General features: G+C 37.2%; 1 protein-coding gene and 1 long non-coding RNA gene across 2 annotated transcripts; both read right to left on the bottom strand.

The window, feature by feature from the left end:
- Nucleotides 1-15,070: 15,070 nt before the first annotated feature.
- LOC126824280 (leucine-rich repeat-containing G-protein coupled receptor 5-like) lies at nucleotides 15,071-26,566 on the bottom strand (the record flags this gene model as incomplete). The annotated part of the gene is made up of 4 exons (XM_050553479.1): nucleotides 15,071-15,218; nucleotides 18,301-18,366; nucleotides 19,236-19,376; nucleotides 26,430-26,566. Coding segments are annotated over 4 exons (492 nt in total), but the record flags the coding sequence as incomplete, so codon positions are not given.
- Nucleotides 26,567-32,515: 5,949 nt separating this feature from the next.
- On the bottom strand, nucleotides 32,516-102,301 carry LOC126823687 (uncharacterized). The gene is made up of 5 exons (XR_007681255.2): nucleotides 101,767-102,301; nucleotides 38,924-38,995; nucleotides 37,039-37,110; nucleotides 34,363-34,434; nucleotides 32,516-32,654 (listed from the first exon to the last, which is right to left on the bottom strand). It is a non-coding gene; the product is annotated as an uncharacterized LOC126823687 (long non-coding RNA).
- Between the last annotated feature and the right edge of the window lie 28,925 nt (nucleotides 102,302-131,226).

The following is a 131,226-nucleotide window of genomic DNA, read 5'->3' as shown; positions in this document are numbered from 1 at the left end:
TATCTTATTATGGCACTAGATGCTTTTTTTTCGATGGTTTTAAACTTCACTATAGACAGGAAGGATTTGGGTAACTTACCTTTAGAAAATACATCGCTTATTTCAAACGGTAAACACACAGCAAATTTTCGGTAATCAGAAATGCCAAATAACGGTAAACTGGCTAATGCTATAGAATATAACCAGCCACACGTCATTATATAACCTGAAAAATAGTCATCATAATTATAACATTGGTCATTAATTTACTGAGTTCGGAGGCCATACGGTCTAGTGTATTACACCGAGCTAATGGCGACGGACATGCGCCATGCAGTGTGCTGTGAGGGAAATCCAACCGTCAATGATATTTTTATGGGCACGTCAACGTGTACACGAAGGAATTGCACTTTTTGTTATATCCGCACGACTAGACATTTTTTTCTGCTAGGACCTCCGGTCTACACCACTGGTATGTATATTGGTATGTTGAACCACGCTGGAAAATCTGCAAAAAGTTTCTCGGTCAAGTTGCGCCACTGATCATAGGCTTGTCATATAATATATGCGAACAGCAAGTTTGATCCTAGAACTTTGTGTGATCAAGGTTTGAGACGACTGCCTAACCTCGTGAGTCCAGATTGGTCGCATTATTTCTGTTACGTATTTTTTGTATTCTTGATTGTTTTCAAATTTGAGTGAAGTCTGTGTCACTACAGTCTCGGGACTCTACAGCGCAGTTGACTCTTACGACTGGCCCCCGGATCCATTCACTTGATTTGATATTTGTTTATTTGGTGCAATGTTTATTTTCTGTCTTGTTTGCAGGTTTATCTTGTAGATTTTTGTTTTTGTTTTGCGGGTAGTGCGGTCCTACTGCACTTACTATTAAAGGCCCTGAGCACATGCAATTTAATAAAATGAACATCTACCATATTGTATTATCCAAATAGCCTAGAGAGTATTGGGTGTATATTATACGTCCACGTCTTTTAACGTTTGATCGGGGAATTGCTATTTTATCTTCTTCGATGTTTACTACATTTAGATTAACTCAACTATATAAATCATTGTATATGAAACTATTACAGGCGTCATTTAAAACATTGTTATTCTATATAATGGCCTCAAGTTATGTGTGTTGGGTATAAACAGGATTAAAAAATCTATTTAATAACTAATCATTTTGAATATTTTCATGTCTTTGCGCTTAGGGGCGTGATTTATGTATTATTATATTAAAAAACAATTGACATTTTCAGATCCATATACAGAATGGAATTCCCATTTATACATTTAATATAAGTTCTATATAATCTAATTTTCTGCAAGTGGTATTCCATTTGGTTGTTTGGTTCCGGCGGTGTTTTAAAAATGTTTTTTTTTTACAATTCTGTCGTATTTCTAATGTTGTGTGTAGGCGTACGTACACATTTTCCATTATTCATACAAATAATTCGATTTTAAAGTCCGCACATGCCACAATAAATAAATTTAAGACTACACACATTCCAGAGTGCTTTATATAAAAATTAATTCAAATATTATTGAAGTCGACCAAATTCTAACTTAGGTAATGGCCATTTAAAGTTTACGTTGGTTTTTCCATCGATTTTGCATCGTCATCTTTATGTGTCTTAGACAAATAAAGTAATAATAATTCTACTATCATTTAAAACAAAACAGGTCATTCTTCATTTATTACCCGGATGTGCTTTATCAAATAACAACTTTGCATTACAATAGCACATATTTTTGACCTTTGAGAACAACCTGGCTTGTGAACTATGTAGACTCCCCTTGTATACGACACCCGCCGATACTATGTGTGACTAATTAGAGCAAAGCAGGGATATCAGCCATCATGAAATTGTAAAGCAAACTTTCCAATATATACAATAAGGTGGTAAAGGTGTTCTAGAAGGAGTATGTATGCCGTCTACCAATATATACAATAGGGTGGTAAAAGTGTTCTAGAAGGAGTATGTATGCCTTCTACCAATATATACAGTAAGGTGGTAACAGTGTTTTAGAAGGAGTATGTTTACCTTCTACCAATCCTGATATAAAAGACCATTATCCCATAATCTCCCTTATCAGTGGTGCAGGGGGGAAGCCTGGCAAAGACAGTGTCTAGTCGTTCGATTGGAACAAAAAAATACTGAGGTTCTGAGTACATATTGGCGTGCACGTAAAATTGCTCTTGATAGTTGGAATTCGAAATAAGAGTGGGCTGTAGCGCCGCTGTCTGGGAAAAATGTCCGTCATAACACACCGCATGGCTTATGCAGAAGAGCAGGCCGTCAAACCCCGTTTAATATCTCTCATAATTTTCAATTTCTCCACCCACTTCTCGTAAAACAAGAAATATCCTATTTATAATTCGTCGATATTACCATGGACAGATAAACTGTGGTGTAATCTCCATCCGGGGGAACGAACATTTTCTTGTCTGCATGCTCTTAAGTGCATCCAGTGTCTTAATACAAGTGGGAACCGCTATGGCTCAGTGAGTAAGAGTAACGCCGCTGCCTGGGCAAAATTTCCACCACAGCACACTGTATGGCGTAAGCCTGTCTTCGTTAGCCCAGTAGGTTCAGAAAAGTGGAACGTTAAACCCCGTTTCATTTCCGGGGGTTGGATGACTGAATGGTTAACGTGTGCGCGCTGTATCATAAAGTCTGTCATTAAGTCGATTCCCCGGTTGTACGTGACAAGGAGTAGGATCGCCTGTCCAACCTCGTGGGTTTTCTCCAGGTCCTCCGGTTTCCTCCCACTGCTAAAGACCCCTACGCGCAAGCGAATTATGGAAATAAAATTGAACCATAATTATGTTAGTCCCGAAATGAGTGGACGTTAACCCCCCCCCCCCCCCCTCTCTCTCTCTCGAAAACTTACCTGCATGTCTTAACGATAGCCGTTTATTGAGCTGCATAGCGTGTGTAATAGCATAGAACCTTTCTAATGTTATCACTGTAAGAGTATAAACACTAAGTTCACTTGATAAAACACCTAGAAATCCAGCAATAAGACAACCTGGACTTAACTGCCACCAGATAGCATGTTTCTTAAATTCTCCTATAAACAAAAAATACAGGTTATATATCAGTTTTAGTTTGTCTAAAATAGGATTATTCGTATAGTGAGTCTAGTATCTACTTGGGAGCCGCGGTGGCTCAGTGTGTAAGGCACTGCCTCGAGAATCACGAAATCCTGGGTTCGACCCCGGTGTAGTTTAACGTTGTCAGTGGCGCAGGACATGGGTCTGACAAAGAACAGCCTCTAAGCGTGCGCATGTGACGACAACCTTATGTCACGTGTACACGTTGGCGTGTACGTAAAAGAACCCTCGACAGTTCGAAATTGAAAATACGTGTAGGCCGTAGAGCCGCTGTCCGGGCAAAATTGCCTTCATAGCACACTGCATGACGTGTATCCGTCCTCATTAGCCCAACTGGTAACTTACTTTCATTTCAGACACACAATATACGAAACAAACTTATTTCGTGCCATGTGAAGTATAACGGCTTTGGGCATTCCATAGCTTTAATCTCTCAAAAATGTCTTATAGAAACTTAATCAATGACATAGTTTGTAGGGCAATTTAAGAAGAAAATATGGAATCAACATCCTTCTAGAAAAAGCAGGTGGTATAACTCTATTGGCATTTTTTAACCTGTTAATCTCGACAAACATTGGCCAAAAAAATAAATCTCTCTTGTAGAGTTATCAATATTGATATTACGGCTATCGTTCATAACAGGTAAGCTGCGTTAACATTTCTGCTCCACAAATCCGCCACAATTAATCTTTATATAAATGAACAAAGACACCATCAAACGGTACCCTAACCTTCCTCTTGTCACCGGATACACACATTAGGCCTAATATACTAACACCATGGTACTTCCGGTCCAGGAGTAATTAAATACTATGTTTGGTCACTATCTGACCATGATATTTTGAGCCTAATGTTAACTAAGACAGTTGGAGAGTGCGAGACCACGACCACAAGGCCACAAGACAACAAATGTTATGATTACCCAAGGTAGACGCGTCGACAATTGCCAAAAATCCCAAATACACGCCCATAAAGAAGTCAGCACACGCCAAGTTACAGATGAGAAATCTGGGGACGTCCATCTTGCTTTTACTGGTTACAGAAACAAAAAGAACCACGCCGTTTCCTAGCAACGCTAACATAAAAACAAACCATACACCACATCTTAATGACCACCAACCAAACAAGTCATCACATGGCATAAAAGGTCCTGAAAAGAAAAGCCCCATAAATCATGTTTTCTGATTCAAACAATAAAACGTTTTCGAAATAGTGTGATAATCAATGGTCCAACTCAATGGTCCATGCTGTTCTTAACTAGTGTTACTCAAATTGCAAGTGAACTGGATTTACACAGTTACACAGACGCAGTAACGAATTTACCTATAGGCTTGGAAGGCTGAAGCCTAGTGCCCCAGGATCTAGGGGGGGCCTCTGGCTAAGGTGTATAATATTTTTGACATAATCCTTTTTACACGCACTGTGACTTAAACATCCGTCAAATATCCTCGACTTTGCTCAACTGTGTTTAAAACTCACCTTTCTCTAGCCGTAAGAGTGGGGGTTAGAAGGGGCCTCGTGAATGGACTGGTCCAGGGCCTATCTTTATCTAAATCCAGAGTGCATCCCTACAAGGATATTTAATAAAAACAACCTACCAGGTTTGGGTTTACACGTCACGGGTGGTTTCGCCATAACTAAATCATGTGTATAATCACGTGGTTTATAATCCTCTAGATAATGCTCAGCTTCCGGAGGAAGTGGTATATCCTGGAAATCATAGTCATAGCTACCGAAATTATCAAATAATTCTTCAGCTATAGATGTGTCTAGTGACAAATTGTCTGAAAGAGAAAGAAATTGACACACAAATATAAAGTCTGCTGGTTTAATATCGATAAAGGTATCAATTCTGATTCCCCGGTTCCAAACATGGCCACTGAGAGAATTTTCATGGGTATGAGCAAGACCATAAAATATACACTACAGTGCATACCCTTTCCAACCTTACCTCTGCATAGCCAGCGTAAGTAATGAATCGGGGATCGGGTTGAGGCTCTGAGGCTCCTGAGTGATATACTGACTTCACCCCGCCTCTCCTTAGGCCTCTTCCAAACCTTTAATCAACATTAAATTCGCCCACTGGGGATTCACGACTAAAATTCTCCGAGGTCGAGTTCCGGGTTCTTAGAACTTACCAGTAACACGTGTCTGGCGGTTTGGATCAGATAATTAAAGAGATCTACTGAATTGAGAATAAAATGGCTAGATCTATTAGACCTCTTTGATTTGAGTCGATGTTACTTGGTTATAGATGTTGGCTTGTTATGCGCATTGAAACATTGTGGTGAAAGAACCGATGATGTGTTCCACTGTTGACACAATGCACCAAAAATGAAACATGCAATCTGACTAAAATACAGATCTATATTTCGTTTGTTTTTCTTAACTATATATAAAAACGAAACGAAATAGATTGAGAAACATGCCGACTCCCGCATAATCTATCGAAATATAATCGAAATAACAGGTGACATTTAATTAAAATTCAGTACCCCTTTTTTACCCAAATTAGCTCCCTAAATTACTCACACAGGACGGTGAAAAATTACGTGTCGGTTTTATTAACCAAAAATATAGATTTTATTCGTGTTTTCTTAATATAATCGTAACCAGTTAACCGATATTCTAGACAAAATGACATGAAGCTTTATGTCCATATATTCAGAAATAATACATTTAGAGTGAAGTGTTCAAGAAGCCATCAAGCAATGCGTAAAGAGTTCTATTATAGTCTGTTAATCGCAATAGACTCGATTTATCTTGACATTTATCCATTTGACCAGGTCACGATAACAAGGTTTATTTTTTATCCATATTTGATAAACGAGTCTACAATATGGTGGAATGGAGAAGCGCTATTAAACGACCATGTGATATCCCAGACAACCGCATAATCGGAAAATAGCAAGCGTATGGTTGCAGCTATCAGATAGCGTAATTTTGCACCACCCGTGGGCTGTTTGTTATGTGGTTACATAGGGTTGAATGCAAAATTTTAGATTTAGAGACAGACGTGTACCATCCAGGCACATTTTTGTTGGTGTTCATGGCGTTCAACCTAATTTAAGTAGACAACCCTCAAATTATTATAAAAGTTTTTAATTTCAAAATATATTACATTTTCTTGAAATACTAATACCCCTTTAGCATGTCTTAGAAACAGGGCACTACAAATGGATTTAACTATTCTAGAGCTTTGCGTGGTTTCGAATCCCCGGCTGTACGTGACAAGGAGTAGGGTTGCCTGTCCAAGCTCGTGGGTTTTCTCCGGGTCCCCCGGTTTCCTCCCACTGCTAAAGACCCCTACGCGCAAGCGAATTATTGAAATAAAATTAAACCATATGTTATTCCCGAAATGACCTAGTTTGTGTCGAGTGGACGTTAAACCCCATTTACCTCTCTCTCTCTAGAGCTTTGGTTTAAATATTTATGTCTATATAGACAGATCACAATTAACATCAAAGTCAATAGGGGATAATTGTGGCTGTCTCCATAGTAGCTTGCTCCTCAACATTAAGTACTGTCAACGTTAATCTGGATTATTTTGTCATTAGCCTATGATATGTGACTGAGCCTCGTGAACAGTTTGATAATGTGCCCAAGAGATTATCTAAGCCACGTACAAATCTTACTTACAATATAAATAGCAATGTTAAACCCTTGTTAGTCTATACATAAAATATAATGAACTATGTTTATTATCACAAGACAAAAAAGGAATATTTAAGATTGGAAGCTGTCTTTACAATGTCATTAAAGTTACAGGAATCACTATTAACACACACTTTTGAATTACAATGATGCAGAAATATCAGGGGAGAAGTCAACAAATTGTCGGTTAATAAAGAAACCTGACGACATAACATCCAAAGAATAAAGAATAGGCCTATAAATAAACGATAAATTAACACAAAGAAGACATTCAAATATCAACTGAAGATTTCATTTTAAAAAGATTTTTAAAACATTTTGTGTTATATAAAGATATGTGTTCGTGCAAGCTATCTCATTATCGAATCTTTGTATCTTTAATTGACCCTTCATCGCAACATCCCAGTTTACCCAGATATAATCGTGATATTGCGAGGTAATATTAATGCAGAACGAAATGACCCGTAAAGAAAGCTAAACACACTCCATACGTTTTGTGTGTTGAGGCCGGAGACGTTAAAGAAAATTGTGACTTTTGCCAAGTAATGACCCTCAACGAGAGCTAAAAACATCTACATGCGTTTTGTGTGTTGAGGCCTGAGACGTGAAAAGGAAATTTGACTGTTGCCAAGAAATGACTCCCAAAGAGAGCTAAACATACTCCAAACGGTATGTGTGTTGAGGCCTGAGAAATGAAATGGAAATGCTACTTTTGCCGGAAAATGACCTTAAAACATAGTCAAAAACTCTCCATACGTTTTGTGTGTTGAGGCCGGATACGTGAAATGAAGAAGTGACATGGCCAAGAAATGACCGTCAAAAACAGTTAAAATCTAAACCATACGTTATGTTTGTTGGAGCCTTGGAAATGACTATCTTGAGTCAGAAAACAACCTATATTCTACCATTTGTAGAGTTTGGGAGCCACTCTCCGAGTCGGAAGAATGACATTACTATATTTAAGCAACATGGTCCCGGTTTCGAACTTACTTAACTTTCAATAATATCTTTGATCCTGAAACATAGTTTCTTATTGATGAATTTGATACTTTAAAACAACAAAAGTTGTTTAAAAGGGATATATTTTAGTTAAAATAAGGCAAAATTCTTAACGTAAGTCTGAGAATGTTTTGTGAAATCGGGGACCAGCAGCCTAACGTAAACTCTTCATGAAGCCTCACCTAGATGTGTTTGCCAAAATTTAGACATGTTTTCATGTTTATCCCACATTCCCATGTTGGTTTCCTCTGGAGCCAGCCAGACAATATCTTCTGTAAGTTGGATGTTCTTTTGGGTCTGAAAGACAAGACAGAAAACAAAATAAAAAAAAATAAAAAAAAATAAAAAAAATAAGAAAAAACAGTATGCCTCTAAATTTATTTATCCCACAACAAAAACCAGTGGGTAATCTGTCATTTTCAAAATTACCTAGCTTGTGTTGTGTGGACGTTAAGCACCATTGCCCTCCCTAAGGTCTACTGGGACCACGGTGGCTAAGTGGGTAAGACGATGGCTCACTAGCCTGTAGGTCGGGATTTTCCGACGTGGTTTCAGCTTGTCAGTGGTGCAGTACGGAGGGCCTGACAAGGACAGCTGTCTAGCCGTTCGGATGGGACGAAAAACCGAGGTCCCGCGTACACATTGGCGTGCGCGTAAAATTTCTCTCATAGCACACTGTATGACGTATTTCCCCGCCCGCCTTTATTAGCCCTGTCAGGAGCAGAACATTTCATTTCATTTCATACGTCTACTTCTTCAAAAAGAAATTTAATGTTCAATGATAATGCTCACACCTTGTTTTTCCATATCATCTGAACGACTCGACACAGTTATCCCCCGTCAACATTTTTCCAGTATTCATTGAACAATAATGGTTGTTTATATATATATATAACAAATGTTTAAAGCCTTACCCCAGTTTCTGATTGTAGAAAGTCACAACAATGATAAGCATAGGATAAGATAAGGGTCTGTATTTTAGGAAATTCTTTTTTTCTCGGAAATTCTTTAAGAAACGTGTTATGATAGGTTTTAAGTTCCTGTACATTCTGTAAGCCTTTGGTAGGTAACACATCAAACTGATTTTCTCCTAAATTTCTGTAACATAAAAGCAAATAATATATCGCTGTATATCGCATTGATTTGAAATAGCAATTTCGCTTGAACTCTATAAAACCATCTCAATAAAAATTCTTGAAAATTCTTGAGAATTTGCTATTTTACCATTGCTTTGTATGAATTTTGGGGCATATTTTTCTAATTGGTAACTTTTTCTGTGGGTACGGTATTTTGGTGAAAGTGTGTACGTAGATGCAATTAAAGTGGAAGTGGTGTATTTAAATAAAATTTGAGGGAGAGTGGTGAATACATTTTAACGTGGAGTGAGGAATATATTGTAAGTTTCGACTCTGCGTTTGTACGTGACAAGGAGTAGAGTCGCCTGTCCAATCTCGTGGGGTTTCTCCGGGTCCTCCGGTTTCCTCCCTCCCACTGCTAAAGACCCCTACACGCAAGCGAATCATTGAAATAACATTCAATCATGTGTTAGTCCCTAACCGACTAGTTGTGTCGAGTGGACGTTACCCCCCACCCCACCCTCCCTCTCTCGCTCTCTCGCTCTCTCAATAAAATTTAAGCAACATAGCGTATTTAAATACGATTTCTGTGAACGTGAGGACGATATTGTAAGTTTAAGTGATGTATTTTAATACAATTTAAGGGAAAACATTGTATTTGAATACAAATTTTGGAAAATAAAGGTCATTTAATTTGTGGTTTTATTGGCCTAGCTAAAGTTGAATTATTTTGTTGTCTATATGGTGGAAAGAATCGCATAATAATGTAATATATATTAACTTTCTTTTATATTCAAAGTATTAATATAAAATGAAATGAGGACCGTTACCGGTATCAGATAATTATTCGTATTCAATTTTTCTCCATTTATCTAAATACAGAGCAATTAGTTTTTAGCCAGACAAAGCCATATCATTTACATTGACAGCATATTTTCATTTATCCTCTCTATACTATATCAAAGACAAATATGAATTCTGGACCAAGAATTAGTACCTTTCATATCATGGAAAATGAGGATAATTTTACGCTTGGTTGATTTCAATAATACCTTATTCATTCAAAGGCGGTGTTTAAAATAAATTTGTGTCTAGTCAGTAGGCGGTCATACAGCAAGAAATAATATACAGAATCTAAATATATTCAATATCTATTCAAATACTTACAGATCATCAAGAGCTCCCAATGGCAGGAAGGCATTCGGGTGAATTTTGGTTATTCGGTTATGAACCAAATCTCTGAAAAATTTAAAGATATATTAATCATAATTCTGGTTGTCTTCTTACTGTCCGGGTACATCTCCTAATTACATAATAAAGTATTCAATAATATACTTTATACAAGTATACGAAAGGTGATCAAATCAAAGTCAAGCGCTGAGGTAAACTTCACCGAGTTCGCACCGCCCAAGTAACAGTGAGCACCGCACAAGACTGTGGTTTCAAGATCCCCACTCATCCAGCCTATTCTCAAATCTGTCGTCAGGGGCCGCAGATTTCTAGTGGATGATGAGGGCATAACTTTTAGGGAGGAGTTTTTAGAGTCACTTCACAACAGTGATTTTCTGACGGGTTAAACATACATTATGCAAGAGCTAAATCTGCCAATTCTTTAGGCCTGAAATCTTATCTAAATTATTAATTAGACATTAATTAACTTATCGAGACCATAATCAACCCTCAATGGCATCGCTAGCCTGCGATTTTAATGGATCAGAACCCGGTCTGCTGATCTGATTAAATCAGAAAATGGATAATCGAGACTATGTTTTTTTTATTGTACCGACTTTAGTAATGATCGAGCGTACACCCAAAATTCAGTCGCTAAATACTCGGTTCAGGGTGGATCAATTTGACCGAAATTTTCAGCAATTATTTCCTTTACATTATCGAATTTTAACTATTATAGTGAGAACTGCCAGCTCATTATCTAATCTCCCATAATGTATCTTTAAATATTATGTTGAAAAAAAACCCGCCGGAACAAGTGCATTGATACCAAGGATGATTGTGTTATAAGAAAAATCGTATTACTTAGGGAGGCGGGGATGTTTGGTACACTTCTCGTATGAATCATCTATTTGCTTGTGTTACAGCCTTTGATATCACAAGACGAGAAAATTAGCCTTTGAAGCGAAGTACTGGATTGTAACATAATTATGATGTTAATTACTATAAATCAATAAACAGATCATTAATCAATAGGTCTACATTTGTACCATGTCTCAATGATTTCATGATTTCATGTCAAGTTAAAGGAGCTAAATCTTTAACTCAATATTATCCATTCGAACTTAAAAACACGAATTGGAATTCATTATCGGTCGGTTTCAATTGATATTAATGTTGTTATTTTGCCGTGAAAATATGGGATCCTAATATCCAATATTTAAGACACAATGAACATTTTTATAATCAGTACAGGAGTCGTGTAGTTTATCTTTTTCGCGAACCATTTGTAATGAACAAAGAAAAACATATTCTACAAGACAATACGGAAACAATTAGTAACGGCTGATTCACAAACGACAAAATAACAATAAAAATGATAGGTTGCCAGGCAACGAAACATACGCCCACAACAGCTAAGTCGTCCAACAGTCCATAAAGGTTGTCACATTGTATGTCGTTTTAGTAATGGGAGCATTTACGACACTAACAAACTTAGACAAGATTTTTTTTACAATCAACATCAAGGAGATCATCAAGTTGATGTTGATCTAAAGAAGCATCCCTAATGTTAGTAGTAGATCTAAAATGAGTGAGGGTGTGAAGTGTGTTTTGGGTTATTTGTTAACCGCTTTAATATATAATTTGATTATTGTCTTGAATATCACGTTGAAACGAACTAATTCATATTGGGGTGTGTGCGTGTTGGTGTGCGTGTTGGGGTGGGCAATTTATAAACTAATGAAAACATATTTGCAAGTTATTGGGGTGACTGAAGCCCTGATATCTGTAATGTACGGGATATGTTTATCATCGCATTTCCATAAACAGCATGCATAATTTTCAAGTTAATCAAGATTTTTCAAAGTGATCAAACCCATAACTCAGGCAGTAATTATTCATCTCATTACCATAAACAATATGTATAAATTTAAAATCAACCGGGTGATAACTTTAACCTGTAGAGCGTACACAAGATTTTTCAAAATGATCAAGGGCCATAAATCAGGCAGTGGTTATCGGAAATCGCTCAAAATCGAGAAGCTTCGTCGTCTCATGGCCATAAACACTACGCATAAAATTAAAGTCAATCGGATGATAACTTTAGCCTCTACGAGCGTCCACATGGAATTGTGGACATCGGACGGACAATAATAAACGACCACTAAAAACTGTCGTTCAATTTGGACTGTTCGCGTATTTGTCATAATATAATTTATTAGAAATTATCTATTATGTATACATTATATACATTCATATTACATTAATATGTGCTTTTCGTCTATTCTAAGGTTACAAAGAATAGAGCCCTACAACCTTTAACATTATTGAACTGAATAAATAGTTTATTGTATAGTTTGAATGTTTGTTACAGACAAACCAATTAATGCATGAAAGGCGTCTCTTATATAATATCTACATTCTTTGTTGAGTAAACAAAGTTTTATATAATATGAACTATGATACAGATGTAGGTACAACATTCAACTGAAATGGGGGTTAACGTACTACTGCAGGGTACACCAGTACTTAGATTCAGGTCAAAGTTAGAGCTTTCAGCAGGTAGAACAAAATTGTGTAAAATTGTTTCAGTGCCATTTTTTTAAAAAATGAAATGAAATGGGGTTTAACGTCCCACTGTTCTGTATCGACTGGGCAAATGAAGATGGGCATAATGCAAGAATTTACATAGACGTCGATACTTATGGTATATGGATAGCGAATAACGAAAAACACTAGCTAAAATGGATATTCTCCGTCAAACAAGTCATGTGACAAACAAATGAAATGTGGTTGAACGACCTACTTTTCTGTACCGACAGGGCTAATAAAGACGGGCTACGAGGGAAATTTTGACCTGAGAGCGGCGCTACGACCTACTCTTAGCTCGAATTCCAACTGTGACGGTTTTATTTTATATACACACCAATGTGTACATGGGACCTCGGTTTTACGTCCTATCCGAACGATTAGACACTATCTTTGCACGCCCTCCGTCCTGCACCACTGACTAGGGAAAACCTTTCTCGGCCCATACGGGGGGGGGGGGGGTTGGATGGCTGAATGGTTAGCGTGCGCGCGGTGTATCATAAAGTCTGTCATTGAGTCGACTGGCGTGGTTTCGAATCCCCGGTTGTACGTGACAAGGAGTAGGGTGGCCTGTCCAACCTCGTTGGTTTTCTCCGGGTCCTCCGGTTTCCTCCCACTGCTAAAGACCACTACGCGCAGGCGAATTATGGAAATAAGCTTGAACCGTGTGTTAGTCCCGAAATGACCTAGTTTGTGTCGAGTGGACGTTAAACCCCATTTCTTTCTCTCTCTCTCGGCCCATACTTCCTGGTTTGCGAGAAAGTGGTTTACCCATTGAGCCACCGTGGCCCAGATAAAGACTAAAGAAGCCATGCCGAAACATTGCTCAGTAATAAACAGTAATTGTACTCTATAGAATGGTGACCTGTGTAGAAAAATTATGTTCTTGTTTGCAAGTAAGAACAGTCATTGGAGAAACATTTATTTTTCAATCTTTTAAATTGCTTTCACGCCCCCGCTTTGTTTTAAAATAGCGACAATTTGTTGCCTGTTACTGCAATAGCAACTACACTCTAAGACAAAGATATTATTGAATAAAACTGGTTAAAGGAAAATATTGGTTGTCAGCTATTATTACATATGTGATAGAACTGGTTAAACATGTTCCAAATATAATTTTAACACAGAGATCATTGCTACAGGAGATGTGTAACAAACAATTGAATAAACGGGAAGTGACGACAAATATGACTAAAGTAACGAGCGATAACAGGCACACGATCGAATTTCATTTCACTGATAATTCCGTTGACGATGAAAAGTTATTATATGAGACGGTGAGAGGATATCTGACACTTCAAAAAACAATTGACTGTCAGTAGATAAAAGATAACGAACAAATTAGAAAAAGTCCGTGGATTACCATGTTTTTATTAAGAGCAGAATGAATAAAAACAGCGGAATGCACGGGAATTTTCTATTTTTCTCGTTTTCTCTTATCTAGTGACAGCCAATTCTATTTTTGAATTGCGAGATATCCTCTCATCGTCAACGGAATTATCAGTGAAATGAAATTCGCCCGTGTGTCTGTTATTGCTCGTTACTTCAGTCAGTTATAACTCGTGTTTATCATGTCTGTCGTCACGTCCCGTTTATTCAAGTGTTTGTTACACATCTCCTGTAGCAATGATCTCTGTGTTAAAAATTACATTTGGAATGTATTTAACCTGTTCTATCACATATGTAATAATAACTGACACCAATATTGTCCTTTAACATCTCTTTCACATAAATTTAATGCCTGTATTTAATTGCTCTATGGATATGAAATGTGGTTTAACGTCCTACTTTTCTGCACCGACTCTGCTGATGACGACGGACATACGCCATTGAATGTGATATGAGGGGAAAATATTGCCCGGACAGCGGTGCTACGGCCTACTATTATTTCGAATTTAAACTGTCAATTGTGCTTTTAGTCCAATGTGTACACTGTACCCCGGTCCTATGTCCTGTGCCAATGACAAGAGAAACCAAGCCAGAAAACTCCGACAGACTTTCTCGGCCAACAAATGGGAGTGAACCCGAGTTTTCCAGGCTAGCGAGCCAGCGTCTTTCTCACTGAGCTAATACGCCCCCCCCCCCCCCGTCTGGGAAACAAGAAAAAAAGTTTAAGGTTGGCGATTTCGGCTCAAAAGTTAGGTAAACGTAAACGTAAACACAGGAGAGCCGACCACTGTCAAGATTGGTCGCATTATTTCTGTTACGTCTTTTTTGTGAATCATTTTTTTTTCATTTTTAGTGAAGCCTGTACCATAACAGGTCCGGGAGTGTACAGCGCAGTGGACGCTTACGGCTGGCCCCCAGATCCATTCACTTGATTTGATATTTGTTTATTTGGTGCAATGTCTATTTCCTTTCTTGTCCGCAAGTTTATCTTGTAGATTTTTGTTTTGTGTGTAGTGCCGTCCTCCTGCACTTACTATTAATATAGATTTTGCTGTACAACGTATATAATTTTTATTAGTATTATTATTATTACTTACAGATACTGTAACTTGACTAAACCTTCAAAGGCATCTTCAGGAATATATTTGATATAATTATGGCCCAATGTCAGATCTCTTAACTCACTTAGACCCTTGAAAGGTTTCCCTTCTAAAGATGTAATCTCATTGTTTCCCAGATTACTGAAAGCGACAAAAAAACATATAATAAGAAAATATGAAGAGACCTTAATCCGAACCATTAACAAAATAGACAGTCCATTATCCCTGTCTACTTAATGTCCGATCTCTTTGTAGCAGCACAACTAATCATTGGCTTTATTTAAAGGGCCAACACCTCAAACATCTTAAAACAAACCCATTATATTTTAAATTAAATGATTTCATAACCCAATGATTTCAAAATGATTTCATAAAAGTTGACACGTAAAGAAATGAAACATTCCATAATTATTCTGGCCTTTTGTGTCTTTACGAAAACAACGTGAAATGAGCTGAAACTATTTGTTAAAATGACAAAATATGAACAAAACATTCATCTCAACCATAAAATAAATTATATAATAGGGTTGAGATCACATAGGTCATGCCTGTTCCTAAATCTCTTTCACTTTAATAACAATATTGTGGTTTATTAAAAAAAAAGAAAGATAATGCCTTACGGCTCGTTAATGTTCAGTCATCAACATTTCAAACATTAAGAAAGTAACCAAGAAACCTTTCTGACATATGGCATAAAAAAGTTAATCAAGAAAAAATATCGCTATTGTCAATTTCAAATTCGTAATGGATTGATCTCAAAAACTAACGATTTATTCGTATAAAAGAACAAACGCTAAATCATTTAAAGGGACCACCCGGGGCGATTTTAACAGAGTCTCAGAAATAAATGTCCGCTTATGTATGAAATTTAAACGCCAAAATATAGAGGAATAGTGTATTTACCATGTCTCAAATTTTCAGCTCAAAATATTGAATCGTTGCAACGTGAACGTCAAAACCGCTTATCTGGACACCTAACCCTTTTAAGATTTCGAATCAATTTTTTCGTTGGTTGACCTGATAATCTATTGCTGTGCCTTTAGAGGTCTATACAGTACATTATCCATGCGCTGTGCTTGATAACGAAAGGTAGATTTCACCTACACCTTATTTTTATAAAATAAAAGTCTGGATTTATCTAGACACCGTGTAATACAGCTTGGGACACCGATCTCCATTTCTAGATGAAGACTGACGGGTTTAAGTTGTTCGAAAACGTATCCCATATATTGAGTTAATTGCCCGCTTTATTCTCCAAAATAAAATCGAGATTGGCCCTTTAAGCAAACTGAAAAAAAAATAAGTGTTGATGGTCTTATCTTAATACCAAACAATTAATGGACAGTCACAAAGATTACTGTTGTGTTTTTATTACTCCTCATGGTTTCTGTCTGTATAGAATATCGATTTATTTCAACAAGACAGGAGTTATAAACACCTCACTCGTTATCTAGCTGTGAAATGTTAACCTAACAACAGCTCAAATGAGCATAACTGAGGATACGGACAGTCACAATTTTCAACACATGAGTTCAAACTGGGGGGTTGGGTGGCCGTATGGTTAACGCCTGCGCGTTGCATCATAAAGCCTGTATAGAGCTTTGTGTCATTGAGACAAATGGCGTAGTTTCTATCCCCGCTTATACATGACAAGGAGTAGAGTCACCTGTCCAGCCTCGTGTGTTTTCTCTGGGTCCCCCAGTTTCCTTTCACTCCTAAAGATCCCTACGCGCAAAGCTAATTATTGAAATAAAATTGAACCATATGTTAGTCCCGAAATGACATACAGTAGTTTGTGTTGAATGGACGTTACATCCATTTTTCTCTCTCTGAGTCCAAAAGAATAACAAGCGAATAGACCTCGACCCACTCATCCACCTGCTCAGTGCTCATCACCGCCGATGGAGTAAGAAAATGTGGAAATAATTCCGTTGATGATTCAACATTTTATTTATCATTTTCTATCCATGGTGTAATTTAACCCACACATCCAGATCCGCGGGGTATTCGTTAGGATGCAAAATTTTGCGATGGTCCCTTAATCGATGGTCTATTTTAAAATTATAACTTACTATCAACAATCTAGAATAGAAAATGAAATGAGATGGGGGTTTAACGTACTACTGTTCAGCTCTCCGGTTCGGCTAATGAAGACAGATCTATATTAGGAGAACATATCTAAATTTGTTCTGAATCTACTGAGTGGTTCAGGAGTTGAAATAATATGAGAAAGCTTTCGACCATTTTGGGACAAGAGAGGGAGAGAGAGAGAGAGAGAGAAAGAGAGAGCAATGGGTTTAACGTCCACTCAACACAAACTAGGTTTTTTAGGGACTATAATATGCTTCAACTTGATTCCAATAATTCGCTTGCGCGTAGGGTTCTTTAGCAGTGGGAGGAAACCGTAGGACCCGGAGAAAACCCACGAGCTTGGGCCGTACTCCCTGTTACGTACAAACGGGGAATCGAAACCACGCCAATTGACCCAATGACAGACCTTATGATACAAGCAACGGAAAGGGCGTGTAATGATATCGGTAATGATATGGCCAACTCTTCATCCAATTCAAACTGTAAAGGGTTCTTTATTATGCACGACGACTTCAACACCACCCACTCGACACAAACTAGGTTACTTTGGGACTGACATATGGTAAATTGTATTTCTATAATTCGCTTGCGCCTTGTGAAGACAACTGGAGGATCTGGTTGGGCAGGCGACCCTACACTTTGTCAAGTACAAATTTGGGATCTTAAAGTCACACCAGTTGACTCTTTGACAGACCTTATGATCTACAGCAAACTCATCCACTCGACCTCCGTCCTGCACTACTGACAAGGAGAAACCACGCTGGGTTTTAGACTAAATAAAAACACCTAATTAAAGAGCCCAACCGGGTCTATATTGTAAAGCGCAAGATTTGTTAAAAGAGACAAATTTTTATCGAAAATTTTAATTGCATATATCTGATTTTAGCTTTCGTGTTTTAAATATATATACATAAAGTTAATATTTATTTTTATTTGATATTTACTGTGATATTTGTTTTTATTTATGTATATATAGATAATATGTGATTATATATTTCTAGTTTGTCTCGAGAACCTTCACCATATGTTTGGCGCAATATAGCCCGGTTGGAGCTGACGTGCCATTAAACAACATTTCATTCATTCATTCTTAATTAAAGACAGAATGACCAATAATTCAATTACAACTTACATATTCAAGGCTTCTTTACATGCAGACAAGTTCGGTATTTCAGCTATTCTGTTGGAATGTACGTCACTGAAATGATAATTACGTTTATAACCTTTTATTTAAAAAGAAACATACTTTCTGTATCGTTACACACACCATATTTCATAAAGGCACTGTGTGATATAAGGTTAATATGTACATTTAACAAAAATAAGACAAAGAACCGGAGGAATGCACCACACACAATCACACAAGACAATTTTGCGGACAAGACACAATACACAGAAATCACAAACAAACGTACAATAAGGAAGAATATACCAAAACGTTGTATAATACTAGTACGGGTCATGATCTGCTATATGCCACATGAAATATAATTGTTAGCACATTGAAAAATACGTATACAAGTAACCATATCGGTGAAATGTAGTAAAAAGCTAAGTACACTAAATGGCCTATGTAATAGTCAGGAACATTATAAGCGTTCGATAGAATTGAGATGTGTTAATTACAAAGTAAGGGTATGAAGTTAACATAATACGAAAAAAAAAGGTAGGTCGATTCTGGATATATAAATGAGTTATCGTCCAATCGTCTAGATGACTACTTATAGTTGTGTACCTTTTAAAAGTCCATATTTGCCTTTTGTTCTGGCACATTGGGTTTTTAAGACGCGAGGAGTTTTAGAGTATGAAAAAACATCAGACTGCGTTTAAGACTGATATTCGAGCATTTAAGCGTGATATTACTATTATAATAGTCAAATAAAATAGGATTCTTTGTCTCATATTGTAAACTCCTTTTAAAAAGACCGGATTTTAATGTAGATTGTAGTGTGTTCACAAGATATTGTGGACAACGGACGGACAGGGGCGATGGCAATATGCGACTACATTTCAATGTGAGCTTAAAACAAGCATAATATTTACTGTATATTTTAAACAAGAACTTACAAACTACGCAATCTGCTAAGATTAACACAAATATAAGATGGCACCTTGGTAATACTAGCTCTATCAAATCTCAAAACTTCTAAGTTGACAGAAGCTGATAAATCTGGAAACTCTTTCATATCTCGAACTTCCGATATTGTTCTATAATAAAAAGATAATAATTAGGTTATTTGACGTCATAACTTAAAGGACAATATTGGTGTCAGTCATTTCACATATGTGACAGAACTGGTTAAACACGTTCCAAATATAATTTTATCACAGAGATCATTGCTACGATAGATGCGTAATGAAGGTTTCAACAATCGGAAGTGACGAACGCAAAAGGAAAACACGAGTTATCCCTCTATATAACTGACTGAAGTGACGAGTGATAACAGATACATCATTGAATTTCTGCTCACTAATAATTCCTTCGAAGACCAAAAGTTGTTGTGTGAGACTATCAGAACAATTGACTGTCACTAGATAGGAGAACACGAAAGAAAAATAGAAAACGTCCGTGCATTACCATGTTTTCATTAAGTATAGAATGAATTAAAACAAGGGAATGTACGGACTATTTCTATTTTTCTCGTGTTCTCTTATCTAATGACATTCAATTACTTTTTTGAATTGTCAGAAATCCTCTTACAATCTCATTAAACAACTTTTGGTCTTCGAAGGAATTATTAGTGAGCAGAAATTCACCCGATTTGAATATTCCCGAACTAACATAATCTTTGACTCCATATCATATAGTGTTATTCTGACATGATTTCCCCTATAATTATACTTCCGATTATGTGTAATCTTTGACTCCATATTTTATTTCTATTCTGACGTAATTTCGCCTTTAATTATATTCCTGCTGATGTGTGAGCTTTTCCAGATGCATCTTGAGTGAATGTCGAAGTGTATTGAATACATTTATTACCAATAATCATAGAACACCCGACCTAAGGCTATAATGTATATTTACTAATTGAACTCAGACACATAGGATACAATTCTATGGAATACAATTACTATATATAATTCAGTTAATAACGACAAATCTGACATATATATCATTAATCACCTTGGAGGTTACCTAAATTAATGTCACTGTACTAGTGTTTACATGTATATAATGGCCCATGATGTTCTATAGAGAATCCTAGCAGGAATGTCGCTCAATGATAAACTGTATAGTTTTCCATAGAATCGTGTCCTGTGTAGTTTCGACGTGATATTAACAGAACTAGAGAGACGTTTGTATTTTGGTGCACACAATTTGATTCTTTTTTTTTAGATCGATTAATGGAAATTAAATGAAATGAGGTTTAACGTCCTACTGTTCTGCTCCGATTAGGCTATGAGGGAAATTGTACCCGGACAGCGGCGATACGGTCTACTCTTATATCGAATTTTATCTGTCAAGGGATCTTTTAAATGCACACCAATGTGTACATGGGACCGCGGATTTTCGTCCCACCCGAACGACTATGAGCTATCCCTTGCCAGGCCCTCTGTCCCGTTCCACTGACAAGAGTCAACGTCTTACTCAGTGAGCCACAGTGGCTTTGGCTCTCATCCATTACTCGAGATATAGACATGGTTTATTAGAAACTAAATTGCACTGTTACATAGTAGATGGAATATTTACGGCATTTATATATATATAGCCAGCCTGGGACTTCGACATTCCGTTAAAAGTACAAGTTTTGAGAAGGTCACATTCATTATCTCTTGTAGAAAATTCACAACGTCAGTCATTTGGACGGGAAATTACAATTTTTGCTTTTGTGATAACTGGAATACTTCTTTCCGGGAGAAAACCTAGATAGTGACATAGAAATTTAGCATTTAATCCCCTTTGACATGAACTTATTTTTTCTGTCGTATTAAAGTGATATATTTCTGTCCAGTAGAAAACCTAGTCGACAATACTGAGAAGCCATATGAACTTGAATGTCATTCAAAGATCATCTTTTCAATTTAACAAAGTGTGCCAAAAGTGAAAGTCGTGGTAACCCCTGTTACTTTTTTTTTATATAAATCATTATCATTTTTTTTTCATTTTGAGTGAAGCCTATACCATTACAGGCCTCGGACACAGTGAAGTGCTTACGACTGGCCTCAGGATCCATTCTCTTGATTTTGTCATTGAGTCAACTGGCGTGTTTTCGATTCCCCGGTTGTACGTGACAAGGAGTAGGGTCGCCTGTCCAACCTCGTGGGTTTTCTCCAGGTCCTCCGGTTTCCCCACTGTTAAAGACCCCTACGAGCAAGTGAATTATGGAAATAAATTTGAACCATATGCTAGTCCCGAAATGACCTAGTTTGTGTCGAGTGGACGTTAAACCCCATTTCTCTCTCTCTCTCTTGATTTAATATTTGTTTATTTTTTTGCAATGTCTATATTTCGTCTTGTCCGCGGGTTTATCTTGTAGTTTTTTGTTTTGTGTGTAGTGCGATCCTCCTGCACTAGTTTTAGTTCTTGAAACTCTTGTTAAAAAATAAAAAAAATAACCCTGTCAATTTTGTCTGCGCTGTTTTGTTAAAATTCAAAATTTAAATATTTGGAACTCAAAGCTTTTGTGAAGAGAAACTATATACGTACATTTTGTTTTTAAAAAAGTGGTGTTTATAATATGTCTTCCCAAAGGACATGCGTTTAAACTGATGTGCCCCTAGTAAGCCATCAGCAACTTTCAGCCAAACCACAGTAAAAAAAAAATAAAAATTGGACGGATTTCTAAATAAAGAGAGTTTAATGGACTCTTGAAGTTCAGTAATGTATATTATTCCATTAGTAAGCCATCAGCAACTTTCCGCAAATCCGTAGTAACAAAAGAATGGACGGATTTCTAAATATTAAAAGAGTTCAGTAAAGTAATTAATCCATTAGCAGCCATCTGCAACTTTCCGCTTACAGTGAAAAAAAAAAAAAAAGTATATTGGGCCAAGAATGCAGTGATTTTTGAATATTGAGAGCGTGAGGAGAAACCTATAAGATGTGGGGTGGGGGTGGGGGGTTCGGCGGGGTTGATCAGATAATATTTTTGTTTAAAATTGTCACTTCATGCAGATAGACCTCAACAAGACATCCTTTAGACACCACCCAGGCATCAAGACATGGTTTGAATGAGCTGGGTTCTCGCCAGGCCCCGCGAGTACCCGAGCACTCGTTAGAATATGCTATCGTTTTTATTCTTGAACAGAAACTACAATTCCCCCATCGTACGTGACAAGAAGCATGGTCCCCAGTCCAACATCGTGGATTTTCTACGGGTCCTCCGGTTTCCTCCCAATGCTGAAGACCACTATTGAAATAAAAAGAACCCTTTATGTTAATCTCGAAATATGTTAACCCCCCCCCCCATTCCCCCCCTGTCTCTTAATTTTACAGTATCTGGTTATGTTATAGAAATCTTATACCGACATGTTGGCGTTTGGAAAGTAATTATGCTTTCATAAAGTGTCATTTTGTCTCGGGAAAGACACTTTGTTGGTTTAAATGGAACCTGATATTCTGTTTTACTACGTCTCGGCTTTTTACGAGCGATTTAAATTTCCAGTTATCGCACTGATCTAGCTATACAGTTTCCTTTATTCTTTATCCCAACTAAATGGCTATATATTGAGGCTATAAGCTCCAAGTCTTGACTTTCCCTGTGTTTAAAATACATACAAACAATTCTACACAATCTCAAGACTGGGTAGACGTAATTTTCGAATGCATATCTCAACTCAAAGGGGCATTGTGTAAGATTAAGATAAAGAGCTGGCAGTTCTCGCTATAATATTTCAAAAATAGATAATGCAACACTGTGTGCTGATATGCTGATATTTTGCCCAAACGCTTAGACTTCACCCACACTAAACTTACGCTGTCTGTCTACAACTAGTCCCCCTTAAGAACAGGCACTAAGTGAGTTGGCCGACATTTTCATTCCTAAATCGTCGATTTTAGTCGAAACCACTCAGTATACTAAGCGAATTTTGAAAACTATTTCTTTCGTTTCCATTTGATAATATAGAAAAGGTTTATTTAGTCTTTGTATGACAGTCATGTCAAACGGAGTAGAACCACATTACAATTGTTTTAGATATGGTGGCCATACAGAGCAGAGATCTATTCTCAACATAGATAGTTCTCTGTGTGCAGAATGCGACTTCATCGAATTTCACCTGTCAACGCGAATACGGCTGGATGTCGGACGTTCGTACAGGGTAAACCAGGTAGGTAAAATCTCAAGGACGTTGCTCGGACATCCGGGTTACTGACCTAGCTCATCGAGCCATCGTCTCCCTCTAGTCTAGTAATGCGACTGTTAATATGCTTACTCCGACGCATGTAGGTTTTAATTTTCGATTTTTGGGGACAATATTGTTTTGATTGATTGCATTCACAAAGATGAAACCAACGCCTTCGGTTGTTTTAGCTAAAGTTAGACCATTTTGTTCTGTTTAATTATTGATATTTATGTATTTGACTAAGGCACCAAGCTGTGTGATTCATGAAGAAGACCGAACATGAGTTCATATACCATGTATCAATGACGAAACATATATTATTCAGCAAGGCGCATTACACATGGAATCCCTGAGGCCTCCAATAACCATTTAAGTGAAAAAATTCAACCCGTCTACAAATCGAGCAAAAGAATCTTTCACTAAATTGATATCCATCCATTAAACCACAACATTGGGTGTTGGGTGTCGAAAACTTATCCCTGTGGGTCTTTTCGCTCCGTATTTTCAGACCGTGTTTGGTTTAAAGTAATTGTTAGCTGCGTGTAGCTCATTTGTTTTCTTTTAAAGACAACCAGTCTCTTAAGACAAGAAGCGAGACCTTTATTCATCGATTCTTTTACTTTTCAAACAATTGGGGGTCACGGTGGCTAAGTGGGTAAGACGCTGGCTCGCTAGCCTGGACGTCTAGTGTTCGATCCCTGCATTGGCCTAGAAAGTTCATCCATATTTTCCGGCGTGGCTCCCCTTGTCAGTGATGCTGGACGGAGGCCTGACAAGGACAGCTTTCTAGTCGTTCGGATGGGACGAAAAACCGAGGTCCCATGTACACATTGGCGTGCAAGTAAAAGATCCCTTGACAGTTGGAATTCGATATAAGAGTAGACCGTAGTGCCGCTGTCCGGGCAAAAATTTCCCTCGTAGCACACTGTATGGCGTATGTCCGCCTTCATTAGCCCAGTTCGGAGCAGAATCGTAGGACGTTAAACCCCATTTCATTTTATTTTTTCAAACAGTTATTTTTTCATCAGGTTATAAGCCACAACTTGTAAATACTCGTAAACATAGGATTTTATTTATCGATTCTTCTACTTTTTAAACAATTTATTTTTTCATCAGCTAGTGTTTTAAGCCTTTTGAGATACCCTTTCTTCCAAGAAAAAAATCTTTTAAAATTTCTAACCTTGTTTACATTTGCGTGGTATTCTTAATTTGATTAAGAATGAATAGCCCATAAAAAATTCTGATCAGTAAAGAAACCGTCGTAAATTTTAAACGGATTTCTTCGATTGTGAACAAACTACTTACTAATTGTTATTAAAAACTTGCCTATGTGTTTGAAATCACCTTAAGTTAAATAAAATCCATTGTGCAACTAAATATCCCAACGAATAAAAAAAGTTCTCTCTTGTAAAGTCAAATTTCTTGCTTGTTTTTTTATGGAAGACCAAACAACTCTTTATTTAGTGTTCTTAATCCTTATTTCTTAATTCATGGTCCTTAATTCTTATTTCTTCATTTGTTGTATTTCAACATTTGTATACTAAAATTAACATTTGTGTCTTAAAATTAACATTTGTGTCTTAAAAAAAATTAACATTTGTGTCTTAAAATTAACATTTGTGTCTTAAAATTAACATTTGTGTCTTAAATTAAAATCAATATTTGTGTCTTAAAATGAATATTTGTTTTACAAATCAGACATGTGTCATAGCAGATTTGTAAAATGTATTTTAATTGTATTTCAATATAAAAATAAAATTTATTTTAGAAAATAAAAAATTAGCCTACATTTACATTTCATCAGAGAAATACAACGAAAAACAAATCTGGAACAACAAATTTCTAAATACAAATCTCCGAATACAAATCTTGCAAAACATTTCTCCAAAAACATTTCTTCAAAAACATTTCTTCAATAAAATTTCTCGAAATTCATTGAACCGGAACATTATGACACCATACAATAAAGGAGAATCGAGCAAACATATATACAATAAGAAAAATCGCTCGATGACCACGACTTTAGTGAAATCGCTAATACTCGTACATTCAAAGAGCGATAGACAAATACTTTCCGATAACTGGAATTTCGTAATAAGACGCGTATTTTGACTTTATGAATGTATATAAACTGATTTACATTCAGTTGTTTCCATGGGGCAGCCCAACCAATGTCACCCAGCTTTATGGTGCGCCCGTACTGATATGGGCACGTTGATCGTTGGCTTCGTGTTGCACCCATTTGGGGCATATACCCCCTCGCCCCCCCCCCCCCCCCGCTAGCTACGGGCCTGATATTGCCAATAATTGCTGTTCTCTCTATAAAGTCACTTACTGTAAACAAACGTTATTTTGGAAGACAATCAATGTCAGAATTAGAGTCTTCGCAACCGTTGTATTTGAGAAATATGGAGCTTTGTTAGATTCAATAATTTGCAGATGACTGGATGTGGATGGTTTGAATAAATTAATAACTATACTGCTACTCTAAATATGCATTATGCAAGAGTTACTTCTGTCTATTTCAGATCTTTTTATTATTATTATAGCAAGAAAGATCAACTCTTTATCCTACATAATACATGTTTCATATTTTCTAAGAAAGTCAAAACATAATTATTTCTATGTCTTTTGCTCAATAGGTTGTCAACTCACTATTATACGATCATAGGTTATCTTTCTCACACTTAAAAATCTTCACACCGGAAATAATAACACAATTACCTCCCTTGTTTTCCTATTCTCTACCATGAAATAGCTATCTTCAAACGTTTGAATTTGTTGTTGAAAATGATATTTTTGCCAATTTCTCGAATGGCAATAGTTAATTATAGGATTAATAGGATTATTCTTTAACAAGGTAGGACTGTTTATAGATACCATCTATTTTAGGGCTTTATTTTAATACATTTCAAAAATATAACTTAAAAATATGAAATTGTAACTTTAATTAACCATGAATTGTATACTTACAGTTTCTCTAACATAGGTAAACCTTTAAAAGCATCTGTATTTATGGCTGTAATAGGGTTGCCTTTTAAAGCTAGGAATGTTAACATATGGTTATTTATAAAACTATGAACTGGTAAATATTCTATTTTATTATCTTCTATATTTCTGTAATAAAAAATTCAACATATTAATTAAATTCTGATGCTTGAGTAGTTTCCCGGATGGACTAACAAGGACAGTGTCTGGTTGTTCGGATAAGACGAAAGACGGGGTCCTGTGTGCGTAAAATAACCCTTGACACAGAGTAGACCGTTACACCACTGTCCTGGCAAAATTTCCTTCATAGCACACTGTATGGCGTATGCCCATCTTCATTAGCCCAGTTCGGGGCAGTGGCGCGCGCCAGCCGCCGGTGGTTGGAGGGGCAGACCTGGGGCAAATTTTTGAAAAACAGGCTGCCGGAAATGCAGCCTGGTAGTATTTCAGACACTGATCGTTGAGATAAAGTGTCAAACGAACGGATTTGCGAACCTCCACGAAGCCCACTTACGAGCGCCAAAGTAGGGAGTAACTTACGGAGGGTATGGGTGACCTCTCCCAGAAAATAGTGAAAAATAAACTGCTAGAAATGCTGTCTGTGTATTCAGTCTGGCACCGATCGTCGAGATAAATAGATCTGACCAGATACTGTCCGTCGCCTAATCAACGAAGTCCCCTTGGGAGCGCCAAAGTAGCGAGTCCTAGGTGGGGGGGGGGGGCTATTTGGAAAAATAGACTTTGGAAAAATAGACTTTTGGAAATGCTGTCTGACAGTATTCTGGCACCGATTACCACAAATACCTTTTTTTATTTTCTAAAATTATTGAGTGGGGGGAGGGGCAAACAGAGGGCCTTGCCCCCCCCCCTCTTGGCGCCGCCACTGGTTCGGCAGAACAGTAGGACGTTAAACCCCATTTCATTTCATTTCTAATGTTCTTTCCACACTTTTATTGTCTGGGTTAACTAAAGCAGACATACGCCATGTAGTGTACTATTGGGGAATATTTGGCGGAACAGCGGCGTTTCAGTCTACTCTTCAGTAAATTCCTATTGCCAAGGGTTCGTTTACGTGCAAAACCAACGTGTACATGGGACTTTGGTTTTTTATCCCACCCGAACGACTAGACAATGTCTTTGCTTGACCCCCCACCCACCACACACACACACACACACACACACCCACACACACACTCCGTCCTGCACATCTGACAAGTGGAAACCACGCTGGAAAATCCCGGTAAATTTTCTTGACTAACAAGGATCGAAGGCTATAATTCCTCTTAAGTGTGGCACCGCCTTAATCACAGGGCCTTCTGACAATAAAAAAAGCCATTTACTGAAATAATTCATTATTTAATCTAATCTCTCGTCAAAGAATTAAAAAGTATATTGATGTATTCCATATTATGTGAATTTTCAATCCCCCAGAGTTAAACAAAACTTTGAAGCGGTACAATATCTAGTTTAGCTAAGCACTACATGACACATCATGTATATTAGCTACAGAGTATTGGCGGTATTACTGTATCAAAGCTGAATTCCTCAGTAAATTTAACGTATAAAAGAAATACTTACAAATCTCTTAATGAAGTTAATACTGATAAAGCTGGTGGAAGGTGTGTTAATCGGTTTTTATTTATTTCCCTGAAGTAAAGAAATGTCTTTGAAAATAAATGAGAGAAAATTACACAAAGGAGCATAATTATTTCCAAGGGAGCCAATTCGATTTCTGTTAATTTTCCCACAAGAAAAGAAGGATAAAGGGTAATACTGATATACCTGGGGGAAGGTGTGCTAATCGGTGTTATTTGCTTTTATTTCCATATCTGTTTTAAATTTCCATATCTATTTTTCAAATCTCCATATCTATTTTTCAAATCTCCATATTTATGATCTTTTTTTAAATTTCCATATTTTATGGGTTTTGTTTTTTTAAATTTCCATAAATTTATTATAAAATTTCCATAAATTTATTATAAAATTTCCATAAATTTATTATAGAATTTCCATTAATTTATTATAAAATTTCTATAAATTTATTATAAAATATCTACATTTTATTTGTAAAATTTCCGAAAAATGACATAAAAATATGCACAAGTAAATAGAAGATGTACATAGCTTACATTAAACCCTAACATTTTAAAACACCAATTTAATCTAAACTAAATGTATGTAAAATTTAAATGATTACTTACAATATACGTAGTACATTTAGGCCACTGAAAGCATAATCCTGGATTTCTTCTATAAGATTATCGTGAAGAAGTCTGTAAAAATAAAATCAGACAAATCACAAAGTCATGCATCAGATTCTATATAAATATCTAAAACCATTGTTCTGGCGATAATGGTATTAGTCTACATTCCTTCCGTTAAAAGAATAGTGATTAAACCTTTTTATATTATGATCCTATTTACATATTAGACTTTGCTATTGTTCTAATATGCCGAGAAGTTAAGCTGGTGGTTGATCATTAAGGATGGTGTAATAAACCAGTTTAAACGCGCCTTCTACCTATAATAAGTCGTCTGAAAATGGCTTATAATCCATAGGGTGGTTTATTAACTTGAGCGTCTGTTCAGGTCAGATTTGAGGAAAATGAAGCACTTGTACCGCGACGAAAGTACAGATAAACTCGTATCATACAAAGCATAGTCTCAGGTTTCGCGAATAGAAATAAAGATCTTTGGTAATTTATAAGCATGTGTAATTAACCAGTGCACACCTAGGTTATTGTTTTCGTTTAAAACCGCTTGAGATCTGAAAACGATTCATCCTTGGTCGTCTGCACGGAAGGAATTATTGCACTTCTACACTCCCGACTTATGTCGTCTGAACGACATATAATGAAATGATTACTGCATTTCTACACCCCTCCAAGTATGATTTCTTTGGGAATGCCATTTGACTCAAGCCGACTGGGGCCTTTTCAGCCATATATTTCTTTGCACAGACTTATTCTGATAACAAAAAGTGACACTGTTTCCAGCACTTGAGGTGATATAAAAAGTACTTACAGAACAACCAAGCGAGTTAGATTCTGGAAACTGTGGTTAGGAATAACTTTAATCTTATTTGCTGCTAATGTTCTGAAAGAAAGATACAAGAAAAGACTAATGGTGATAAATTTGATTATATATCAGTCTCGCTGTTTGCGGAAAATTTATCCTAACCCTGACACATTTTGCAAACATCTGTAGTCAGCCCCTAATCACCGCGAGGCCCACGAGGTTGGACAGGTGACCCTACTCCTTGTCACATACAACCGGGAAATCGAAACCCCGCCAGTTGACTCAATGACAGATAGTATGATACAGCGCAGCACGCACGTGCTAACCATTCGCCCCCCCCCCCCCCTCACAGTAACAGCAGACGGTAGAGGATTCTTTATTGTTGAATTAGTTTCATCAACTGGTGTTTTTGTATGTACGGGACACGACATATGCAATTCCCAGTATCGTTCGTTATGGGGAAAATATAGATGGTTCTCCTAGAGGCGAAGTAAATTCCGATTCAAATACAAGAACCATAACATGTCTATCCGTGGTAATTGGTTAAAAAAAAAATAAAAAAAAAATAATAAAACCATTCGTATTACTTGGGGCTGCAGACAATTATTTATCTTATTTCAAAACTGCGTGTCAGACGTCTGGGGTAATATAGCGGTTATGTTCGGCGAAACAAGTGAATGGCAATCGGTTGCGCCTGGTTAGTTCAGTCTACAAGTTTATCGTTTAGTTGTATATGGATCAGCCAGTTTTAATTGCTTCCACTTTTTGTGGTGTGTGTCTTTGTAATTTGTTCATTAAATCTTACAGATGACGCTCAAGACCAATCTGTCTAACAGAGGTATTACGAAAGCCTTCTCCCAACTATGTATAAGATCACTGACCTTTATAAGATCACTGACTCGAAGGCGCGTACATTATTTACATAAGATGTAGTAAAGTAAACTGGTCCGAGCAGAATGGTGCCTTTTACTCATTTTATATACCCATTTACACCTCATGAATCTGACCTTCTAATCGTATATATATATATTTATACACCATACCGAACTAGATTCCCGTGTTTACACTAAATAGGAAATATTCTTTATCCATATATACCTCAAATACCTTTAGTTATCTATCTAATACTCCCCCCCCAAAAAAAAAAACAACAAAAAAACCCCCCAACAAAATGTCCTAGAATTTAATTTGCAGAAAGAAAAAAGTTAATATAGAGAGCTAATTAACCCGCATCGATGTCATCCATCTCAGTGATTGTAGTGGCCTACATGTACATTCACTGCTGATCAGTTTGGCTCGAGACCATAGAAAACATGACGTCGGGATCTGATTTTAAAATGTTCATTGTTTATTAAATATTAAGATATCGGAAGCTCGTATTTTCACGGTAAGATAAAGAAACAAATTCAAGTTTTTAATGTTGAAATTTATGGATGATATTTAGTTAGAGGTCCAGTTCCTTTAAAGGAAATATATTTTTCCATTTACACTATTAGGCAGGCGACCATAGTACTCACTAAATGGAGGATGGAAATGAATTGGGTTTAACGTCCCACTTTTCTGCACCGACTGGGGTAATGAAAACGGGAATACATCGTATTTTATATTTTCCATTAGGAAAATGGATACAAAAAGTCCGCAGATATGTGCAAAAACGCAACACGACCCCGTCTTAAAAAATGGTTTAAAAATGAGCGTCTGAATGGAGCAAACTCACTGGGCAATCTCGACCCCGGGAGATATTAGTAACGATCATAGTTGGTCAACTACAATTTGCAAAAAACCTAGATTATTACGTCTAGCACTGTTTCATTTTTTGTAAACAAGGGACTGTAAAATCCATAGATATTAAAATTTATGTGGAAATTTAATATCTTTGATATATTAAAAGTTAAGGAAACAAAATTCCGATAATAATGCATGGAATAATACTTCATTTTTTGTAAACACGGGACTATAAAACCCATAGATATTAAATTAAATTTATATATATATAAACGGAGGAAAAATTTGCGACAATAATGTCTATTATTATTTCCCCCAAGGATGATACAACTGTGATTTAAAAAATATAGAATAATGATGATTACTGTCATAAACGTTATTTGTTTGCTGAGTAATGATGATTTATGATTTCAGATACATGTGTTTTTTTTAAAAATCTGCCATGAATATTTTCAACTTTAATATATCTTCACCATTTCCCATGGTTTTAACAACAAGCGATTCACCTGTATCGTCCCTGAGTGGGGTGTCCACACACTGATAATACATTGCTCGATGCTTCCAAATGCAGTAGCTTCGACTTCTTAAATCTAATTGAATTTGAGATTAACGGTTCTGGTGCACGGGGCAGGATCAGGGTAGAATCCAAAAGGTTAAAGCAAAGTACCGCTTGATGAGAAAATAAATTTCCCGACTCTATGAGCAATCCTTTAACTCGAACAGCTAAGTGGACGTGTTAGGTGACAAAACATTCAGCTGTTTCCTGACTATTTTAATAATGTACTTTGTTTTAATAAAATACTTTCTTTCAGTAATGTACTTTGTAACACAGTTTACTTTTTATCCATAGCGTATTTTTTTTTTCATAATGTATTTTGTATTCATAATTCATAATGTACTTTATATTCTTAATTCATAATGTACTTTATATTCATAATGTACTTTATATTCAGAATGTACTTTATATTCAGAATGTAGTTTGTATTCAGAATGTACTTTGTTTTCAGAATGTACTTTGTATTCAAAATGTACTTTGTTTTTATAACGTATTTTGTATTCATAATGAACTCTCGCATTCAGAATGTACTTTGTATTCAGAATGTACTTTGTATTCAGAATGTACTTTGTTTTCATAATGTATTTTGTATTCATAATGTACTTTGTATTCATAACATACTTTGTATTCAGAATGTACTTTGTTTTTATAATGTACTTTGTATTCAGAATGTACTTTGTTTTTATAATGTATTTTGTATTCATAATGAACTCTCACTTTCATAATGAACTTTGTATGTAACAAGAATCCGCACTAGAAATACTTACAATGCTTCCAAGGATGATATATGCTTTAAAGCTTCTACAGGAACGGTTTGAAGTTTATTAGCATTCAAATAAACATTTTTCAAAGAAACCATATTTTTAAAACTGTCGGTTGGTACATAATCTATTTCATTAGCGTCTAGATGTCTGCAAGAAAGAAATTAAACCCGTAATTATTTTGAATGACACAGGTAATTAACTCAATCTAAATTTGATTTAATCATGTAAGGTGTAATTATTTCTTTAATTCAGGTATGTCACTGGGTATATTTTTAAATATGTTGTCTGGAATATAAGCTATTCTGAAAGAAAACATATGTAACCAGTAATTATTTTGAATAAAACAAACATGACATAGGCAATTAACTGAATTTAAATTCTATTTAACTATCTAAAGTGTAGTATTTTGTTTATTTTAAGTATTTCATTGGACATATAATTGTTTGAAGATGACAATGTCGAATATGATAAACTAAGATTAGAAAAATTATCAAAAAGGGATTCATCTTAAATCTTGATCCATGAGAAAGATCTCTTACAAAGGAAATGTTGATTTACGAGAAAGATCTCTTATAAGGATCCGAATCACAAGAAAGATTTGCTACAAGGATCCAATTAATGAGAAAGATCTGCAACAAGGGGCCTGTTTCACGAAATCACGAGAAAGATTTGCTACAAGGATCCAATTCATGAGAAAGATCTGCAACAAGGGGCCTGTTTCACGAAATTTTAACTAGTAATTTGATTGGATAATATTAGATTGATTTCAGTACTTAGCCAATCAAAATTGAAGTATCTACTAAAATTTGGATTTTATCTTTAGTTAAAATTTCGTGAAACAGGACCCAGGATCCAATTCATGAGAATGATCTGCTACAAGGATCCAATTCATGAGAAAGATCTGCTACAAGGCTCTGATTCATGAGAAAGGTCGGTTACAAAGATCTAATAAAGAGATATACTTTTAGTTACAAACATGAATACTGCCACGTCAATTTGAAATTGACTAGAGCTTTGTTCTATGGAAGAAAATAAAATGAGAGCACGACCAGTATTCTTTCAAAGTTCAGTATTCCATGGCATTAGCAATTTTCAAATTACTAGCAACTGATCTAATGTACTAATATTTTGGTAGGCGCCCCTGTACCAGAAACGAAAGACTGAAATTTGATTTATTTACATTAGTAACAAAGGTGGTTCAGTGAGTATAACACCGACTCTCCAACCAGAATATCCCCAAACTATTGTCGACCGAGAACGTTCCTACTGGCAAGAAATAGCCTATAATCGTTCGAACTGAACGAAAACTGCACTCTATCTATGTATTCTAGCGTGCGTGCACGTGACATAATCTTTGGATTTCGACAAAGAGTAGGTGGAATCACCTCTGTCCAGGCAAAATTCCCTTCACGGCACACTGCTTGGTGTGGTATATATGCCTCTATCCAGGCAAAATTCATCTCACACTCCTCACAGAACGATGCTTGGCTTATGTCCGTCTTCGTTTTCCCGGTCGATGCAGACAAGTAGGACGTTAAACCCCGCTGAATTATTTCAATTCAGAGTGTACAGTTACAGATGTTATGACCTTTGATAAGAATCGATTATTGCTCCATACAGAGCAAAAATAAAATGATGCTGTCTTTGAAATTGATCACTTCTGATAACACGATGTGTGATGTTTACACTTGCTAAAATCATTAAATAGCTTTCTGTCAGACGGACGAAATCGGAAGGGTAATTGACGGTTTACCCTTCACTTCAACTAAAGATCATGTGTGCCAATAAAATTCCGAACAGAACAATTCTTATTCCAAATACGAAAAGGTCATATGTCTCTTTAATTTGTACTCACAATTGTTGCAAATTTCTGAGGTTCTTAATGGCATGACTTGGAATTTCCTTGAACCGATTTCCTTGTAAACAGCTGAAATAAATAATGGATGGAACAATTTATCGATTTTATGTTAAAAGATTAAATAAAATAGAAAAAAAGAAGAGAGTTAAGTTTTCTTATTTTTAACATCTAACGAATCTCTTCGACGAAAGCCAAACATGTTTAGTGAAAGACTTTAAGACGTTTTTGACATTTTTATGAGAATTATTCCACAGTTTTGTTACTAAACGAGTACCAGATACAATCCTAATTCAAGGATAGACACGTTATTCAATGATCTTCTCTCAAGAACGCATACTTAACACAAATACATGGAGAGAAAATATGGAAATGTGTTACACTAAAACAATGGTTAATCAATGTAATTTCGTTTATCTCTCCAAATTACGTTATTGAATGATCTCTCAAAGACACATGATTAACACAAACGGAGAAAAAAAATGGTAATTTGGTTTATCTCTCCAAATTGCGTTTCTTTTCATTAAATACTGTAAAGTCCCTTACAATCCTTTCACAACAAGTTCCCAAATTCTACTCCATGCAAGTGCCCGGATAACCAAATCTATATCCTAGCCAAAGTTTTATTGGTAGCGGGTCGTATCATTTACTAAGTACCTCAATCAGTTAAAGGGCTAATCCCGATATTTTTTTGAGAATAAAACTGCTTAATTTTGTGTTAAAATCCCTTTAATTCCTCTATCTAAGGGCGGAGCAACTAACTCAATATTTTTGATAAGTTTTCAAACAACTTAAACCGTCAGTCTTCATCTGGAAATGGAGACCGGTGTCCCAAGCTGTATTATGCGGTGTCTGGATAAAACTAGACTTTTATTTTATAAAAATAATGTGTAGGTGAAATTTGCCCTTCGTTATCAAGTAGAGCACATGGGCCATTCACTATATAGACCTTTCAAATAACGGGAATCGATTATCAGGTCACCCAACGAAAAAACTGACCCGAAATCTTAAAAGGGTTACGTGTCCAGATAAGCAGTTTTGACGTTCATGTCCAAACGACTCAATATTTTGAGCTGGAATTTTGAGAGAAGGTAAATACACCATTCCTCTATATTTTGGCGCTTAAATTTCATACGTACTCCGACTTTTATTTTTGAGAGTCTCTTGAAATCGGGATAGTCCCTTTAAAGAATGAAATTCCTTAAATGGGTTAAGGAACCCTGTTAAGTGACCCTAGGGATCAACTAAGAATGACTCAATATTTTTGTTTTAAAAAAATAAACGGTATCGTCACCCTTTATATAGCTAATCCCACGTATTTTTTTTTACTGAAATGGTATCGTATAGCAAATGTATAATACACTTGTCCTCTATTACAATATTGCACATCACTATATGTGCTCCTAAGGATCTGGATAAGGGAGACTATCTTAACCTGGCAAGCGGGAAGCGAGGCCTACTGCCATGTTCATCTGATCTAATAACTATATCATATAATTCTGTGTACGTATGTGAAACATGTAAATCAACCATGAAGAAAGCACCATTATAGAAATCAGGGACCTTCCCTTTAATTCCTTCTAGTCCTAGCTGCCAGATTACCCATGGACATTTCCTTTGCTTTTTATATAACGAATTAACCATTGAGATAATCACATAGACATAAAAAAAAATTCATCAGATTGGCAATCAAAGGAAAACATAAAGTGACACAAACATGGTGCACTTTCAAAGCATCGCTGTTTATGAAAATACAAATGTATAGCCAAAAACGGTAAGACAATCTCCGGTGATGAACAGGAAAAGCTGCTTATTTCCGAAAATTTCACTTTAATTTAGCTGGCAATCTATTAAAGCATCCAAGTGATTATAAAACACATCAGAGCTTGTATTTTGTTTCGTATTACATATTTCCTTCAACACTGCTTGTGTAAGCTATTATTGGCTGCCAAATCGGCCAATAGCATATATCTAATAATTATGTGTTTCGTCGCATTATAATCATAACAATAAGGCATTAAAAACGGTTCATTACTATAAAACGTCAACTCATTATCCATCGCTATATCTAGAGGCGATTGGTTGTTATTGGTCTACTAAGTTTGTTTGCAGATTAACTAAACTAAACCGCAATTCCTCTGGTGCTTTTATGTTGTACTTCCAGTAAACCAATACCTGTTCACAAAATGGTTAGATAACCAGGGCTATAGATTAATGTGGCATGTGGGCTCCTGGATGTAATTCAAGCAGGAGCCTTTCCATCAAAATGGTTATTAACAATTTTAAAATCGATGTGTTCACTGCTTGCATTTAACAATGGGATCTCTAAAAGAAGTTATTGTGGAATGCTGGGATGTCAATGGGGCAGATTGTACGACAATTGGATTACTACCCCGTCGATTATATACATGTAGCGATGACATCAACAGGTTGACACCGCAGTACGTCTGCAACGGAAGATACAGTTCTCTGGATTAAATATCTTCCATAACGTAAAATAGCTATCCTATCTGATCAAACAGTAGCACTTTTAAGGATATTTCAATACTTTTTTTTCTCTGTGTATTTATTTATTTCAACATTAGATTACTTGATTTGGTTACCAACAAAAGAATAAGTACCATTTGAAATTATATTAGAACATGGCACACAATTAGAAATCCAAAGAAAACTTACAGAACTTGTAAAAGTTTGTTATTTTTCAGGAGTCTGTTTGGAAGATGTTTAATAGTGTTGCTCACAAGGCGTCTGAAAAAGAAGGAACACAAATTCATCAAATTTATTGATCGCGTATCTGAATTCTCATAATTTACATCTGAAATTAATTCAACGATTTGTCATTCTAGCAGATGTTATTACCAAGGGTCTAATTTATCAAAATTCTCAAGTCGCCAACTCTTATCGTACTGTTGACCCTATCAACCTGGACTTTAGCTAAAGAGTTAACTGTACTTTTATTAGGTCTTCACAGTCTGCACACAGAGATCTATCTACGTCTAGAATAGATCTCTGGCCTGAAATGGCTGCCGTATCCAAAAATTAGTTGTATGGTTTTACTCAATTTCGCATCTGTCAAACACACTAAGAGGAAATAAACTTGTTTAATTTTATTAAATGGAAGCCGATTAATTACTTCTTAAAATTATCGAAGTACTATACTTAGCGTTTTTGACTAAAATGTCGGTCAACTAGCTTATAGTGTCTGTTCTCAGGGGAGGCAGAACAGCGTAATTTTAGTATGAGGTGTTTCCTATCAAACGACTAATATGAGTTCTTTTCCCAATCTATATATACTTTACAAAGTCACAATTTTTGTATTTTATCTAATTCGCCGAAATTGCTGCGGTTCATTTGGGTTTTTCAATTTTCAGTATAACCGTGCACGTTAGCGTAGACCTACAGACTTGTTTCTCTCGTTAGTCCCATTTCCATTTATGGGGTTGTTGTTGAAACCTTTTCTATTTATAGTCAATCATACTTTGATCACAAGACGTTCGGAACAAACTTATTGACAAAATTTATTTTATAATATCAAATTTAATCATTTAATCTAAATTTTGATGATTACTCCGGTCTTTGCGATTCTAACAAATGCCATTATCGGAAGTCATTAGATTTTTTTCTGTAATATGTTGCCAGGCAATGAAGCATACGTCGAGCAGCCCACAAAGTTTGTGTGGCATATTTAGGGCATTCAAAAGACAGTAAAAACTGAACAAGGTTAACAACACAGGAATCATTTATTACAAATAATTGAAATTTGATTCGCTTCTAGTTCTTCCTGTGTATCAATTTTAAATCAAACGGACCATAACTTTGGCCTCTATATACGACCATATTTCAGCTTTCGTATTTGAATTTTTTCGTTAAAGTCACAGAGTACCGGACTAATAATTTAGATGTTAACAGTAAATTTATTTGCTCTTCGAATTTTCTTGCTAATACTAACTTTAATGTTTTTTAGAAGCTTGATAAATACGGCACCATGATACGTTTAAGATCTTTTTATCACCCAATAATACATGCTACAGTAGATATCGCGTGTGTGATAAATTTCATAATCTACTGCGATATCTACAGTGGCGATATCGCTGAACATGAATTTGATTGTTCAGTTAAAAAAGGAACTACTTTTTTATTTTCAAAGGACAGTTTATTTTTTTTATTAACAGTAACTTCTTTATTTTTTTTTATTAAAACTGACCTATTTTTATTTAACTGACCTTGATGGAAACACTGGGTCAATAAAAATGACTTTGCAATGATTGAATTGCTGTCAAAAATGATGTATCACTACGCCGTAATGTAATCAGGTTCAGTAAAAGCGAAATCTATAGCAAAGAATTATAATTATTTATTTGTGTATGTATGTAAGAAAGGATTGGACGATAAATAAAATCTCCTACTCGTCTTTTTTGATATCAAAAAAGACTCGTAGGAGATTCCCTATGAATTACACAGTTTATTGATTTAAAATGACATATTTTAAAATTTTAAAACATTTGTGGCTCCTCTGACTTTACTAATTAGAGGGCAATGTCCTTAATTGAAAATTACTCACAGTTCTCGTAAATGGTGTAATTTATTAAAAGTTCCTTCTGGTATAATGGTGATGTTGTTCATGCTCAAATCTCTGAAATAGAAAACATGCCATGTTGATCTATATTTAACAATTATTGTATTTGATGTTAAAGCGGTGGACACACTAGCCGAATGATTCGGCCGAATGATTCGCCCGAATCAAACAGGTTAGATATATTCGGCCGAATAATATTCAGCCAATCACCACTCATATCGAGAAGTCACGTGATAGATTGAAGACATAGACGCCGCCATGTTTAATCATGTGACGTGAAAGGTGATGCAATCGACAGGTTGAATCGGGCGAAGCATTCGGCTAGTGTGTCCACCCATTCGGCCGAATAAAATTCGGCGCCGATTGATTCGGCCGAACGATTCGGCTAATGTGTCCACTGCTTAAGGAAATGGAAATAAAGAACCATTCTAATACTTTATGATTGAGCCACGAGTAAATTTACATGGAGGAAGTTAAGCATTTAATATGGTGATTAAGTATGGTGGGTGATAGGTATCATTTTCTAATGTCGGTTTGGGGCAAATATTTGGGTGACGGAACGACAACTCCGTCGTGCGACAACTATTGACACCATGTCCGTATGACGCCATCATGATGTTGTAACCATATAATAATTGATGTCATAGGCCTTTATTACACATATCATAACAGTCATCCTTGTAATAGGCCTATGCTACACATACAGTTGCAGTGTAAACACATTATATATTGCGTGTGTCGACGTACAAGAAATTTAATCACGGAAACAGAATTTCCCTAGAAAACGAGCTCATGCTGATATCTTTCATGGTTCCTTTTCCTGCCGGAGTCTTTATGTCAAATAAGATCCATAAGGAAATTACCATCCGTGATAAAAATATAAATATACCCCCAAACTTGTACATGGCCAATCATTTATAATATACCAATATGTCTGACGCCCCCGGCAACAAAATAATTATCACTACAAAAATAAATCAGTTTATTTAAACCCCCTGGTGAACAGCCATGTTTTTAAAGAAAATCATTAAGATAGAACAATTTGAATATTGTAATGACGTTCTAGGGTGGGTTTTAATTTATAAATATACTATTCAAAAAAAGTAGGGGATATTTGATTTTTAAGTGTTATTAAAGTCACCTAATGAAACTGACGAAGAAACAAATGACAAAATGAAATGAAGTTCACATTCATCGATTTATTCCAAATGATCGTTAGACTAAGTAAGGCACAGACTGACCATTATAAGGGTAAAATGATACCCGGGGTCAAACAGCAAAGTTACCACAGCATCACAACCAAGTCAGTAACGGGTAAATCCTCCTTTGTTTGCCAAACAAGCATTGATCCGACGTGGCATACTCCTAATGAGACGTCTAAGGTCATTTTGGTCCAGATTGTCCCATTCCTGTTGCAACGCAGCAGCAAGTTCTTGGACATTGGCAGGACGTTGTTGACGTTGACGTAACCTCTGTCCAAGCATGTCACAGACATGCTCGATGGGGGGAGAGGTCGGGACTCAGTGCTGGCCAAGGTAAAGTGGTGATGTTCTGTTGTTGGAGGTAACCTGTAACGATCCTGGCCCTGTGACATCTTGCGTTGTCATCCTGGAAGATGAAACGGCGGCCATGACGTCGTGCGAACGGCACAACATGGACTGCCAAGATGTTGTCCCGGTAGTACTGGCCTGTAACACGCCCTGCAACAACATGTAAAGCCGTTCTTCCAGCAACAGTGATGCCTCCCCACACCATAACAGAACCACCCCCAAATCGATCATGTCTGATGACGTTAACGTCTTGGAAGCGCTCGTTTCGACGACGCCACACCCTCCTACGTCTGTCCAAAAAATCAACAGTGAACCTTGACTCATCTGAAAACATCACATTGCTCCAGCGTCGATTATCCCAGTGTTGACGATCCCTACACCAACGACGTCTTGCCTGAATGTGATGATCTCTCAAACAAGGGATCACGCGAGGACGTCGGGCGCGAAGGTGACCCCTATGCAGTCGATTCCGAATCGTCTGGCCACTCACTCTCACACCAGTGTCTGTTTGAAGACCAGTGCTGATCTCATTTGCTGTGATGGCACGATTTCTCAAGGCCAAGGTACGGATAAATCGATCATGGGCTTGAGTTGTCGCCCTTGGTCGACCTGAGCGTGGTCTGTCCTGTACAGATTGTGTATCACGGTATCTGGACCATAGCCTGCTTATGACAGACTGAGAAACATTCATCGTCCGCGCCACAACCGCCTGTGTTGTGCCGATCTGTAGCATGCCAAGGGCACGTAACGTTTCATTTTGGGTAAGCCGACGCATATCAAAATTTGTTTTCTGGTCACTAAAACAATTAAACTGATGTTTCCACCCTGGAATTCAATGCCACAATGACTGTAACATTCAAAGTCAGAGTCGTGCAAATCTTGGGTTGGACCCCCATGATGATCCCAAGCATCACCTGCATTCCATGCGGTAGCTATTGGTGCGTTTGGGCGTCACATGTAACTGGAAATGTTTCTTCTGTTAGGTTCTATAGTGACTTTTTTCGTAGTCATTTGCATATTTTAGTATTATGCCCCCAAAATCAAATATCCCCTACTTTTTTTGAATAGTATAGTAGTGGATGCACAGGGACATACCATTTCTACTGTAAATAAATTGGAAAAAATTGGGAAAACTTGGAATTTTTTGTTCTTTGCCAGACAAAAGTAGTTTTTAACTTTGACGGGGTTATTTAACAATGCAGCTTTTGTGTAATAAACCTTCTTTATGCCAATAAAATGCAGATCTATATTTCGTTTCGTTTTTTATATTTCATGAAGATCTGACAAGTTGTCGTGTCAGGGGTCGTACTAGCGGCTTTTGACCCTATGCCATCAGACATTGATTATTCAATCAGCGTTGGTACCGTGGCATGGTACCGTGCATGGCACGCCAAGAAGTCGCCGTAACCGACTTTTTCATTGACTTATCCCTCACTTTAACTAAAACGCCGGTAATACAACTCTTCCAGATCCTAGTGTAGTAAAGACAGGTAAAACGAAATTTTAAACTATAAAAACAGAAACGAAATAGGATCTGTGTTTTAATCAGATTGACAGAAAACAGTAATCTCAAAAATGAAAATTACTATTACTCAAAACGACGTGAGCGTTATTCGAATAATATAATGTGAAAACTCCAATCATTGGAGTTATTTTTAAATCTAGAAAATGTTGTGGTTGGTTATAACGCAATGTAAAGAAACATTTTGAGAGCCACGGTGGCTTGGTGAGTATGGTGTTGGCTCGCTAAGAAGAGATCATGGTTTGTTCACTATGTTGGCCGAGGAAGTTCTTCGGAATTTTCCGGCGTGGTTTCTCCTTGTCAACGGTGCATGGATTTGCGTCTATATAAGTCATTCGGGTTGGACGAAACAAACCGAGGTCACGTGTACACATTGTCATGCACGTAAAAGAACCATTGATATTTGGAATTCGAAAAAAGACGAAGCGTAGCACCGCTGTCCCGAAAACATTGCCCCCTATAGCACACTGCATGGCGTATGCCTGTCTACAATAGGCCATTTAGTGCAGATACTCAGAACGCTAATCCCCATTCCATTTCAACACCTGCTCCAAGAAACTAAATGTTATTTAAGTCATCGATGCGCAATTGTCAAACAAACAAGAATGCTAATTGTCATAGCGACCATACTCGAATTGGCGGATCCAAGGGTATATTTTAACACCATCGCTCCTAGAACAACAACAATGAACAAGCAAACAAATAAATGAGCTATTTAAACTCTCAAAAAAAATTAGCAAACCTGTTTCAATCTTTGCCTGCCATCAAATTTAAAAACCCTCAATGCAACTGAATATTATAATCCAGACAAATCGAAAGATACCTTGTGTCCAATGATCTGCAAAGTGTTAAATTATACAACAAAGCTGGGTTAGTTATTTGATCTCGTCAAATAAGAATTGCGTGTTTCATCGTTTCTCTCATAACTATAGATTGACGAACCCGTTTCAAATTTTGCATGTGATCTAATTTTTAAACCACCCTATGCAACAGTTTATTATAACCCCGACAAATCAAAATGTTTTTTTAATTCTAATGCGGAGACCCCCAAAGCGTTAATTCCTATCTCTAAATACCTGCTGTGTTTGCTGCTATATGTTTGGAACCCCTCGTTTGTCAACGTAGCATGCAATTTTCTTGTAATTCTAGCCAAAGTATAGACTGGACACATATCAGATAGAGGCACAATTCATCTTTCTAAGATGACCAGTAGTTATGTATAGTTTGTCTGGGACTTAGACGAGCAATTAACAAGAACACAGTCACTAGTCATGAAACCTTTGTACTCAACTCAAATACCGTGACGTCCAAGATAGTGTAGGTAGGTTATGATCGTGTCTTTAGCAGTGGGTGGAAACCGGAGGATCCGGAGAAAACCCGGCGACCCTACCCCTTGTCACGTACAACCGGGGAATCGAAACCCCGCCAGTTGACTCAATGGCAGACCGCATGATACAGCGCACACGTGCTAACCATTCGGCCATCCCCCAGGTATTTTAGAAGTCGAAGCTTCATGGTTTAAGATAACAAAGAGTCCACCAACAGAGTTACAGTATCTGTGGATTAAATACAAATATAGAAACAAAAATATGTGAACTGTCAAACAGAGAAATGGTATCAGATGTTCTTTCTGGCATATATTACGTCAAACCAGGTGTGAAAATACCCAGGCTAAAATTACCGCAATTATAAATAGCACAAAATAATGTGTTATGTCCCGTAGCCTAGCTATGGTATCACAATCACCTCGACAAATTATGTTCAAATATATTTTATTGAGGTACGTATAGAAAACGTCGGTCAATATTTGAGTACTAAGTTTTTATTTTGGTTTAAGAAACATTTGTGGCCCTAGGCACTGAATATTAATTTGTTTTGGAGCCGTGTATTGTATAGACATAAAAACAAATTGGAAATACTGCGGCGGTTCCCATTCATAAGATGAGTTATAAGTGAAAGTGGGCCAATGGTGTTTCTTTTTGAGAATTAATTTCCGGTTCCGAAGGCTATATGTTTTATTTTTAGTCTAGTAAAAGTCATGGTTTGTCTAGAAATGACCAGACAGAACTACCGAGCAGTAGCCTCGTGGCATCTTTATTACAACTGCGCTTTAGATCATAAGGCCTGTCATTAAGTCAAGTGGCGTGATTTCGATTCTCAGGTGGTACGTGTGGATCGCCAGTTCACCCAACGTCGCGAGTTTTCTCCGGACCCCCAGACCCCCCTCCCCCCAATTGCTAAACACCTCTACGCACAAGCGAATTATTGAAATCAAGTTGAATCATATGATAGTCCCGAAATAACCTAGTTTGTGTTGAGTGGACGTTAACCGCCCCCCCCCCCCCCTCTCTCTCTCTCTCTCTCTATTCCAAGATGTCAATTGTCGCATGAACTATATCGTGCATATAAAGGCAAACCTGGATATAAGGCACCAGTCACAGACATTGTACAAATGCTGACTTTGTTAGTTATAATTCGACTAATGTCTATCATTTTATCTGGCACAGATTTGTCTTTTGTCTACGTTTTTGATGATATTTTAATACATGTCTATCAGAAGGGTTAACATGTCAGGTACCAGGTCGTTAGTGTCTGAAGTTTTGTCCGATATATTTGGATTTGGGTGGCCGGATGGCTTCGATTTCCAGGTTGTACGTGTCAAGGAGTTGTTCCCCGATTCTCCCAACTGCTTACTGCTAAAGCGAATTATTGAAATAAAATTGAACCAGTCTTGAAATGACCTAGTTTGTGTCGACTGGACTTGAAACCACACCTGGATGTGCGCTGGCTTTTACCATTCACAGACTACTAGACGATGACAAATGTAAATATACCACCGGAACTCAAGCATAGTTTCGCTTAACCGCCTGGATTCGTGACAGTTAAATAGATAATCAATGTAAAGTACTTCTGACCAGACTGAGCGGTCCACAAAACTCCGAAGGCATGTAGTGGGAAGACACTCATTACACAGCCGAGATCTGCTTCGTTCTATACAAGATATATTTACATCTGGAGACCAACGATTTATCTCAACCAACAACCTATTTATTCAAGCTAGATAAATCAGTGATTACACTCCTATCTTTCATCTATCACTCTGCCTGTAATTGAGCAGAGTCTTTCTGATTACTTTCCACATATTCTTTAAGCACAAAGTTAATTACATGACCGGCCTTATAGATACTGATAAATCCCACTTCGTTTACGGCTTTAATCTCTAAACAAGTGTCTGGAACAACAGACAACATACCCAGTTGAATAAAGATTAAGACGGGTGCACTTTGTGGGGTATGGCGAGTACGTTCAGCATATGATTCCGCATTTATTTTGGCTTGATCGGTTTCTATATCGTTTAACATGAATCAAATAGTGGAGTGACTTCCGGAATCGTTGCTAATTTGATTGAAAATAATTGGCGTCTTGGTATGCGGGTATACCAATGCTTCCGATTTGCTTTCAGTGCATTTTCATTGATATTTGCTAGTTGACATCTGCCTGAATTAATAGAGTATTCTTTTATATGATTAAAATATTGGTTAATTAAATACAATATGACTAAAGGATGAGTTAATTAAATTAAAAAAAAAAACGTTTTTAATTAAATGCTACTCTACGTGCTCTCTAAACGCATGAGACGCTGCAGCTGAATATTGATCACTGATCAGGTTTCAGATTAATATAAGATAAAGTTACTCGGGATTGTCCAGCCTGATTTCCCTGTGTTATTGGTGATGGCTCAAAATATCTCGTATAATATACTCTTCAAAAAAAAAAGTAGTGGATATTCATAAACAAAACAAAACTGCGGAAATGCCCTGGTGTTTTTATTAGAGGTAACCAGTGTATGTTAATAACAGGCCAATTGCTTACACATGAACATAAACAGTTAATATGGACGGCTTATCTCACGGCCCCATTTCACTCGCAAAGAGATACACTGTCAAAAGTGAAAATGAACGTTTCATATGGGCGGCTTATCTGACGACCCCATTTCACTCGCCAAGACATACACCGTCAAAAGTGAAAATGGACGTTTTTGATTTTTGTCTTAATAATGAGTAATTGCTCCATTTCACTCGCAAAGACATACACCGTCAAAAGTGAAAATGGGCGTTTTTGATTTTTGTCTTAATAATGAGTATAATTGCTCCATCAATCCTCAGACATTCAGCAAATCGTCGTGGCATGCTCCTAATCAACCGCCCAATCACGATTTGGGGCAATCTGACCCACACCTCTTGCAGTGCCACAGCCAATTCTTGCAGTGCTGTCGGTTGACGTTGCCGTCAACGAACACGTCTCCCGATCAAATTAAACGTAACACACTAAAGCAAAGATACGCTAAACAGTAAATCTTATGCAAGAACCGATAGGAAAGCAAACATGGATAGATAAACCAGCACGCGTCAATTTTCATCAACCCTTCCTTGAAGTGTCAAATTTGACAATACCCCCCCCCCCCCCCACTTGTATGGCGCTATTGCGTATCGCATGTGCAGCTCAGTGGCTCTGTTGGGGCGATAAGTTCTTCATCTGTGAACATACTCTCAAAAGCATGTCAAGTGTCCATGACTATTTATCATATGGCATCGAGAGTTGATTATGATCTTGGTAAGTTAATGAATGTCTAATTAATAATTTATATAACATTTCAGGCCGAAGAAAAACCTACGATAGGTAGATTTAGCTCTTGCATAATAAATGTTTAAACTATCCCCTGCTCCAACTAGTTTGCACTCAGTATAGGTCGACAAAGTGCAATTACAGATTGGAAAGATAAGCACTATAAGGCTGAAAAGAAATAAGTGTTTAGTCCTTCGAATAACCCGAAAATCATTATTCCGTTTATATAGCCTTGAACAACCCCTTGGAATTTGGAATTCGAAAATAGTATGGCAGAAAGAACGCTGTACAGGCATCATTTCTTGTCAAAACATATTCCGTTCGCTACACTCCCAAAGGCATTTCTTTCACTATTAATTCCATTTTAAAGACAGAAAAAAAATGTACCACTGGTTCTTAAGAAATAAAAATGCTAATTCATTCTTTAAAAAAATACATTTATTCAAAAAGGTTTTATTCATCAGAAAAAAAAAATAGTTACCCTTTCTAAAATATTTACATTACTTGTTGTGTAGCGCAATTCTAAATATAAAACAAATCATAAAGAATACACAAGGGACAATAGCTTATAGTTTACTGATTCAAATCGCTGTTCACTCCAGCAAAAAATAGCTACATAGTTTCAAAGAATCGTTCGGATAAAACAATTTGCATGAGATAACACAGATTTTGTCGGATGACACAATTTTATATCACCTATAGTGGAGTGCGTGTTACATTTAAATTTCGTAATTGACAACTGATGGATTTTCTTCCCTTCTATTGTAGGATTGTACCTGTGTTTGGATCAAAATTCTAAATCCGGTTGGTAATTGGTTCATTCTATCAGGGATGGCGAAAACACCACTACATTTCAAAGGGATCCATTAATACACGATTGAAAGAAATAGACCATATATTTACTATAATGAGCCGCTTGGCGCATTCGCCCGGGGTGAATACAATACATTTCCAAATTTTGATTTGGATCGACCAAAACTTTTAATTAGCACTTAATATTCTTTTTAAAGAACCTCTGGAATTTCTTTTGTGTAGATACTAAAGATAGATTCTGATAAAGATAGTCTTTAGCCCAATAATTATTAATCCAGAACGTTTGTTGAAATATCGAGTGCTGGTACTACTTTTGCAAAGGACCTCAAATCGATAGAAACCATCTTTACCCCTATACTTATAATTCCTAAATATATTTTATCAAAATTGTCACAGAGTTAGTTGGCCTCTACGGATCAATCTTAAAGTATAGAATAAGTCCTATTCGTACAAGAATTGCTCTACCAACTGACGAAAACGTCTTCAAATATCAAAATGTCACAATGAAAAGTAATATAATTTAAAAATAATAAATTGTCCTAAATTAAATAACATTATGCAAAGCCGCATCTTGGGCACAAATGGAACCATTCGTTCTTTTATTCATCAATTGATTGAAGGGTTATAACATGTTGACAGAAGTAGTTAGACAGACGAGACTTTAGTATTTAACCATCCAAATCTTATCCCAATTCCCTTCCTCACACACCAGAAACAGGCGAACATTACAAGTTGGGATCGATATGATTAACTTCTTACTGCAGGTCAATAGATATTTGAACGATCGTTTTGAATTTCTATAGCCTGGCTACTGACAACCTAGACAATCGCCTTATATATTTAACTCTGGGCGAGCAGTTTTCACATTAATTCATTTTCTTCATGCATTCACACCACTCAAATGTTCTATGAAAAGTAATTTGTTTAAACGAATTTCAATATCTACACGGCGTTATGTGTAAATTGCTGTAACGCCTTGTACAATTTTCCCTAGATATATTGGTTTTTAATCATGATTTATTTCAACGGGGCTTTATGTTGCAGAGAAAAAAATGTAAAGATCATTTGCTGTGAGCAGTGATGGGTGTGGTAAAGAAAGTAAAGTATCTGCAGACAATTTTCAGAAGATCTGAAACCTTCCCGTTTTTGGGGACCTGGGGCCTGTTTCACCAAATTTTAACTAAGATAAAATCCAAATTTTAGTAATTGGATTGGATAATATAAGATTGATTTTAGTGCTTAGCCAATCAAAATTGAAGTATCTACTAAAATTTGGATTTTATCTTTAATTAAAATTTCGTGAAACAGGCCCCAGATAGTCAACCGTGTTTGTTGTTCTTACTTTGGTTCGTCCCATGAGATCAATTGTATCTCACTGGAAAGGGGGTGGGGTTGTAACAACACGCGCCATTAGAACCATAAGGTCTGCCATTGAGTAAAGAGGCTTGGTTGTGATCTCAAGCTTGCACGTGACAAGACGTCACTTTTGGTCTGTGGTCATAGTCCCCTGATAACCCTTCTATCCCATTGGAAAGTTAGTGGGACAATACGCGCTCTTAAGATCATATTGAAACAAATGACTTGTACCTGGCAAGGCGTATTCCTCGTCACGTGTTCAAGAGCGGCCAGTTTGGTTTCTGGTAACGTACAGAATTGACTTTGGACACAAAACATACTATTTTAATATGCCATATTAAGGCCACTGCCTGTAAAAAGATCACAAACGTCCAGTAACTGCAAATTACCATCCTCGCTCGGTGGGAATCCGTGTATGGAGAATATGTTCTGAAGAAGCCTACATTCTGTACAGAAATATATTTTGGTCAATAAGTTGTTCTAAATCTGTGCGGATTAGTCTCGACTATATGAGAGACGATTTTGTGTTTGCTTTAGATTGGAGAAGCAGCTGCATGACAATATAAACGCGGTAGATGAAAACAAAATTTCTTCCTTGTTAGAATGAAAGATGAAGTCATGAAAGATAGTCTTAAAGTAGCTAAGTCTCTAACTCAATATCATCCAAAGTCTTACACGTTGAAAATACGAATTATTTGTCGATTCAAATCAACATTGATGTTGTGATCTTACCAGGAAAGGGCAGGCTTCTGATATCCAATATTTAAGACAAAATAAACATTTTACCATTGGTACACGAATCGTGTACCATAGTGCGTTTTAGTGCCATTTGCAACAAGTGACCAGAAAGAACGATGTTAGACATATTCAACTGGAGAGCCTGCTTAATATACTGGAATAACCAGACGCTAGAAATTGCTATAGGGTTGAGACACATGCTGTATTTCGCTGGACATAACTGATTTGAAATTAGAGTCAAAAAGGAAACAATTGAATGTAAATTAGTTTATATACAATCAGATTACACTATTATATGCGTTTCGACCCATTTGGGTCAATTTCTAGGACCTAAATATTAGCTATTTAGCTCCTTTAATATGTCCAGACATTAAAGAAACTACGTTATCATTAAATGGACCATCGGATTAAAATACAGATCTATACTTCGTTTCTTTTTTTATACTTCCGATGGCCTACACTACATGAAGATCTGACCAGTTGTAGTTGAAGGTCGCGTTATGTGTCATACGAGCGGCGTTTGACCTTATGACGTCAGCTATTGATTAATCAATTAGTCCGATAAATATAACAAATGACCTAGAACAAATTGCAACAGAATTTTTCTCGACGAAATCTGGTAGTGGGGCGTTGACGTTTCTAGTTGGTTACCCGATGTTCCGTGCACCTCACGCCAAAAACTCACCGTAACAGACCGTTTCATGGGCTAATCCCTCACGCCATCCAGAACGCGGATTTTATAACAACTCTTTCAGATCCTAGAGTGGTAAAGACTAGTAACACGAACTTTTGAACTATAAAAATCGAAACGAAATAGTTGCATCTTTTAGTTATATATGTTAAATGGTACAGGAAAGTAAAACGTTAAATACCCATTTTATGTAAAATAAAATATCTCAACTTTTCTTAATCGCGGAGTGCACGTAAGGATGTCATACGAGCGGCGTTTGACCTTATAACGTCTCTAGTGGTTTACCCGATGTTCCGCGCACCTCACGCCAAAAACTCACCGTAACAGACCGTTTCATGGGCTAATCCGTCACATCATCCAGAACGCGGGTTATATAACAACTCTTTCAGATCCTAGTGTGGTAAAGACTAGTAACACGAAATTTAGAACTATAAAAATCAAAACGAAATAGGATCTGTTAAATGGATAGTTGCATCTTTTTTAGTAATATATTTAAAATATGTTAAATGGTACTGAAAAGTAAGACGTTAAATACCCATTTTATGTAAAATAAAATAGCTGAACTTTTCTTAATCATAAAAGGCTCGTACGGATACTACATCTTTAGTATTGCATCTTTTGGTTACAACACAAGTAATAACATACCATTTTGGTGTAAACGTCGCTATTATTCCACAGAAATAAATCTTTAAAAACAAAGCCGATCGTGTTGCCTAACGTGATAACGATCAATTGTTACAACTGGGCCCGGTTCCTAGAAAAATTCTTAAAGTAAGCACAAAGTCATGCTTCAATTTTTCTTACGTAAGAAACTTATAAAAATACCGTCCCTAGAAAATTCTCAAGACCATTCTTACGAAAGCACAAGTCAAGTATAGCACAAGTCAAGCACATTGTGACTGGTAAAGTTTACCATAAACTGAGACTACACTCACTACGATGCTCTTTAACGTCATAAAAACAACTTTGGTATGCGAATTACGTCTGAAATTTGTCGTCTGCTTCATTGACGTCGTATGTATATATATATATGGTTCATTTCGATGCATTTGACATGTCCCCTATTCACATATAAAATGTGCCACAAGATAAAAAATGCAGACACATACAAACTAACTGAATAATTGTGAGAGCGCCTGATCTTAAAGTAGCCTGTGTGTTTGTAGTCTATTGTTTACTAATTGGCAAATAAATAAAATGGTTTCAGGGTAGGCCTAGAAGCGAAATTTTCTATAGCATTCTTAATTTGAAATTTCTTCTGGAGAAGGATTTTCTCTGTCTTGTAATTGTCTCTTTGTTTGATATCAAAAGCTGTCGGAAATGCCGTCGAATATCTCTACGGTCAGCCATCTTTTTGAAGCAGAAACAGACTTAAGGTTGGTAAGCAAGCAATATACCTTGCTTGGGACTTGTGCTTAGATTGACTATGTTTACGAACGAAGTTGTGCTTAAGTTTTTTCTTGGAACGCATGATAACGTTCTTGTGCTTACAGTGAAGTCTACTTAAAATCTAAGCACAAGAACGTTCTTAAGAATTTTCTGGGAACACAAAATAAGGTAAGTTTACTTAAATGCAAAGTCTACTTAAATCTAAGCACAAGAACGTGCTTAAGAATTTTTAGGAATCGGGCCATGGAATCTTTAAACAAATTATTTGTATTAGTGTTCATAAAAGTAAAATTATTTGATGGATATTTCTTCTTTTTAAAAAAATTGGTGTAGAACAAGAATTGATGAAAGCGGGTTCAGTTTTAATACTGGTATTTCGCCAGGGTTTGGTGAAACCGGGCTCAGTTTTCATTCTGGTATTTCGTCAGAGTTTGGTGAAAGTGGGTTCAGTTTTCATACTGGTATTTCGTCAGGGTTTGGGGAAAAGGGGTTCAGTTGTCGTTCTGGTATTTCGTCAGGGTTTGGTAAAAGGAGGTTCGCTTGTCATTCTGGTACTTCGCCAGGATTTGATGATAGTTAATGAGAGGGTTAACAAGACCTGCTCTAGCGAAATCTACTTAAATTATTTCTGTATGATAGTTTCCATTAATTGTCTGAATCCAACTGCATGTTTGATTCACTCTCCATGTTAGCGCCCCCATTCAATTCACTTAATCCAATCCACGACAGTTGTTACGTCAGGAATTCATTCAAGTGCCATTGTATCGTTAAACTAAGTCACGCGAGTTGTTGTGACTAATTCTAGATATCATTAATGCCATGGAGTACATGCCAAGCAGTACATATTCAATATTATGGAGCAGCTGTCTTCATCACCCTGTCCAAAAACGTGTAAAATTCAACAATATTCGATAGTATGCTATTATAAATTATATGTACGACCCAACGAAACATTAATTTCATGGCTTAAAGGCTCATTACCACTCTTGTTGTAACTGAATAATATGTCCCAATCTTTATTCTAGTCAACAAATTGTACTATTTTACAATATTCCAATTAATTGATGATACAAATTTCATTTTAACACACCTAATTTTAAAAATTGGAAAAATTCAACTAAATGATTTGAAAAGCCTAACGCAAACCTTTTCAAATGTGACTTGGATTTAAAGATATTTTCGAACCCTCTGGACAAGTAAAATAGGATGTAATGGATAATTTACACAACAGGTAGGACACATAAACATCTAATACTTAGAATAAGGCTATTATTTATTTTCTGGAGCTGTCAGGCCAGCAAGAGTGTTATTGTCCCTTTAAATTAAAATCAAATCAAATAAGTTTCACAACCGATATTGATTTCTACCCCCCCCCTCCCCGCACACACCCGCCACTTAAGGCCCCCATTCACACAATGATTTATTTGCCCATATAAACATCTCAGATAAATAACAACATTAATAATGGTATATAAACCTAAATCTTCTACCAAAAATATGCACACGTTGTCTCATGCGTATACAAATATTAACGTGTTCTGTTTTCCCAGATATATATGCCTGTAGCAGTTCCAATTTTCTAAGTGAGATTTCCATCATGGGTGATTTAGGCAGTGTTGAGTTGAAAAATTTCTCAGTATATGCCGTAAGCCATAATCTAATCGAAGAACCATGTCGATCTCTTGGGAATGAAGAAAATATAATTACCGAATAACAAATTGAATTTATCCTACAGTTATGATTAAAGAGAGAGAGAGAGAGAGAGAGAGAGAGATGAGTTATGGCTAGAAGACGATATGCTATGAGTGTTGACCGCTATTGAATTTTTATTAATGGGTTTATTATAATTATGTGCTGAAGGTTTCGTCAGTTTCATCAGGCTTCTTTGATACATAGTCTGATGTTTTTAGTCCTGTTTGTTAACCCGTCAAAAACAACTGAACACGTGTAATTATCATCTATTCAAATTGTATCAATGTGACAGAATTCCATAGTCTACGATCAAAATGAAATCTAACAATAATGAACAATAATGGTTAAATCTGTTTTTTTATATAAAAAAATAAGTTGCTAGGCAGCATTACATACGCTCGCTAGTAAGTGGACTCTGAAGTGCTTCATTATTCATAACTCTGATCAAACTAAGACTATATTTTATACATATAACATCGTAACATTTATTAAATGCACTGAACCCAACATGTTATTGGCAATATAAACACTATATTTAGGATATACTGACAACGATATATACATGTAGTAACATTTATTAGACTGATCCGCAGTGAATATCCCACAAATTAAATTCTAAAACATTATTAGAATAATAAAAAAAGACGTTTGAAGTATTTGTAGGTAAAAATTATTTTCTATTTAAGTGTAAATAGATATTAAGATGAGTAAAAGGCCCCATTCTGCGCGAATCAGTAACGTCTTATGTAAACAATGAACGCGCCATTGAGCCAATGATTCACGCGCGTGATATGACGTCATGTGTTGAAGGCAGTCATCTTTTACAGAGATATTAGAAGACTTTCGTAATACTCTGTAAAACAGATTGGTTATTGATCATATAAACATGATAACAGGAATATACTGACCACTGTATATATCGGTAGTGTTTGCTTACAGAGAATACAATGATGTGTGTTATACTAAATCGCCAATGCCGTTTCCAAATTTGTTTTCTCACATATAAAGAAAACCCATGATAATATGAATATACTGTAGATATCAGTTGACAATGTGTCTTACACTAAATCGCCAATGCCGTTTCCAAATTTGTTTTTTCGCATAAAAAACCTCAAGATAATATGGATATACTGACTACTATAGATATCAGATGACATTGCCGTTTCCAAATTTGTTTTTTCACATAATATAAAGAAAAAAAAACACACACTGAAATATAATGGTCTTTATCTTGAGTTTTGAGTACACAATGATTCTGGATATGGTACTGTTCCACGAACTTTCGATCAATCTAAGATATTTTCTACAAAAAAAACTCGTCTGGCAGAAATATAATGGTCTTTATCTTGAGTTTTGAGTACACAATGAATCTGGATATGGTACTGTTCCACGAACTTTCGATCAATCTAAGATATTTTCTACAAAAAAAACTCGTCTGGCAGAAAGACGTTATAAATAATTGAATGAACAATTCTAAATATACTATTCAAAAAAAGTAGGGGATATTTGATTTTGGGGGCATAATACTAAAATATGCAAATGACTACGAAAAAAGTCACTATAGAACCTAACAGAAGAAACATTTCCAGTTACATGTGACGCCCAAACGCACCAATAGCTACCGCATGGAATGCAGGTGATGCTTGGGATCATCATGGGGGTCCAACCCAAGATTTGCACGACTCTGACTTTGAATGTTACAGTCATTGTGGCATTGAATTCCAGGGTGGAAACATCAGTTTAATTGTTTTAGTGACCAGAAAACAAATTTTGATATGCGTCGGCTTACCCAAAATGAAAGGTTACGTGCCCTTGGCATGCTACAGATCGGCACAACACAGGCGGTTGTGGCGCGGTCGATGAATGTTTCTCAGTCTGTCATAAGCAGGCTATGGTCCAGATACCGTGATACACAATCTGTACAGGACAGACCACGCTCAGGTCGACCAAGGGCGACAACTCAAGCCCAGGATCGATTTATCCGTACCTTGGCCTTGAGAAATCGTGTCATCACAGCAAATCAGATCAGCGCTCGTCTTCAAACAGACACTGGTGTGAGAGTGAGTGGCCAGACGATTCGGAATCGACTACATAGGGGTCACCTTCGCGCCCGACGTCCTCGCGTGATCCCTTGTTTGAGAGATCATCACATTCAGGCAAGACGTCGTTGGTGTAGGGATCGTCAACACTGGGATAATCGACGCTGGAGCAATGTGATGTTTTCAGATGAGTCAAGGTTCACTGTTGATTTTTTGGACAGACGTAGGAGGGTGTGGCGTCGTCAAAACGAGCGCTTCCAAGACGTTAACGTCATCAGACATGATCGATTTGGGGGTGGTTCTGTTATGGTGTGGGGAGGCATCACTATTGCTGGAAGAACGGCTTTACATGTTGTTGCAGGGCGTGTTACAAGCCAGTACTACCGGGACAACATCTTGGCAGTCCATGTTGTGCCGTTCGCACGACGTCATGGCCGCCGTTTCATCTTCCAGGATGACAACGCAAGATGTCACAGGGCCAGGATCGTTACAGGTTACCTCCAACAACAGAACATCACCACATTACCTTGGCCAGCACTGAGTCCCGACCTCTCCCCCATCGAGCATGTCTGGGACATGCTTGGACAGAGGTTACGTCAACGTCAACAACGTCCTGCCAATGTCCAAGAACTTGCTGCTGCGTTGCAACAGGAATGGGACAATCTGGACCAAAATGACCTTAGACGTCTCATTAGGAGTATGCCACGTCGGATCAATGCTTGTTTGGCAAACAGAGGTGGATTTACCCGTTACTGACTTGGTTGTGATGCTGTGGTAACTTTGCTGTTTGACCCCGGGTATCATTTTACCCTTATAATGGTCAGTCTGTGCCTTACTTAGTCTAACGATCATTTGGAATAAATCGATGAATGTGAACTTCATTTCATTTTGTCATTTGTTTCTTCGTCAGTTTCATTAGGTGACTTTAATAACACTTAAAAATCAAATACCCCCTACTTTTTTTGAATAGTATAGTTTGAACAAAGATCTGGCAGACGGCAACTTGTTGAGATTTTACAATGGTTTGTGATTATATTTCGTTAGTGTCCATCAGTATGACCAATGGAACTGTCCTAGGATTTTTATTGTATAAAAAATATTTAAATCGGACCTGCATGTAGAACTATTATAAAATGAAATGAAGTGAGGTTTAACGTCCTACTTTTCTACACCCTCTGGGCTACTGAAGACGGACATCCACCATGCAGTGTACTATGAGGGAAATTTTGCTCAGACAACGACGCTACTTAAGGGTTCTTTTACGGGCACGCCTACGTGCACAGTTGTCCCGTTCAAACATTGGATTTGCCAGGCCCTCCGCCTTGTACCACTGGCAAAGAGAAACCGCACTGGGGAACATTCCGGACCAGCACCGGACACACTGAGCAACCGTGGCTACACGAAGGATAGAGTCAACAAAGGGCCATAATGCAGTTTAAAATAAACCTAATCACACGAACCATGAAGCATATTTCGATCAAATATCTCCAAGTCTATATTTTTTTTAAATTCCGGAAGACAAGACACAATTGGCATGTGCAGAAGACGGGTGTTATCACTCACAGAGCAGGAACTTTTTACCGATTTATATATGTTCTGATGCATATTGTCACTTGATGTGTATGTAAACATTGTTGTAAATGCTCCTATCAATCAACTTCGAAACCCCTGAAATCTTACAAAACAGACTTTAATCCCACTAGTGGTTTGTGTCTTTTTCCACTTCCGGATTAGCGCGAAATGTAATCAACAACATCTCAACATGTTTTGGAGTGTATTATTCATCCAATTCATCACGCCAAACTCTTTACATACCTCGTATGAACCGACATCATCATACTGTGTAACCTCCATTACCACCGAAGTAATAATATCGAGAACTGGCGTGTTTTACTGGATAACTAACTTCAAATATAGAACATAAAAATCGTTTATACAGAGGGAAAATCTCGCTAAATGTCGCTCGAGCACTATGGAGTACGAGGGGACACCGCCAGATGGATTCATTCCTATCAACAAAGAAGCAATATGTAGCGTTAGACGGAGTAACATTAACCACTGCAGACATCAGGGCCCGGTTCCTAGAAAATTCTTAAAGTTAGCACAAAGTCATGCTTCACTTTTTCTTACGTAAGAAACTTATAAAAATACCGTCCCTAGAAAATTCTCAAGACCATTCTTACGTAAGCACAAGTCAAGTATAAGTCTATAAAGCACATTGTGACTGGTAAAGTTTACCATAAACTGAGACAACGATGCTCTTTAACGTCATAAAACAACTTTGGTATGCGAATTACGTCATAAATTTGTCGTCTGCTTCATTGACGTCATATATATATATATGGTTGATTTAGATGCATTTGACAATGCCCCCTATACACATATAAAATGTGCCACAAGATAAAAAACGCAGACACATACAAACTAACTGAATAATTGTGAGAGCGTCTGATCTTAAAGTAGCCTGTGTGTTTGTAGCCCATTGTTTACTAATTAGCAAATAAATAAAATGGTTTCAGGGTAGAAGCGAAATTTTCTATTTGTATCAAAAGGTGTCGGAAATGCCGTCGAATCTCTACGCTCAGCCATCTTTTTTCAAGCAGAAACAGACTAAAGGTTGGTAAGCAAGCCGTATACCTTGCTTGGGACTTCAGCTTAGATTGACTATGTTTAAGAACGAAGTTGTGCTTACGATTTTTCTTGAAACAAATAATAACGTTCTTGTGCTTACAATGAAGTCTACTTAAAATCTAAGCACAAAGAGGTTCTTAAGAATTTTCCGGGAACACAAAATAAGGTAAGTTTACTTAAATGCAAAGTCTACTTAAATCTAAGCACATAAGAACGTGCTTAAGAATTTTCTGGGAACACAAAATAAGGTAAGTTTACTTAAATGCAAAGTCTACTTAAAATCTAAGCACAAGAACGTGCTTAAGAATTTTCTAGGAATCGGGCCCAGGCTTGGAGTCCCCCAAGGGACAGTTCTCGGACCCCTGGTGTTCCTGGCATTTATTAATGACATGCCGGAACAAAAACAATCAGGTATACGCTTATTTGAGGATGATTCACTGCTATGAAGAAGAATCCGATCTCAAAAGGACACCGTCATCCTACAGGAGGATCTTGCAGGACTGGAGAGATGAGAGAGTATTTGGCAAATGGCATTCAACCCAGATGAATGTACGGTGATGCATGTGACCACCAAAAAGAGCCCCGTCGTCGCACCATACCAACTCCATGACCAAACGCTCATGAAAGGACAAGGTAGCAAATGCCCAGGTGTCACCAGCAGCCAGGACCTAAAATGGAACAATCGCGTCAACATCAACACAAAAGCCAACCGAACGCTTGGTTTTATATGATGTAAAGGCAACAGCATACCAGAGTAGTGAGGCCAACTCTGAAATATTCTTCTTTTGTACGGGACCAGTACACCAGGGCTAATATAACAGCTGTAGAGAAAGTACCACGGAGAGCGACACGGTTTGTCAGAGCAACTACAAGGACTACACTCCAGGAGCTGTCACAACACCTGAGCTGGGACACACTGGAGTTGTGGCGTGTAAGAAGCAGACCCACCATGTAATAAAGATCAAACATGGTACAGTGGATATCTCTAACGTACGTAACACCGGGCGATTCAAGAATACGCGGTAGACATAGTTACAGAGAAATTGCGTCATCAAACCAGTGTTATAAGCACCCGTTCTTCCCACGATGTGTCATTCATATGGTCATTTGTACGACTACTATGTCGTCCTTTAAGCGATTTAATTAAATTTCCCTTTTTTAGTCGGAATCGATGTACTTCAACCATATATACCCATTCTTGGATATGTGGTGTTTTTTTAGAACGCAGAATACAAATTACGACTTTTATGGGGCGTGGTGACCCATTACTTTGGATGAGGAACAAGGTCCCGTGTTTATTTAAGCAATATTCTATTCACCGGATACCGAAACAAGCCAAACGCTTATATAAGTCGGCTTCGCAAATGCAAAATACATAAATGATATAAACACATGAATATTATAATTATCAATATTAAAGTACATATATAATAAGATTACATGAAGAATATAACCAAGGTTTAGCTAGCATAAGGACTGTTGACTTTAAGTTCATTACCTCAAAATCGTGGGCGGTTATTGTAACGAGTAACCGACGTTCGTGGGCGGGCGCGCGGGGCGGGGCGGGGATCCAATGTACAAAGGACTTCAAAAAGATTGCGCAACATCCATAATGAAACTAGTCGACAGGGTGCCATCATTTGGAGTTGATAATTATTAATTATAAAATTTCAAAGCGTGAGATAGTTTACTAAAATAACGAACAGCACATACAATAGCCCCTGAAATGATTCACTCGCATACAAGAACTAGACACAGAAAGAATGTAAGCATTTCTGATGCAGTCGATATATTACCACTTCAAACGATTCTTGCATTCTTAAAGCATTATTAAAATAAAACCCAACAAAAACAGCATTTTTTCTTTCACGGAAAAACGCGCCTTATTGTAAATATAGAATGGCTTAAAATTGTTAATTTGGTTTATTAGATTATATATATTCTGCTCATGTAATAAGTTAACAATACGAGAATTAGCATTCAGTTTTATAAACATCCATTTGTACTAATCTGACAATACTTGCCGACCGATCCCGATTGTCACGGGTAACTGACAATTTATTACCATTTCTTATACAAGTTTGCGCACAACAATGTCCCATGAGATATTTCGTTTTCTGAATACATAACTGTATTTTCAGTGCTTCTATCTTTCAAAAGATTTCTATCTCAACAAAACTGGCCCTCATAAGCTACTCATTTCTAAATGTTCAGTAAATTGGTTTCTTGCAAACGACCTGATGACGCGACCCCATCCCAAACTGGCATAGATTACGCACACAAATCCTGGTTATAAAGGCGGAATTCTCTTTTTGCAATGAAACCTGGGGGTTATAAGTTGTATTCAAAACCTCAACACTAAACAGTTTGGGGAGTTGGATGGCGGAATGGTTAGCACGCGCGCGCTGTATCATACGATCTGTCATTTGAAGCGATCAGATCTAAACAGTTTGATATAGGATAATATTGCGGCCAAATAACCAATCACAACACGTCTCCCAAAGTTGAAATTATAGTAAAAAAAATATAAAAATAACATTGAGCTTCCGTATTACGGTGATTGTTCCATTTATTAAATTAAACATAAGAAACCTGAGATTTCATGGGACTGCAGTAATCTTACAATTCCTTTCTTGAAAGATATGTTCCCAAATGCTTTTAAAGTTGCAATTTCATATTTTTAAGTTATATTTTTAAAATTTATTAAAATAAAGCCTTAAAATAGATGGTATCTATAAACAGTCCTATAATAAAAATAAAATGAGAGACCGCAGATGTTTTTTAAGCACCTTATACTAGTAAGTAATAGTATTTGAATTCAAAGGTGAGGTCAGTGTCAGAATGCGGTTTGAAAACGAAAATTAAGTTCATGAAAAATCCAATCACTATTACTCGCCAAATATTGGTTTATGATAATAAAAAAATCCTTTTTTTTAGGTATATTACTAGACGGATAGTAAGTTAATAACGGACCCGGTTCACAAAATTATATATATATTTTAAAAAAAATTCTTTTAACTACTCCCAGACAAATATGTAAAAAAAAACAAACATATATTTTAAATTTAATCTTAGCCTGACCCCAATATCGAAAATCCAAGAACTAGCCAGATTAATATGTCTTATATTTTGCTTACAATCCAATTTACGCGAAATTATCCGGTTTAACTGTATAGTCATATCATGTCAAATCAAACATTATTTTTTAGAAACCGGCAAAGTCCTCCATGGAACGAATGTCCCTCACCATCAAATTATAAAGTAAACTGATGACTATTTTATAATTAGTGTTGTCTGACATTCATATTACTACTGTATTTAATAACCATCTGCCAAGTGAGAGGAAGAAATCCCATTTTTCAACGATGGTGGCTGGCAATCTTCCATATCCAATATTCATACCTATTTATTATTGTTAATAAGGTAGCAACAAGATATATGTTTTAATCTTGTCTAATAGATTCATAATACTCCAATCCCTCCTCCAGTTTATATTGCCTAAAGGACAGTGACATTCTAGAAAAGAAAAATATATACTCTTCAAAAAAGTAGGGGATAATGAAATGCAAATACCTATGCAGGTTGTGATATGATAAATAGTCATGGACACTTGACATGCTTTGAGAGTAGGTTTACAGATGAAGAACTTATCGCCCCAACAGAACCACTGAGCTGCATGTGCGACATGCAATAGCGCCATACACGTGGGACGGGTTCATTGTCAAATTTGACACTCTAAGGAAGGGTTGATGAAAACTGCCGCTTGCTGGTTTATCCTATCCATGTTTGCTTTCTTATCGGTTCTTGCATAAGACGTACTGTTTAGCGTATCTTTGCTTTAGTGTGTTACGTTTAATTACGTTTATTCGATCCCTGCATTGGCCGAGAAAGTTCATCCAGATTTTCCGGCGTGGTCCTCCCTTGTCAGTGATGCAGGACGGAGGGGGCTGACAAGGAAAGCTGTCTAGTCGTTCGGATGGGACGAAAAACCGAGGTCCCGTGTACACATTGGCGTACACGTAAAAGATCCCTTGGCAGTTGGAATTCGATATAAGAGTAGGCCGTAGTGCCGCTGTCCGGGCAAAATTTCCCTCATAGCACACTGTGTGGCGTATGCCCGTCTTCATTAGCCCAGGTTAGGAGCAGAACAGTAGGACGTTAAACTCCATTGCATTTGCATTTGCATTTAATTACGTTTAATTTGATCGGGAGACGTGTTCGTCGACGTCAACACTGCAAGAATTGGCCGTAGCACTCCAAGAGGAGTGGGTCAGATTGTCCCAAATCGTGATTGGACGGTTGATTAGGAGCATGCCACGACGAATTGCTGAATGTCTGAGGATTGGTGGAGCAATTATTCATTATTAAGAAAAAATCAAAAAAGTCCATTTTAACTTTGCGAGTGGGGGATCACGTGGCTAAGTGGGTAAGACGTTGGCTCGCTAGCCTGGAGGTCGGGTGTTCGATCCCTGCATTGGCCGAGAAAGTTCATCCCGAATTTCCAGCGTGGTTCTCCCCTGTCATTGATGCAGGACAGAGGGCCTGACAAGTTGTGTAGTCGTTCGGATGGGACGAAAACCGAGGTCCCGTGTACACATTGGCGTGCACGTAAAAGACCCCTTGACAGTTGGAATTCGATATAAGAGTAGGCCGTAGTGACGTTGTCCGGGTAAAATTTCCCTCATAGCACACTGTATGGCGTATGCCCGTCTTCATTAACCCAGTGAGAGCAAAACAGTAGTACGTTAAACCCCATTTCATTTCATTTCATAACAACACAAGAATGGAGATGATTACCCTATATTTCTAATCAAACAAACGACGAAAAAATCTGATCCGAGGTTGTCTTTAATACCGTATGGTTCCTCGTGGCAATAATTTCCACTAAAGTAAAAACATGAATTTGATTTCAAGATTGTAATTCAGGATCAACAAGTCATAATATTGAGTTTGTCAATGATAAGCCGGAGCATGCAAGGACTATTACGTGGCGGTAATGCGTGGTTGTTCCGTATTTTATTGTTTCCCTGGCCACCCATCCCTTCGGCATGTTTTTATACACATCGTTTTGCTGGAATTCCGCCCAGGATTTTATCTGATGGTCATCTTCCATCGGTGTGTTATATGATAGACACCAGTAGACGGTTACTATTCAGTTACACGCGAATACGACTGCGTGGTTACTGTTTTTACCGGTAGTTACATGCGGTGACCACTGCTGAACAGTTAGTGTATTTTGTTACTAGCGAATAATATAGAACGCTTATTTTGATTAGTAGTCACACCTATGAGCGGTTACTGTGTTTAATTACTAGAGGGCACCCCCGAAGGCTTACTTTGTTTAGTTATGCGACCACCACTGCAGCGGTGTTTAGTTACAGACGAAAATCATTGACGAGTTACGTACACTGGACACAAACAAGGTCATTTCGGGACTAACTCATAATTCAACTTTAGTTCAACAATTCGCTTGCGGGTAGGAAACTTTAGTATTGGGGTTAAACCGAGGGACCCGGAGAAAACCACGAGATTGGACAAGCGACCCGACTCCTTGCCACGTACAAGAAAAGAAATCGAAACCATGGCACTTAACTCAATGACGGACCTTATGATCTACAGCACACGCGTTAAACCATTCAACCACCCAACCCCCATTATAATAAGAAAAGAAAAAAAGTATATATTGCAAATATATTGCACTGAACATCCAACACATGAATATGTAGATTTGTACGTAATGATTAATGAAGTAATTTATTTAGCTAATATAAAGTTCATACGATCTTCATGTCAAAGCCGGAAGATGACTTGTTAGTGATGTTAATCGCTAATAGGCTACAACACACGATAATACGAAACGACCCCTAATATACGAAACAGTGGCTGGTAATTACATTATTGTAGTACAATTGATGTAAATTTTATGTATGGTGTTGATTACGTTACAAATTAAACCCTTGCTCCACTAGTAACTCTTAATGCCAGTAGGAATTGCTATGAATATAAAAGTTGATTGGCTAGATCTAGGTAATTACAGGCAGCTGAAGTTTATAAATCTTCTTTCACGATTAACGCAATTCTACAAACGTTAACAAGAACCAACGTCTTAAAACCTTTAGAGTGACAATAGACAAAGACATTGGGATAAACCATTAGAATTGGATAGCGGGGATTCAGACGACATCCCAAGACGCTTTGATTCATTCTAAGTGAAGCAACATGTCGTTTGCGATTATTAGGTGTATTAACGAATGTCATGTTCATTTTCCTATGTTGAGAGGTTAAGAAAGTTCTTTTTACTATCGTGTTGTAGAGGTAAAACAATTAGCACGTATTCATCTGCTGATATTTGTCAGGCCTAGGTCAAATTCAAATGGGAAACAGCTAGATAAATAGTTACCCATTGGTTATAATAAAAGTACAAATAAATTAGAAACTTTTTTTCTAAAACCTAATCCTAACAAGCAAAACCACACTTTAAAGCAACATGTTGTCCGCATATTATATCTGTCTATAAAAGGGCCCTTTTAGTTTCTTTTTTGTGGACCAATAATGTATTTAAATGCGTTAACAATAGCTTTACCCAAGACAGATGCCGACGTTAAATCCCACTTACAGTAATACAACATTGTGCAAGGTAAAATTATATGGGTTTATGTATTGATTTGGAAGTTGGCTCGTAAATAACATGAAAGCTAAATATGACACTGATCCACATCATGAATGTTTATGTAGATCATGACTGACTGGCATCTAGTGACATTTTGAGCAACAGTGACGTGCGAAGGGGCAGAACAGAGATGGACGCAAACTTGATATTGGCGACCTTGATGAATCTGTCTTTCAGCTTTCTTCCACGCTCTAATCTCGGGAAGGGGAGGAGAAATTTGACGTCCACCAAATGAGCAATAAAAACACCGGCACGCCACTATTGACAAATCGCAATAGATTCCCTTTAACCCGAGAAAACATCTGAAGAATTATATTAGTCATGCCTCCGGCCACAATTTACTTGGCTTCTTTTACCAAATCTTTTTTAAGTAACAATTTCAATATGATATTTTAAGAATCTGGTATATGTTCGATTTTGATTGGATATTTGCTAAATTTACTGTCTGGTCACGTTCTGTTCAGGCTCACATGGCAGACCTAATGAGCGTTTTAAGTATAAGATTTATGGACATTTCTCTGCTGTTTCGACTCAGATCGTCAACCCCGTAGACTACTTGACATTCGGAATTTATACAGCAGCAGGACGCTTATTTGAAAGAGAAAAACTCTTCGAGTGGCTTTTTGTTAGAATATATATTCTTTCTTTATCTTTTTATTTCTAATATTAGGATTTATCTTTGATGGAAGCAAGTAGGCGTTCAGATTGTTGGCGGTGGTATCAATTCACAAGTTTACTAAATAGTAATAGGAATCAAAAATTGGGTTTAACTCTACCCGTACGCAACTGAACTGTACACCTCCTCTAAAGTGGGTCGCCTGTCCAACCTCGTGGGTTTTCTCCGGGTCCTCCGGTTTCCTCCCACTGCTAAAGACCCCTACGCGCAAGCGAATTATGTAAATAAAATTAAACCATATGTTAGTCCCGAAATGACCTAGTTTGTGTCGAGTGGACGTTAAACCCCATTTCTTTTTCCTCTAAAGTGTTCATTTCTGGCACTTAAAACGAACTGTTCACTTTTAGAACCACTTCCAATAACACTTCCATTGAAGTGTAGGGTGACCCGTGCACTTTACAGAAAGGTGGTCTCGACACGGCTAAATGTGCACGCTTCAGTTGCGTGTCTCGAACTGATTTCTGACTACCCCGCACTCGCTTTGAGTCGATAAATAGCCATGGCACGTGCAATTCTCTACAAATATATCAACTATTACAGCCGTAAAAAATCTATTGTTGACGATTTTGAATAGCAGTAAAATTTAGCTTCTTGGTTATTACAGCAGCTTTAGTAATTACGTTTGTTTTATTTTTTAAATTGCTTTATCATTAACTGTACCGTTAAGAGCGGCATCTTTTGGTTTAGTACAAATACTATCTCTGAATCACTTTCTTTAGCAGGAACATGATACTAGCAGTAGTTTCATTTTACTTTTACAAGTTTCTTAAAACAATTGTTGAGTTGTCTAAAGTGCTTATTTCTAAATTCAATTTCTTGTTCTAGCTTTCTGTTATGTTTCGTAAAAAAGTAGTCTTGATTATCCCGACCTGTCAATCAGACGTAGAATGGTCGATAGACTGGTTAAGCGAGACTAATTTCAAAACAAGGGCACGTAACCTATCTTTTACTCAAAAGTGTCTGGATGTTATGGACGCAACTCGGAACAGGTTTTCAGTCTATTATTTAAAGATGATTAATGGTCATAGCTTATTAAGTACAACATGATCGTTTATTTAGTGACTATAATTGTGTGAAACTGATTTGAGGCTTGGCATATATATAAATATTGTGGCGTAATTGTCGAGATATTTGGAGATATTTATTTATGGTGGGTCACCCTATGAAGTGTTTAAAATAAAAACTAAACCGGGGTGTTCATTTCATTGACACTTCCAAAAGATGGTCGGATTCCACAGCATTTCATCGTCACTGCTGGGTGGTGTCGTCACTTCTTTTGCGTAAGGGTAAAGTCGAGATTCTCTCTCAAACTTCAGGTAACAAAACAGCTTCTTGAATCATCATTTGTTGACCTGGAATTACCACCATTTTCAATCTTATTCAATTTTACTACTGATATGTTATGTAGATATTTATTTGAATAAACAGCTAATATAAAAAATAAACAAAACAAGCTATTATTTCGTACAATAAGGGGAAATAATCCAGAATGTAACGGCCAGAAATGCTTCAAATGCAAAAGGAAGCGAGATCCTTGGGGTATAAACGAAATTTAAATTTCGTCAAAACCGGATAAAATTGTAACCTCTAGAGTGTCCACAAGCTTTTTCGTACAATCAAGGGCCATAATCCATGAAGTTACGGTCCAATATGCCCGAATATTGCAAGGAACCGAGATCTTTGGGTCATAAACATATATTTTAAATGTTGTTAAAATCGGATAAAAATAGGCGAAGACAATATACATCAACAGCGTATAAAAATTGCTACCAACCGAATTATCCAATACAGGATTTCGGAGGTTTTGAAGTGATGCTGTACAAGGAAGACAAAAAAATATTAAGATTTAGGTTCGCGGGAAGGTAATAGGTCTGAATTGTCATGTCGACTAAATATCCTTTCGGCTTGCCATGTGTTTCTTCTAGACATTTTCCTTCAATAATTACAATTAAGTACGCTTATTGGTTGCGCGGATAGTTTTGTATATATCCCAGTATTGTGATGCTGTATGCGCTCGAAACCGATATAGATATATATACCCTAAACCAACATATTACGACCCAATTTAATCAATATAAATAACATCTATTACACCTGCAACTCCGAGGATAAGCCCAAACACTCACTGAAATGAGACTGTACAGCCACACAAACTAGACTTGCGTGCTGGGTTGTTTAGTTGTGGATAGAAACCGATAACATACATGTACATACAAGTTCTCTTTAGCAGCGATGTGGTTCGCATTGTGAAATACTACGATACGTTTTCTGTCCGAATCGGATCTTTAGCATAAATTAGAGTTTTATTCACACCCCATGTTAGAATTTCCAAATGTTTTGGTCCTGCTTTCTTGGCACCCCATCGGCATTTGGCATTTGGATTGCAACGAAAACATTTGGACCCGTGAAAGTCAGGGCTTATGCTTAATTAAATCTACGTGCTTCAGAACAAAATGAAACGCCTTTTGAAATTACCCCCGAAAATGCCATGGTAACCGGTACCCTTGAAATTTGTATGAGTAGGGTGTTGACAAGATTTCATAAACCACCCGAATAATGTCCACATGCTACTCTAGAAATTATCCAGATTGTCCAAAAAATAACAAGCGGAACAGTCTCCCAATAATCCTAAATCACGAGAGTAAATGCAATGCAATGAAATGGGGTTTAACGTCCTACTTAGCACAGAACGAGCTAATGAAGATGGGAATACGCCCAGTAGTGTGGTATGAGAAAAATTTGGCCCTAACAACCTTACTCATATATCGAATTCCAACTGTCAAGGGAACGTTTACGTGCACGCCAATATGTACACAGGACCTCTTTGTTTTTATCGCACCCGAACGACTAGACAGCTGTCCTTGTCAGACTCACGTCCCAATTCAAGCAAGTCTTGCACTTTTGATTGAGGTCGTTCTATGCATGGGGTTGATGTTCGCTTCGTGTGAAATCGGCTTCTGCCCCCTCAAAAATGTATTTAAGATCCTTGTCCATCCACAAATCGGCACTTGAGATAAGAGCACTATTGATTTCAGTCTGCCATTTCAAACAATTCAAATGTCAAGTACGACAACTCTGTTTACAAATTGTGGATTGAGGGCGGTCTTCAGAGTCTATTTAGATTCTTTGAATTGATCTTCTGTCATCTGGTTTTTATCTGCGATCAATGGTGTAACAGATTATATAAATCTAATAGAGATTTTAAAAAAAAATCAACAAATAAAAAACGAATAAGAGGTGATTGTGTTTACTTGAAATGAGTTATTAACTGAATATTAAACCCAAGAAAGTTCTACTTCAGCATTTGATTGAAAATTCAGCGATTTATCATGTACATATGGATTAAATGTCGTATAGAACTGAACTGCAAACCTGAGGTATGTTATCTCTTGATTTTGTGTGTCAAGCGTAGAGTCTTATTCCCTAACCTCGCGGTTTCTTGGTTATGCCCTACTACTATAAATCTGGGCGAATAAGAATATATGAGACAAAAGTTTACCACAGGTTAGTCCCGAAAATCTTAACTGTAATTCAGTGATAGTTGAACCCAGTTTCTTCCTCGTACTGCAGCCAACTTAGTATGCCTCTTTTGATTTAAAATAGCAGCGAATGTTGGATCAATAAAGAATAGCGGCATTGATCCTCAAAGGTAAATACAAGTGACAAACGGACTTCACCGGGGGAACATGGCAAAATTATACATGCACTGCCTCGTGCATCAGACCCACCCCTTCTACTGCGGGACACCGGAATCAACACCAAAAGATATAAGAACTGGTCTGTGGTTTGTTAAGATTTTGTGTTTGATTCCAACAGTGTGAATACACCCCTATCCAGACGACTACAGACGTGGGTTTCAAAAACGAAAACTTTATTATTAGAGGCTTTCTTTATCAGATGACAGCATTTTGATCTCTAAATGCCCTGGACCCATAAACAAGACCGAATTATATTTCATGGCATTTCCAGTCATATGATGGCATTGCAGGAAACCATATTGAAAACCAGATTTTAATGGAAGCTTCTAAACCTAATCTAAAATAATCCAAATTCATAGATCCCAAACAAGGAAGTCAATTTCATGAAATTCAGTATTGGGGATATATATAAGCGGCGGTTAATATCCTTTAGATATATACAGTACTTGTGTAGTGATATATAAGCCGCCTCATTTCAAGAGCAGTAATTTGTATTCATGACGACATTCGTATACATTATAAAAGATCACCGGAAAGAGCCGAGTATGGGATTTGCTTCCTGGAAACAGATTGAAAATAAGAATGTTACATCAAAATACTTTCATGGGTGATTTTCTTAGAATAATTTGTCAATGGCAGACAGAAGAAAAAGAAATCAAGGAAAGGCTGGAGACTAATCTTGTTATTATTTAAACTATTTCTCTACTCAACAGGAGGCAGATAACAATAACAGAAACTCTTCAACATGACGTCAACGCCACGTGAATGCCATTTTAAGTCAGTGGGCTAACTAACCTATCAATTTGAATTAAAGGTAATTAATGTATCCTGCTTTTCTATTAATGGTCATTATTGTCAGTCGAAGGGAGACATAAATACGCCATCAGTGCGATTGGTAATAATTTGTCTACGATTTGGGTTTTAAAACGGATGACCTACAGCTAATATTCATTTAAATGAAATGAAATGGTGTTTAAAGTCCCTTTTTTCTGCTACGACAGGGATAATGAAATGAAATGTGGTTTAACGCCCTACTTTTCTGCCACGACTGAGATAATGAATATGGGCATAAGGCATACAATATAATAATATGAGGGAAATTTTGCCCGGACAGCGTCACTACGGCCTATTCCTATTTTGAATTCCAAATGTCAAGGATTGTTTTACGTACACGCCAAACCATCTGAACAACTATAGATTGTTCCTTTTTACGCTTTCTATCCGCACCACTGACAAGGGGAAACAACACCGGAAAGAAGATCTAACATCAGGAGCTAATACGAGACCTCCTGGTTAGCGAGCTAGTATTTTACTCAGTGAGCCCCCACGGCTCCCTAAATAGACATGGACAATCTCTTTCATTAGCCAAATGTTAAAGTATCTATTTGAATGTTTTTTTATCGTCCTTGCAGCTTCGAAACAAATGGTATATTCTAAGGGCTGGATTTTTATTATCATGTATTGGCGCACCTGGTGTGGTTGTTAACAATAGAACGGAGGGGTGCTGAAAGGGTGGGGGGAGGGGACTAGGTGCGATGTGAAACGAATTTCTTTGCAATGACTTCTGTGATTTTCTCTTATACACCCGGCTAGCTGGCCAGCTGACCCATGTGCAACAAGTCATTTGATATTTTAAAGTGGCTGAACGTCATTTGATTGGTTTTGAATACGTTGCAAAAATACAATATTGTAACAGTTAAATCTCTAAGAGGAATATTATCCCAAAAATGGTTCAATTCCGTCCAGATAAGATGGATTAAAAATCTGTCAACTTCGGCTCTCTCTACAGGAGACTATAAAACCGGGTATGGTAAAACAAACTAGTGTCAATGATTATATACGCTAAATAGTTTTCATGGACTAAAGGTAAATTATCGTATCGTTGATATTTGAATTTTTCTTTCCCAATTAAAATGTTAAATGATGAAATCGAGTACAAATATTGCCCAAAAATGCAAATCCGACGACGATCAGCGACTTTAATGAATAAACAAATATAATTTTAACCCTTCAATTTCCCTCTTGTTACCCAGGTCCGCGTTGGAAATATGGAAACATAATTTTAATTAACCCATTTAATTTACCTCTTTTAACCCAGTTCTGCGTTTGATATATAATTTTAAATTAAACCCATTTCCCATTTATAACCCAGTTCGGTATTGGAAATATAATTTATGAAAATTGTGAGAATATAACGCCGAACTTGGTTAAAAGCAATCTGATTAAAATATAGATCTATATTTCGTTGTACTTGAAGGTCGTGTCAGGGGTCGTACGAGCGGCTTTTGACCCAATGACGTCAGACATTTAGTGGTTTACCCACAGTTCCGTGCATGGACGCCAAGCAGTCGCCATAACAGACCGTTTCATTGGCTTATCCCCCACTTCAACCAAATCGCCGGTAATATAACAACTCTTCCAGATCCTAGTGTAGTAAAGACAAGTTCAACGAAATTTTTAACTATAAAAAACAAAACGAAATAGGATCTGTGTTTAAAGCCTGAATTTCATATTTTCTAAGAAAGTCAAAACATAATTATTTCTATGTCTTTTGCTCAATAGGTTATCAACTCATTATTTTACGACCATGGTCATTATTTCCCACACTTAAAAATCATTGACACAGGAAATAATGACACAATTACCTCCCTTGTTTTCCTATTGCCTCCATGCATTAGCTACCTTCAAACGTTGGAATTTGAAGTTGAAAATGATATTTTTTGCCAATTTCTCAGCTGGCAATAGTGAATTATAGGATTAATAGGGTTATTCTTTAACAAGGTAGGACGGTTTATGGATACCATCTATTTTAAGGCTTTATTTTAATAAATTTTAAAAATATAACTTAAAAATATGAAATTGTAGCTTTAATCAGATTGGCTTAAAAGAGGAAAATGGATTTAATAAAATGTCACAATGAAACATTATCTCGTCTAAAATAGAGCATTAAAATCCGTACATCAATTTGATGCGTTTGATTATCCTTCAATAGCCGAGAAAAAACCCATTATCATTTTGTTATAAACCTGAAGGTCCTTTTTGAATACTCGTTATATAAAACGAATTTAGTTTGACATGTTGATGTGTGAAGCAACACATGTCTAAAGAAATCGTGTTTTATTAGATTTCTGAAATCGATAGTCGATGAATTGTGGCGGTTTTAATCCTTTAAGAAAGTTAACCATGATAAATGAACACTATCAATAACCTAAACCAATATAGGAGAAGTGAGAATGGGGGGATAATTAAATGAGATATTACATCATTATTGATTCCATAAATAACAAAATGAAAGGAAATAGGGTTTAACGTCCTACTGCCTTGCGACTACTCAACCAATCGGGACGGGCAAACGCCATACAGTGTGATATGAGTGAAATTTTGCCTGGATAGCGGCGCTATGGCCTACCATTATTTCGATTTTTTTTTAAAATAATAATAAAAAAATATAAAAAAATCCAACTGTCAAGGTTTTTTTTTTATGTCCACGCCAATGTGTACACGCGACATAGGTATTTTGTCCCATCGAACGTTGACCATTGACAGACTCTCTGTCCTACATCACTGACAGGGTGGACCACGCCGGAAAATCCCGATGAACTTTCTTGACCAAAGCAGGGATCGAACACGGGACCTCTAGGTCAACGAGCCAGCGTCCTATTCACCGAGTCACCTATAAATAACAACGGCTCCATAAATCTATTGGAATTTAGTTCAGATTATCATGCCTTTTTTATGAAGATATCAAGATTTGTGGATTACCGCCCACAAAGTCCAACAATAAATAGCATTTTAAAAATGAAGTATGAAGTCTGAAGTAAAATAAAACAAATGGAAGGGAAAATGTTGTAACTGACATTACTCATTGTCACGTATAAACTGGGAACCACACCACTTGACTCAATGACATACCTCGTGATCCAAAGTGCACGCGTTAGATCAGTCCCCCCCCCCTCTCCAATACTAAAAGAAGGGTTAACCAATTTAAATCTTGACGAACAGGTCTAATAGGATCACATTTGCTAGTATGCATTATACGACACGCTGCTGTGTTCTGTACTCTCTGTATTTTATCAATCAGTCGAATAGGAAGTCAGCTAATAGTTAAAAATGTCTAAACGAGATGTGATTAAAGCATTAACAGATGTAATGGTTGCATCTAAACTTATAAATAACTTCATTAGCCCAGTCTGTGCAGAACAGTAGGACGTTAAACTCCATTTCATTTGATTAGGAGAGAGCTCTTTTGTCCAGGCAGAATTCTCCAGCACACAGTTAAGAGATCATAACTCGTGCTTGAAAGTAGTTACTCTAGTAACGAAAATATGAGAGTCCTAGTACCTGGCCCTATTCCGTTACTGCCAGCTTCTAATGACAACTAGTATGAAAATAAGGCTTTTCCCCATCTCGGTTCTAAGGCTATTTTGGAATCCTTACCGTCTATGAATAAAAAAAAATTGGAATATTGGCTGAGCGCAGATATGAACCGGTCTGCGCAGGCGTCAGTTTACAATGGCTGCCACATTCAAATGAATGTTGTTTGTGTTTTTGTATCGTACAATTCTACGTGAAAATAGTGTTGGATTATTACAAATTTGTGTCAGATGTGTCAGGAAATGATTCCTGTTGGTGATCAAAGAAGAATAACGGTGAAAAATAGACGTTAAGGATTCCAAAATAGCCTTAGAACTGAGATGGGGAAAAGCCTTATTTTCATACTAGTTGTCATTAGAAGCTGGCAGTAACGGAATAGAGGCCAGGTACTAGGACTCTCATATTTCCGTTACTAAAGTAACTAGCTTGAAAGGTGCCCTGTTGCGAATGTTTTTTTTCTGTGTATACCTGATTTTGAACATTTAGCTATTGTCTCCAGGCCCAAGGAGAGGAGGTGAAGCTGGTGCAACGCTCGGGCCACAGTATACCCCAGGGGGCTCATAAATATCTCTTTAATTTCTTATTACGTCGGCTTAGCCTCCCAATCCGATCCCCAATGACTATGCAGGTGTAAAATTAGAAATCTGTATTTTTTGCTTAGTCCATGTACAGGTGTGGTAGGGGGAGGGTGTGGTAGGGGGAGGGTGGGTGGTGGGAGCGGTACATAAAATTCCCTCGGCGGTCCTGATCCCCTCGGAGGATACAATGCCATTAAGCCCATTCTAATACCGGCTTTCACGTGGGCTACGAATGTCAAGAATCGCCCCAAATCCAAACTTTTTCCGATTCGTAGATCAATCGCGGACGGTTCTTGAAGTTCATAGGTGATTTTTGAAGCAAACCCATTTACAGCTCGTTATCACATTGAGCTACGAATGCCACGGATCGTCCCGTATCCAAACTTTTCCGACCCGTAGATAAATCGTAGACGGTTCTTGAAGTTTGTGAGTGATTCTTATTTGGTTTTTACTCTTACACATTCGCATTGTTCGTAGCAATTCGTAGTCCGGCCACGAAAGTTTTTGTTTGTCATAAGCTTTCGTGGATAGAAGATGTATCGTAAACCAGTCGTAGCCCTTTCTTATCGTCCGTAATAGCTTCCTATTCGATTCTTTGACGGATAGTGCCAAATATCGTAAACTTTCTTAGCTTTATCGGCATCATTGGTGGAGAGCTTAGTGTATTCGTAAAAAATTCGGCGTATCGGTAACTCATTCGTAACTGAATCGCGTATAGCGGATTCTTTCATTTCGGACCTGTATCGTAACCCTACCTTGATAAATCAGGCATATTTTTCATCCGATTACCTACCAATTATCTTAACTCTTTCGTAAACTATTCGTAACTGCTTCGTAGCTTTCTAGAATCTCTACGTTCTTTTTGTTTTTGTTTTTGCCGAATCGCAACGTATTTCGATTCAGGTCGATTCGTAGCATCCGTAGACCACGTGAAAGCCGGGCATTACAGTTACAAACATTGTTTATATATTGTTTAAAATGTTACCATGTCCACGGGTTGCACCTTTATCAAACGTTTTGCTATCTTCATTGATGCTATTTTCTCTTCTCGCACAAAGTTAAAGTATTAACACAATGATAGTATAGTGTGAATAAGGAAAGGGAGCAATGGCCCATGAAATCCCTCTCTAGTCATTGCTGCTCTTTGAATGTGCACGGAGTGTTTCTATTTGTATTGTCCAATTGTTGGAAATTGAAACTGCGATGAGTATGATTTAAAGGAGCTAAGTCGCTAATATTTGGGGACTAGAAATTGACACAAATGAGTCGCAACGTATACAATAATGTAATATGAATGTATATAAATTGATTTACATTCAATCGTTTCTGTTTTTACTGTAATTTCTAATCAGTTAGGTTCGGCGAAATACGCCAGTATTCTCAATCGAATTTTAATCTCAGCGTCTGGTTTTTCCAGTCTACGCCGATGGTATTTATTGGGCATGCTCTCCAGATAAGAATATAGCGTCACCGTTTGACATGACTTGTGGAATATACCTAGCCTCGCTTTTCGAGTCCCTTATTACAAATATCACAGAAACGCATTATGGTACACAATTCGTGTACCAATTGTAAAATGTTTATTTTGTCATAAATATTGGATATCAGAAGGCCATCTTTTCCCGGTAAGATCACAACATCAATGTTGATTTAAAGCGACAAATAAATCATGTCTTTAATGTCGAAGATTTTGGATGATATTGAGTTAGAGACTTAGCTACTTTAAATGAATTAAATACCACCTGATTATAATTGCAGACAATATATATAGAGTTATAGAGGAAGAGCGAGAGGACTGACTGCTTCACACACACACAATCATAAGTGCAACAACGTTTAACGTCCCATTATACTGCACCGATGAGGCTAATGAAGATAGGCATGCGCCATGCAATGTGCGACGAGGGTCATCTTGCCCGGCCAGCGGCACTACGGCCGACTCTTATTTCGAATTCCAACTATCAAAGGTTCTTTTCCGTGCACGCCAATCTGTACGGGACCTCTGTGTTTCGTCTTTGTGTGAACGAATATACATTGTTACTTACTCACGTCTTACTCACTGAGCCAACGTGGCCTGACACAACCATATTACGGAATTTAATAGTATACCAAATAAAAGAACTGCTTTGGAAGCGTGTGCTCGTTAAAGCTACATAAGATGTAGGACGGGAACTTAATTACATTTATATAAAAGGACAGAGCTCCCTGTTGCATGACCCATTAACCTATATGACTGACACAATTGATCAAGAAATTATTTCTGAAATAAAAAAAGTATAATACACAGTCGATCCAAATATGTCATCAAACACTCAATATCTGATATAGATACAGAATGAGATAACGATTCATGGGTTTCACAGCCTGAAATCCGTCAAGGACCAGGTAACATAATTTTTCTAGGCTACTATATAATGAAATAAAATGAGGTGTGCTATGATCTATGAGAAGAATTTTGCACAGGCAGCGTCGTTTCAACCTAATCTTTATTGAATTCCTTTCCGTGATGGGGATCACGGTGGCTAAGTGGGTAAGACGCTGGTTCGCTAGCCTGGGGGTCGGGTGTTCGATCCCTGCATTGGCCGAGAAAGTTCATCCCGATTTTCCGGCGTGATTCCCCCTTGTCAGTGATGCAGGACGGAGGGCCCGACAAGGACAGCTGTCTAGTGGTTCGGATGGGACGAAACCCCGAGGTCCCGTGTACACATTGGCGTGCACGTAAAAGATCCCTCGACAGTTGGAATTCGATATAAGAGTAGGCCGTAGTGCCGCTGTCCGGGCAAAATTTCCCTCATAGCACACTGTATAGCATATGTCCGTCTTCATTAGCCCAGTTGGGAGCAAAAAAAGCAGGACGTTAAACTCCATTTCATTTCATTTCATTTACGTGAATGCCGATGTGTTAACAGGATCGTGTTTCTTTCGTGCCACCAGAACGACTTAGGAGCTGGCGGTGGTTGATGGTAATCTGTATATGGAAATCCATGTCAACTATTATATCAAAACTGTCCTATATCATCTAGCGAACATTGGACGTATCAGGAGGTATCTTAATAATGACTCAACTAAGGTACTATTGCTTCCACCATCTTGGCGGCCGCACGGAACTTAGAATACAGCACTTTAGAGTAATATTTCCTCCTCTCCGTTACAATCCAATAACAGACACCAATTATTAAATAACTTCATTATTTCCTGTTTCAGAATCAAGTGAAAAACGTCGTCATGCTATACATTTCGATGATTAAATGATACTACTCCAAAATAGTCAAATTGTCTTTTACGATTGTCTTTATTTAAGATCTGTACTTAAACCAACTCTTTTACTACTATAACCTACAACAGCCTGATGTGTGGGAAGGACATTTTCCTTCTCCGACGGCTAAACACCAATGAGCGCAAATGGATTTTTAAAATAAAATTGTATCATCAGGTTTCTTGAATTTCAATTGTTATGCAAACCTAGCTTTCTAGTGACAGTTAACAGAAAAATTAAATTGCTCCCTTACTAGTTTCAGGAAATTGTGTTATAAGTGTAAAATTTGGAATATCACGGGCAATTTGTCAATGTCCAAAGTAACGACATTATTTACTGTTCAATATCTACTTGTTCATGGATTAATCCATACTAAAATGAACTCAAATCGATTAACGCATAGTTAAAAAAAATTAAAACCAAAATGTAAACGCTAGATAATATCTTGATTTGGATTTAGTTGGATTAAAAAGGATCCATTCAAAAGCGTTTACCAAACACTAACAGACGGCGCTAGTTTGTGTATATCGTCTGTAGAGTATGCCGGCATGGTTTCCCCCTTGTCAGTGGCACAGGATGGCAAATGGCAGCATATAGTTGTTGGCATGGGACGAAAAATCGAGGTCCTGTTTACACATTGATGTGCATGTAAAATAACCCTTGACATTTGGAATTCGATATAAGAGTAGGCCGTAGTTCCCTTGTCTGTATGGCGTATGTCCGTCTTCATTAGCCTAGTCGGAGCAGAACATTAGGATGATAAACTCCATTTCATTTCATATCGTAGAGTATGTCGAATGCTAGGAAATTGTCAATTCATTACATAAATATTGAACGGAACCGAACTATTGTTGGGCTAACATTCATCTTAGAGACCCAACTTTCACACTATTATAGGTTACAAGGCATTCAAATACCCCAAATGACCATCAGGGGCTTTAACTATAGAAAGTATCCAAGAAACTTTTTTGTAGATATTCTAAAAAGGTAAAACTTAATATTATAATAAATGTTGTGTTCTAAGAAACCTTTATATTATATTAAATATTATGTTCTAAGAAATCAATTTTTTTTGTAGATATTTTTAAAAAGGAGAATTAAATATAATAAGTATATGTTCTAAGAAACCTTTATATCATAATAAATATCATGTTCTAAGAAACCTTTATATCATAATAAATATCATGTTCTAAGAAACCTTTATATCATAATAAATATCATGTTCTAAGAAACCTTTATTTTGTAGATATTTTTAAAAAGGAGAATTAAATATCATAATAAACATAATTATGTACTAAGAAAACCTTTTTTTTGTAGATATTTTTAAATAGTAAAATTAAATATCGTAATAGAAATATGTTCTTAGAAACTTTTTTTGTAGATATTTTAAAGTAGTAAAATTAAATATCATAATAAAAATATGTTCTTAGAAACCTTTTTTTTTGTAGATATTTTAAAGTAGTAAAATTAAATATCATAATAAATAATATGTTCTAGGAAAGCTTTTTTGTATTTTAAGAAAGTAAAATTAAATATCAAAATAAATAAATGTTCTAAGTTTTCAGAGTATTACGGCTTTCGGGCAATATTATTTTAATTATATAAACATTGCATGAAATCAATACTTAATAAATCAATATGTTGGCAACTATGTTTTTTGAAGCGCATAATTATCTTTGTTTACCATTTCAATAATGGCTTTGGGCGCGGTGGGGCAGTTGGAAGTCATTGCCACTTTCTGTTGTGTTAGATTACAAATCGATGTCATATTTGGCCGTAAGTGTTAATTATCTTAATTTTTCTGATTAAAACACAGATCCTATTTCGTTTCGATTTTTATAGTTCAAAATTTCGCTTTACTTGTCTTTACTACACTAGGATCTGGATGGGTTAGATCTATTTGATAAGGCCAACTTTAACCCCAACCCTTGACCTAGCCCTAATGCTTATCCTATGCCATACTATGTAAGGAAGGAAAAGTGAAATGACTGCACTTCTGAAAACAGGCATACGCCATATAATGTGCTATGAGGCAAATTTGGCCCGGATAGCGGAAATACTACATACCCTTATTTCAAATTTCAACTACTAAGGTTTCTTTTACGTGCACACCACTGTGTACACGAGACCGCGGTATTTCGTCCTATCCGAACTACTAAACGCTGTTCCTTGTCAGATCCTCCGTGTTACACCACTGACTAGAGAAGCCACGCCTGAAAGCCCGAGAAAAATTCTCGGCCAAAACACTGGGAGCGTACCAGCGTCTTACTCACTGAGCCACCGTGAATCCCATAACATGTATTATAAAACAGGAAATAACTGTTCTTTTTTTTGTACAAAAATGAGATCAGGGTTTTAAGGTGGTAAAATTATTATGATTGATATGAATATATCTTTTGTTTGATATCTAGATTGTTGATAATATAATTATACTTCAAAAGGTCTGCATCAACTATTTGTGTTAAATTGCTTTATTTTGACGAATGTCTGTTACGATGTTTTTCAATTATACAAACAAAATATTACGTTCAGTTGACCGACTTTTGTAGTGGTGTCTGTCCGATTCTTTATTATTTTAAAGATATTGGTACACCGATATCTGTCTGCTTTCAAATATAATCGTAAGTGTTAGTCAATAAGCTACTAAATGCCACTTAAATATACGTAACCTCCTGGCAGTTAAGGGTGAACGGTAATCAAAGGTGAACATAAAGTACCCCATTTTTCCTTAATATTAAGGGCTTTAACTTTAACTGACTAAGGAAGGACAATTTCTGGAACTTGTCAATAATATGTTCATTTTAAAGATGCCTTCCAGCGTACAAAGTGCGTGATTTTATAAAATACTGGACTAAAAACATATGTAATATAATTGGGGATTGATTGAAGTATAATGTTGTTATATGAATATGATAACAGTCTGACCTAAAAAGCAGCCTTTTTTTAAAAAAAAATGGAATTAATTTCTTTTCAAAATTTTTTAAAAAAATAAAAAATGATATTCTGCAGACGTATCTGTCAAAGCAGATGTCAATAAAATGACATCTAGAACCATAAAAAATATTAGACGCTGTTTTCAATTCTCATTTACATAATTTGGCTAATTCCCAGCACGTTTGGATATATTTAACCAATCAAATAATGAATAAATAAGGGACACAAAAGAACTGAACTCCTGCACTGTAGAGCGACCCATTAGAATTCTATGGACGACAGGATGTAATGTTTTCAGAAGTTAGCCACTCTGGCAAGAGTGAGCTGAGTGGATTGAGAGAGACCGAGAGAGAGGGAGACATGGGGTTTAACGTCCACTCAACACAAACTAGGTCATTTCGGGACTAACATATGGTTTAATTTTATTTCAATAATTCGCTTGCGCGTAGGGGTCTTTAGCAGTGGGAGGAAACCGGAGGACCCGGAGAAAACCCACGAGATTGAACAGGCGACCGCACTCCTTGTCACGTACAACCGGGGATTCGACACCTCGCCAGTTGACTCAATGACAGGCTTTATGATACAGCATGCACGTGCTAACCATTCGGCCATCCAACCCCGGGGGAAACCGAAAGACAATTTATTTTTGATTTTTATCCAGACTTATGTTTTGGCTTATATGTCTGTGCTTGATATAAAACGTATCTAAGAAAGAAAAAGACTGTGTTCCTGAATTATGATGGATATATATTGGAAGTTATGCTTAGTCAGATGTCAAGTCTAATTCTAAGTCCCATTCTAAGTCGATTTTAAAACACAACGTGGCATAAGGAATTATTGGACAATGCTACATATTCATTTTGGTGTCGGTTTGCAGACAGTGTAACACGGTTATGTTCCTTTTGTTTTTTCTTGACCAGGATAATAGTGCTATTAGTACTATTAAGTGTTCTTGGTTTGGTACGACACCGTGAACGACACCAGTCTCTCTCTCTATAGAGAGAGAGAAAAATGGGGTTTAACGTCCACTCGACACAAACTTGGTCATTTCGGGACTAACATGGTTCAATTTTATTTCCATAATTTGCTTGCGCGTAGGGGTCTTTAGCAGTGGCAGGAAACCGGAGGACCCGGAGAAAACCCATGAGGTTGGACAGGCGACCCTACTCCTTGTCACGTACAACCGGGGATTTTCTCTCTGCATAAACTAAAAATAAATTAATGCCAGGTTGATTAACTCTGATTTCGGATTTTACGAATCCACTTGACAAATTCTTTAAAAGCTATGAACAGCATCTTGAAACTGCTGCTCAAGTAATCCATGCAATAGTTTTATCAGGGAGCATATCAATATGTAGAGGTAACTATCTTCAAAATGGTGTCCACGTGCTATCCGTTAAATGTCTCAGAAACTTAAGACAACTTAGATTGCTGCGACACAATCTCATTGTATTATCTCATTCTTTCTATCTCCAATATAAAAGTTTTTCGGGGATTTAATGTTACACGTCATGTCATTGACTAAATGTAAACAGTATTCAAATCAGTACTTGTGACAGCCAACTCAGCAAAGAATCTAATATGCGAATTGATAATTATAATTTATAATAACATTAACATATAAAAGAAATAAAGAGGACAGCGAAGTCAACCCTGTGGGACAACACCTGGGATCATACTGGGTTAGAGGAGGCATCACTTACAACTACTGTTTCCTATCACACTTAAACCAATCAAATAGCCCCGCCCCCTGATACAAGACACTCTCAGCTTATGACATTGTCAAAATCATGGCTGATGCCACAGAACACGGCATAGTTGAGTAGGTTACTTAAATTGACATCCAAAAGTATAGTCTAATTACACTTGACTAAGCCTAAAACCTATTAACACATTTAAGAATATAGAATACCTACAACCGCCAAAACCCATTTATTTCTAAGGAAGGTTATGTTCCGCTTGCCAGCAACACTGTGCTCTAGTATAACCCTAGCTGCTATGTATACTGCTAAGAATATGTTTTTAAATGATAGTTCATGGTAGAATAAAAAAAATATATTTTTGTTCTTTTTGTTTATTTGGTTTTATTATCATTTCTAATCTGAAGGTCTATATTCAAGGCTCAATACCACTCTTGTTGTAACTGATTAATATGTCCCAATCTTTATTCTGGTCTACAAATTGTACTATTTTACAATATTCCAATTAATTGATGATACAAATTTCATCTTAACACACCTAATTTAAAAAAATTGCAAAAATTCAATTAAATGATTTGAAAAGCCTGACGTACAGTTACTTGGATTTAAAAATATTTTTGAACCCTCTGGACAAGTAAAATAGGATTTAATGGATAATTTACACAACAGGTAGGACACTAACACATCTAGTACTTAGAATAAGGCTATTTTGTTATTTTCTGGAGCTGTCAAGCCAGCAAGATTGTTATTGTCCCTTTAAATTCTATATTTTGGATCTAAAAAGCCAGACATTGAACAACTTGTTTTAATAATGTATGACGAATGGAATTTAATTATGTGAATTTTACAACAAGAATGTATACGCACTGATCTGATGGCTTTTTGTATGATTTGTTGGAAATTCGAATACAGTGTAGGGTAAAATTAAAACAGCAAAAACGGAAAGAAATTATAATTTAATTTAATTCCAATTTTGATAGAACTTTTCCGAATTAAATCTTTCATTCAGTTTACAGATTTGACCCATTTATGTAGAAACTATCTTCAGGTTTTCCACAAACCAACTTTAACCGCTTTTATTTGTGTTATACGATCTGTCGGTGTGAGGATTTCCAGGCGGGGAAAATATTTAAGAAACCGGAATCCTACGGGGAGAGATGTATCAGAATTTCCTACGCATTGGGCACGCAATTCATAAAGCTAATGTTATTTTGGAATAAATATTGTACTTATTTTCTGGGAAATAATTTATTAGTCTACACATGATTGTTTTTCAGCCCATTACTATATTCATTTTCAATTTATCATGGTAGTCCCTTGAGAACGTCAGTAAAGACAGTAACTGTCAAATTTCCTGTTTATCATACTTTAAACACCAAGCCAAACAACGCAAAAAACGCCCACTGATAAATTATTACATACAGTTTTCAAGTATATTGTGTAATATAGTGACACGTAGCCTACACATTGTTTTGCATTTTTTCTTAATTCAGGCATAGCTTGTTTCATTAATTATCGTAAACCATACCAGAAACCTTTTTAAAACAAAACCCAGACATATCAAATCAATAATATTCTCCCTACAAAATATGAACTCTGTATTATGTTGACTGCATTTTTATCTTTTATCCCATCTAGTTATTGCTATTATTAATGTCCAATCTTTGATCTTGACCCCTTGAGAAGATAACACACAAATGTCAATTTGTCTTTCCAACTATAGTTTCCCGTCTTTGCCCAGCCAGTACAGAACAGTATGATGTTAAACTCCAGTTCATTTCATTTCATTTCAATGTAGCTTATTTTTATTTTTTTTTTTTAAAAAAAAAAAGAATAGCAACCAAATTAAAATTCAACCAAATTAAAATTATATTTTTGAACAAAATATGTAATTCTAAATATTCTGTTAATTCTGTGTCCATCGCCGTAATAGTAATACGATAAAACGAACGAGAAATGTTGCACTAAAAGAGTAGCATGTATGTTCGCATAAATGCCTTCTCTAATGATTCCCCACCAAACACTATGTTTTTTTATTAATAAAGGCAAGAACTTTCCACTAAATTAATCTATGACCAGAGGCTGTATATTCTAATATACAGAAGGAAGCTTCAGCTCTCCTAGGTCTTGTCTATAATATCACTACAACTACTACTACACGGGCGGAACAAATGTCAGCCATTGTTGTATAATGCGTTTGTTGACGGGTATTTTACAAGGTTTAAGCGCAGGATATTGCGAAAGCCTTCTTATAAATCTGTATGAAATAACTCAACTTTATAAGTTCAAGTCGGCGTCGATCACTAGAGACTTTTGGCAAGCGGAATTTTTACCATCCGTATCACGTATCCGTATGTATACGTGATACGTTGCGTCAATGCAGTTTTTGCGTCGCGTACGTTTGCATCGCTGAGCCGAGCTTAGTTCTATTACAGCATGATGGCAGATATCTACCAAGGTCACCATCAGTACTAGTCAAGTGCCTAGCCTACAATTTCTCGGTGGGAGTGAAGTCGCTCGATATTAAAAATAATTAATGTCGACTTTGATTTCACTTATGTATCATTTCAGAAAGTTTAAATTTGTAAGGTCCCACCCCCTAAATTGAGCACGTAGATCAACCAGCATGCAGAAAAACGGGAAAAGTATGAAAATCCCAAGAAAACCCCATCAAAAATAATGATTAAATTCCAGTCTTTATCATGGTTAAATCACATCAAATATACACCTTCGTGTTCTAGGATACACAGAGATTCATAAAAAAAGCTATGATACAACATTTCAGCGTATAAAAGTAGCAAAAAAAGACAGTAAAAAGACGACAATGTTATACGGACCTTTTCCGTATGAAAGCTGTTCGATACGTGCTGCCGTATCCGTGTTCCGTATCACGTATGAGAAATACACACACATTGGTGACGTCACACGCAAAATCCATACGGATACTCGATACGGACCAAGAATTTACGCTTGCCAAAAGTCTCTACTGACTCGAAGACGCGTACATTGTTTACATAAGATGTAGTACAGTAAACTGGTACGGACAGAATGGTGCCTTTTACTCATTTTATGTAACCATTTACACTCAATAGGAAATATGTTTTATACAGATATACTTCAAACACCTTTGTTTATTTTCTAATACTAAAAAAATAATAATAAAAAGAGTGTAATCCCTCTTACATTAGTGATTGCAGCATGCCTAGTGAATATTCACTGCTGATCAGTCTGGTTCAAACGAACTATCAACACTCAATGCTAGCGCGCAGACAATACTTAAACATACATTATACAAGAGCTATATCTGCCTATTGCAGATCTTTCTTTAAGCCCGAAATGTTATATAAGCTATTAATTAGACATTAAGTAACTTATCCAGACCATAATCGATGCCATCTTATGTGTCCGATTTTCATTGGATTTGAACCCGATCTACTGTTTAAATCTCATTGATGATTAACCAAAAATGGATAATCGAGACTTTCTTTATGATCGTATTCTCAGCTCCTAGTGAAATATTTTAACTGAAATTGTTAGCATATTCCCTGTACACTTTCTATTTTTTAACTATTATAACGAGAACTGTAAACTCTTTATCTAATCTCCTATAATGTATATTTAATTAATGATGATTGATGATTAACCTCAAAAGTGGATAATCGAGACTTTCTTTATTGTCATTACAGTGGTAACAATGACAATCGAGACTACAGTGTTTTTAAAATAAGGTTTCCCGGCTCCGAGTGAAGTAGCCTGACTGAAATTGTCAGCATATTCCCTTTACATTTTCTAGTTTTTAACTATTATAGCGAGAACTCCCATAGATGTATATTTAATTAAAGTGAGGAATTCACCCGTATATATTACCTTGTGTGATTTTCAATAATCATTTTGCTTGCTTTTGTGAACGTTGAATCTTGAAAGATTTAAAATAGATAATGTTACATTGTAACCAATACTGTCCTATCTGTGTGTTGTTGAAAAGAGTTATAAAATATTTATTATGCATCCGGTGGTGGTGGGGGGGGCGAAGGGTTAGCACGTGCGCGCTGTATCACAAGGCCTATCATTGAGTCAACTGGCGTGGTTTCCAATCCCCGGTTGTACGTGACAAGGATTCGCTATTTGATAAGCCCACCACCATTTTGTTGTAGGCGAACGGAAATGAAAGGTCCATTTTAAATGCGATTGAATCCAAGCCGGAAGGTTATCTATCGTTGGTATTGAGATTTTGTATTCTTAATTAAATGTTTAATAATCAATTTGATTACATCTTAATGTGGATCAGCCGTACGCAATTTGATGTATTAGCGAAAATGCAGCTGATGTGTAAGATATGGTCGGTCGGTTGAACATTTTTTTTATTACTTTGTTTCGTGTGTTTTTTTATTATCTGTTTCCTAGCATTTCTACTTAATTACTTAGTAAGATTCCAGGAAAATAATACCGAAGTTCATTGTGAAATTTGTCTAGAGACAATCAAGCCAAGATCGAGTTATAAGGCCTGGGGAAATAGAGAAAACAGTTTAGGTCTGTTGTGCAGCCATGAACTACGGAAGCGTGTAGGGGTCAATAGATACCACGATATTAATAAGGTATATGCCAACATATTGAATTTTCAGGGTAAAATCACCACAACGATCACAATATGTTGGCATATTACTTATTAATATCGCGGTGTCGGTCACTCTAATGTCCCATATATGCTTCCATAGTAAACGCAGGTATTTAATTTTATTTTGGCCTAAAATAACGATTGAAACATGGTTCTTGAAATCGAGATACAAAATCTATAAAATGTTAGAAAATTAACCAACATCTATCTCTCTATCTATTTAAATGTCAAGTGTGTTACACGCGCGTTGACGTGCACGCTTCACAGATTCATAAAATCTATCAAGAAATGTGTTAATGATGGGTATAGGGAGATATGATAATCTAATTATCTTCGCATCATCTTCTTCATAAACAACATGTTATCCTCCAAACCACGATAACCACAGAAACAAATACCCTAATCACTGCAAGGTTAACTCACACAAGGGACCCTCTCTTATCACATCCTGTGTAGAAGCGATAAGAAATAGATATGATCTGATAATCTGAAATTTTTATTCGAATTATCTATTCAGATGTTTGATTTCTGCTCTGAACCAAATTAGGCCTAAACGTTTATCTAAAGCAAACACTCAAATCGCCATCTTGGATGTCAATGTCATTTCAAGTATTGCTCACCGCTCAGTTGGCTTCTCCCGAAGAGGAAAATAAACTAAGTTATCAAGATGGCATGTTATAGGCGAGAATGTCATTTTTAAAAGGAAGATAACACTTTTTCATTTCCGCAAGATTCGATTCATGTTAACTCGATCTCGTGTCGGCTGCGACTGACAATAGTGCTGTCTTGTAAACGCCATATTTGAGTGTGATGGAATGAAAACATTCGTAACAAGGAAATATTTCCATTTCCTCTAAAGACTGAATATTGAAACTTTTATGTCTGGATCGCGCGTTCGACAGGAAGTTAAATATTTTAAAAGACATAAAAATGATTTGACATTTATGTGTTTCTATTTAAGCAAGAACAGAAAAATTTGCATTACCCTAGATCGACGTTTTATATGATTCTTAATGAATAATTAACCAAGTAAACAACCACCAAGATGATTATGTTTTGTGGGGTTTTCTTTATCATATTATGTAACGACGTTTTATATGAATTTAAATGCACAATTATAAAAAAAAAAAACCTTCCAAGATGATTATATTTTGGCGAATTTGTACCTTGCTGGGGATGGAGGGGCGGTATAAATTGTGTTTCATTACACGAAACCAACTGGGTATTAACTAAGAAACCTCTGGCCTAGATCGGGAGTCGAATCGACAGGAATTGTAACCGGGTAGGGTAGGGATCAATAATTACTGGGTAATGTTTGATTAAGGACGATATTGTGAAAATAATAAGACATTCACTCGATCCACTGTCATAGATCTGCGAGTAAATAATAGAATATAGGAACATCGACCCTATAAAAGGCGATAAAAGTGTTATAGTATATGAACGTCACCAAGGGAACAAGCAAAAATAACTAGATCCCCATTACAAATTAGTATCGGGTGTTTCGAAAAATGTAACCATACTCACACGTGTGCGGCACACGAATTGCAATATAAATAGATTATTATTACTATACTACTGCTACTACTTTTACTACTACTACTACTACTACTACTACCATTTAGATGTTTTATCAATCCAAATTACATCATTATCCTATGGATCATCTCTTCAACAGACTAAAGCTGTATTATATATAATATATATATTATCGATTAATATCTATTGCTTCCAATCAAAACTGGTAAAACGTTAAACATTTTAATTTGTATTAGCTGTTACAGTTATAGTCGCTGATATATAGTATAGTAATGAATACTTTTTAAAAGCCAACCTCGTGGGTTTTCTCCGGGTCCTCCGGTTTCCCCCCACTGCTAAAGACCCCTACGCGCAAGCGAAGTATTGAAATAAAATTAAACCATATGTTAGTCCCGAAATGACCTAGTTTGTGTCGAGTGGACGTTAAACCACATCTCTCTCTCTCTCTCTCTCTCTCTCTTTTTAAAAGTATTATGTCTGGGTGGGCTTGAGGATGAACGTAATGTTACCGAGATCACCAGTCCAATAGCCCGCTAATGTTTACAAGATATAATATGAGATACTTAATGGGTTGCTTGTCCAATATGTCTCTCGATTAGTGTTTGTTCGAGAACCATATATGGATAGAGAGTCTTGCCAACTGCTATAATGATCGTTATTTTGTTACCCTATCAATAGACCAACATTAAAACAGCACAAGTATAAAATAATGAGTGTCAGAAATGAAATAGAATAGTGTTTTACGTCCTACTGTTCTGCTCCTATACTGGACTAATGAAGAGGGGCATACGCCATACAGTGTGCTATGAGCACAAGTATAAAATAATGAGTGTCTGAAATGAAATAAAATGGGGTTTAACGTTCTACTGTTCTGCTCCGACTGGGCTAATGAACGGTCTACTCTTATATTGAATTCCAAATGTTAAGGGTTCTTTTTTACTTGCACACCAATGTGTAAACAGGATCTCGGTTTTTCGTTCCATCCGAACAACTATATGCTGCCCCTTGCCAGGCCCTCCACCTTGCACCACTGACAAGGGGGTAAACTCCGCCGGCATGTTCTACAGACTATATACACAAACTAGCGCCGCCTAAGGTATATTATCCCCGAACATTATCGAATGAATTTATTGTACGTGCAATGAGTACACGGGTGTGTCTCGTTTTGCACACCATCCAAACGGCTAGCCACGTTTACTCGCCCTCCGTTCTGCGCCATTAGAAAATCAGACGGGGAAATCCCGAGGAACCTTCTCAGCAAACAACGGAATATAACCTTGGACCTAGAGAGAGAGAGAGGGGTGGGTGGGTGGGTGGGTGGGGAGGGTTAGCGTCCACTCAACACATACTAGGCAGAAATGAAATAAAATGGGGTTTAACGTCCTACTGTTCTGCTCCGACTAGGCTAATGAAGACGGAAATACGTCATACAGTGTGCTATGAGGGCAATTTTGCCCGGACAGCTGCGGAACGGTCTACTCTTATATCGAATTTCAACTGTCAAGGCATACATTACGTGCACGCCAATGTCTACACGGAACCGCGGTTTTGCGTGTCATCTGAACAACTAGACTGTACCCTGGTACCCAACCTATCTGCCCTGCACAACAGACAAGACAGGATGAACCCGTGGAACTTTCTCGGTTTCTCGGTGAACACCGGGGTCGAATCCTGAATTTTCCAGTAAGTGAACCAGTGCCTAATCCACCAAGGCAAATGAAGAGGAAATTCGAGCCAGCGCCCCCCCCCCACACACACTGATCCGCAGTGAATATTCGCTAGGCCGCAACACTCATTGATAAGGATGACATCGATCCGACTTAATTAGCCACAAATATTAACTTTTTTCATCCGACAAATTAAATTCTAAAATATTTTGTTTATGTATTAGAAAAATAAATAAAGACGTCCGAAGAATTTTAGGTAAAATTATTTCCTATTTTAGTGTAAATGGGTATCAAAATGAGTAAAAGGCGCCATTCTGCTGGAATCAGTAACGTCTTGTGTAAACAATGCAAGTGTCATTGAGCCAATGATTGACGCCGCGTGATATGACGTCATGTGTTGAAGGCAGTCATCTTTTACAGAGATATTAGTAGACTTTCGTAATATTCTGTGAAACAGATTGACTGAGCCGCTGTGGCCTCTCCGGCTTATAATGGAGATCAAAATAATGAGACGTATTATAAACGACCTTCAACTTCCTTTATGTTTACCCATATGTGTAAAAAATATGGCTATTTTTGTAAACAAGGAATATATAATTACTTCATTAGATTAATGTCTTTGCAATCAGGAACAGCAGATTTCGCTAACAATAACATATACCTTATACGGTCGACTTAATTATCGTTACCATTCAGAAAAAAACACAGTCATTGACTGATAGTTCTCCGAACTGTCTACCAAGGGTCGTAAACAATTCCCTTTCCGTCTGTCGAATAGCTGCTAAATTTCACGAATGCGTGACAATTTTCCATTCTGCCCTCAAAAAAAAACTGTAGGTAATGAAAACGCTTGATTATGTCATCATTAGAAATAATTAGTCACGAAAAGCAATGACACACAGAATGTAACTCTCTCTATATATATATACGAGTATTACAGCACAGGAGTAGAGAATATTTGATAGTTATGAATCATCACAGATTCAGAATCTGCTTGTTGTGCCGTGGTAGTCGGATACTCTGCATATTTATAAATCTATAACGGTAAATCTCTTTGATCTTTGTGGTATTTTCTATGCCCGGTTTGAAAGTCGGGGGTTGGCTTTAGATATATACAGGGGAATTTGGGGTTATTGTTATGAAAGTTTTTCTTTAAACCTGTAACTTGTTATTCTTCCAGGGGGAGGGGGGGATTTATATAAAAGAAAAAATGATATAAAGTTTTTCTTAAGGGCATTCCGAAACATTCTAATTTTGCGCACAGAAAAAAAACCCTCGATAGAAAAACCTCGGCCTGCCGTCCTCAGTTTTTCTTTTCTTCGAGTTATTTTCTTTCCCCAGCACAAAAGACGATTCTACATGGAAATGACAATTAAGCTATTTGCAGATTTTGGTCCCACAGTATTCTTTCAAGCTGGTCATTTTTAATGACTTAATTTTCAGCATGTCACCTTCTATTACATATGAGTTGTTTTGAACAGCATCACGCTAGAAGCATATATATATAGATCAAATAAGATAAAGTATTTAATTTTGAAATAGGAAAATGTGTAGGATGGACAAACAATGGGGTGTGTTTTCTATTGAGAAAACAAGATATTGGATTTGAAAAAGAAAGCAAGTGAACATTATACTTTTCAGAAATTGGAATTCAATATAAAAGAGCCAGATTATAGATTATGTAGGTTACTGTGGTATCTGTACATATAGAAATGGGGTGTACTGTGCACTCGACGCAGATCATTTAAGCAGGGGATTGAAAGTAAGCCTCTTAACTTGATGACTGACCTTAAAATCTAATATAAAGCCCATGCGTTAAACTATTCGCCCCACGGTGGCTAGGTGGGTAAGACGCTGGCTCGCTAGCCTGGAGGTCGGGTGTTCGATCCCTGCATTGACCGAGAAAGTTCATCGGGATTTTCCGGCGTGGTTTCCCCTTGTCAGTGGCGCAGAACGGAGGGCCTGACAAGGACAGCTGTCTAGTCCTCCGAATGATACAAAAAAACGAGGTCCCGTGTATACATTGGAATGCACGTAAAAGATCCCTTGGCAGTTGGAATTCGATATAGATGTAGGTGATAGTTCCGCTGCCCGGGCAAAATTTCCCTCATAGCACACTGTATGGCGTATGCCCGTCTTCATTAGCCCAGTATAGGAGCAGAACAGTAGGACGTTAAACCCCATTTCATTTCCTTTCATTTCCCGACCTCCAGGCTAGCGAGCCAGCGTCTTACCCGCTTAGCTACCGTGATCCCCTTAAAATCTAAAGACCATGCGTTAAACTATTCGCCCCCCCCCCTCCGCTTATAGATTATGTACTACGTAACCTACCTATTGTTTTTATTTATAAAACTGTTTTAACATTTATAAAAGTGTATCCCCTTATAGATAGATTATGTACTACGTAGCCCTAGCTATTTTTATATTTATAAAAGTTTATGATAAAAATGTATGTTGATTTCTAGCACTGTAGATACTCAAATAATTACACGTGGCGCGGTGATTACGGACCTGGCTAAATAACAATCAGATCCCGGGTTCGACCTACCTACCCTTCTGCACCAACTGGGATAATGAAGACCGGCTTACGTCAGACAGCGTGCTATTAGAGACATTTTAACCGGACATCGGCGCTACGGCCCAATCTTATTTCGAATTCCAACTGTCAATAGTTCGTTTACGTGCACGCCAACGTCTACACATGATCCCCAGTTTACCATTGGAAGTACGTTAAACATTATCTGGCATTTAAAAATCGAAATAAGTTTACACCTTAGCGCATGTTGTACGCCCGACTTTATAATACCCGCGGGTGCAGGGAAGTAGGATATTAAACCCAATTTGATCTGAGCTGTTATTTAAATGGCGTATAGCTCTATTCTTTGAAAACTGGCGAGGTTTCGATTCCCCGGTTGTACGTGACAAGGATTAGGGTCGCCTGTCCAACCTCGTGGGTTTTCTCCGGGTCCCCGGTTTCCTCCCACTGCTAAAGTCCCGAAATGACCTAGTTTGTGTCGAGTGGACGTTAAACCCCATCTCTCTCTCTCTCTCTCTCTTTCTCTCTCTCTCTCTCTCTCCTTTGAAACCTTAATATAGACGAAAATGAAATTAAAAGCACATATTCATGTATATAAAGTGATTTACACCTTTTTTTTTTAGAAACAAAATTGTTATTGTAGTTTCTAATCAATTTCGTTCGGAGAAATACACAACGGTCCAAATTTAACGACAGTTGTTTGTCCATTTTACACGTTTTTTATATTATTATTTTGTAGTGTGACAATCAGCCATTTTTAATTACTTCCGCGTTGTCTTCTGGGATATGTTTTTTTTTCGATTACAAATGACGCTCGAGTGTAGTAATTTTAAAATGTCCACTGTGTCTTAAATAGTTGATTTAAGCAGACCATATTTTCACAGTAAGGTAACAACATCAATATTGATTTAAAGGAGCTAAAACGGTAATATTTGAGACCTACAAATTGACACAAATGGGTCGCAACGTATATAATAATGTAATATGAATGTATATAAACTGATTTACATTCAATCGTTTCTGTTTTTACTCTAATTTCAAAGCAGTTATGTTCGGCGAAATACGCCTGAAATCTCAATCCAATGGCAATCTCTTGCGTCTGGTTATTCCAGTCTACACCAATATTATTTATTGCGCATGTTCTCCAGATAAGAATATGGGGTCACCGTTTGACATGACTTGTGGAATATGTCTAACCTCGTTCTTCGAGTTGCTTGTTACAAATTGCGCTGAAACGCATTATAGTACACGATTCGTGTACCAATCTTAAAATGTTTATTTTGTCTTAAATATTGGATATCAGAAGCCCATCTTTTTCCGGTAAGATCACATCACCAATGTTGATTAAAATTGATAAATAATTCGTGTTTTCATTGTCGAAGGTTTTGGATGATATTGAGTTAGACACTTAGCTACTTTAAATGAAGCAAAATAAAACTCTAATTTGTGTTTTTAATTTCGAATATTATGGATAATATTGAGTTTGAAGACTGGCTCCTTTACCTGATAAACCTTTAACATGTTTCTATCTATTTAATATTGGGTGTTACAATACAATAATATTTTTTTGTATATTTTCACGACACATGACTGTGTGTCTTAATTTTATTAAATTCACAGACTCCACAGTATCAGTGGTCCAGATCCAGGTGATCAATTCCCTTCGCTTGAATGTTTAACCGATTGTCGATCATTGACAAATGACGTACAGTATTTTATATCTGATAAGTTCTAATATTTGATCTTACAAAATAAGAAACTAAACATAAAACATTATCGAATAAAGAAATCGGATTTAAAGCGGTAGTCTTGTTGTATACCAAGGCAATTATGTGTTTTATACTTTGTGACCAATTACTTAAAAACCGTGACTACACTTTGTACTTTTCACATTTTTGGACTAGGAAGAGGGTCCCAAGGGCATAATAAACTTCGGCTGCCTGTCTACAGTTTTCCCCCCTTGAGAACAGGTTCTTGGCTAATTGACCGACATTGTGTGTCCTTAATCGAAGATTTTAGTAAAAAACCTTAAGAATAATTCGAGAAGTATTTATTCCGCTTCCATGGCAAATGTCAAACGGTGTAGAACCGAATTACAAATTAGTGCATCAATTTTTAGATATGGTGGCCATTCAGTACAGATCTATTCTCGAAGTAGGTAGTTCTCTGTGTGTATTATGCCCCAGTCGCTACTCATCTCGTTCTTATTCATTGCCTTCTTGGAATAACACTCGACATGAAACTTCTACCTTGGACTATTACGTATCGATTGACTGACTTCGATTTTTATATGGGGTCAAATTTCCAAGATGCCTGCGATGACGTTATGCCCGGTCCCTGGTCTTTACTATACCCGGACTTGTTCCACAGAAAAGTTATCACACGATCCCTTTAAGACACGCATCTTGATAATAAGTTTTAAAAACTAGCAAGCCGATAATTTATTATAAAGATTTTTATCAAAAAGAAATAAAACAAAGCAAACTTATATTTATTTTTCTTTTATAATTTGTCTAGTTCTATAGCTATTAATTAATTGACAAATAATAACTAGACAGAAATGTTTTATGTCATGAAATAAACATGAAAGCTCTATGCGTAGGCGTGAGTGTAAAATAAACCTTTGTTCTCGATACATAAAATAAAAACTAACAAATTCTTCTGAATTTGTCTAAATGTCGCAATATGTAACTAGATTGTAAAGAGAATAGGGAGCATTAATATTTATCTTATTGGATATAGATTTAAATCATTTCGATCATCATAAAAATCCATAAGCTTGTGTTGAGATCCCCTGACACGAATTATTTTCTAGCCAATGACAGAAGATGGATTTTATGTCCATTCAAGACAAACTATGCCATTTCGCAACTAATTTATGGCATATTGTTGTTTTTTTTTGGTTTTTTTGTTTAAAAAATCCGCAATGGTCTATTATTGCATTTGTAGGAAACCAGAGAAGTTATGCAAAACCAAACAGACCTTATGATTTTAAAGCTCAAATCACACATCACTCCACCACCGAAGCCCCATAATACTTCAAACTAACCAGGCGACTACTTCCAACTACCCACCTGTCCAACCTCGTGGGTTTTCTAAAGGTCCTCCAGTTTCCTCCCACCGCTAAAGACTCCTACGCACAAACGAATTATTGAAATAAAATTAAACCTTATGTTAGTCCCGAAATGACCTAGTTTGTGTCGAGTGGACGTTAAACCCATTTCTCTCTCTCTCTCACTCTCTCTCTCTCTCTCTCTCTTTCTCTCTCTTCAACTACCCAGGAGAGTGATCAGGAAATAAAGAATCCATATAATAACAGATTTACTTTTTTGTGTGTCTATGGCATTAAAGTGCGATAAACCCATTCATTTGGTTTAAAGTGCGATAAACACGAACACAAGTACCCATTCATTTGGATTAAATTCAGATAAACACAAAAGTACCCAACCATTTGAATACAAAAAATATTACACCAATTTTAACCAATCTTATTTATATTTAAATGAAAATATTCTAAATATCTGAAATAATTTGAACAGAAATATAACTCTAAACTGTTGATTCTCTAAGAATTTTGGGGGGAACAGTGTCCGGAGAAAGTCCCACGGGCAAACCCACACTCCAACTTGGGATCGAACCCATACCTTACAAAGGAGAGAGAGAGAGAGAGAGAGTAGGTTATTTCGGGACTAACATATTGTACAATTGTATTTCAATAATTCGCAAGCAGTGGGAGGCAACCAGAAGACCGAGAAATCCAACGAGGTTGAACAATCGACAAGATTCGACGACATATCTCGATCACCCAGCCTCCTAAACAGTATGGATACAAAAATGTAAATACTAGTAGTAGGATGACCCGTGCACTTTACAGAAAGTTGGTCTCGACACGGCTAAATGTGCACGCTTCAGTTGCGTGTCTCGAACTGATTTCTGACTACCCCGCACTCGCTTTGAGTCGATAAATAGCCATGGCACGTGCAATTCTCTACAAATATATCAACTATTACAGCCGTAAAAAATCTATTGTTGACGATTTTGAATAGCAGTAAAATTTAGCTTCTTGGTTATTACAGCAGCTTTAGTAATTACGTTTGTTTTATTTTTTAAATTGCTTTATCATTAACTGTACCGTTAAGAGCGGCATCTTTTGGTTTAGTACAAATACTATCTCTGAATCACTTTCTTTAGCAGGAACATGATACTAGCAGTAGTTTCATTTTACTTTTACAAGTTTCTTAAAACAATTGTTGAGTTGTCTAAAGTGCTTATTTCTAAATTCAATTTCTTGTTCTAGCTTTCTGTTATGTTTCGTAAAAAAGTAGTCTTGATTATCCCGACCTGTCAATCAGACGTAGAATGGTCGATAGACTGGTTAAGCGAGACTAATTTCAAAACAAGGGCACGTAACCTATCTTTTACTCAAAAGTGTCTGGATGTTATGGACGCAACTTGGAACCAGTTTTCAGTCTAGTATTTATAGATGATTAATGGTCATAGCTTATTAAGTACAACATGATCGTTTATTTAGTGACTATAATTGTGTGAAACTGATTTGAGGCTTGGCATATATATAAATATTGTGGCGTAATTGTCGAGATATTTGGAGATATTTATTTATGGTGGGTCACCCTACTAGTAGATGTTTAATTAGGCAATCATAGATAAAATAACCACACATACATTACGTGGTGATAATCATCATTATGGAGCGATAATGCGGGCACAGATCGGAACAATTATCACAATAATAAAGATTCAGACAACAAATTATTCCTCTTCAAGTACTTCGTCTATTCATACTCTATTTTTTGTTCTAGAATCGAAGAAAAATTGTTTGGATTTTCATTCAGGTTTTGGTAAACATTCATTATATTCAGGCGGGAGAATCTTGAAGTAAACAGACGTGAATTATGGAAGTTACTCACGAAATTGACACCGCAGTCTATAATATTCCTTTCCTATGACTGCAGGGCATAGAAAAACAAATTGAAAAAGTCATTATTTTACCCGATGATTGTGACATAAAGATTACAATTATTGGAATGTTGACGGACTGTATGTAATCTAGTTCATTACATTGGTATCATTGGAGTGGAAGTGAAACTTCAGTGTACTATGAGAGAAATTTTGCCCAGGCAGCAGCACTACGGCCTACTTTTATATCGAATTCCTACTGTCAATGGTTCTTTTACGTGCACCTCAATATGTACACGGGACCTCGATTTTCCATCCCACCGAACGACTATACGTTGTCCCTTGCCAGGTTCTCCGTCCTGCACCACTGAGAAGGAGGAACCACGACGGAAAATTCGCGATGGTCTCTCTCGGCTGAGCTGGTCGTTCTTGTAACAACCGTAACAAGATTAAATCATTAAATGGCTAATCCGTTCTAACTGACTTAAAATCGGACCTATCCGATGACATCTAGAATTGATTATGGTCTAATCCTGTTAATAAATTTCTAATCAAAAAGGACTGAAATGTGCAGATTTAGCTCTTGTATATTTACATTTAGTCAGTAGAGTTTATAATCTAACAATTAAGCACAGATATACAACTTCTATAAGAATGACATTCAAGGATTGTAATTCAATACATATATAATTCGTTTTATACCTGTAACACAAATGATAGTGTTGATATCTGATAATGACATAGACTTTCAGAATCCGTATGTTGTAATTTATAGTGATTATAATGATAGCGCATTGTAATTACGCGAAGGTGGCAGGTGTGATAATTTGTAATGTTCTAATTCAAAGACACAATATGCTAGACTAAAAGGCAAACACATACGGCTAGCCACCAAATCCCTTCACTTGACCTGACACGTCGTTGTTTGAGGCGTATGTGTATATTGGGTCCTTTCCCTAGGTATAATTTTTTTTTTACGTGTGGCGGGGTCCTCCTACACCAACTATTACGCAATAAACGGTAATTTAATAACAAGACAGCTTTATGGATAACATTCCTGGATATCGCTTTCACAAAATGCCCTTCAAAGATAATAAACGGTAATATTTAAAAAAAACCTGATTGATCCAAATAATTTTGAATTCGATAAATTCTAACGAAAGCTAATAAAATTTATGGCTATCTAAATTGAAAGGCTTATTATTTATTAAGACCCAGAAGAAATTAAATTTAGATTTATTTGGCCTAAATCCGTATTTTCATTCGATTTAAATAACGCGAAAATGATTACTCGTTATCTGGAGGAATTGAAACTTCAATAACCATCACTCATACCACCTATTTACTCGTTACATTCTGTGACAAGATCCATATTCATGTTGTTCTAGCCGACATTATTCAAAAATAATAACAGCTATTCCAGTGTGCTAATAGAATGCGCTGGGATGTTTTTTCTTAAAGTGCCTACTTAAAACATATTCTGATAAAAAGAAAACATTTGAATATTCATTAGTTGCCTTACTACTTGAATGTCCCGTGTTCGATCCCTGCATTGGCCGAGAAAGTCCATCGGTATTTTCCGGCGTGGTTCCCCTTGTCAGTGGGGCAGGACAGAGAGCCTGGCAAGGGACAACGTATAGTCGTTCGGATGAGACAAAACACCAAGGTCCGGTGTACACATTGGCATGTTTGTAAATGATCCCTTGACAGTTGGAATTCGATGTAAGAGTAGGCCGATGTCGTGGGCAATATTTCCCTCATAGCACACTGTATGGCTATAATGCCCGTCTTTATTACCCCAGTCGGAGCAGAACAGTAGGACGTTAAACCCCATTTCATTTCATTTCATTTCAAGACCGTGAGGTGTTCAGGCAAAAGACCCGAGAATATCCGAGCACCTGCCTCGAAAAACAATAAATAAGTTAGTCTAACAAAAAAGAAAAAAAAACATTTGTAAATCCATTTCGTCCCTATTGGTATACCGCAAAGAGAATACTGCAGTGGCGTAGTAGGCCTATCAGTGTGCTGTGGTCGGGTCAAACGTCACACTATTATACGACCTACAGAATCACCCCCAGCTCGAAAAGGAAAACACTTCAACGTGTAAATATGTTAGTCTAATAAAATGGAAAAGTCTTATTCCGGATTTTGGCGTCACACTCAATTCGCTAAAAACCGAACTGAATCTGAAATAACGTGTCTGCTTATTTTCCCGAATTCAATTTGGAGCAACTATTCCAAATCGGGTTCTTCGCAGTCGAAATTTGAGTGTGACGAGCTTGATTCTGATCAAAGGGTTTGGTTTATCGGAACCGAATAACTTTGCGCTATTGTTTACTTCTACTTCCGTTTTGTCGCTTGGAGGAAAACGTGTATATTTTCCAGGGTTTTTTCTGCTGTCATTGTCGGAGTTACGGTTTGGGGTAAGGCGTGGAGTCTTCTCCTTCTCCATCTTTGGAGAGGCGAAGATCTACAGGTGCAGCTGCAGGGAACGCAATTTACAGAAGACTGGCCGATCTTCTGAAAGCCCAGGGATGTAAGACAACGGTCGATCAGTGGCGGAATAAGACAAAAACCTGACGAAATCTTGATCGAGTAGGCTACCGGTAGTTATGCGCATTTATTGTGGCGCGGTTCAGTTTGAATTCAATTCAAATAATCTGTAATGTGGACTGAATTCGCATACAGTGTGAACCCATCTAAAGAAACCTTGACAATTAGAATTCGAATTAACAGTGATCCGTAGTGCCGTTGTCCGAGCACAACTTTCCCCGTAGCACACGGAATGGCGTATGCTCGTTTTCATTAGCCCAGTTGAAGCAGAACAGTAGAACATGCCCATTTAATTTTTTTCAAGCCTTTCCCCTTCCGTCGCGGAATAGCCCGCTTTTATCCGCATAGTAAAATATACATGTTCTTAGGCAGAGTTAACCATAATTACGGTCTAATAATTATCGTTGCTTATTTGATCATAGTGACCATGTGTTAGCGTTAATCAATTTTATTACACTAATAATCACACGGGACATTTCAAACGAGAATTTCATCTCTTAGAGCGTATTAATCATATATCATGGTAGCCCGAGTCAAGCCTGTTGACATTCCATGTAATATAAAATATCGATTACTGTATTGAAGAGGCAACACTTTACATATGTATAGGTCGAAGGGGAAGGGGACGTTAATCGAGATTCATACCGAGACATGCTGTTAATAAATCATTTAAATAAGAAAATCATAGATTGTCGAGACGAAGGTTTCTATTTTAAATAGCAGAGAAAGCAAACACGATGTGTGTTTATTATATAAGCAGCGCCGCTGAGATGAAGTCGATCATACACACTATCGCAACCGCTGGACCTGTTTTATAAAGAGAAGCCGGAATGGTTATTTACAGGTTCTTTGACATTGAAAGTCTGTCTTTGATATAAAGTGTTATAGACATTCTGAGCCATGGTGGCTCAGTGCGTAAGGCGCTGGCTCCTTCTTGGTTAGTGAGCTGCCGTACTACCCACTTCGCACTTTGTTTAATAAGCCTTGAAACACTGCATCGACGAACTAGTAAATAAACATCGTCATGCTTTTATAAAGACGAAAAGGAGAGAAAGAGAGAGAAATGGTGTTTAACGTCCACTCGACACAAACTAGGTCATTTCGGGACTAACATATGGTTTAATTTCATTTCACTAATTCGCTTGCGCGTAGGAGTCTTTAGCAATGGCGACCCTACTCCTTGTCGCGTACAACCGGGAATTCGAAACCACGCCAGTTGACTCAATGACAGACTTTATGATGCAGTGGGCACGTGCTAACCATTCGGCCATCCAACCCCCCGAGACGAAAGGGAAGTCTTAAGAGAAGAATCAGTATGGAGTGTGCTGATTTTCGGCTGTCGTCAATACCGTATTATGAACCATTTGATACAGTATTAGTTATGCTCTAATGCTGTTTGGCAGTAAAGCCTAATGCAGACCGATCTTGCAGCTGCATGAATACGATCTTGTCCAACAAGACCATAACAATGTGATCGCTACGCGTTCATAAAAAGGCCCACAGAAACTAGTCACGTCCAGTTGTTCGACTTGCACATGGACAGAAGATATAAAACGACATTCGGCCCCAGAATTACTGCCTTTGGCTGTAAAGGCGAAAAATCACAGTCGGCATGTTCTAGATCAATTTTCGGAACATCTTTGTTTTTGGCCAGCCGAAAGACCAAAGAAGCGTTGCAGTGTATGCCGAAACGTAAATCATTAGCAAATGTTTCGAGCAACTACTGATTGCTGGCAGTTGCGTCTAGTCGCTTCCAGCAAGTTCGGCCCATGCTGGGTTTGAATTTTTTTTTAAATATATCACCTATATAAGTCAGACGTCAACATAAATTTATAAAACTTCATTAATAAGTCTCTTGGACTCAGTCCCGATGTAAGTAGACCTAAAACAATATGGTTACTATTTGTTTACGTTGCATTGATTTGCTTGATTAATGTGAGTCACAATTACCTCCAGCCGATAGCATTAACTACGTATATTATTATTAATAGTAATATCATGGTACTTATCGTATATACAACAATAATAATAACAGCTACATAGATAAAATAAATTTATATCTACTTACAAATGGGTTGTGTAACGGTTAAAATTCTGCGGAATACTTGTTAGATTTTGTCCGGAACAGTCCACACGTACATTCATATCTTCCCGGCTGCACAGACATTTGGCAGGACATGGCATAGACATATTGACTTCATTCCCGCCAAAAACCGTATTGGCGAAGGGGTTATCATGCGAATTACTACCAAATATTTCAGCAATATTCACTAATAACACCACTGTCACCATCCAAAGAATCATGGGTCTCCAAACCGTTTCAGACATTTTAACTGTTAATGGTAAATAAAGATCCGTTATCAAAATCACAAAACATGTTAATAGCCCCCCCAAAAATTCCAAACCGGTGTGAGTCGGATAAGAAAAAAATAAATATCCTTTTAACTAAACTTGTTTCCTTCTAGAAATCTCGTCAATAAATCGCGATAATAACACCTGGTTGAGAGAAGCAGACGATATCCGCACTACAGCCTCTCTTTCGATCGTTGATCACGCTGAATGAGATAGCAGATAACGGTTGATACAGTCTGTAGAGAAATGGATGTTGGTCAATACATAATCTGAAGAAAAGAAAATAAGGAGACAAATTAACGTCATTATATCATGGCCAATGAATAAATAAGACTTAATTTTATTTGAAAAGCCTCTTTGATGAGGATATTAAGAGAACATTTCCTTCCTGCATTTAATTGACACCTGATGCTTGAAACAACGGCTTTTCTTTCAGGGTGTGTATGTATGTGGTGGGTCAGGGGAGGGGGTGGGGTGGGGTGTAACGCGAGCGCTTTAGATCATAAGGCCTGCTCAACCGTATGGGCTTTGACTGGGTCTTTCGGTATCCTTTCACAGTTAAAGACCCCTGTGCGCAATATTATTGAACCATATTAATTATGTTAGTCCCGAAATTGCCCAGTCTGTGTTGAGTGGACGTTAACCCTCCCCACCCCTCTCTCTCTATAGGTCCAAGGTTATATTCCGTTGTTTGCTGAGAAGGTTCCTCGGGATTTCCCCGTCTGATTTTCTAATGGCGCAGGACGGAGAGCGAATAAACGTGGCTAGCCGTTTGGATGGTGTACAAACCGAGGCACACCAGTGTACTCGTTGCACCTACAATAAATCTATTCGATGATGTTCGGGATAAATATACCTTAGGCGGCGCTAGTTTGTGTATAAAGTCTGTAGAGCATGTCAGCGGAGTTTTCCCCCTTGTCAGTGGTGCAGGGTGGAGGGCCTGGCAAGGGGCAGCATAATATAGTTGTTCGGATGAAACAAAAAACCGAGGTCCTGTTTATACAATGGTGTGCATGTAAAAGGACCCTTGATTTGGAATTCGATATAAGGGTAGGTCGCAGCGCCGCTACCCGGGCAAAATGTGACTCGTATGCCGTAAACCCGCCTTCATTAGCCCGCTCGGCGCGGATAATGGGACGTTAAACACCTATTTCATTTCATTTCAGGATGTCGGTAATGGTATTAACATGGTATACATACAGTATTTGGTAACAATTTCTGTAGTGTTTTCATGCAAACAGGATATCTCTTTGTAACTGATATAATAGGTTATAACGGCTTTGTTTTCATGCAAACAGCATTATCTCTTTGTAACTGATATAATAGGTTATAACGGCTCTGTTAACTATTACAATATAATTGTAAAACATATTGTTATTTATGTGTTTGTTCTGAAGTATTTCATAATTTATTGACTTTAATTTTTACGATGAGATCACGTCACTAATCCCATATGTCTGACTATATAATTACTGATAATCTATTTATTATTGCGACATTACATCTCGGGGGAGATCTTCATTATACCTGGCTTGTGAATGCATCCAAGCATTTCGTCACGAACAATATTTCTGTAAAACGAAGATAGCCTTTAATCAATGGGTAATATTTTTTGTGACTAATTTATGACTCGTTTATTAAAAAGCTCGATGACAGTGGCGCACCAAAGTTCAATGGGTATATATGAGAGAGAGAGAGAGAGAGAGAGAGAGAGAGGGGGACATTTGTTTCAAGAATTCGCTTGCTGTAGCAGTGGGAGGAAGCCGGGGGACTGGGAGAAAATTCCCAAATTCGGACAGGCGGCCCCAATTCTATTGACGTAGTGGCGGGGAATCGAAACCACGCGAATTGACTCAATGGACACCCAACCAGACTTTAGGAAAAGGGTAGTTTTCACTAACGCGTGATACTGCGGCTTATTTATTTGGAATGGAATGAATTAAGGTTTAACGTCTCGTCAACACAATATTTTTTGGGGGGACAAGGTTGTTTTATATCGTGTATCTAGTGTATACAAATAAAATGAAAAGTGTGTATGGGTGTGTATGTGTATTCGCTCACCACGCTTCGTCGCCACGCTCCAGCCCCACATGTGGTATCCAGTTAACCCGCATGACCCAGTGAATGTTTTAGGCCATCGAATTTGGACGAATTTAGACCGCGGTCGAATTTGGGTCCCGGGCGAATTTGGGCCCAGGGCGAATTTTGGCCCTGGGCGAATTGAGTTCATGGGGAATTTGGGCCCCCGGCGAAGCGTTAATTGTGGGCGAACATACATACATACGCCGCATTTGGTCTCCTGGCGAATTTGAACCAAGGACAACTTTGGCCCTTGGCGAATTTGGTCCCCGGGCAAATTGTGATGGGCAAACATATATACATACGGTGAATTTGGGACCCGGGAGAATTTGGGCCCTAGGCGAATTGGTCCCGGGTATCCTGCTAGTGATTACATATTATGCAATATGTGTTGTGCAATCCTGCCCAATACCGCAGTGTTTCCGCCTATTCATCTTCGAATTCAAGGGGGTTGGTGTTCGAATGGTTAACGCGTGCGAATTTGATCAGAAGTCTGCCATTGAGTCAAGTGGCGTGGTTTCGATTCCAGGTTTGTACGTACCAAGGAATAGGGTCGCCTGTCCAACGTCGTGGGTTTTCTCCGGCTCCTCCAGTTTCCATCCACTGCTAAAGCCCCCTACGCGCAAGCGAATTATTGAAATAAAATTGAACCATTTGTTAGTCCCGAAATGACCTAGTTTGTGACGAATAAACGTTAAACCCCGATTACGGGAATCAAACTCGGGACATTCTACTCCGAGGGGTCAGTTCTCTACATCTTGACTATCACAACCGTCTCTTCTAGATTTAGAAAACTTAAACATCTTTTACAAATTCTGTATCAACAGAAATAGCCAGTGTCCTACCACTCAACTATCACAACCGGGTGGTGGGGGTGGGGTGGATGGCCGAATGGTTAGCACGTGCGCACTGTATCATTCGGTCTGTCATTGATTCAACTGGCGGGGTTTCGATTCCCGGTTGTACGTGACAAGGAGTAGGGTCGCCTATCCAACCTCGTGGGTTTTCTCCGGGTCCTCCCACTACTAAAAACCCCTACGCGCAAGCGAATTATTGAAATAAAATTGAACAATGTGTTAATCCCGAAATGACATAGTTTGTGTCGAGTCCCATCTCTTTCTCTCTCTCTCTCTCTCTCTCTCTCTCTCTCTCTCTCTCACACACACACACACACACACGCACACACTATTACCGCCGCCACTCCTAGATTTAGAAAGCTTAAAAATCTGACAAATTCTGTATAAATAAATGATTTATATATATTATCATCTTTATAGCTTCCTAGAACCAGTATTACCATGTAGGTAAAGTGATTTAAGATCGCCATCTTTATTTAATTATTCTATTAGCGATTTTAAAATAACTTGCAAAACATTTTCCTTTACTTAACAATCAAACCAGGCTTTATAAATCATACCCTGATGTTGCTTTCAAAAAATAATTGTAGTTGAATTTCTTTTTCCTTCGAACTTTAAAGATGGTTTTATGTACATCAGTTTCATTCTATTTCAAGATTCTTTAAATAATATGTAATGTCAAACTGGTGAAATTAGATCGTAAATTCAACAAAAACCCAAGTAAAAAACCCATACAAACATAATTAGATTATAAAGTTTGCTTGTAAGTATGTTATTCCATAAATGAAATGAAACATCTGAACGTCTAGACACCGATCATGGCCAGGCTGTTCATCGTGCAAGAATAACAAGGAGAAACAAAGCCAGAGAATCCCCTTATTCATTGAGCCACCCTTAATTCTATAAAATGAAATTAAATGAAATGACGTCATACTTTTCTACTGCAAATGGGCTTATCAAGACGGAAATTCAATGAAATGTGGATTAACGTCATATTATTATCTTTCTGTGCGGGTGGGGCTAATGAAAACGGGTGTACGCCATACAGTAGGCCTGTATTTCGAATTCCAACTGTCAACATGTACACGAGACTTATGTTTTTCTCACATCTGAATGACCACGTCCTGCTCCCTAGCGATAGGGAATGCAGGCTGGAAATTTATGGGTAACCAGAGCTCTTAGTTAGTTAACCAGCGCCTTATTCATAGAGAGACTTCGGCTCCCCAATTCCACAAAGAAAACATATCCATTTTGATATAATCATTCAGATTTGGTAATTAATTAAATTCTTCTAAAACAGGGCACACAATTTCCAATATAAATATCCACGGATTCTGAACGCAATACACAAAACAGTTCTGTTAAAATTGAAACTTGTGTAAATTTCTTTATAAATTTATTGCAAATCAGACCATTTACTTTTAGTGTTTTGAAAGGTGACAATTTAATACATACGGCCTCTTATTTCGAATTGCAGTTGCCAAGGGTTTTTTTTATGCGCACAGGTTGTCCGTCCAATACGAAAAACTAGATCGTTTACAAAGGTGAACCACTGGGGAAAATCCCGATAAAATTTCCTTGCCAACACCGGGATCAAACCTGGGATCCCCGTAGCGTGGGCCTTAGACACTGAGCTACCACTACTCCCCTGTCACACGAGAAAACACAAACTTATACACAACATAACTTGTCAGCTACGTCAACTTCCCGAAAGTAATCCTAAGAGCAATGACGATTTCGAAACGCTAACATTTAGTTTATTCATTATTTGTATCCAAACATTTCAAGGAAGTAATTATTATTCCAGGATGATTATTAATACCCGCGAGTAGAACTGACAAATTCTTTATTCTAAGCAAGATCTCCCAACGGGTAATCTGTGAAATCATATCATTAATCAGATCCACATGTAAATTCCCTAGAAAATGGCCTGACCGAGCGAAATTACGTGAATGCTAATAGTTTTGTTGTATATATAAAACCCACTATCTCCATATCAGATTGTGAGTTATAAATATTCACATTGATTTTCGTGAATAATTCACAATTTGTTAGATAACATGTTTATTTAATAATTTATAAAATGAAATGAGATTTAACACACGCCATGCAGCGTATTATGAGGGAAACTTTGCCCGGACAGCGGCGCTACGACCGACTCTTTAATTAGTGACTATCTGCTTAATTTTATAGAATTGAATGTATGTTTATTTTATATGTTGTTGATGCTGGTTAAATATTAATAAGGATGTTGGCAATGCCTTAATATAAATGATCTGTACATGTATTTAAGTGGACGGGCAGATCAGTTCTCATAGATCAGAGCGGTACACAACCGCGGTTTCAATTCCCTGTCCAACGACGTGGGTTATCTCCGGGTCCTTCGGTTTCGAGTCCCCAGTTGTACGTGACAAGGATTAGGATCGCCTGTCCAACCTCGTGGGTTTTCGCCGGGTCCTCCGGTTTCCCCCCACTGCTAAAGACCCCTACGCGCAAGCGAATTATTGAAATAAAATTGAACAATGTGTTAGTCCCGAAATGACCTAGTTTGTGTCGAGTCGACGTTAAACCCCATTTCTCTCTCTCTCTTCGGTTTCGACCCACTGCTAAATAAAATTGAACAATAATAAATATACCCCGACTGGTGAATAAACAGAATTCAAATTAATCCACAGAGAAAAATATAAGCTGACCAATTTAGAAAAAGTCATGAGCCAATTATATTTTTTCCCCAAAATAAGAATTAATACTACAGTACCCATTCGAACAGAAAACTGTAGTAACCCGATTCTCAAACTACAGAATGTAGGAAATTCTACAGATATAGAATGTCCTATAAAAATTCTATAGAATACTACAGTATTTTCCTATATACATTGTCGCATAAGACAGTAGGAAAAACTATAGTTACTTCACTACAGAAGCCGTTATTTCATACAGGTCCCCCAAAATTCCGTAGAATACTATAGAATTCCATCCTATAGAAAAATCTGAAAACCCCTAAATACCGAAAAATCACTAAATACCGGACTCCAAACCCCCAGGCTTTCGGTAGACCACGCTTGTATTGGCTCATTTGGGCGCACAACTCCTAGTAGGGCCTACCGAGGTCCGATCTGAGCCTCCATTGAGCTAGAGTCTATACAGATGATATCCATGGATTCATATTTGTCAATTATGAAAGTTTCGAGTGTAAATGTATTTCACAAGTTCTAAGTTTAAAAATAATCATTACAGAGATTATTTGAAATACATTTACGACTATGTATCCCAAAAGCCATGTCTCAGGACGTCCTCCCTGCCCATGCGATGCCACAGCCATCCACCTCATTGGAATTAATGTGCCAATTGCAAATACTGTTTATCATCAGCAATAGACACCAACCAAAGTAGAAGAAGAAACTGAAGACCTCGGCAGCGACAATGATGATGCCATTAAATCCTAGGACTGCCTAAAGCGAAAGAAGAAATTGGTCGACATTTGTGATGCATACATGTAGTCGTCGTAAATGCAATTCAGATTATCTTCGCAACGATTCTGTTTAAACTTTCAACTAGTGAAATGCATCACCATACCACAGAAGTTGCCAGACATAGAGTCTTCGATGTAAAAACGGATCACATTACCATTTCTCAATGAATGAGAGAACTTAAATTCTTAACAAATGGATAAATCGTAATGGTGCAAATGTATAGGAGATGAAATCTGTTAAATCCAGTATAATCAATTCCAGATGCCCCATGGTATTGTTTATGGGATGGGGGTGGAGGGTCGGATAAGCTAAGAAAGATATATTCTCTAAAGATTGTGTCATTTTTAGCATTATCATTAGCATCATATGTATTTATAGTCACGGTCACCCAGAACCTCCTAGTCTTCAACGTACGGAGGGTCTGTGACCGTTGTCAATATTTGACGAAAAGTTCCATTGCCCGGGCGTAACCGGGAGTTTTTTTTTATGTGGTAGATTATCCAGTATCTTAATTGGCCATGTCAAGTAAGAGTTGCGCCCCTTCCCGCAATGAATCCCATAATTCTTGCATTAATATAAACAAACATGAATCGTGACGACGAATTAGGAGTAATTTTACAATAAAAATCCTTTAAGAGTTTTGGATATTAAACTGGCAATGCAGTCAAATGAATTTTCTGCAATGTCATTCTTAAATTAATTCCGTGGGCGTCAACATCTTGTTTTAGGATTAGTTACCTCCTTTAGACTTTGTTTATGATGGTGGAAAAGGCCGGATAACCTAGCCAATGACCTATTATTCTCAAACGCTGACAACGCATCCAGACTAATATTAGTGTATTTGTACATGAAAACAATGAATTTAACTACATTTATGGTGTTTTAGGGTTAAATTCTTTGACATTCTAGATTCTTGGTCTGTTAATTAACTTACTGCTGAGTTCTACACATGGTAAATTGACCACCCGGTAGATTCAAGATCCGATTAATTTCAGTTGCCCTAAAAACTATTACACTTTGCTATTATAAGCCAATTAAATAAAGGGAAAAATTGGGGACTGTCCTGTTTCGTTCTGAATCAATCATTTTCAATATTCATTTTTGAGGTTATTTTCAAGATCAGCGACTATGAAAACCTTATAAAGGTCATATTACAAGACATATCAAACCGAAAATTGACGATTATCTCAAAAATCGACCATTGTAAGGAAATTCTGGTCGCCATTTTGAATTTTCCCCATCTTAGATGTTTGAAACTCTTTGTTTAGGTTAATTGTAAGTTATTAATACTAAAAACCCTTCAAATCAGATATTACAAGGAATATCAAACAGTGAAATGACTATTATCTGACAAATCGACCATTTTAGCAAATTTTGGCCGCCATTTTGAATTTCCGCCATCTTTGATTTGGGACACTCATATTAGAGATTATTTTTTTATGATCAATGTTTCTGATATCTAGTACATCTTTTATTTTAAAACAGATAGTATTGATTAAACATCATGTATCATATACCAGAAGATGCAGAATTTTATTAGGAATATTTTGAGCCATATTACATATCGATATGAAAGTTTCCCTGACTCGCACTATTTCAAACAAAAACAAAAGGGCGGGCATATTAAAAGATGGCCACCAAACTGACATTTGGCAAAGTGACCCGGAAGTCAATCAACCAATTTAGGATACTTTAGACCTAAGGCTAACTGAAAATCGTGGTCAGATCTATTCATCAAATTAGTAACGAAAATCTATCTGTCACTGGACTAAATTAGTATGTATGTTCAATGAGGATTTGCATACTTATTTAATTGAATTGAACTTGTGTATTTTATTATAAAAATAGATTTAACTATTTTACACACAAAATTACTTGCATTTCAAATATGGTGAAATAACTTTAATAAAATTGACGCGTTGATGGATATAATATTGCTGACGTATTAATAGGTTTTATTGTATGTAATTCTATCGCAGCTTTAAGGATGACTAATATTAAGGCGCAATGCTCTCGTACAATATGGGGATAATCACACTATGATTATTACAGATTATACTGCCATTATTCCTCAAAGCAGGGTGTGTTAAATAATACAGACCCATGATTAAATATGGGAGAGTTTATATTTGGATCGGTGAGTAAGGCGATGAAGAGTTAACTAGGAGGTCCCGAGTTCGATCCCTGTGTAAGCTTAAAAGTTCCTCAGTGGTGTAGTCTAGTTGATCGGATGGGGCGAAAACTGAACCCGTGATAGTTCGAATAAGAGTAGAACGTAGCACCGATTTCAGGGCAAAACATTTTCCCTCGTTGAAGACTGCAAAACGTATGCCAGTCTCCAGTAGCCCAGTTGATGGAGAAAAAAAGGACGTTAAACCCCATTTCAATTCAATTTTCAGGCCAGTTTGAATTTCCACACGCCGAGTTAGATACCAAGCCTATCCAAATATTCCCAGTAGAAAAATGTATAAAAATGACCTCCCCAACCGACCTTCAGAAGTTAATACCATTACTATATGCTTATGGTGAGATTAGGATAAAGAGTGATTGTAAAATGTACTTAAATGAACAAATTACTTTAATAAGAAAGACGGTCATTCTATCCTATTTCGTCATTAAATTAGATATTAATTAATTAATTAGAAGCAGGTGTTTATAATCTTTGAAAAGTTGTCCTTTGAACAAGCTGAGAACTCTTCTTTCATGAATGCCAACAAATTCAGAGAGCTACCGAGTGGGGTCTGTGGGGTTGATCAATGTAGCGGCTCCTCTTGCTGTACCAAGATTTTGGAACACCACAGGACCCACTCTCTAGTTCAGGCCGATTCCACCCCAAACCATTATGCTTGCCCCCCACCCCCCAATGAGTCTCGTTCCATGACACATTGGTCAGAATAACGCTGGCCACGTCGACGCCATATTCTGGTCCTGCCATCTGCAGGTGATACGCAATACCGACTCTCATCTGTGAACAGAAGAGTTCTCTATTGCCTGTGTCGCCAGTTCTGGTGTTGTTGGGTAAACTGTAGACGTTCACCTCTATCGATCCACAGTAAGGTCTAGGGCAATGGATGTTCTTTTTGGTGAGACGTTGGCGCACTGCATCGGTACTGATGGGTCTTTCGTGTGTTCCCACTGTCTCATATGCCTTTGTGAAGGGATTCTGCACGCGTTGTTGGACAGCATGGCGATCTTGTCGCTTGTAACCGTTGGTCTGCCAGTTCGGCAGCGATGATCCGGTGTGTTGGTGGTCCGAAAGCGTTGCTGAAGCCTGTAGATGGCCCGATCATTGACCTGGAAGTGACTGGCAACGGCTTCGGCAGTGTAGCCAGCGTCGAGTCTTCCAAGTGTATGGTTCCTCTGAGCTGTCATGAATCGTAGCATGCTGCTGACGTTGTAGTGTGAATGATTCAACCAGGTACGGGGGTGCATTGTATAGGGCTGGTCCCGGTGAACAGACGTGCTGCTTGAGTTACATCAAAATCATGGAGAACACATTATTATCTCAGAAGTCGATGGCGAGGGGTGAGGATAGGTCCACGGTAAGGTCTACGGCAATGGATGTTCTCTCTGGTGAGACGTCGGCGCACTGTATCGGTACTGATGCAGGATCTTCCGTGTGTTCCCATGCCCGTGTCGCACAACATGGCGGTCTTGTCGCCTTGTGGTAACCCTTTGTATACCAGTTCGGGGCGATCATCCATGGTGTTGGTGACCTGTAAGCGTTGCTGAAGCCTGTAGGTGGTCCGAACATTAATCTGGAAGTGATTGGCAACGGTTTGGACAGAGTCGTCCAAGCGCCTGGTTCAACTGAGCTGTCATGAGTCGTGGCCTGCTGTTGACGTTGTAGTGTGAATGATTCAACCAGGTATGAGGTGCATTTTATAGGGCTGGTCCAGGTGAACAGCACGTGCAGCATGAATTATATGAAAATCATGGAGAACACATTACCATCTGTCCCTCGCAGAAGTCAGGTTGTGTTTTTGAGAACATTTCCTGGGTTTAATTTCTGTGTTTGGGAAGGACCCTTATTACTCAGGTAAAGTTGGAGATGTGGTCACAAATATACAATAAAAACATTTCGCAAGTTTTATGCAATGCGTCTATTCAGAGTAACATACCAACCTGGCTTTTATTATTCGTAAAAAAGTATAAACTTCATTATTTTTGTATTGTTTGTTTCCTTTCCTTCATTTGTGCCCAGCTATACTCCCTCCACACATACTCCTCGACCTGAGCACAACATGGACGTGGCGAGGTCTTTGTCAGCGTGGTAAGAGCGTGGTGGGGTCTGGGTTAACCACGACCTCACTACCCTCACTACGCAGGTATGGAAGTCGAGGTGGTAATGCTAGGTTCCCACCTAGGATTGTCTCTATTCAGTCCACATTCTGGTACGTGAAAATGCGCTCGGATACGTTTCGATGCGATTGCCACGACTGACCTCAATACACGATAAGGCCTTATAGGGTCACCACGATTATTCCACCATTAAAACCACGATTTCAATCGTAGCGCGAATCGTGATAGTGGGCTGGAACTGATGGACGAGACCTCATATCTCAGGTAGTTCTAACAGCGCAGCAATGACGTTGTAAGATGGTCGTGTCAGTGTGGCGCGGTCTTCTAGAACCTGGCGGCAACGTGGTTGAGCGTTGGGGGCGGGGCGTGAATGGGTGTCGTGCAGGTGTGTGTTTGTGTGGGAAGCGGGCGATAGTAGGTGTACTCGCTGTGAGAATGTTGAAAAAGGGGTGAACAATTCTGCGCGTTTGCACGTGCTGAGAGTAGTTGCTGTCACACCGCGACCTCACCAGGATCTAGTGAATGTTTGTGCGCTAGGGTGACGAACTGCAGAGTGGGATTCCTTGGACAACCAGGAATATAATCACGTACAATAAAACATTTGTCAGCTAGTAGTTTACAAGTACATGTACCTGTGCTTCGATAGCGATCCAACCAAAGTATTAAAATATAGTTTTGTGTTTCGGTGGGGGGGGGGAATAGATAGCTAGAGATGATCCTCAACCGAGTGGCACACATATTATTGCTGGTGATTGGGGGTGGGGGATCCTGAGAACATTTTGAAGGATTATAAAATCAAAGGTCCATTTTCTACTTATGTCTGGTTCCCACCCAAGTTCGGACCACTGTCTTCAATGATTCTTTTTTTCTTTTAATAAAATTCTGTGCAAAATATAAGTTTTTTTGAGTCAGTATGAAGACTAAAACATTAATTGTGCACCGTATCAATTGGTAACTAGTAACTCAAAAATAAGATGTCTGTACAACGCCTCTGATATTTAGGTTATGATAAACAGTTAATACGGAGAAAGATTCTCCTTGCAATACAATGAACGAGTGTTTCGAAATGAAAACTTAGGTTAATAAAAAAAAAAATAAGAAACCTTTCCACCGCGGAGAAAGGTTTTTTTTATGTTTTTTTTTTGATTTACCACAGTTTCTATTGCGAAACACTCACCCGTTCATATTGTATTACAGGGTGAATCTTTCACATATGAGATAAATTATTAGAAAAAGGTGCAAATTAACGAATGATTGCAATAGGCTACAGTAAGTTAATGACCGATGTTCTAGAAAATATAATTTTCTTGAAAGTCCCAAGACGACTATTAACGACTTCATTATTACACGTGGAAAGAGACAGATCTTGCTAAGAACTTTCTTTTAAAAGTGTTTTTTTTAAATTTTATTTGATAGATGTATTTCTAGTCTGTATAATTAAGGGAATTTAATGAGGTTAATGTCTCGAGATATGTCAGGTAATGCTGACATGCCCCCTTAAAACTAACACGTTTTCAGTTAACGTTCACACTTTCAAAATGTCAGCCATATTAAATCTTATTACAAAATATCCCTGGATTATTTCCTAAGAACTATTTTACTGCTGATGATAAAATACCACAACAAGCGTCAACAAAAGATTAATCATATTTAGTATCTACTAAAACCAGAATTATTTCAAACTAAGATTAACAAGATGTCGTAAATTTGTATTTTATTTTGATGTAGCTTAGCCCCTCGTTTGTTATGATTTAGGATATATTTCTAAAAAATTGTGTTGTTATTTTCCAAGTGAAGTTATCATAACTACATGTACATGTATTACCAGTTTCTTGGATTGCTGTAAAACGTCCAAATATCCTAATGACCTGAAGGGCAAGTGATTTCACTTTAACTTTTATTATGTTGGAAAACAATCATCACAACATTATATTGAATTGATTTTACTAGTACATGTAATTAATTTATCTATTATCGATATCACTGGACACGTCTGTCCGTAATGGAATATTTATGATATAAATGATATAATATAGTATGGTTATTACTCACCCCGTTTTACCTATTGTTTCTTTTCTCTTTTCTCTTTACGTGGACAGTTCGTTTGTATACCCGAATTCAGCCATTGTACCTACATGTCCGGAAGTTGGCAAAGCTTGCTGGAAAACATGAAGTTGTTCGTCTTATTTCTGTAAGGGATAAAATGAGAACTGTGTGGATGTTCGAGTGACATACTTAAAGATACATTATGGGAGATTAGATAAAGAGCTAGTAGTTCCCACTATAATAGTTAAAAACTAGATAATGTAAAGGGAATTTGCTAAAAAATGTAGTCAAATCGATCAACCCTGAACCGAGTATTTAGCGATTGAATTTTGGGCCTAGCTTCGATCATCAGGTAAGATATCCAGTTTTTGATTTAATCAGAAGCAGCAGACCGGGTTCTAATCCAGTAAATATCGCAGGATAGCGATGCCATCGAGAGTTGAATATTGTCTGGATAAGTTAATTAATGTCTAATTAATAATTTAGATAACATTTCAGGCCCAAAGAAAGACATGCAATTGACATATTTAGCTATTGTATAATGTATATTTAACGAAACTTGGATTAAACCACGTAGACGGTCCTCGTGTACTTTATTGATGCAATTATAATTGGGTATATATTGTCGGGCTGTCCGCATTTCTTTTGAACAAACCAGAAGAACAATGCGTGCCAGATTTGTAGCGACTGTTAAATTGTGTCATACAAAAGAGCCCTAATATTTGTTTTTTCACAAGTCGTTAAGTTCTCTTCCATTTGAGTCTCGACGTTTAAAAATGTTTCTGAACGCAATATATTATATAGGAGCGTGTTATAAGTGGATATTCTAAAACATTTTATTGTATTAAAGTTAAAACTTGTTGGGGGGAAATGTTTTATTGTCAGTATGGACAAAACCGCTGGTGGGCTCATAAGTGAACCTGACAAGTTAGTTACTATGTTGACAATCGAGCCTATTATCAATAGACTTGTATATCAAACGTGTCAATGGCATCATTTTGAGATCAGATACATTCTTCGTTAAACAGAGCTGAGTTCATAACTAAATATTGAATTAGACATGCTGCTGAAGCCAGATATTCCCTTATGTCCATTTTATAAAATAATCAATCAAATCATCAGACAAGAAAGCTAAATTTCATCACGTATAAATATTGCACAATATCGCCATTGATCTTTACCGAACCACACTGCAGCATCTGATCAGCCTATCAATATTTGAGTTCTTCATCGTAACGCTTTAAAACAGTAATTTCTTTAATAGATGTAATCCTCACAAACAGGTCGTCTCGATAACTGAAGAAGCCAAACACAAAGCAACATGAGATGATTGAGTGTAGAGTTATGTCACTGATCACGTACATATGTAATTGTGTCTTGATTGAGTGGAGTGGAAGAACATGATTTCTTCTGGCAATCTTAAAAACGTAAAAGAGAAAGTTAACAAAAGATAAACCACGCCAATATCTCATTAATACTTGAACATTGTATTGGACATTGAAACAATTTTATTTTTTTTGTTTTATAACTGGCTGATTTTGATATGCTTAAGTAATGGGTTTGGGGATCGTTTCTACTTCGGTTCTTTGTTGGCGCCTCTTATTAATTTCTTCTATTTTACATGTAAAAGCATAAAAACCAGATATTTCACATGGATGTATATCATAAGTAAAACATATATAGGCTACTGTTGTTATTATATATTAAAGATATCTGGATACTAAAGAAAAACTCTTTGAAGAACAGCGTTGTGAACCCAGCAGAAACCGACCCTTGAGTGGATTCGAAACCACGCCAGTTGACTCAATGACAGGCCTTATGATACAGCGCACGCACGTGCTAACCATTCGGCCATCCAACCCCCCTATGAAGATAGTAATATGGTACGTTAAGGCAAATTATTTAGTTGGATGAAAATTTGACGTCGATGTTTGTGGGGGGGGGGGGTGGCTGAATGGTTAGCGTGCGCGCGCTGTATCATAAAGTCTGTCATTGAGTCGACTGGCGTGGTTTCGAATCCCCGGTTGTACGTGACAAGGAGTAGGGTCGCCTGTCCAACCTCGTTGGTTTTCTCCGGGTCCTCCGGTTTCCTCCCACTGCTAAAGACCCCTATGCGCAAGCGAATTATTGAAATAAAATAAAACTATATGTTAGTCCCGAAATGGCCTAGTTTGTGTCGAGTGGACGTTAAACCCCATTTCTCTCTCTCTCTCTCTCGATGTTTGTGGACATAAATCAGTTATATTTAAAAACCATTAAACATTAGACTGATCTTGACTTGTGTTAAGATTTGTCGATTTGAATAACATCTGGGCCAAAAAGAGTAGTTTTTATTCTGTCTTGTTGTCGAACAATTTATTATTATTGATTCGAAACGTAAATCAGAAGAAATCAACTAGTTTATTTTAATAGTTTTTCAATAAAACGTTACATATAATATTACATTAATATCTGTATTCCACGTTAAGCCAACCCAACTGTCTCTTAAAATAAAATCAATATATTCATACTGTAATAAGACTGAAACGTACTTAACAGACTGAAATGTTCCCGCTGAGAAGTGGAACGGTAAAATATAAGCTAGTCTAAATCCTCTTGATATTCAATTCAGTTGTCAACCTGTACAGTATCTTTAAAACACAAACCAATACTGTCCCTTGATAGACTTCAGTTACTCGTGCACGATGGATCATAAAACATGTTATGTATGTAACTGCGGGATCGTTGGAACCCGTTGACTTTTAAAAATAAGACGTTAGACCACGTTTCATTTCATTACAAAACATTGTAGCATGATTTGTGAATCGGAAAGCCAAGGCGTCTTCAAGCGAGTAACGTGAAAAACAGCAACCGGTAAATAAGATAATTAAGTGAAAACCTAAAAGTATTTGAATGTCCCAAATAGGAATTAATGCTAAAGGCAAGAAACCAAGCGTTCTCTTTGATTTACTGCAATATTAACAAATTAATAGTCTGATCTGTAGGGTTATGTTATTTTTCTAAAAAGAAAATACAAGTTAGTGTTAAATTGAACTAATTTGATATAAAGTGTTTTTTTTACATAGAGTTTGAATATGAAAGGAGACGGTGCCTAACTCCAGACTGATATTCTGGAAATGAAATGAAATGAAACGGGGTTTAACGTCCTACTGTTCTGCTCCTATGCTGGGCTAATGAAGACGGGCATACGCCATACAGTGTCCTATGATGGAAATTTCGCCCGTGCAGCGGCACTATCGCCTACTCTTATATCGAATTCCAACTGCAAAGGGATCTTTTACGTGCATTCCAATGTATACACGGGACCTCGGGTTTTCGTGTCATCCGAAGGACTAGACAGCTGTCCTTGCCAGGGCCTCCGTCCTGCATCACTGACAAGGGGGAACCACGTCGGAAAATCTGGATGAACTTTCTCGGCCAATGCAGGGATCGAACACTCGACCTCCAGACTAGCGAGCCAGCGTCTTACCCACTTAGCCACGTGCTCCCCCTGATATTCTGGATTTAATCACAGATATATAGAAATACACGTACAATAAAACATTTATCAGCTAGTAGTTTCATGTTTACAAACACATGTATATTTTATATACCTGTATTCCGATAGGACTCCAAAGGCTTATCCTACGAGCGTATGGTTTTGTTGTGCTTGGTCGGCGTGGTATTTAGATTATGGTGTACTGTTACACGGTTATGATTTGCAGTACTGAGCGGATGTTCTAGAAAATATTTTTTTTTTTATAATGTCCCAGGAAGACAACTAACGACGTCATTATAATACACGTGGACAGAGAACGTGTGGGTGATTTGTGGGTCTTCCCGTTCTTGATAAAAAAAAATTCTTTTAACAGATTTTTTTAAAAAGACTTTATTTGATAGACATATTTCTAGTCTGTATAATCAAGAAAACTTAATGAGTTTAATATGTCTCGAGATATGTCACGTAATGCTGACATTCTCCTTAACACTGACACGTTTCCTGTTAACTAATCTCAAACGAAACGTTCACGCTTTCAAATGTCAGCCATATTAAATCTTATCACAAAATATCCCTGGATTATTTCCTAAGAACTATTTTACTGCTGATGATAAAATACCACAACAAGCGTCAACAAAAGATTAATCATATTTAGTATCTACTAAAACCAGAATTATTTCAAACTAAGATTAACAAGATGTCGTAAATTTGTATTTCATTACCTTAACATCTCGTTTGCGATAATTTAGGATATGTTTTTGGAAAATGGTTTTGTTATTTTTCAGGTTGTTTTTCTAAATGAAGTTGTTATAGCTATTTAGAGTTTCTGGGATTGCTAAAACGCCTTCTGCGCCAATATCCTTATGGCCTGGAGAGTAAGTGATGCGGGCGGTAGAGTGAACGGAAGGGTGGCCATTTTCTCCAAAATTATGATAATTTCATTTTAACGTTTCGTATGTTGGAATATAAACATCACAACATAATACCAGTAATTAGTCTATCTGTTATAGGTATCATTGGCCACGTCTGCTCGTAATGGAAGATTCGTTTCACAGTCGACAAAATGAAATGATATGCTTACTACTCATCCCGTGGTTCTATAGCGTTCTCTCATCTCTTCTGTTCGTGTGTATAGTTGGTTTGTAACTGGACTCAGCCATATGGCCTGCGCTCGTACATGATCGCAAGTTGACGACGCTCGTACATGACCGCAAGTTGACGACGCTCGTACATGATTACAAGTCGACAAAGCTCGTACATCACCGCAAGCTGGCGCAGCTCGTGCATGACCATTAGTTTACGAAGCGCGTACACGGTACATAACCACAAGTTGGCGAAGCTCACCGGAAATGAAATGAAGTGGATATTATAATTTTTTAAATTATATTGCATTTAAAACTTTTTGGGCGGAATGGTTTTATAGTCAGCATGATCAACTCTACTGGTGGGCTCATAAGTGGACCTGACAAGTTAGTTACAATATTGACAATCGAGGCTATTATCAATAGACTTGTATATCAAACGTGTCAAAGGCATCATTTTGAGATCAGATACATTCTTCGTTAAACAGAGCTGAGTTCATAACTAAATATTGAATTAGACATGCTGCTGAAGCCAGATATTCCCTTATGTCCATTTTATAAAATAATCAATCAAATCAGACAAGAAAGCTAAATTTCATCACGTATAAATATTGCACAATATCGCCATTGATCTTTACCGAACCACACTGGAGCATCTGATCCGCCTATCAATATTTGAGTTCTTCATCGTAACGCTTTAAAACAGTAATTTCTTTAATAGATGTAATCCTTACAAGCAGGTCGTCTCGACAACAGAAGAAGCCAAACACAAAGCAACATGAGATGATTGAGTGTAGAGTTATGTCACTGATCACGTACATATGTAATTGTGTCTTGATTGGGTGGAGTGGAAGAACATGATTTCTTCTGGCAATCTTAAAATCGTAAAAGAGAAAGTTAACAAAAGAGAAATCACGCCAATATCTCATTAATACTTGAACATTGTGTTGGGCATTGAAACAGTTTTAATTTTGTTTTACCATTTTTGTTGATATTGATATGCTAAATTAATGTCTCTCTGATAACATGTTTGGTGATCGTTTCTACCATTCATACGCAATACCTTTGGTTCATTGTTTGCGCCTTTTATTAATTTCTTCCATATTACATGTAAAGACACAAAAACATATCTCATCTTTCATATACACATATCTTATAAGTCAAAAATATATTCTGTTTTATGCAGTAAAGTCTGTTGTCATGCATTAAAGCCACACTGTCCATATACCACACATTTTATATTTTTATTGGAAATATCTACGCGAAAATACTTTTGTGTGGATGTATCTATAAAGTTAGTTAAGGCACAGATATTAATTGTTACTAAGCACATGAACATGTTTTAGTTACATGTATTCAAATTATAGATAAACAGGACCAGGAAATAATTATTTAGATAGTAATATAGTAGTTATCTTAGATAAAAACTGGACGTCGAGGTTAGTGGATACTAATCAGTTATATTTAAAACCATTGTAGATTGTACTCATGACTTGTGTTAAGATTGTTCGATTTGAATAGTTTCTGGACCAATTGTAAGGGGCTCACCCGACAACTTCCTTAGAATTTGGTCCACTCGACACAAACAAGGTCATTTCGGGACTAACATATAGTTCTATCTTATTTCAATAATTCGCTTGCTCGTAAGGGTCTTTAGCGGCGGAAGAAAACCCACGAGGCTGCACAGGCGACCCTACTCCTTGTCACGTACAAAGGGGGAATCGAAACCACGCCAGTTGACTCATCGACAGACCCCCCCCCCCCCCCGCCAAGCTCTTGAGATTCTATTCAGTTGTCAACATGTACAGTATCTTCAAAACACGACAGATCATAAAGCCTGTTAATTATGTAACTTCTGATTTTATTGATATAGATCAGTTTAAGCCCACTGGGACCTATTTTTGCTCCCTACGCTGGCAGCCTTCAACCCACCTCCAATAAGGATTTCGTTTCGACGGACGTGAACTGATGGGTTCGAGGAGCGTGGTCGGCTGCATAACCTGGTGAATTTCCGCTTGGTTACTACAAATGTATTGGAATAATACCTCTTTAGTTCCGAAATGGCCTCGGCTAGTGGCGGCTCTAACCACCCCCGCCGCCTCTCTTTCTTTCCCCGATACCACAAACGCCTTATTACCCAAATTCGCTGCGGTTCTCTCCCCATAGCCATCGAAATCGACAGGTATTCCAGGTCCCCATTACTGTTATGCGACAGAAAATGTGTTTTCTGTAACTTAAATGTTGTAGAAAATGAAAAACACGCCCTTTTAGTGTTCCCGACATATAGTGATATTCGATATGATCTAATTTCGGAAATCAATAAATTAGATCATACTTTCAATGAAATGAATTTTGATCAAAGATTCAAGTTCATAATGAATTGTGACTCGATTTAAGATGATTAACCGATGACAGTCTATGAAAATTTTTGTGTAACCCAAACCAACAAAATATTAGAATATAATATGCGTTGAAGTTTGAGTTTTAAGTGAAAATTATATTTTATTGAACTAAAGGAATTAAATATGTTTAAGGTAGTCGTGTCTCATAGGTCAATTATGACCGGAAATCCTTCTAATTTTATTTGTTTGTTTTTTTTTAACATAATATTATGTTTTAGCTGTACAGAACGATTTGTGACACTTTAATAAATAAATTATTACTATTATGGTAGATATACGCGTCAACATGTTTTAAGTTAAATCCATATGCTGCCATTTTCTACGCTGACTAATCTATACTAATATTTGTGACTGCCGTTTATCTGTTTGTCTGTCTGTTTAGGGTTGGCGGGTACACTAAAGTTTTCCCTAATTTGATGTATAGGGTAGCTCTGATCAGAGGGTAACATAGGTTAGGTGGCGGTGACCTACCGCTTCCGGTTTCGGAGTTACAGGCACAACCTGGGCATACGCCATGCAGTGTGCTATGAGGGCAATTGTGCCCGGACAGTGACCTACTCTTCTATAGAATTTCAACTATCAGGGGTTCTTGTCCGTGCACGCTAATGTGTTCACAGGACCACGGTCTTTTGTCACATCCGGTCGACTTGACAGATGTCCTTGTCAGGCCTTCCGTCTTGCACCACTGACAAGAAGACACCACGTCGGAAAATCCCAAGGAACTTTCTCGGCCAACACCGGAACGGAACCCTAGACCTCAAGGCTAGCGAACCAGCGTCTTACTCACTGAGCCACTGTTTAGCTAAAAGTTAGGAAGAATGAAACTTTTTTCGAAAATTGAAACAAAACAAAAACTAAAACCGGTTGTAAACTGGGTTGATCTAATAAAGAGAAAAGTTACCTAATTTGTTCATTGGCCGAGAAAGTTCATATGGATTTTCCGACGTGGTTTCCCCTTGGTGCAGAACGGAGGGCCTGACAAGGCATCTGTGTAGACCTTCGGATGAGACGAAAAATAGAGGTCCCGTGTATACATTGGAATGCACGTAAAATATCCCTTGGCAGATGGAATTCGATATAAGAGTAGGCGATAGTGCCGCTGCCCGGCAAAATTTCCCGTATGCCCGTCTTCATTAGCCCAGTATAGGAGCAGAACAGTAGGACGTTAAACCCCATTTCATTTCATTTCTAATGTGTTCAAAACCCAAAACAGTTTCTTTGCGATAAATTCGTCACACGAAAGTTATTATTTGATATGGTGTTTTGTTTGAGTTCCAGTCGATAACGATAGCCTACAATGAAACAAGATACAACTCGTCGACTTGAATCCTGATCGCTGAAACTGAATCAGATTTCCAATTTTATGATGAAAGGAGTACAGTTGAAACCCAACGTTAGAACTAGAAATCTGTTTAAAAAATGATATAAAATACTGGCCATGTTCTTCAACCATTAAAATATTGACAGATATTCTAAAGAGGTGACAAATTTATATCAGGCTCCACGATATATTATCATTAATAGTGAACGATGGATTCAAATGAAATTTAGCGTCCTACTACTCTGCACCGTCTGGGATAATGTAGTGCTATTCGATCTCTCAGCTTCACGTTGCCTTCACTTCCGTGATGAAAACTATAACTACAGTTCAGGTTTTATTTCTTTCTGTTTTTTTATTTATATAAAAAAAAACCTTCTAGCATTAGTAATAAACCTTCTTCGCTCTCAAATAAGTAAATGGTTAATATGTCAGGCAGTGTGGGAGAGAGAGAGAGAGAGAGAGAGAGAGAGAGAAATGGGGTTTAACGTCCACTCGACACAAACTAGGTCATTTCGGGACTAACATGTGGTTTAATCTCATTTCAATAATTCGCTTGCGCATAGGGGTCTTTAGCAGTGGGAGGAAACCGGAAGACCCACGAGGTTGGACAGGCAACCCTACTCCTTGTCACGTACAAAGGCAGTGTGGGTTCTGCCAAATACTATCCTCCCATACTATACATTCCACGCTTTAATTGGTTTGCGTCATAGACTGACCAGTTTACAAATATGGAATAGGCATACCCCTGCACTGCACTCTGGCGGGATTTATTACTAAATTTGGTCAACAGACACATTCAATTCCTGACCATGAAGATGACATATGACAAATGTGTTTATTAACCTATAGTTCAATTCATGTAGATTTCTATTATTCCAGGTGTTATTTTGCTTGACCAAGAATCTATAAACAACTATTAGTCAAGGCCATAATATTATTACACTAATGAAGACAGGCTTCCGCCATACAGAGTGCTTTGAGTACAATTTGCCCAGACCTTGACGCTACGGCCTATTATTATTTTTAATTCAACGTGCATACCAACGTGTATACGGGACCTCGGGTTTTCGTCCCATTCGAACGACTAGACAATCTCCCTTGCCAGGCCCTCCGTACTGCAGCGCTGACAAGGGAGAACCACGTCGGAAAAATCTAAGGGACTTTTTCGCGCAACACAGGGAGAGATGTTTTAATTAACAGGAAATGGGTATCAATCGTACGTAAAATATTCAAACATGCATTAAACATTTGTACACAAAAAATGAGCGATACAATTAGTATCAGGATGAATCGCTTTGGAACCATAAACATCAATCTAAGCAAATCACTCGATACCTTACGTTTTATAATCACAAAATAAAGGACCTAGGTCCTCACATTTATAGGGGGTTAGATGGCTGAATGGTTAGCGTGCGCGCTGTATCATAAAGTCTGTCATTGAGTCGACTGGCGTGGTTTCGAATCCCCGGTTGTACGTGGCAAGGAGTAGGGTCGCCTGTCCAACCTTGTGGGTTTTCTCCGGGTCCTCCGGTTTCCTCCCACTGCTAAAGACCCCTACGCGCAAGCGAATTATTGAAATAGAATTAAAACATATGTTAGTCCCGAAATGACCTAGTTTGTGTCGAGTGGACGTTAAACCCCATTTCTCTCTCACTCTCTCTCTCTCTCATAATTTACAACAGAAAATAACATATAAATGTATAACCCAAATATAAAATCAAACAAAAGGTTAAAACAGAGTTTGTTACGTGGAAAATCACCAAAGTGGCAGTTATAGAAAAATACTGAAAAATGGCAACACGACAAAACAGAGACGACGAATCAAATAAGGTGTGCAACCCACATGGCTTCGCATAAGTCTCGTGGGAATGGAACCAACCAAATTCCAGGTGTCCAGTCAAACCGCAAGTCAGTGTTTTTTGGACAAATATAACCCCATTATCCCACTTATCTTTTGAGGAGTTCACATAGCTTACACATGGCAGCATGTCAAAAGTATTATACACCTAAGTAAGAAGGCTGCAATGACGAACTTTGCGTCATTGTTTTGAGTTTTTGCGTTTCCTTAAGTTTTTGTGTTGCCTTGAGTTTTTGCGCCCCCTCGCTAATAGCAAAAAAATCACGCGGTTTCAATGCAGTTTTCAACATTATAATCATACAATCATATACCGTGGGTCAGATATGCTACAAATCGACCCAAGCATGTTCCATACAGCCCAATATTATCCGGCGGCACTAAGAGCCCCTCCCCTCCCCCGCACACACATATAAATATTATTGTTTTTGGGACCCGGACCGGATCTTGTTCCTCATGCAAAATCATGGGTTACCATGCCCCTGTTTGGCCCTGGGTTTCAGGTAAATCCGACACTGGACGCCTATCACCCATCACAGCCAGTCTCTGCTTTCTGTAGATTGTTAATCCAAATAACCTTTTGAGATTTCATGTTTTATTCTGTTTGGAAATTGGCGCGAAAAACCTATTAGTAGTATAGTAGTATAGGGTTTTATGTGGAACAAGTGTTTAAAACCAATAGTTGCATAGATTGCACTTCTAAAGGCGGGAACTCGTGCAGAGATTGGACAGGCGACCCTACTCCTTGTCACGTACAACCGGGGAATCGAAACCACGCCAGTTGACTCAATGAGAGATTTTATGATACAGCGCGCACGTGCTAACCACTCGGCTGTCCAGCCCACCCCCTATTTTAAAGGAGTTAAACCTCTGACCGAATATCTTCTATAATATTCCAAATTAAAAACATGAATTATAATTCACTATTGGTCATTTCAATCAATACTGATGTTGTTATCTTGCCGTAAAAGTATTGGATCCTAATATCCAATAATTGAGACAAATTAACTATTTCATAATCAGTAGACGAGTCGTGTATTCTATAGTTTCGGGTGCCATTTTTTATGAACAAGGAAAACCATATTCTACAAGACAATTCGGAAGTAATTAGTAATGGCTGATTCATACACGGCAAGACAAGGTTCCCAATAGTACAGCCAAACGCCCTTTAAACGAAGCAATATGTCACACACAAAAAGCGGCGCTGTGGGCTAATAATGACAAAAATATAAGTCGTCCAAACATGGTATATACAAGTTCATCCGTATTATTTCTATCGTTGCCGATTCTATGTGAGCCAGTCATTTTGCCTGCATGGTTAATCAATGTAATGTATCCACCACAACCTTCTATCTCATCCCATCTACTAGTTTCTGTTGCCCACAGTGTGACCCACATCTAAACATGGCTACAGTGAGTCTGGGACGTATGGCCTCAAGCGCCATATATAATGGGAAGACTTGTTGAACAAATTACAAAGCAAAATCTATCTCAATCAACACGGAAGTAATTAAAAATAGCTGATCCAAAAACAAACTTGTATGGGCAAACTACTGCTTTTGAACTATTCACCTATTTCGCCGAACTTATCTGATAATAAATTGTAATAAAGCAAAACCTATCTTAATCAACACGGAAGTAATTAAAAATAGCTGATCCACAAACAAACTTGTATGGGCAAACGACTGCTTTTAAACTACTCACCCATTTCGCCGAACGTATCTGATAACAAATTACAAGAAAAATGTAAATAATTTAATATAAATCAGTTTATATAGATTCCACAGAATAGAGGCCTGACTCCTTTAAGGTATATTAGCACAATCCTAAATATGACAAAATACATGTAATACATTCATAGCCCTTGCAGCCCAATTAAGCAAGGCGATCACAAGAAGTAATCCGGGGACTAAAGTACACCCCTTTGTATTTGAATTGCACATGAGAATTAATGATACTACCACGTCTTTGCTAAATTATTATATTTCAGAAATAAATCCCACGATGCCCCATCCCAGCAAACATATAGAGCCGGCATTGTCAAGATTATACGTTATAGAAATATATTATCGATGTAGGCTGACCCGTGCAGTGAAAACTTTCCCTACAGAAAGTTGGACTCGACACGACGAATGTACACGCTTCGGTGGCTTGTCTCGAAATGATTTCTGGCTAACCGCGCAGTATGATAATATTCAATGCCAGAGTCTATGAGACTAAATAGCCATCACACGTGCAATTCTCTACACATCTATCAACTATTACAGTCGTAAAAATCTATTGTTGACGATTCTGAATAGCAGTAATATTTAGCTTTTTGGTTATTACAGCAGCTTTAGAAATTACGTTCGTTTTATTTTTTTAAAATTGCTTTGTCATTAACTGTACCGTTAGGAGCGGCATCTTTTGGTTTAGTACAAATAATATCTCTGAAACACTCGGGTTAAGCAAGAACATGATACTAGCAGTAGTTTCATTTTACTTGTACAAGGTTCTTAAAACAATTGTAGAGTGACCTAACGTGCATGTTTCTAAATTCAGTTTCTTGTTCCAGCTTTCTGTTATGTTTCGTAAAAAAATAGTATTGATTACCGCGGCCTTTCAATCATACTTAGAATGGTCGGTAGACGGGTCAAGCGAGACTAATTTCAAAACAAGTACCCGGATGTTATGGCCAACACCCGTAACCATCTTTCAGTGTATTATTTATGGATGGTTAAATGGTCGTAGCTTATTAATTACAGCATGACTGTTTATTTAGTGACTATAAATATGCGAAACTGATTTAAGGCTTGGTGTGTATATAAATATTGTGGTGTAATTGTCGAGATATTTGGAGATATTTATTTATGGTGGGTCACCCTACCATATGGGTAACCAAATTACGGTACATACTGCATACAAAGATTTGCATTAGTGTTAGATTGAGATGCCCGAAACTGCGTTCCGTAAATTCAGCTTTATTAACAAAACTAAGAGTTGTTCAGGCGTTTATAATGATAATTGATTCTTAAAATAAATCTCCCTTCTTTCATGTTTGACTGCTTTAAATCGATATCCACCACATATAGTTGTTGCTGTGTAAAAAAATGCCCAAATACATCATACGGTCCATTTGAGATAACTTCTTTTTACATTGATTTAATACTTCCGTGATATAAAGATATCGAGCAACAAGTTTCTCTCTTTTATCAATTCTCTTTGAATTAAGTGAACATGAAATTTGACAGTTTTTATTATCAACTTTATAAATGAAATTAAATTCCAATTGAATAATCTTTAAAAATAGTACCCATTGTGCTGTTTACTTGTGAACAATATATTGGAAAATTGTTTCAATGTCATTTAGTAATCGAACTGTAAATACACAGATCATAATTCTATTGAATGCAATTACTGCTTATAACAATCTTAAAAGAAATATTGGTGTCGGCCCTTATGACATATGTGATAGAACTGGTTAAACACGTTCCAAATTAAAATTTTAACACAGAGATCATTACTACGATAGATGCGTGATAAAGATTTCAAGAAACGGATGTGACGAACGCGAAAAAAGTAATTGAATGTCACTAGATAAGGGAAAACAAGGAAAACAGAAAAAGTCCGTGCATTGCCATGTTTTTATTAAGTATAGAATGAATAAAAAACTAGGGAATGCACGGACTATTTCTATTTTTCTCGTTTTCCCCAATCTAGTGACATTCAATTACCTTTTTGAATTATCAGATATCCTCTTACAGCCTCACATATCAATTTTTGGTCTTCGAAGGAATTATTAGTGAGCAGAAATTCACTTCAGTCAGTTATATAGAAGGATAACTCGTGTTTTCCTTTTGCATTCGTCACTTCCGTTTCTTGAAATCTTCATAACGCATATATCGTAGTAATGATCTTTGTGTTAAAATTATATTTGGAACATGTTTAACCGGTTCTATCAATATGTGATAATGAATGACATTAATATTGTCCTTTAATACTTTCTTAATGCGGTACAGAGATGTCGGCGTAGTAGAGCATGGACTACGAGCGGCGACTCGGGTTTGTCAGCATTAACCATGTATTGAGTTGCATATAATCTCGTCACATTTTATATTGTATTATTGCTTGATAACGACTAAGAAACCTGGTCGAAACGTCTCTCAGTATATAGAGTAATTAATTGTATTCCATAGAATTTTGACCTGTGTAATCCGTTGCGTCTAGTTTAGTCACTAATATTACTCACGTGGGTTCTTCGCCTGAATGGGGACCTCTATGGTTTCTTCTGCTGGTTCTTAATTGTCGCGCTCTAATTCGCCATGTGGATTTACAGTCCAGTGCGCTACTTGAGCAGGGCGGCACGACGGATATGTCTATTGCACTGCCTCTAACGTTATTTATTGGATTCGCACCTGGTTTGTTTGTTCTGTCCCGCAGTTTCTGGTTGATACGGAAGGCCATTCTGTGAACATTAACCAGAAGCTGCAGCTTTCAGACAAAGGAAAACGCCTGTCACAAATTTATCCGCATGCTAATTTACCTTATATTTAAAGCGATGCGGTTAACAATTAATAAGATATAATCCAGTCCTTTTTAAAAAAAAAAATCTAAACTGAGAAAACGAAAGATCCCATGTTTTTATAAGGTATAGAATGAATAAAAACAAGGGAATGGATGGACTATGTCTATTTTTCTCGTTTTCTCTTACCTAGTGACAGCCAATCTTTTTTTGAGTTGTCAGATATCCCCCTACAGTCTCACGTAACAACTTTGGTCTTCGAAGGAATTATTAGTGAGCAGAAAATCGCTCGTGTATCTGTTATCACTCGTCACTACAGTCAGTTATATAGACGGTTACGCCTTTTTTCCTTTTGCGCTCGTCACTTCCGATTGCTTAAATCTTCATTACGCATCTATCGTAGCAATGATCTCTGTGTTAAACTTATATTTGGAAAGTGTTTAACGAGTTCTATCGCATATGTGATAATAACTGACACCAATATTGTCCTTTAAACTATGTCGTTTGTGGATATAATGATGTCGAACTACCGTAATCGAATGGCGTGTTGTGTGTGAATTATTAAAACATGATTTAAGACGGAAACCGACAAGGAACATACAGATGAAAAAATGTATATCTACCGCGCTATTTATTATACGCAGCGCACTAGATTTCTCGTAATCATGTTGAGAGTTATCGCCCTTGTTCAGTTTGCAAATCTTTTGTTAATTCTAAAGACTAAAGTTATAAAAAAAATAAACGGGATATTGATTCTGCTTGGAATATGCTTTAAATAAATACCTATCAAACACATTATTTTATTTAATGATTTATTTTTTAACAGGATGTATCTACCCCTGTTTCTCCAACTCCAATATGGCTCAGTGAGTAAGACGATTGTGCTACCCAGAGGGCCTCGTGTTCGCTCCCGGTGTTGCCTCAAAACACACTGTATGGCTCAATCCCGTCTTCATTATCCCAGTCACAGCAGAAAAGCAGGACGTTAAACCCCATTTTATTTCCTTTTAATTCGTCTTCCTCTTTTCTCTTTTTTTTTTGGTTTAGTTTTTAATTTAATGTCATTTCTTCATACCGCCATTATCTAAAACCCTAATAATATAACCATTCTTGTTTTGTTACATTACCAGCTGATCATTAATATTCTATTCATATCCTATTCTGAAGGCAGTTTTAAATAAGCATAATGTTGCTTGTTACTATATCCAGCCAGTTATTTATATTATTATCTTTGTGATTATACTGTTTAAATTTAATGAGGATAATTAAAGCTACAATTTCATATTTTTAAGTTATATTTTTAAAATGTATTAAAATAAAGCCTTCAAATCGATGCTATGTATAAAAAGTCCTACCTTGATAAAGAATATAATCCTATAATTCACTAGGCCTATTGCCAGTTGAGAAATTGGCAAAAATATCATTTTCAACTTCAAATTCAAACGTTTGAAGATAGCTATTCCATGGTAGGGAATAGAAAAAACAAGGGAGGTAATAAGGAGGTAATTGTGTTATTATTTCCGGTGTGAAACATTTTTGAGTCTGAGAATGATAACTATGATCGTAATAATAGTGAGTTGACAACCTATTGAGCAAAAGACATAGAAATAATTATGTTATTATCGCTTTAAACCAGGAAATGTCTGGAATATTAAACCATGAAAGCATTATCTTTTCTTAAGTTTGACGAAGCTGCGTTTGAACTAAAAATGGAAAGTTTATTTCCTTATTAGCTGCCAGTAAAATAAATGGAAAATGTTAAATTGAACCAAACAACTCG

This window comes from Patella vulgata, chromosome 6 (assembly GCF_932274485.2).
Source record: "Patella vulgata chromosome 6, xgPatVulg1.2, whole genome shotgun sequence".
Taxonomy (NCBI): Eukaryota; Metazoa; Mollusca; class Gastropoda; family Patellidae; genus Patella; species Patella vulgata.
This window is presented reverse-complemented; position numbering and strand designations above follow the sequence as displayed.